At 44.0% G+C, this 142,301-nt stretch overlaps 5 protein-coding genes and 1 long non-coding RNA gene across 9 annotated transcripts; 3 read left to right on the top strand and 3 right to left on the bottom strand.

Annotated features, from left to right (window-relative positions):
- The first annotated feature begins 4,838 nt into the window (after window positions 1-4,838).
- On the top strand, window positions 4,839-14,553 carry LOC127545272 (uncharacterized). The gene is made up of 3 exons (XR_007949621.1): window positions 4,839-4,941; window positions 5,634-7,968; window positions 14,129-14,553. It is a non-coding gene; the product is annotated as an uncharacterized LOC127545272 (long non-coding RNA).
- A 9,808-nt stretch (window positions 14,554-24,361) lies between these two features.
- MISP (mitotic spindle positioning) lies at window positions 24,362-57,576 on the bottom strand. The gene is made up of 15 exons (XM_051972443.1): window positions 57,442-57,576; window positions 31,653-33,524; window positions 31,500-31,601; window positions 31,138-31,188; window positions 31,037-31,087; window positions 30,572-30,985; window positions 30,365-30,466; window positions 30,212-30,313; window positions 29,798-29,899; window positions 29,697-29,747; window positions 29,181-29,282; window positions 28,515-29,130; window positions 27,349-27,479; window positions 27,051-27,089; window positions 24,362-25,287 (listed from the first exon to the last, which is right to left on the bottom strand). The coding sequence occupies exons 2-15, from the start codon at window positions 33,390-33,392 to the stop codon at window positions 25,198-25,200; spliced, it is 3,693 nt and encodes a 1,230-aa protein (XP_051828403.1). The 5' UTR covers window positions 33,393-33,524; window positions 57,442-57,576; the 3' UTR covers window positions 24,362-25,197.
- Window positions 57,577-57,779: 203 nt separating this feature from the next.
- PALM (paralemmin) lies at window positions 57,780-86,046 on the bottom strand. 2 transcript variants are annotated; one of them, XM_051972441.1, is made up of 9 exons: window positions 85,546-86,046; window positions 71,941-71,989; window positions 69,512-69,592; window positions 68,663-68,793; window positions 66,270-66,405; window positions 65,131-65,152; window positions 64,478-64,540; window positions 62,655-62,786; window positions 57,780-61,171 (listed from the first exon to the last, which is right to left on the bottom strand). In XM_051972441.1, exons 1-9 carry the CDS (start codon window positions 85,548-85,550, stop codon window positions 60,642-60,644), a joined length of 1,149 nt encoding a protein of 382 aa, XP_051828401.1. In that variant the 5' UTR covers window positions 85,551-86,046; the 3' UTR covers window positions 57,780-60,641. The 2 variants fall into 2 exon arrangements, with proteins under 2 accessions (XP_051828401.1, XP_051828402.1); XM_051972442.1 differs by lacking the exon at window positions 62,655-62,786 and having other exon boundaries at window positions 85,546-86,043.
- Window positions 86,047-105,765: 19,719 nt separating this feature from the next.
- LOC127543548 (serine protease 57-like) lies at window positions 105,766-110,481 on the top strand. Its single transcript, XM_051969693.1, has 5 exons — window positions 105,766-105,839; window positions 107,957-108,110; window positions 108,577-108,721; window positions 109,481-109,744; window positions 110,115-110,481. The coding sequence occupies exons 1-5, from the start codon at window positions 105,773-105,775 to the stop codon at window positions 110,265-110,267; spliced, it is 783 nt and encodes a 260-aa protein (XP_051825653.1). The 5' UTR covers window positions 105,766-105,772; the 3' UTR covers window positions 110,268-110,481.
- A 972-nt stretch (window positions 110,482-111,453) lies between these two features.
- LOC127545268 (serine protease 57-like) lies at window positions 111,454-117,919 on the top strand. 2 transcript variants are annotated; one of them, XM_051972437.1, is made up of 5 exons: window positions 111,454-111,759; window positions 112,378-112,567; window positions 115,084-115,228; window positions 116,062-116,322; window positions 117,670-117,919. In XM_051972437.1, exons 1-5 carry the CDS (start codon window positions 111,696-111,698, stop codon window positions 117,823-117,825), a joined length of 816 nt encoding a protein of 271 aa, XP_051828397.1. In that variant the 5' UTR covers window positions 111,454-111,695; the 3' UTR covers window positions 117,826-117,919. The 2 variants fall into 2 exon arrangements, with proteins under 2 accessions (XP_051828397.1, XP_051828398.1); XM_051972438.1 differs by having other exon boundaries at window positions 111,457-111,759; window positions 112,404-112,567.
- Window positions 117,920-118,785: 866 nt separating this feature from the next.
- FSTL3 (follistatin like 3) lies at window positions 118,786-135,718 on the bottom strand. Of its 2 annotated transcripts, none has more exons than XM_051972440.1 (5): window positions 135,462-135,718; window positions 132,005-132,190; window positions 120,885-120,919; window positions 120,063-120,290; window positions 118,786-119,867 (listed from the first exon to the last, which is right to left on the bottom strand). In XM_051972440.1, the coding sequence occupies exons 1-5, from the start codon at window positions 135,526-135,528 to the stop codon at window positions 119,766-119,768; spliced, it is 618 nt and encodes a 205-aa protein (XP_051828400.1). In that variant the 5' UTR covers window positions 135,529-135,718; the 3' UTR covers window positions 118,786-119,765. The 2 variants fall into 2 exon arrangements, with proteins under 2 accessions (XP_051828400.1, XP_051828399.1); XM_051972439.1 differs by having other exon boundaries at window positions 120,704-120,919; window positions 135,462-135,716.
- Window positions 135,719-142,301: the final 6,583 nt, after the last annotated feature.

The following is a 142,301-nucleotide window of genomic DNA, read 5'->3' as shown; positions in this document are numbered from 1 at the left end:
TGCCAAGAAAACCCCAAGTGGGGTCAGTACAAGAGATATGACTGAAAAACAACTGAACATCAACCCTGTATCTTGGGGGCAATGACTAAAAAGAGGGCCTCAGAATCAGAAAAATCTGAATTAAAATCTAATGTCTGATAAAGCTAACTGTAAACAAGAACAAATCAATTTACTTTACAGTAGCCTGAGGCAAATCTTTTAAGACTCTAGTTTATAGAGCAGAATCCTGTCTGCTTTGGTAAAGGATGTTTCCTCACATAGGAGTTCCTCATCCTAGTGAAACCACAGATCCCAAAACTAATTCTAATGAGGTAGTATTTTTTTTGTCCATACCTGTCATTTTTTTTGCCTAGGAAACAATCTGACTTAGACCTCATTTTACTTGAACTCTATGCAGTTTTTTGACATTGTTAGTCCTCCCCTCCTACTGAACACATTCTTTCTTTTTTTTTTGCTTGAAAGTATATTTTTTGTTTTAATTTTTTTTTTTAGGTTACACCCATACATTTTTAAATATACACTTTCCTATTGGAAGAGAAAAATCAGAACAAAAAGGAAAAACCATGAGAAAGAAAAAAAAAGGTGAAAATAGTATGTATTGATACATATTCAATCTCCATAGTTCTCTTTCTGGATGCAGATGACATTTTTCCATTCAAAAATTATTTGGATTGCCTTGGATCACTGAATTGCTGAGAAGAACCAACTCCATCATATAATTGATCATTATATAATCTTCTTGTTATTATGTACAATATTTTCCTGGTTCTGCTTGCTTCATTCAGCATCATGTCTATAAATCTTTCCAGGCTTTTCTAAAATCAGTCAGTTCATTTTTTTCTTACAGAACAATAATATTCTTTTAACATCCATATCCCATAATTTATTCAGCCATTCCCTAACTGATGGGCATTCACTCAGTTTCCAGTTTCTTGCCACTACAAAAAGGGCTGCCACAAACATTTTTACACATATAGGTCTTTTTCCTCTTTTATGATCTCTTTGGGATACAGACCCAGTAGAGACACTGCTGAATCAAAGGGTCATGCATTCTTCTCTTAACTTTTCTCTGCACTGCTCTTTCTGCTACCCTCCCACCTCTTTGCTGAAGATGTCTTTGCTCATCTCTTTCCCATCTACAAAACATAGACGTCCCTCATGGCTTCATCTTAGACCTCTTTTTCTCCACTCTATATTCTCTTGGTGATCACATCTATCCCCAGAGTTCATTTATCATCTCTATACAGATAACTTCCAACTCACTAAACTCACTCCTTTGGGTGAATGAGAACTCAGATCCCACAATTGCCTTTTAAATCTCTCCACTTGGATATCCAGTTGATATCAAGTTGGCTACTTAAAATAAGGCTTCTTCCCTAAATCCATTCAAACTTCCTTTTTTTCTGTCAGGGGCATCAGGAATTCTTAACCTGAGGTCTAAGAACTTGCTTTTAAGAATATTCTCATTTCAACTAGGAAAGGCTTGGTTCTTCTCAGTAGTTCAATGATCCAAAGGAATCCCAATAGACTTTGGACAGAAAATGCCATCTGCATCCAGGGAAAGAACTAAGAAAACTGAATGTAAATAAACACATTCTATATTCACTTTTTTTCATTTAAAAAAAAATCTCCACCATGGTTTTTCTCGTTTGCTCTGATTTTTCTCTCTCAACATAATTCATAAAACAATGTGTATTAAAAATAAACTAAAAAAATAAAATAAGAATATTCTCCTTTGATATTCCGTGTTTTTTTTATTTTATGCATTTACAAATATTATTCTGAGGAGGGGGTCCTTAGGTCTTACTGAGACTGCCAAAGTGATGCCCAAAAAAGTAAAGGATCCCAGTTCCAGACACCCAGATTTGCAGCCTTGTAGCCATTCTTGACTCCCCTCCCACACCCTTCCCTATTACTCCTCATTGCCCATAAGCCTCTACATCTTGTTGATTCTCCCTCCACGGCATCACTAACTAACATTCACCACTGTACTAGCCCTGGATACACTGAACCACGGTTGTTATTTGAAGGCTATCAAAATCTGCCCCATTCTAGCTCCCAGGCTTTACTGCCTACTCTTCCCCTTCACCCTCACTCTGTTTCAGCCAAACTAAAATACGAGCTGATCCAGGAATGTGACATTCTGGCTCCTGTTTCCAGGCCTTTGCCCAGACATGATTGGAATGTGCAAATTTCGTCATCTCTGCCCTTAAGATCACTAGTTTCTTTTCAGGCTCAGTTCGAGCCCTGCCTCCTAAATAAAGCCTTCCCTCAGGACGCTGGCTGTTACTGATCTCCTCTATTCAAACCATATTTTATGTGCCTGTGTGCATACACATTCTTTGTAACGTATGTTCCTTTAAGACAGGGGCTGTTCTGTTTGTCTTTCTATCCTCAGCAGCTAGCCGTGGACTTTCATAAAATAGACACTCATTTTTTTCATTTTCAAATATATTTTAGTATTTTTATTTTAATTTATATATAATTTATAATATTAATTATATAACATAATAATTAAACAATAAATTTAATTAATTTTGTTAAATAATTCTTAATTATAGATTAAAAATATTGCATTCACTTTAAAATTTTTGAATTACAAACTTTCTTTCCCTTACCCTCTTCCCCCACCCATTGAAAAGTCAAGCAATATGATATCGAGTCACGTAATACATATTTCCATATTAACTATGTTGCGAAAGGAACATACATGAACATTTTTTAAAATTAATTTTAAAATATGTACAGAATACCTGAAAAGAATTTCATAAACTGATGCAAAGTAAAATATACTGTGTACAAAGTTGTTTTATTTGTTTTGTTGTTGCTGAGATGACTGGGGTTAAGGGAATTGCCCAGGGTCACACAGTTAGGAAATGTTAAGTGAGACTAGATTTGAACTCAGGTCCTCCTGACTTCAGGCTGCTGCTCTATCCACTGCACCACCTAGCTGCACCTTACTGTGTGCAAAGTAACAGCAATAATGTAAGATGATCAGTTGTGAATGACATAAGTATTCTCAGCAGTACAATGATCCAGGACAATACTGAAGGACTTATGATGAAAATTGCTATCTAAACCCAGAAAAAGAACTAATGGTGTCTTTTTTTTATTCCTTTTTTTTATTATAGCTTTTTATTTACAAGATACATACATAGGTAATTTTTCAGCATTGACAATTGCAAAACCTTTTGTTCCACTTTTTCCCTTCCTTCCCCCCATTTCCTTCCCCCCATCCCCTCTCCCCGATGGCAGGTTGACCAATACATGTTAAATATGTTAAAGTATATGTTAAATACAACATAAGTATACATGTCCAAACAGTTATTTTGCTGTACAAAAAGAATCGGACTTTGAAATAGTGTACTATTAGCCTGTGAAGGAAATCAAAAATGCATGTGGACAAAGGTAGAGGGATGGGGAATTCTATGTAATGGTTCATAGTCATCTCCTAGAGTTCTTTCCCTGGGTGTAGCTGGTTCAGTTCATTAACTGTTCTACTGGAACTGATTTGGTTCATCTCATTGTTGAAGATGGCCACGTCCATCAGAATTGATCATCAATTGTTGAAGTCTATAATGATCTCCTGGTTCTGCTCATTTCACTTAGCATCAGTTCATGTAAGTCTCGCCAATCCTCTCTGTATTCATCCTGTTGGTCATTTCTTACCCAAAATAATATTCCATAATATTCATATACCACAATTTTTTCAGCCATTCTCCCACTGATGGGCATCTACTCAGTTTCCAGTTTCTGGCCACTACAAACAGGCCTGCCACAAACATTTTGTCACATACAGGTCCCTTTCCCTTCTTTAGTATCTCTTTGGGGTATAAGCCCAGTAGTAACACTGCTGGAACAAAGGGTGTGCACAGTTTGATAACTTTTTGAGCATAGTTCCAAATTGCTCTCCAGAATGGCTGGATGTATTCACAGTTTCACCAACAATGTATCAGTGTCCCTGTTTTCCCACATCCCCTCCAACATTCCCCATTATCTTTCCCTGTCATTCTAGCCAATCTGACAGGTGTGTAGTGATATCTCAGAGTTGTCTTAATTTGCATTTCTCTGATTAATAATGACTTGGGAGCATTTTTTCATATGGCTAGAAATACTAATGGTGTCTTAATATAGATTGAAGTGAACTTTTTTTTTTAACTCATTTTTCTTGAGGGTTTTTTTTGAGGGGGGATTATGTTTGCTCTGACAACATGACTATTATGAAAATGTTTTGCACGGCTGTACACGTATAATCCATATTAAATTGTTTTCATTCCACATATTGGATTTAAGATATATTTTAACATCTTTAACATATATTGGATTGCCTGCTATCTCAGGGAGGGGTTGGGGGAAGGAGGGGAAAATTTGGAACACAAGGTTTTGCAAGGGTCAATGTTGCCTCAGGGGGAAAAAATAAGAGAGAGAAAACCTTTAGAGTAGTGGTTCTCAAACCTTTGTTCTCAGTATCTTCATGTTGTTTAAAAAAACGATCGGAGATCTGTTCAAAGAGTTTTTGTTCACACGGGTTATATTTATAGCTATTTACTATATTAGAAATAAAAAAATTTGAATTTGTAGACCCTTTGAGAGGGTTTCAGAGACCCCCACAATTCTTTGGACGACACTTTGAGGACCATTGCTTTAGAGTGAGCCCTGGCAAGTTCAGAATAAAGACCTGGTGTTAGTCAGCAGGCACTCAGCCCTCATCTGCCATGCAAAGCATTGTCCACCAGAGGGCCCTTTCGGGTAACTCTTTAATTCTCAGAGCCGGCCGCCTGTCTCCCGTTAGCTCCACCCTTGAAGTGGGTGGAAACACTTGTCTCTGAGGATTTGGTGTGAATTTATTAATCAGATCATGGCTCGCTAGGCGGGCGCCCATGCTCCTGGCTCCTTCCCTTTGTGGCCCCGCTGGCTCACGCATACATATGGAGCGTACAGGTAGGATGGTTGCGAGCGTATGGAGGAAGCAGGCGCGTGGTCAGTATTTAGGAGGCGTCCAAAACAAATCTCTCTGAAACTGGACCGGCCCCGGGATCTTGCGCTGGGGCATTGAGTAAATGACATAAGGGAAGTGCGACTGCCCGAGCACATACTTGGGGTAGGGACAAATCCAGGCCAGAGGTCAGATGACCAGCCACATAACGGGAGCCCCCTCCCTCCCCCTTCGCCTTTTCTGGGTTTTATTGTTTTGTTTTGAGAGGGAGGCTAGCAGCTTGCCATTCCGTTCCATTCCATTGGTTGACGCCAGGAGCAGAGAACAAGGGGGAGCGGGCTGCTGAGGCAAGAAGCCGCCGCTGGCCGCTTGCTGGTGACTGCTACTTCCCCCGCACCCCCGAAGTCCGAACTTTGGGCGAATTGGATCAGATGAGACCGAGTTATCGGGGTGAGACTGGCCAGCGAGCGAGAGCGCCCTGGCTGAAAGCTTCTTGAGGTGGATTGAGTTGGGGGGAGATTTTTTGGGTTTTATCTTTTGGGGTTTTGGGGGGTACCCCCAGCACTCAGCACAATGCCTCGCACAGCTGCTGTTTCAGTCCTTTCAGTCCTGTCTGACTCATGTTGATCCCATTTGGGGTTTTCTTGGCAAAGATACTGGAACGGTTTGTCATTTCCTTCTTCAACTCATTTTACAGATGGGGAAATTGAGGTAAACAGGATGAAGTGACTCGTCCAGCATCATACAACTAATACATCTCTAACGACAAATTTGAACTCAGGAAGATACTTTCTAGACTCTATCCACGTTGCCACCCAACTGTCCAATTGAATTGAATTGAATGAAATCTCAGTAGCTGGTGAGATCAACTGGGAGACAACTATCAACCCCTAGGACTTCCTTCCTATTTCTCCATCATTTGAAGAGCCAATCCTGTGGTTTCCATGCCCTTGGTCTTTCTCAGGACCTGCACATGTGGAAGGGATTCAGGTGGGAGAGGGAAGGGGACGCAAATCAGCAATGTGTCCCAAAAGAGAGAAGTATTTGACAAAGTTCTTGAAATTTTTACTTTAAGATTTCCCATAGAGAACGTTGTACACAGTAACAGCAAGATTCTGTGATGATCAACTGATGGACGTGGCTCTTCTCAGCAATATGGTGATTTAAAAGCCATTTCAATAGTATTGGGGTGGAAAATGTTATCCAATGAGACAACTATGGAGATTGAATGTAGATTGAAGCATAGTATTTTCGCCTTTGTTTCTCATGTTCTCATGTTTATTCCCCTTTTTGGTCTGATTTTTCTTGCACAACATGATTAACATGGAAATGTTTAAAAGGATTGAACATATTAAATTTTAAAAAAAATTAAAGATTATTTAAAGTATGGGAGCAGTGTGTGTGTGTGTGTGTGTGTGTACCACTGAGGGTCCAATCCTCACACCGTATCTAATATCCATTTAGAAGCTTAGCGATCTTTCTTCTAGAAATATGTAAAGGAAAACCGTCTTAATCCTCCTTACTTAAAAGTAAGTGAAAGTATTCTCTAATTATTTCCTGTTGGCTTACTGTGTGATTACAAAAAGCCTTTTAAGGTCTGCTGAGGCTGAACCCAGTGTGCAAACTAAAGTCTCAAACATAAACACTCTCTTGCCTGGATGTAAACAAAATAAGAACTGCTGTGAGCTGCTAGATGTAGCTTACTCTCCCTTCCTTACCTGGTCACCCTGTGGCTGTGAATGCATGCGAGTGTGTTTCTTCTATTTCTATTATGCTTGCTTGAACTTGAGGGAATGAGTAGTGGATAGGAAATGGACCACATTATGACCTTGTGAGCTTCAAAAGTTTGGAAGAGGTAAACAGTATTCTTTACAGTTATTTTTAAAGGAAGTTCTCTTTCTATCTTTTGCTGTCAGACTTTGTTGGTAACATACAGAAATGCCAGTGATTTATGTGGATTTATTTTGTATCCTACAAACAGTACTCTCAGTGAACAAAACTAGAAGCAGTAGTAATCTAGGTTAGGGATTACTACTGCTTCTGGAGAATTCAGCTGAGATCTCAAACTTTAGCTTTGGTAATTAACTGGATAGTGACAAGAGAATGTCTGGCTCAACTTTATTGCTTTTATTAACTTAAGATGAACAGCATATAACTAGCTAGAGTTCTGGTGTTAATAGTTATTTTGCAAATTTCAGCTTTACCCCTAATGTTTACTGATCAGTTTATTTTTTTGCTTTCTATTCTTTGTTCTTTGATGGATAAATCTTTGCCTTCTGTAAAATTCCATCGTGTCCATTCTGCTCATGTAACTAAGACCAATATAAAGTTGCTGAAAATGACTGCTCAGAGTCCACTGTATATCCTTGGTCTGTTCTCTGAGGGTTTAGTAAATCAGATCAGTTTTTTTTTTTTTTAAACGTGATTCTGCCAATCATCCTTATCAATGAATCTTTTGACAACACTAAATAAATGCTGGCTATTATTATAGCCAAGTGGGGAATGAGGGATCCAAAGCCATACTGTTTGTCCAATTTAAAAAAATATATATATTTGAAATTACCACTAACAATAAACCCAATGGTTACAACAACATATAGTCATTTCCATACCCCTAGATCACTGTCAAATTCTGAAACAGAAAGACCTAAGATGCTCATTTTCTGTGAAATTCTGGGGACAAATCACTTGCCAAATCATTCAGTTTCCGCAATTATAAAACAGTAATAATAGCACCACCCCCACAGGCTTGTTGTTAGGATCAAATGAGACAATATTTGTAAAGCACTTAGTACAGTGCCTATTCATAATAGGTGCTAATGCTCATTTTCTTTTTCCCTCCCTTTATACAGAAGGAAATTGAAGCCCAGTGTGGAAAAAAGAAATCACTTAAATTCATATGAATCAGTGGCAGATTTGGGACAACATCCCACAAATGGACCTCTAGCCTAGTTCTTTCTCCATTTCCAAGTTTGCATAAGGGACCAAATTTGAGTTATTTCTGGATTTTGATGGGAAAAGGCCATGTAGTGGTAAGTATATTAGGAAATATTTATAAAGTGCTTACTATGTGCCAGGTACTGTCCTAAGCACTCTATTATTATTATAGTACTCAAATATTATCTCCTTTAAACTTCATAATAATTCTGTGAGGTAGGTATTATTAAATCATTACTTCCATTTTATAACTGAAAAAACTGAGAGAGATTACAGTGACTTGCTTAAGGATCTGATATTTAATTTGGGCTTTTAAAATTTGTTCTTTTTTTAAGCTTTTTATTTGCATGCCTAATTAATTGATTTCCTTTTTCTCTCTTCATATAACTATTTTGAGATGCAAAATTTTCTCAAGAACTGCTTTGGCTGCATCCCATAAATTTTGGTGTGTTGTCTCATTTAGTATGTCATTGTCTTGGATGAAATTCTATGAGTTGTTTGACCCACTCATTCCTTAGAATTAGATTATTTAAATTCAAATGGTTTTTATTCTGTCTTTCCCTGGTCCTTTATTGAATATAATTTTTATTGCATTGTGATCTGAAAAGGAAGCATTTACTATTTCTGCCTTTCTGCATTTGATTGTGAGGTTTTTAATGTCCTAATGTGTGGTCAGTTTTTGTGCAGATGCCATGTACTGCTGAGGAAAAGGTGAATTTCTCTAGAGCTCTCTCATATCTATGTTTTCTAGGTTTCTATTAATCTCCCTAGTTTCTTTCTTGTTTATTTTATGATTAAATTTGTCTAATTCTGAGAGGGGGAGGTTGAGGTGGCTCACTAATCAAGTTTCTGAGCAAATAAGTATTTGAGATCACATTTGAACTCAAGTCTTCTTGTCTCCAAGACTAGCTCTTTGTTTACTGAGCCACCTACGGGCTTCATATTATGAGTTTCTGATCAAAGGAGACCCCCTTCAGGTCCACTTGAAATTGCTAGGGGGCGATTAACAGGGACAATGGGGTAGAAATTTTTACTTCTTTGGGACTTTAAGCAACTATATTTGTATTATTTAAGGTTCAGGTAATAGATAATGAGATTTAAGAATGTTGTCTCTGATTGATTCATTTACATTTTGTAAAGAGTGTGCTCCTTTCAGACTTGGACTAGCCTATTTGATTTGAAAATACCAGACAATTTGGCCAGAGATTTGAAGAGATAGTAGGCTTGCCCTTTGGTTGGGAATAGCTTCAGAGAGAATTTAAAAGCAGTTAACAGAGGTGGTCAACTGGTTATAAAGAAAGATCTCATCTTCAGTAGATTTACAGACATCCTTTGGAGAGTTCAGCAAAATAAGGGAGGAGATTTTTCTCTTTTATAGAATAGTATCTTCCAGTGCTTGAGAAAGAAGGGAAGGGAATTTGGTAAGACAAGGAAAGAAGTTAGAAAGGTTGGGAATGAAAGAGACAGAAAAGTGCTAATGAGGTGAGAAGGTGCTAATGAGGTGGGAAAGTATTAAAGTGGTGAGAAGGAAAGTGATAACTTTAGTAGGTCAATATTCCCCAAAGCAATTTGTCCCTGGAGTTCTTCTCCGGAGCTATTAACAAGAATGACAAAAGACTGAGCTTCTCATTTCCAATAATTATGGAGAGCAGAGGAATTTTGCAATGACTTTCTAAAATTATTCAATATTTATATTTTTGCCAAAGCCAAATAAATGATTGTCACCTTAAAAGTACCATGGGGTAGGTCACAGGCTTTCTGTCAAGAAAACTTGAATTCTAATCCTACCTCTGACATTTATTATCATTGGGACCATGGACAAATAATTTAAGATCTATGGACCTCCATCATTTTATTCACAAATCCAAGAAGGATGTTTGATGTTTCCATCAGAAGACTCCAAGTGTGGAAACTTCCTCCACCCAGAGAAAATTTAAACCTTTCTTAAAGACTTAATTGATACATTCTAGGAAGTTGTCCAAAGGTACATATAGGTTTTATATGATTGTACATGTATAACCTATATCACATTGCTTACTATCTTGGGGAGGGAAGAAAGGAGGAAGAAAAAAATGGAAATCAATATCTTATAAAAGTGAATGTTGAAAATTAATAAATAAATGGTTTATTTATTTAAACCAAAAGTACATATAGGTTGTGACTTGTTACACTAGTTTTAAGCATTTGCTTTTTTTGGTAGAAAAATAAAAAAGAGATGTGGATGAGATACATTACTCTACTTAAATTGCTAGTGCTAAAGAGTCTTTAATAGACTAATGTAAGTTTGAAAATAGATCCCTACAATAAAGGAAAATGATAAATGTTGGAGAGGATATAGGGAAATTGGGACTCTAGTGTACTATTGGTCGAGTTGTAAATGGATCCAATCATTCTGGAGAATGATTTGGAACTATGCCCAAAGGAACTGTGTATACACACCCTTCAGTGAACAAGTTGCGGTATATGAATGTACTGGAATATTGTTGTGCTATAAAAGATGATGAGTAGCTAAATCACTATTGATCAGATAAGTGCAAATTAAGACAGCTCTGAGGTACTATTACACACCTCTCAGATTGACTAAGACGACAGGAAAAGATAATGATAAATGTTGCAGGGAATGTGGGAAAACTGGGACACAAATAAATCATTGGTGGAGTTGTAAACTGATCCAACCCTTCTGGAGAGCGATTTAGAACTTTGCCCAAAGGGCTATCAAACTGCATATCCTTTGATCCTGCAGTGTCTCCACTGGGTCTGTATTCCAAAGAGATCTTTAAAAAGGGAAAAGGACTCACATGTGCAAAAACGTTAGTGGCAGCTCTTTTTGTAGAGGCTAGAAACTGGAAACTGAGTGGATGCCCATCAGTTGGAGAATGGCTGAATGTGGTGTTCTCTTCTTTTATATAATATAAAATGGTTCTCTCTGGGAGCAGGTTTCTTGGGGAGGTTTTCTGGAGGCAGCCTTAGTTTCAGTTAAGAATAATAATCACCCAAATGTAGCCAGGTGTTAAAAGTTTAGATCTTTTATTGCTTCCTCCAAAATAGCCCAGTTAGTTTTTCTTAGAGGGTTATTTTTCTGCTTGGTTCCAAGAGCTCTTGCAGTTGTCCCTTGCCTCTGCTTTCTTCAGCCTCCAGCCAGCACAAAGGTGGAAGATGGAATGAATCTGTCTTGCCTCAGAGAGGGGGCTTCTAGTTCTCAATCTCCCAGAGTGCTCCTTCCGAGTCCGGTCTCCTTGCTTAGGGCTGGGGCTGCTTTCTGGAGAGCCTTTCAGAGCAGCCTTGGTCTCAGTGGGGGAAGTGCAGGAGGCCAGCCACCACGGTGGGATGAATGAATCTGTCTGAGACTCCTAGAGAGGGGTTCATCTGAACTGACTTGACTGGCTCACTGAAGCTCTATTTATGCTCCTTCTCCGAGAATGGGATTGTGGGATCTGAGAGTGGGATTATGGGTTTCCTCCCAGAGTGCTCTCTGGCCCTAAGAGCTTCTTGCTTATATGAGCTCTCTAAAGGTGTGAACACAAGCATTGTTTCTATCAGTTCTATTTAGGACCTTGTTTCAAGTTCTGGCCCATAACATCTCCTCGTAGGATCAGATCAATCATACTGAACCATGCTAAATTAGATAATTATTGTCTCTATCAATTCTAATGACTTAACAGCTTGTAAGGATTCCAACAGCTGAATAAGTTGTGGTATATGAATGCTATGGAATATTATTGTTTTGCAAGAAACGACCAGCAAGATGAATACAGAGAGGCTTGGAGAGACTTACATGAACTGATGCTAAGTGAAGTGAGCAAAACCAGGAGATTATTATACACTTCAACAACAATACTGTATGAAGCTGTAAACTCTTTTCTGATGGATGTGGCTCTTTTCAAAATGATTCGGGTCAATTCCAATAGACTTGTGAGGGAGAGAGCCATCTGCACCTGGAGAGAGGGTTGTGGGTACTGAGTATGGATCCTAGTGTAGTGTTTTCATCTTTTTTGTTGTTTGCTTGATTTTTGTTTTCTTTCTCAATTTTTTTTTTCCTTTTTGATCTGATTTTTCTTGTTCAGCATGATAAGTGTAGAAATATGTATAGAAGAATTGCACGTGTTTAACATATATTGTATTATATATGCCATCTAGGGGAGGGAGTGAGGGAAAGGGAGGAAGAAAAAACTTAGAACACAAGGTTGAATGATGAAAACTATCTTTGCATATATTTTGAAAATAAAAGGATATTATTTTTAAAAAAAGAAAAGAAAAGAAATGATGAGCAGACAGGTTTCAAAAAGACCTGGAAAGACTTGTGTGACCTGATGCAAAGTGAAATAAACAGAACCAAGAAAAAATTGTACAGTATCATCACGTTGTATAATAATTAACTATAAATGACTTAGTCCTTCTCAGCAATGCAATTATCCAAGACAATACCAAAGTACTCATGATGGAAAATGCTATCTACATCCAGATAAGGACATGATGGACTCTGAATACAGAACAAAGGATGCTATGTTCACTTTATTTTTTCATAGATCATTCCTTTTGGTCAATTTCTTTTCTTTCCTTTTCTTTCTTCTTCTTCTTCTTCTTTTTACAATCGACTAATATTGAACTATGTTTTACATGATTGTACATAAATAACCTATATCTTTTTTTTTAAACCCAGATCCAAATCTTTATTTAGCTATTTGACTTTGGGCAAGTCAAAACTGCTCTGCCTTTGATGAACTGTTTTTCTTTCTTTCTTTTTTTTTTTTTAAATAGCTTTTTTATTTACAAGTTATATGCATGGGTAATTTTTCAGCATTGACAATTGCAAAACCTTTTGTTCCAACTTTTCCCCTCTTTCCCCCCATCCCTTCCCCCAGATGGCAAATTGATCAATACATGTTAAATATGTTAAAGTATAAGTTAAATACAATATATGTATATATGTCCATACAGTTATTTTGCTGTATAAAAAGAATTGGACTGTGAAATAGTGTACAATTAGCCTGTGGAGGAAATAAAAAATGCAGACAGACAAAAACAGAGGGACTGGGAATTCTATGTAGTATTTCATACTCATCTCCCAGTGTTCTTTCACTGGATGTAGCTGGTTCATTTCATTACTGATCTATTGGCACTGATTTGGTTCATCTCATTGTTGAAGAGGGCTACATCCATCAGAATTGATCATCATATAGTATTGTTGCTGAAGTATATAATGATCTCCTGGTCCTGCTCATTTCACTCAGCATCAGTTCATGTAAGTCTCTTTCTGAAATCATCCTGCTGGTCATTTCTTACAGAACAATAATATTCATACACCACAATTTATTCAGCCATTCTCCAATTGATGAGCATCCACTCAGTTTCCAGTTTCTGGCCACTACAAAGAGGGTTGCCACAAACATTCTTGCACATACAGGTCCCTTTCCCTTCTTTAGTATCTCTTTGGGATATAAGCCCAGTAGTAACTGCTGGTTCAAAGTGTGTGCACAGTTTAATAACTTTTTGAGCATAGTTCCAAATTGCTCTCCAGATATATAACCTATATCAAATGACTTATCATTATAGAAAGAGGGGAAGAATGGGAGGAAAAGTAGGAGAAAAATTTAGAATTCAAAATATTATAAATTGTCTTTAAGTATAATGAAAAAAAATACTATTAAAAAAAGAAAAGAAAAGAAAAAGAAGTTCCTGGAGAATTTTCCCAGGTCTCTGTGCTATTTAACATTTTAAAAATGTTAAAAGTCAAATGATGAGTCTTTTTTGTTTGTTTGTTTGTTTGTTTTTACAAGGCAATTGGGGTTAAATGGTATCTAAATGGCACACAGCATCCTCACCACAATTCTGGGAGGGAGGTACCATTATGATCTCCATTTTACAGTTGAAGAAACTGAGGTCAGAGATTAAGCGTCAAGCCCAGAGCTTCCTAACTAGTAGCTGAGTTTGGATTTGAATTGAATTCTGCCAAATTCCAGGCCTAGGGCTCTGTCTACCTACCTACTAAGTTGAAGAACAGCTGGAAACTGGAAACCAGGATGGTGAAGAGTCTTGGGATCATACTATGTTGCTATGCTGGATTCCATGTTGACTTTGAATATTGAGTCTTTGTTCCCCTTTGCATCTGTCCTGGGCTGTGGACTGATGATATAATAGCATCCCACAAGAGACTATGCTGGGGAGACAATGAGGCTTTCTATTGTACTGACACCATATGGCCCTTTGAGAAATGGAGCCTCTTTGGTATGTTTCATTCATTCTTTTTCATTTCAGAGTCTCTGAACATGATGGTTTCAAAGGACAAGTGAACAAATCATCCCAATCTGGAAATCAGAATCCAGTCCATATTTACAATTAATGCTACATTGAGCCCAGTGAGCAGTCTTTGTATTGGCAGAAGAACTCATTCAACATCAATCCCAACTTTGGCCGTGAACTTGCCAGGACCAATGGTACACAGTAACGGAACTCATTTTCGAGCTTTATTTTTCTCCCCATACCACCCTCTACTGACTAAGGTAGCATGGTAAGGATTCTCAGAAATACAATGATCCAAGACAATTCCAAAGGACTCATGATGGAAAATGTTATCCAGATAAAGAATTGGAGTGTGTGTGTGGAGTGTGGAGTGTGTATATGTTTGCTCTTTCTATGTCTTTGAAGTAAATATCCTCTTGTAAAAGTTACCCAGTGTTAAATGGTTGAATGGAATGGGGTTGTTAGTCATTAGTCTCTTTAAAATCAGGGGAACATAGTGGAGGCTTGAGCTAATATCAGTAGAGAAAAGACATTCACAAATCCTTCCATGTATTCTGAAGACTGAAGGGAAATATAGTCCTGAGAGAGCTGAACTTTAGTATTCATATTATGTGAGCATCGGTCAGAGACTAGTATTCCTGAGAATGAAAATGGAGAGGGGATGGAAATAACCTGATGAATAACCATAAATTCAAGAGTTTCCAGTTTTTAGAGTTCCTTAAGAATCTGACATTGGCCTTTCAGAGAGAGAGAACTTCTCAATAATGTACAATATCAAAAGGAAGAGAACTGAACCAGAGATGAAAGGTTTAAAAACTATACCAAGAGAAACTATCATATCCTGACCTGGCTAACCCTCCATGACATTTCTGTGAGTTGTTCAGATGGTGCTGGTGTGAGACTGATGTGAACTATTTGTTCAGCAGTCACAATGGTTTGTTGCCTTCAGAGGGGCACCTAAATGTATTTAATGCTCTACCTGAGTGATTCATGCTTATGTATTTGTTCATGGTGTCTCAGGTGGGGTGGGGTTCCTTTGTATATCTTAAACATTTTTTGTGGTGGAGGAAATAAAGGTTATTGCATACTTAGCATTCATATTGTACATTGAGTACCTGGGCAGGGATACAGCCTATTTTTACTTTTGGAGAACCCTAAACCTAAACTATTTTTGTTGTTATTCAGTCATTTTAGTCGCATCTGATTCTTTGCAATCCCAGTTGGGGTTTTCTCAGCAAAGATATTGGATTGTTTGCCATTTTCTTTTCCAGCTCATTTTACCAATGGGAAAACTGAGGCTCACAGGGTGAAATGATTTGCCCAGGGTCACACAACTAAATCTATTTGATTTAAATTTAGAGCTCTTATATACAAAATCCCCTGGCATTCTTATCTACTGCATAACCTAAGTGCTTTAAAATATGAATCATGTCTAAGCTTTATTTTGGAGATAGTCCTGAATTAATTCAGTCAGGGACAATGAACCAAAGAGAAAAACTGACCCCTCTGGGATCAACATCTAGGATTCAATATTTGGGGCCTTGGCCATGGGAGACGTGTGTGCATGCGTGTGTGTGTGTGTGTGTGTGTATGTGTGTATACTACACATTCATATATATATATACAGAGAAATATATGTGTAGATATGTATATACTTATATATGTGTATGCATATAGAGCCATTTATAGGTAGGAATGGGAAGGGAAAGAAGGGAATTGGCATTTATATAGTGCCAACTATGTGCCTGTCATTGTGCCTAAATGGTTTTTAAAAATATTATCTCATTAGATAGGTATAAGGATTGATGGATGGATAGATGGATGAATGGAAGCATAGATAGATATTGAAATAGAGAAATCTAATCTCTCCCTTGAACTCCAGTCCCATATTTTTCCCTGCCTGTTGGACAGCTACACACATATCCCATAAGCATCTCAGACATGTTAAAAATAGAGCTCAATATTCCCCACCCACCCATCCTTCCTCCAAATTTCTTTATTTCTGTTGAGAATACCATCACCTTATTAGGCACTCAATTTATAATTATGGAGTCATCTTTGACTCTTTCATCACTCTCACCCCTCCCCGAATGCAATTACTTTCTAAATCTTATCATTTTTTCCTTCAGAACATCCCTCTGTCTTGACTCTGCTTTTACATGGTCTCTAGACTAACGTAAGTCATCACTACCTCTTATATGGACAATAGCCTTCTAAATGGTCTTTCCATCCCATTCTTCAAATAGCTCCCAAAGGTCTGACCAGAAAAATCTCTAGGGGATTTCTTTTGCTACTAAAATAAAATGCAAAATCCTCAGTCACCGACACTGTACACTCCCATTTCCCTTTCCAGATATTTCATACTACTCTCCTCTTCCTGAATTCTTTATTGCAGTAAACCTGATTTTCGTACATGACATTCTACCTCCATCTCTGAGTCCAGAACAGTACATTCTCCCTTTTGCCTTTGTTCGATAGAATTCCTATTGTTATTGTTTAGACATTTTCATTCATTTGCAACTCTTTGTGACTCCTTTGGGGTTTTCTCAGCAAAGATACTGGAATGGTTTGCCATTTCCTTTTCCACTTTATTTGACAGATGAAACAAACAGGGTTGTGTGACTAGCCCAATGTTACACAGCTAATAATTTTCTCAGGCTGGATTTGAATTCAGATCTCCCACAGCTCTATCCATTAGGTAATTGAGGAAGAGAAAACGTGACGTTATGAATAGGACGCTGGATTTAGGAATAACTGGATTCAAATACGTCTCTGATACTTACTAGTCTTGTGACCTTAAGCAAATCCATTAATAATCTCTCTGTGTTGATGGATGCCCATCAGTTGGAGAATGGCTAGGTAAATTGTGGTATATGAATGTTATGGAATATTATTGTTCTGTAAGAAATGACCAGCAGGATGAATGCAGAGAGGCTTAGAGAGACTTAACATGAACTGATGCTGAGTGAAATGAGCAGAACCAGGAGATCATTATATACCTCAACAACGATACCTCAACCTGTATGAGGATGTATTCTGATGGAAGTGGATTTCTTCGACAAAGAGAAGATCTAACTCAGTTTCAGTTGATCAATGATGGACAGAAGCAGCAACACCCAAAGAAAGCACACTGGGAAATAAATGTAAACTGTTTGCATTTGTGTTTTTCTTCCTGGGTTATTTTTACCTTCTGAATCCAATTCTCCCTGTGCAACAAGAAAATTGTTCGGTTCTGCAAACATATATTGTATCTAGGATATACTGTGACATATTTAACATGTATAGGACTGCTTGCCACCTGGGGGAGGGGATGGAGAGAGGGAGGGGAAAAATCAGAACAGAAGTGAGTGCAAGGGATAATGTTGTAAAAAATCACCCAGGCATGGGTTCTATCAATAAAAAATTATAATAAAAAAAATAATAATCTCTCTGTATTTCAGTTTCCTCATCAATAAAACGAGTGGCCTGAATTCAATGTTGAGAATACCATCACCTTGTTAGGCACCCAATTTATAATTATGGAGTCATCTTTGACTTTTCTAAGTATAATGCCATGAGCTTAAGAGAAATCATCTCCACCAAGAGATGATTCCTGCCTCTGTCCTACCTTCCACCTCTCAATTGTGAGTATTTACTCATGCTTGTATGTAATACATACATGTAATTATATATATTACACATGTAACTATAAAATGTAATTTCAAGAATGCTTGAAATTATTTTATATTGTATATATAATTATATATTATATATATAACTATAAAATATGAGGTAACTTCAAGAATCTTGAAATTATTTTATATTTTATATATGTAACTATATTATATATATGTAATTATATATATTACATATGTAACTATAAAATATCAAGTAATTTCAAGACTGCTTAAAATAATTTATATTATATATGTAACTATTATATACATATATAATGTATATGTAACTATAAAATATCAAGTAATTTCAAGACTGCTTGGAATGGTTTCATAATATATATGTAACTATATATTATACATATATACTTATATATATTACATATATAACTAAAATATCAAGTAATTTCAAGACTGCATGGAATGATTTCATATTATATATGTAACTATATATTATATACATATATAATTATGTATGTTACATATGTAACTATAAAATGCCACGTAATTTCCAACCTGAGTAAATACATATATGAGTAAAGCATGAGTACGTACTTCTACACTGCTCCACTTCTTTGTGCACATGTATTTTATTTACCCAGTAGAGTAGAAACTCCCTGAGGGCAAGCACTGTTTTGTTTTTTCATTTGCGTCCCCAGTGTATGGCAACCTACAGCCTTACACACGAAAGCCATGGAGCACGCTCACTGAACTGAGCGGGGCTGAAGGCACCAGAGACACGACCTCCAGCTGGCACAGCCCTCAGTGGGAGCCCCTGGTCCCCAGCGCCCCGCCCCCGGGGACCCCCATAACTGAACCCACTTTTTTGCCTTCTGTTTCTAAGGAGGGCCGCTCCCATCTTCTCCACCCCGCGGCCGCCCCAGCCTGGAAGGTCTATTTTAGAGCTTATCACATGGGGGCTCCTTGTTTTCTGTCGAAATTCTTTAAATAGCTCTCCGCAAGGCCCTGACTGCCAGGAGAGAGATGAGACTTCGGAGGCATTCGCCAGAGCCAGAAGGAGGCATTTTGCAAGCTGCTTCTGAAGCAGCTCGGATGGTTATAAGGGTTTAATTAATGCCAGCTCTGAGATAGGGCTGCCCGCCCATCTGGGGAGGGGCGCCCACACGCTGCACTAGCATCCCAGCCCCCACCCAGAGACGTTTCTCGGGAGCAGCTTCTGAGATCCATCAGCTGCGGAGGAAGAAGCCATCGCTCAGATGCTCCAGGAAAAGGAATAGTGGACTTGGGGACGGAGAAGTCGGAGGACCTGTATTCAAGTCTCCACACAGACTAGCCGGCTGACTCCCAAGGCAAGGTTCTAGGGTCTTCTGTTCCCTAATCTGTAAACTGGGGAGAATAAACTGAGCCTCAAGCCTCCTTCCCAGGGCTGTGCAGAGTGATCTTTGAGGAACCAAGAATGGAATCTATCCACCAACCAGCAAGCATTTATTAAGCTCCTGCTGTGTGCTAATGCTACATGCAAACACAAAGAATGGAACAGCCCAGAAAGGTTACTGCTAAGTAAGTGGGCACCAGCAGGGAGAGGGCACTCAATAAATATTTAAAGCATTTTATTTCACAAGAATCCTGCGACCTGGGCGTTCAGCAAACTTCTTTGCGCATCAGTAATTAAGTCTAGAAACAAGAGTCAGAAGAGGCTCATAGGAAGACCTGTCTCAAGCAGGAAGGGGTACCAGAGGCCAGCTAGAACAGCTCCCTCATTTTATTAAAGAGGACACTTGGGCCCAATTAGAATCAGAGGATCTAGGTTCAAATTTTAGTTCTGACACTCAATGTTTGAGTGACCTTGAAGTCACTGATTTTGGTTTTCTCATTTGTAAACTAGGAGGATTTGTTTGTTTTTTAAAGAAAAAAAGAAAAAGCTATTATAAAAAATAGCTTTTTATTTTTCTTTTTAAAAATAAAACCTTTTATTTTCAAAACACATTTCCAACATTCACCCTTGTGAAAACCTTGTGTTCCAAATCTTTTTTTCTCCCTCCTGTTCCCCTCCCCTAAAGAACAAGTAATCCAAAATATTTTAAATATTTGCAAATCTTCTATACATATTTCCACATTTATCATGCTGCACAAGAAAAATAAGTTCAAAAAGGAGAAAATGAGAAAGAAAATAAAATGCATAGCTTTTTATTTTTCAAAATACATGCAAAGATAGTTTCCAGCATTCACCCTTGCAAAATCTTGGGTTCCAAATTTTTCTTTCTCTCTCTTCCCCTCCTCCAGACAGCAAGTGATCCAATAGAGGTTAAACGAGTAATTCGTCTAAACATATTTTCACACTTATGCTGTACAAGAAGAAACAGATCAAAAAAGGGAAAAGATGAGAAAGGAAAAAAAAGCAAACAAACAAAAACAAAAAAGGTAAAAATACTGTAATGTGATCCACATTCAGTCTCCATAGTTCTCTCTCTGGATGCAGATGGCTCTCCATCACAAGTCTATTGGAATTGCCTTGAGTCTCCTCATTGTTGAAAAGAGCCAAGCCACCAGAGGGATTTGTAAAGTAGAGGAACTCTGGTGTCGCTGAGACCTGTGTAATCTCAGCTCTGCCTCCCATAGATGGTGGGTCTGTGGGACATCATATCTAGTAGAAAGTAAGTTCCTCGGGAGCAAGAATTGCTCCTCATCTCTTTTTTTGCATCTGGTCTCTTTTAAAGGGGACACTTCATTGTTTGTGCAATTGAATCAAAATGGCCATAGGAGACTGTTCTGGTTTTGGACACTAGCCCTGAGGTCATCAAGGGAAGCAGTCAGTAGTCAAAAGTCAGTTTCAAATTCCATATTATCTGTTGATGATCCCAGAATGATCCCAGCAATAGAACCCCAAATGAAGGTCACTTTAAAAAAAATTAAAAAAAATTTTTTTGGAAGCACAATCAGGGTTGTGACTGCTCGCAGTCACACAGCTAATAAGTATCTGAGACAAAATTTGAACTCAGATTCTCCTGATTTCAGGTTCACTTCATTACCCAGCTGCCCTTACCTGTTAAAGAGTGACTTTGAAAACTAGGTGATGGGCACTTAGCCTCCCTTGATAAAAAATCTTACACAAAGTTCATCTCCTCCAGGGAGCCTTCTGTGACTATTCTCATGGGTCTTTGTAAGGGTTCCTGCAGCTAGACAGAGGAAGGCCTTCCTATGTCTTCTCTTCCCAGGTCCAAGAAGGGGCTTAGGCCCAGAATATCTCTCAGGAATCTATCTCCTTCCTCTTCCCACTCAGCCCCCAACTTGGGACATTTCAGGAATGACTGGCAATCCAAGTATCCATAGCAGACATAACAAAACATCTCCAAAGGAAGGATGAGCATTTTAGTTTAATTTTTTTTTCTTTTAAAAAGGACAGTATTTGGCCTGTAAAAGGAGAGAAGTCTGTAAGGATGAGAGAGACCCCTGTGTGCTCCCCAAGGTAACATTTGTTCTAACCTACATAAATTCTAGGCTCTTACCTTTCCTATCAAGGAGGAATATTAAAATCATGACATGTCAAAGCTGGGAGGACTTTAGAACACCAAATATCAAATCTGGAAAGACCCTTAGGACACAGAATATCAGATCTAGGAAGATCTTAGAACGTAAGATGTCAGAGCTGGGAGGGCCCTAGAACAGAAAATATCAGGGCTGGGAGGGTGGCCCTTAGAACCCAGGAGGTCAGAGCTGGGAGGGCCCTCAGGACACAGGAGGTCAGAGGTGAGAGGGCCCTTAGAAAGCAGAATATTAAAGATGGGAGAATTGGAAAACAACTTAATCGCAGTAAGGGTGTTTCTACCAGGGAGAGATGAGGAGATAATATATTCTAGATGCTGGGAGGGTATGGAGTGATTAGGTGGAAACCTGTATGATGGTACACAGGTACAAGAAGGAATAGGAATAACTGCCATTTTGACTTGAGGAGAGAGTCAATAAAGAAGAATGACATGAAATAAATCAGGAAAGTTGCTTGGTAGTGAGGGGAATCATAAATCTATGACTGGCAGGGACCTCAGAGGCTATCTTTTCTAATCCCTTCATTTTATTAAAAGGTAAACTGAATAGGAAGAAGTCACATTATGGTGAGCTTTAAATGTGAGGCTGAGACAGCTCTATTTTATCAGAAAAGCTGAATGGGGAGACGCCCAAGATTCAGTAGGTTGAATTTGGTGGAGACACAGCTCTTACTCTCTGCCTGTTTTTCTTGGGAGGAGACACAGTTACTAATCATCCCTTGGAGCACTCTGACTGTAACAGACAGGACAGAGGCCAGGCCAGGACACAGACTGTGGAGTTGGGGCCTGGTCCCTTTAGAGTGAGAGAGATCAAAGGCAAGGGACTGGAACAGGGTACAGGCATTGTTCCCAGGGAAAACAGACTGTCATTGTTCAGGATTTTCCAACAGTAGTGGAAATGGGGGCTGCCCCTTTGTCTCTCAGCAGGAAACTGCCTGGACCGGATAGTGGTTGGAGGAGGTCTCTTTCCTGGGCTGAGGAGACGCATGGGGCATGGAAAGAACTTGGAGTCAGAACACTGCAGTTCTTGAACTGCTTCTGCCTCTGATTTCCTGTGTGAGCTTAAATATTTCTGAGCTGTCTCTTCTACTCCCTAGACCTCAGTTTTCCCATCTATAAAATAAAGGAGTTGCATTAGGAGATTTCTAAGATCCTTCTGGCATTCTATGTTCTGTGTCCAGCTCTGACATTGATATGTTCCAATATGTTCCCAGCTCTGACATCCCGGGTTCTAAGGGCCCTCCCATCTCTGACATCCTGGGTTCTAAGGGCCCTCCCATCTCTGACATCCTGGTTCTAAGGGCCCTCCCAGCTCTGACCTCCTGGGTTCTAAGGGCCCTCCCAGCTCTAACATCTTATGTTCTAAAGTCTTCCTAGCTTTGATATTCTGTGTCCTAGATATCCTGTGTTCTAAGGGCCCTCCCAGCCCTGACACCCTGGGTTCTAAGAGCCCCCCTCAGCTCTGATAGTATCTAAGGGTCCCTCCCCAGCTCTAAGAGTATCTAAGAGCTCTCCCAGTTCTAATATTCTGTTGAGCATAAAGTTCAGAAAGTGTGGTCCTAATTGCCCATTTCCCTAATTGGACTCTTGCTGTGCTCAGTTCTGGCCACCACATTTAAGATGGACAATGACTGATACAAAAATGAGCAGTTCAATTCAAGTGATTGGATACCATATGCTGTACAGAAAATTTGGTTGGAATAATTGGGGATGGATGCCTAGAGAAGAGACTTATTGGTACGTGTGAATGGACAGGATAGATATTTTTTAACATCCAAAGGGTTGTCAAGAAAAAGAGAGTTCGGCTGTTTGGTGCCTAAAGAAAAAGCCAGAACTCTGGAGAGAAGAGACAGAGAAGTTTACTTTCTACTTTTTACAGCTGTTCTGAGATGGAGTGAGCTGCAGCAGGGTTCCTTTCATGGGGTGGGGCGGGGGCGGGGGTGGGGTGGGGAGGGGCTCCCCTAGTAAAATTTGGATCATTACTTGTCTTGGACTTTGGAGAGAGGATTCTTTTTTTCTTAGGAAGTTCATTGATTACTTGTTCAATTTCTTTTTCTAAAATGGGACTATTTACGTGATTTATTTCTTCTTCTGTTAATTGAGGCAATTTATATTTTTGTATATATTCATCTGTTTTGGTTAGATTGTCAGATTTGCTGTCATACATTTGGACAAAATAGCTCCTAATTATTGTTTTAATTTCTTTTTCACTGGTGGTAAGTTCACCCTTTTCATTTTTGATGCTAGTATTTTTTTTCTTTCTTTTTTCTAATCAAATTAACCAAAGGTTTATTTATTTTGTTGGGTTTATTTTTTCATAAGGAGAGTATTCCTTTTTCAGAATAGAGTGTGTCAGATGATATCTGAGCACTTTCTGCACTCAAATTCTAGGATTTTATAAGTAACCCCCGGACATAAGTGATTGATCTCGACTCTGCCTCCCTTAAAATTAATTTGCACATGAGTCAAGTCATTAGCCCATGAAGTCACTGGTCCTTTTCAAAAAAAGGGATGAACAATACCCTATCCTATTAGCTCTAAGACACATAAGGTAGCTGAAGCCATGTAAAGTTACACGAAGGCATTGGTAGATGGTATGCAGCTTTTTGGGAGGGCTCTTAGTACATGGAATATCATAGTTAGGAAGAACCTTAGAACATGGCATATTAGAGCTAGAAGGGATTTTAGAACACAGAATGTCAGAACTGAGAGAGCCCCTAGAACGTGGAATGTTAGAATTAGGAGAGGTCTTAAAACATGGAATGGCAGAGTTAATGTCAGGATATAGAAGAACATGGAAAGCCAAAGCCAAGAGGGATCTTGGAAGTAAGTAAGAACAGGGAGGGCTCTTGGAACATGGAATGTCAGAGCTGGGTGGGACCTTAAAACATGGAATTTCAGAGCTAAGATAGCTTTGAAACTATAGTATCTTAGAATATGGAGTTTCAGAACTCAGAGGCCTCTTAGAACATAGAACACTAGAGCCATGAGGGACCTTGGAACATAGAATGTCAGAGGGCTGGGAGGACCCTTGAAACAAAATATGAAAACCTGAAGGGACTTTAGATGTGGAATTTCAGAATTGAGAGGGATTGTATTCAGTACAATTTTTTTTATTTTAATATGAGGAAACCAAAACCAGAGAATGGAAGAGTTTTGCCTAAGATCACATAGCAGTCAGTGTATAGAGCCCAGACTAGAATTCAGTGAAACCAAGGGTTCTAGGAAATCAACAGGATTTTTTCCTCCCACTTAAAAAAAATGAGAAAAAAAAATCAAGTTCAAGGGGAAAAAAATCTATATCTATAAATACACACATATATATCTGTCACTTCTTATTTCAGCACCTGATTTTTAAAAAGTTATATATTTTCTCTAAATATATTATATATATTTCAAATTATAATAACAATTTTAACATTCATTTTTTTGAAAAATGTTTTTATTTTTTTCTTGATTACATACAAAAACAATTTTTAACATTTCTTTTTTATAATTTTTGAGCTCCAGATTCTCTCCTTCCTCTCTCCCCTTCCCCACTCTCTCCTTGAGAAGGCAAACACTTTGATACAGATTATACATATGCAGTTATTTAATAATCATTTTTTAAAATTATGACTTTCAAATTCTCTCTCCGCTTCCTCCTCTCTCCCTTCCATGAGAAGGCAGTCAATTTGATCTAGATTATATATGTACAGTCATGAAAAACAATATTAGCACCTGATTTTAGTTTCTTTGATTATATAAAAACAGTCTCTAAGGAGGAAGATCTTTACTTGCCTTCTCCTTTCTCTATCAGTGACTTGCTGATGAGAGGATCTGGTTTAAGGTTGGGGAAGGATAATCAGGTGGGGAAGAGATGGACCCAAGCTCCCCCCAAGCTCTACACTGGCTGATGCTTGACATGTGTCTAGCCTAAATGGGGGGTTCAGTCTTCATCCTCACTGGCATACATTCCGGCTTCCCAGCGAGCAGCCAAGGCACTTTTACGTCGCGGAACCCTTGTGGCTTTCATAATCTGCAAGAGGGAGGAGGGTAGAATAAAATCAGAGAAAGGGGGAAGTTAACATTTTTGGCTAGAGAGGGAGGGAAGAAGGGGATCCTCAATTTAGTACAGGGTCTGGAACATAGTTGGTACTTTATAAATAATGTAATAATGACCTAGATTCCCACTTCTGTGACTGGATTTCAAGTCAGAAAACCTGAATTCAAATCCTGGTGAACCATTTAATACTTGGTCCATCACTAGATAATTTATTTTTTTCCTCTAAACCTCAGATGACATATCAAATTAAGATGGGGCTGGATGAAGTCATAAGATCAAAGATTTAGAGCTGGATGGGACCTCTGGGGCAAGACAAATCAAACTCCCTCCTTTTACATATGAGGGAAGTGAGGGACAGGAAAGTAAAATGTTGGTCACATAGTTAGGAAATATCTGAGATTAAATCCTGATTCCAGGGTCAAGGCTCTGTATACTATGGCACCACTAGTGGACTCAAGGCAGCAAATGACCTGCCCAGTTCACACAGATAGTGTCTGTAACCGAGATCTCTTGATTCGAAGGCTTGCATTCTTTTTATGAAATCCTACAAACCTCAGCAAACATTTATCAATTTATTAATAGCTTTTTGCCTTTCCAAATGCATGCAAAGATGGTTTTCAACATTTACCCTTGGAAAACCTCATATTCCAAATTTTTTCCCTCTCTTCCCTCTTCCCTCCTCCCCTAGGTTGCAATATATAGCCATCCAATGTAGATTAAATATGTGCAATTCTAAACATATTTCCACATTTATCATGCTATGCAAGAAAAAATGGATTAAAAGGGAAAAGAAAAAATGAGAAAAAGAACAATCAAACAAGAATAACAATAAAAAGTAAAAATACTGTGCTTTGAGCCATATTCAATGGATTCAATGGATGTGGATGGTTCTTTTCATCACAAGTCTATTGGAATTTCAGCAAATATTAGGTACCTGCTGAATGCAAGGACTGCTTTAAGATGTTTCCCTCAGAAACTTTGAATTCAGGCTAGAGGAAAGCTAGAGGCAAAAATATAAAATTCTCCAAAAGTCTTGGAAGGGAATGGGCCCATGTTAGAGACCAAACAGAAGGAACCAAGATTTTTGTATATATCTGTAATCCTGAATTGATTCTTGGATTGTTGCATTCAAAGTGCCTTAAGTAACATAGTCTGAAGTCCCACATATGAAAAAGGACCAAAATTTTGTTGATTATTACAAAGTGAATTCGGAGTTGTAGGAGGAGCCAATGTCCTCCCACATTTAAATGCCAGTGTCCTGATTCCCAGCTCAGGACTATGTATCCTTCATTTGGTCTGTGGCCTGATCTATTCTCACTTGGGGAGGACTGAACCTCTTATTGCCTTCTATAACGTTGATGTAGTAGGAAAAGTACTAGATGTAAACTAGAGAAGATATGAATTGTAATCCTGATTCTAGTACTTCCTAGCTAGGTGACCTTTGCCAGTGACTCTCTCTCTCCATCTCCCTCTTTTTTCTAAAATGGATTTAATAATTTTTAATCCCTTCTAATTCTAAATTCTTTGTTCTAGATTCTTTGTGACTCTGAGACTCTGATAGCTCAGGAAGAGACTGGAGGAATGAAAGGGGCAAAGGCCCATCACTGGAGAAGCTGAACTTAAAGTCAAAGGGAAAGTGACAGCTGAATCTTGTTACTCCATCCCAAGGCAGCATCCTGGTCTCTGTTCCCTTCTCCCATAGCCTAGGTACAGCAGCTAAGGAGAGTGAGACTTACCTGTATGTCCACAGTGTCAGATGTGTCAAGGCCGGCATACTGTAGGGAAGACAAACAAGCTTCAGGCCCAGGTGATGTCCCTCACCTTCCGGGGGGCTCTTGCTTCCCCTTACCCCCCAGAGCCATCTTCATGGCATGGCCAGGTGCCAAGTCAGCAAGAAACTCTAGCTCTAAGCCTTTCCCTCCCAACTCCCTTCCACTCAGACACTGATAATCTGAAATCTTGTGGCCATCCCCTGGAGGCAATTCTGGGCTCCTAGGTAAAGCAGAGAGAAGTCTCTCCTTACTCACAACTTACCCCTACATCCCTTTTCTTCCAGGACTTATCTTGTCCCGGTGACTGCTCTGTCACCTTCCACACCAAGTTTGAGTGGAAGCGGACAGGGGACAAGGTAGGCGATTCCGAGACGGAGTAGCTCCCCGTTACACCTGCAGCAGGGAGGAACTGACATTAGCCAAGATCTCAAAGTACTCTGTAGACAAATTTCTCCCTTTCATCCTATACTTCTCTTGAGTTGATCCGTGGAACAAGACCAAAACAATAACACTACTTTACCTATCTGCAGTATTTTAAGGGTTACAAAACATCTCTTCAACAACCCAGTGATGCAAGTGATGCACTGGACAAGTAAAGAAACTGAGTCCAAGAGAAGAGATTACTGGTTTGTCTAGGGTCACACATTTAGCAAATAGATCTTGAAAGGCAGAGGCAATTTCTTGCCTTTAAGTCTACTCCACAGAAGGAAGGAAGAAGAAGGAAGGGAGGGAGGGAGGAAAGAAGGAAGGAAGGAAAGAAAGAAAGGAAGTAGTATGAGGGAAAAAGGAAGGAAGGAAGGAAGGAAGGAAGGGATGAAGGAAGGGAAGGAAGGAAGGAAGGAAAGGAGAAAGGGATGAAGAAAGGGAAGGAAGGAGGGACAAAAGAAGGGAGGAAGGAAGGAAAGAAGGGAGGGAGAAAAGAAGGAAAGAAGGAAGGAAGGAAAGAAAGAAGGAAAGAAACAAGTGGTTATTAAGCTGAAGGGAAGTCAAAGTAAGATAGGCAACATGGTTCTCTCTCACAGCTTAACAGAAGCCAGGGATGCTTCCTCCTTCCACACACGTTTCCATAGGCTCACACACACACACACATACATACACACACACACACACACACACACACACACACACACAGTCCAGTCATCTCCCTTTCCAAGCCTGAGGATAAGGATGCTACAAGAACAAAGCGGCCTGATTCAGGAAGTTCCATGTTTTTGAAGTTGAGAGGGAACCACAAAAAGTGAGCTGGGAACCCACAGAACTCGGGAAAAGAGAGAATGTGAAGGAAAGAGGACACTGGGGGAAGCCTGAGATGCAGACTGAAAAATTAGGGGGGAAAGGGAGTTCCTGATGGGGAGCAAGGCAGGGAAGAAGGGGAAGGTTTGGGGGATGCTCCCTAAGGCTTTGCTGAGAACAATGCAGGCTCCTCACCTGAAGCCACTGAGGAGTGTCTGGAGTGTGAATCTTCCCATTCAAATGTCTGGTCCAGCTCTGCAGTAGGAGAGAACACTTCTGGGAACAAGGCATTCCGGCGTTCTTCTTCCAGCTCCCTCTCCCGCTGCAGGACATTCTGGATCTCCATCTCCAGCAGGCTAGAGGACTGGGACCTTAGAGGTTTGGCGTGGATGGTCACCTCTTCTTTAACAGGGACTTTGGGCTGCCAGACACGTTCCTGCTTGGGAGCACTCACCTTCTCTGGCCCAGGGGTGAAGGTAAACTTGAGCTTCATTGGTCGTAGATGGAAGTAATCCCGAGACACCACGCCCCGGCTAGCATCCCCTGCAACCCTTTCCTGAGCACCCCATGCCTTTTGAGTGGACTCTTGAGGTGGTGACCTCCATGGCTCCTGCCTTTGAGTGGTGGAGGTTTGTGACTTCCAGGGCTGCTCCCTGACCTGTTCCTCTCTCCAGGTAGAGGTCTGTGACTTCCAGGGCTGCTCCCTGACCTGTTCCTCTCTCCAGGTAGAGGTCTGTGACTTCCAGGGCTGCTCTCTGACCTGTTCCTCTCTCCAGGTAGAGGTCTGTGACTTCCAGGGCTGCTCCCTGACCTGTTCTCTCTCCAGGTAGAGGTCTGTGACTTCCAGGGCTGCTCCCTGACCTGTTCCTCTCTCCAGGTAGAGGTCTGTGACTTCCAGGGCTGCTCCCTGACCTGTTCCTCTCTCCAGGTAGAGGTCTGTGACTTCCAGGGCTGCTCCCTGACCTGTTCCTCACTCTGGGACTGGGACCTTAGAGGTTTGGCGTGGATGGTCACCTCTTCTTTAACAGGGATTTTGGGCTGCCAGACACGTTCCTGCTTGGGAGCACTCACCTTCTCTGGCCCAGGGGTGAAGGTAAACTTGAGCTTCATCGGTCGTAGATGGAAGTAGTCCCGAGGCATCACGCCCTGGCTAGCATCCCCTGCAACCCGTTCCTGAGCACCCCATGCCTTTTGAGTGGACTCTTGAGGTGGTGACCTCCATGGCTCCTGCCTTTGAGTGGTGGAGGTTTGTGACTTCCAGGGCTGCTCCCTGACCTGTTCCTCTCTCCAGGTAGAGGTCTGTGACTTCCAGGGCTGCTCCCTGACCTGTTCTTCTCTCCAGATAGAGGTCTGTGACTTCCAGGGCTGCTCCCTGACCTGTTCCTCTCTCCAGGTAGAGGTCTGTGACTTCCAGGGCTGCTCCCTGACCTGTTCTCTCTCCAGGTAGAGGTCTGTGACTTCCAGGGCTGCTCCCTGACCTGTTCCTCTCTCCAGGTAGAGGTCTGTGACTTCCAGGGCTGCTCCCTGACCTGTTCCTCTCTCCAGGTAGAGGTCTGTGACTTCCAGGGCTGCTCCCTGACCTGTTCCTCACTCTGGGACTGGGACCTTAGAGGTTTGGCGTGGATGGTCACCTCTTCTTTAACAGGGATTTTGGGCTGCCAGACACGTTCCTGCTTGGGAGCACTCACCTTCTCTGGCCCAGGGGTGAAGGTAAACTTGAGCTTCATCGGTCGTAGATGGAAGTAGTCCCGAGGCATCACGCCCTGGCTAGCATCCCCTGCAACCCGTTCCTGAGCACCCCATGCCTTTTGAGTGGACTCTTGAGGTGGTGACCTCCATGGCTCCTGCCTTTGAGTGGTGGAGGTTTGTGACTTCCAGGGCTGCTCCCTGACCTGTTCCTCTCTCCAGGTAGAGGTCTGTGACTTCCAGGGCTGCTCCCTGACCTGTTCTTCTCTCCAGATAGAGGTCTGTGACTTCCAGGGCTGCTCCCTGACCTGTTCCTCTCTCCAGGTAGAGGTCTGTGACTTCCAGGGCTGCTCCCTGACCTGTTCTTCTCTCCAGATAGAGGTCTGTGACTTCCAGGGCTGCTCCCTGACCTGTTCCTCTCTCCAGGTAGAGGTCTGTGACTTCCAGGGCTGCTCCCTGACCTGCTCCTCACTCTGGGTAAGTGAGGTTTGTGACTTCCAGGGCTTCTCTCTGATTTGTTCCTCTCTCCAGGTAGAGGTTTGTGACTGCCAGGGCTGTTCCCTGACCTGTTCCTCTCTCCAGGTAGAGGTCTGTGACTTCCAGGGCTGCTCCCTGACCTGTTCCTCACTCTGGGACTGGGACCTTAGAGGTTTGGCGTGGATGGTCACCTCTTCTTTAACAGGGATTTTGGGCTGCCAGACACGTTCCTGCTTGGGAGCACTCACCTTCTCTGGCCCAGGGGTGAAGGTAAACTTGAGCTTCATCGGTCGTAGATGGAAGTAGTCCCGAGGCATCACGCCCTGGCTAGCATCCCCTGCAACCCGTTCCTGAGCACCCCATGCCTTTTGAGTGGACTCTTGAGGTGGTGACCTCCATGGCTCCTGCCTTTGAGTGGTGGAGGTTTGTGACTTCCAGGGCTGCTCCCTGACCTGTTCCTCTCTCCAGGTAGAGGTCTGTGACTTCCAGGGCTGCTCCCTGACCTGTTCTTCTCTCCAGATAGAGGTCTGTGACTTCCAGGGCTGCTCCCTGACCTGTTCCTCTCTCCAGGTAGAGGTCTGTGACTTCCAGGGCTGCTCCCTGACCTGTTCTCTCTCCAGGTAGAGGTCTGTGACTTCCAGGGCTGCTCCCTGACCTGTTCCTCTCTCCAGGTAGAGGTCTGTGACTTCCAGGGCTGCTCCCTGACCTGTTCCTCACTCTGGGACTGGGACCTTAGAGGTTTGGCGTGGATGGTCACCTCTTCTTTAACAGGGATTTTGGGCTGCCAGACACGTTCCTGCTTGGGAGCACTCACCTTCTCTGGCCAGGGGTGAAGGTAAACTTGAGCTTCATCGGTCGTAGATGGAAGTAGTCCCGAGGCATCACGCCCTGGCTAGCATCCCCTGCAACCCGTTCCTGAGCACCCCATGCCTTTTGAGTGGACTCTTGAGGTGGTGACCTCCATGGCTCCTGCCTTTGAGTGGTGGAGGTTTGTGACTTCCAGGGCTGCTCCCTGACCTGTTCCTCTCTCCAGGTAGAGGTCTGTGACTTCCAGGGCTGCTCCCTGACCTGTTCTTCTCTCCAGGTAGAGGTCTGTGACTTCCAGGGCTGCTCCCTGACCTGTTCTTCTCTCCAGGTAGAGGTCTGTGACTTCCAGGGCTGCTCCCTGACCTGTTCCTCTCTCCAGGTAGAGGTCTGTGACTTCCAGGGCTGCTCCCTGACCTGTTCCTCACTCTGGGTAAGTGAGGTTTGTGACTTCCAGGGCTTCTCTCTGATTTGTTCCTCTCTCCAGGTAGAGGTTTGTGACTGCCAGGGTTGTTCCCTGACCTGTTCCTCTCTCCAGGATACCTTTTGTGAGCAGGGTGGAGGTGTAGTCACACCTTGCTCCCACCTGGAGCTCATGGTAAGGTGCCCAGAACCCACTGAGGGACCTGGTTTGTAAGAAGAGTAAGATGGGAATTCCTTCTTAGTGCTATGTGGATTCAGGTAAGGCTGGTAGGCCTCCAAGGGAATGCGACTAATCTTCTTTCCTTCCAGGTTGGCTTCTGTTGGATGGGTGTCAGAAGTCAGGCTCAGGATGGAATCCGAGCTCTGGACTCTCCTTATCTTGGGGAATTCCGAGTCTCTGGCCAGCTGGTTTGGTGTGGAAGCTCTACTGCCATCACTGATAAGCTCGGAGAGCCCAGCTTGCTGGCGATGGTCTTCCTCACGCTTTGTGTCCAGGGCTATCTCTCTCTGAAGGTATAAGGATGGCAGCCGCCCCTTATCCTTCCCTTTCTTGGCAGTGGGAGTGGACAGCAGAGGCCGGATCGGGATCTCCACTAGTTCGTCCTGGCTGCCCGATTGCTGCAGGCCCCTCTGCTGACGAAGATCGGCCTCCCGCTCCTGAGCCCGTCGGATCTCTCTCTCAATGGGTGTCTCCTTTGGACCCTCATCACAGGGAACCAGTTCTGGCCCCTCCTCAAAGACCAGGGTCAGGGCATCTTCCACAGAGGACACGGATAAGTGGTCTACAGAGATGCTCTGGGAGCCAGGGGTCAAAGCGCGCAGGCCAGACCTGGCTTCCTCAGCATCGTCCCTGATGGAGACAGTATGGCCGTTGGTCAGGCCGGCCCTCCCGGACCCAGAGGAGCTGATGCTTTGGCCAACATCAGCCTGGATGACTGCAGGCTGCCCGGTCCTTCCCCTCGGCTTCTGCGCTGGCCAGGAGCTCGCGGTCAGCTTCTCCAAATTCATGAACTGCTGCCGGGCAGCCAGGAAGTTAATCTGGTCGGTGTCGATGACACTGTCTGAGTCAGAGACTGAAGTAGAGGACGGGCCCTGGCCGGGATGGAGCCCGTCCAGCTCCTCTTGGGAGCTCCAGCGAGTGGCCACCGTTGTGCTCCTCTTCACCACCTGGCCCCGGATGACCGCCTCTCGCTCCCGCTCAAAGTCCTTCATCTCCTTTGGAAAGGCGTTTTCCCCAGAACCCAGGAGGTACAGCTGCCGTTCCTCCTCCTCTTCCTCTTGAGAGTACAACCTGCCGGGCTGCCGCTCCCCTGGCCAAGCTCGGAGGCTGTAGGTAGGACCCACCTTTACCACCTCTGTTTGGGTCTTTCGCTCCCAGGAAGGAGTGTGTCGCTCGGCGCTATAGTTATCAGTCACGACATGTTGTGTCTTCTTGACCATGTGGGACGTGGGGACAATTTCCTGAGTGACAGTCACCACCCTCAGGGCCGAGGTCTCCTCTGGGTCAAACTGGAAGCTTTGGCCACGAGAATCCATTCCACGCCTGTCCTCGTCCCAGCTCGGGGACATTGGCTCCACTTTAACAACATCAAAGGTGTAATGGCTTTCCAGGTCAGTTGGCAGGTCACTGACCCTGGATGAGTGGGGAATGTTGAAGATGGGGTACCTGGTCACTCGGTCCATCTCGTTAGGAGCTTCTGGGGCTGCTGACTCCTCCCAACCCCCCCGGCCTTTTTCAAGGCTGGCGTCTTCTCTGAGTTCTGGAGCAGGCCCTGGAGTCTCTTCGTCAAGAAGGAATGGACAGCTCTGAGCTCTCTGTGAGAGAAAATATTTGTAGGAATATGACATATGGGGTCACTTATGCTTTTTAAAAACACCCACCTCATTCACAGAACCACAAAATGCCAGAATTACAAGGCACTTGAGAACATGGATGAGCTTGTGTTTTATACTAGACTTAAAAATATCTTAGGACCTAACAGTGGTCCTCAAACTACGGCTGCGGGCCAGATGCTTATCCCCCTCACCCAGGGCTATGAAGTTTCTTTATTTAAAGGCCCACAAAACAAAATTTTTGTTTTTACTATAGTCTGGCCCTCCAACAGTCTGAGGGACAGTGAACTGGCCCCTATTTAAAAAAGTTTGAGGACCCCTGAACTAGAATGTCAGAGCTGGAAGGGTTCTTAGAACCCAGGAGGTCAGAGCTGGGAGGGCCCTTAGAACATAAAGTGCAGAGCAGGAGGGCCTTTAGATCCAAATACTGTCATTTGATCTCAGTGCCAAGGTGGAAAGGTCATATCTATGTTTCCCCATCAGGATTCCTCGCTGTTCATCTCCCCATTCTCACTCTAACCAGGTTCACTCATTATTTATACTACTTCAGTATGTTCTTTGGAACTCCTGCTCATAAGCATCTCTCCATCTTCAGACTTTTCATCCTTCTCTCCTTGCATTTCATTCACACTTTCTCAGTTATATCCTGACAATGACACATCCCGATGGTCTGGCAGCTCTCCCCAATAGTGGCTGCATCTGTGCTTGCCCCAGAGCACCAGAGGGATGGCACTAGGCGTACCTTTGACCCTGCTGCTTCCAAACCATTCTCCACCATCGCTGTTTTAGATCCATTCCATTGTTTTCAAACCTCCTCATTCATTTTTACTGGCCTCCAGAACTAGCAGTTGCCCTTTTTTCTCCAGACAACAAACATCTGCCTCTGTCTAGCTTAGAATGCCTTTCACAATCTGAGCAGGATCTACCTTTTCAGGTTTATCTCTCACATGATCCCTTACTTTTAGGGAGATGTCAGTCAAGTCACATCAACAAGCATTTATTAAGCACCTACTATGTGCCAGGCCCACTGATAAGTACTTCAGATTTAAAAAAAAGGCAAAACATCTGGGGGAAGGGGTGGAGGGAGGGAGGGGAAAAATCGGAACAGAAGTGTACAAGGGATAATGCTGTAAAAAATTATCCTGGCATGGGTTCTGTCAATAAAAAGTTATTTAAAAAAATAAATAATTTTTTAAAAAAGGTAAAAGATAGTTCTTGCTCTTAAGTTTGTTATGCTTCACTTTGCTCCTTGGCCATTATTCTTTCTTTCTTTCTTTTTTTAATAGCTTTTTTTCACATGCAAACACATGCAAAAATACTTTTCAACATTTACCTTTGCAAAACCCTGTATTCCAAATTTTTCTCCAGTCTCCTTCCCTCCCCTAGATAGCAAACAATCCAATATAGGTTAAACATATGCAATCCTTCTCAACATTTCCATATTCATCATGCTACCATCTTGCACAAGAAAAATCAGATCAAAAGGGAAAAAAAATACAAGAAGGGAAAAAAAATACAAGAAAGAAAAAAAAAAAAAAAAAAGCAAACACCACCAAAGGTGAAAATATTATGCTTTGATCACATTCAGTCCCTGCATTCTCTGTGAATGCAGGTGGCTCTCTCCATCCCAAGTTTCACAATTGCCTTGAATCACCTCTTTGTTGAAAAGAGCCAAGTCTATCACAGCTGATCATCACATAATCTTGTACAATGTTCTCTTGGTTCTACTCACTTCATTCAGTATCAGTAAGTCTCTCCAGGCTTTTCTGAAATCAGCCTGATCATCATTTCTTATAGAACAATAACATTCCATTCCATTTATATACCATGACTAATTCAGCCATTCCCCAAATAATGGGCATCCATTCAATTTCTAGTTCCTGGCCATCACAAAAAGGGCTGCTGCAAATAATTTTGCTTATGTGGGTCCTTTTTGATAATCTCTTTGGTATAGAGACTCAATAGAGACACTGCTAGAGCAAAGGGTATGCACAGTTTTATAGCCATATGAGCATAGTTCCAAATTGCTCTCCAGAATGGTTGGATCAGTTCACAATTCCACCAACAATGTATTAGTGTCCTAGATTTCCCACATCCCCTCCAACATTTATCATTATCTTTTCCTGTCATCTTAACCAATCTGAGAGGTGTGAAGTGGTATCTCAGCACTGTCTTAATTTGTATTTCCCTAATCAATAGTAATTTACAGTATTTTTTATATGACTAGAAATGGCTTTAATTTGAAATTAATTGAAATTAATTTGAAATAAATTGAAATTAATCTGAAAATTTTCTGTTTATATGCTTTGACCATTTATCACTTGAAGAATGCCTGGACATATTTCTACTAACTATCTTGCCAATGATCTCCTCTTTGCTCCCAGTTTTCCAGTTATGGAGTCATGTTTAAATGAGATTGTGTCAATGCATTTCTCACTCACCATCCCCATAAATTTCCATAACAAAAAAACTCTTCCAGAGTTGTTCCGGAGCCCCAATCAGAATTCCCTGAGGGCATGCAATTCCATCCCTTTAATACTTGCATCTCTAATACTTAGCACAAAGCACTTAGTAATAATACTTTTTCTTTCATTTATTCAAACTCTTCTTCAATAGTTCTAAAGTTCATCCAATTGTTGTTCATTATATCTTACATTCCCTCTTCCATCTTTCTCCTCCATGCTTTTTCTCAGGTGTCCCCCCATAACTACAATCCTTTCCCTCCTTACCTCCACCTCATAGAATCCCTCACTCCCTACAAAGTTTAACCAGAATCCCTTCCTACAAAAAGTCTAGTTGGAGCCCTCATAGCTAATGTCCTCAGTCTCTGTCTCACATATGACTTTGCATCCGTTTTATTTATGTGTAGCTATGTTCATCTTGTTTTCCCCCAATATAACAAGAGGATGAGGATGGTTTGGGTTTTGCATTTGTATATCCAGTGACCAGCACAGTGCCAGGTGCACATTAATAAATGCTTGTTGATGAAGGAATGAACCTCTGTAACTGGGTAGCAGGATCTCTTCTAGTTCATTCTTCCAACATTTCCAATGAGTCCAACATCTAGCTCATGATGGCAGACCCCATCCCAAGACACCTTTCCCAAAGGATTTCAATATCCGTATTGTTGATCCCTCTGATCCTTCCACTTCTCAATTACTCTTTTGGACTCTGGTGACTTCCTTTCTCCACCCCCACTTCCTGCCACAACCATAGCTTAGAAACCCACAATTCAGTTTCTCTACTCATACTTTATAGCTGATGGAGAAAATAGAAAATCACATTGATCTTATTTATTCCAGATTCATTACTGGGCCCTGATTCGCTTCTACATTTATTACCTTCTTATCTCATTGCAAGGCAACAACAGCAACCATAACAAAAATAATAATAATAATATTAACAGTATTTCTGTAGCACTTGGAAGTTTGAAAGCACTTTATCAACATTATCTCATTTAATCTTTACAACAAGCCTGAGAGATAAATGGTATTAGTATTTTACAAAAGCAGAAACTAAGGCTGAGAAACCTAAATTAACTAATCGATTTGCTTAGAGTTACCCAGCTAGTAAATGTCTGAGGTAGGATTTGAATTTATATTTTCCTGAATCCAAGTCAAGTTGGATTTCACTACGTTAACAGCTGTCTCAACAAGCTTTTATCAATCAAGAAATGATTGTTTCTCTCATGTTAATAACCAATTATTAGTTGAGAATTTTTCCCTTTTTTATTCCTCATTCAGAAATCAGCCCTTAATAACTTATTTAGCCAGCATCTGAAGAAGAGGTTTGATGATGAGATTGGATTTAACATTCATCTTAATCTTGGGGAAGTGCAATAAAAAGAATTCAAAGTAAATTTTGGCCACTTGTGTTCTATGATTCAGGCAAGCTTGGCTGGGAGAACCCTTGTGTAGATTGCCCTAGATTGTCTAGATTGGGGGTAGGCTGGGAGTAAGACTGACATAAAATAAGATTTCCCAACCCCTTATTAGAATAGATCCATCTCTCATGATAATATTCATTCTCTCATGAATTAATAGTCACCCATCAGGAACTCCCACTCTTCCAAGAGCATAGGTAATGAGAAGCTTTCATTATTCATCTTTGATTTACAAGGGAAGGTAAAATGGCCATCCTTTTATTATTTGCTAGCTATAATTAACAAAATGATTTGTTTGTCCAGAAGTTATATCTCTTGAACTTTTTAGACATCACAAATTAAGCAATAAATAGACATTTCTCAAGCTCTTAGAATGTGTCAGGCACTGTGTTAAATGCTGGGGATACAAAAAGAAGCAAAAGACAATCCCTCAAGGAATTTATAATCTAATAAAGGAGACAACATGTAAATAAATATATACAAAGCAAACCTATATCTGGAATAAATAGGAAATAACACAAGATAAATAGGAAAGAATTAAGAGGGATTCCTGTAGAAAGTAAGATTTTGCCTGGGACTTCATGAAGGTCAAGAACCAAGAGTGAAGGCAGGAGAGCATTGGGCATGGAGGACAGCAGAGAGAATTGTCTAGAGCTGAGAAATGAAGTACCTTGTTCATGAACAACCAGGAAAGTAGTGTAACTGGATGTCCAGGGGAGTAAGGTATAAGACTAGAAAGGCAGGAAGGGGCTGGGTTGTAAAGGGCTTTGAATGACAAATAGATCATTTTATATTTGTTCTTGAAGGTAATTAGGAAGCCAGTGGAGTTTACTGAATAGAATGATGATATGATCAAACCTATACTTTAGAAAAATCATTTTTTAGTAGGGAAGCAACAAATTGGGAAAACATTTTTACATCCAAAGGTTCTGATAAAGGCCTCATTTCTAAAATATATAGAGAATTGACTCAAACTTATAAGCATTCAAACCATTCTCCAACTGATAAGTGATTCAAGCTTATGAAGGCAGTTTTCAGATGAAAAAATTGAAACTGTTTCTAGTCATATGAAAAGGTGATCCAAAAATCATTGTTGATTAGAGAAATGCAAATTAGACAACTCTGAGACAGCACTACACACCTTTTAGATCGGCTAAGATGACAGGAAAAGATAATGATAAATGTTGGTGGAACTGTGAAGGGATCCTACCATTCTAGAAAGCAATTTGGAACTATGCCCAAAGGGTTATCAAACTGCACATACCCTTTGATCCAGCAATGTCACTACTGAGCTTATATCCCAAAGAGATCATAAAGAAGGGAAAGGGACCCACATGTGCAAAAATGTTTGTGGCAGCCCTCTCTGTAGTGGCAACAAACTGGAAACCAAGTGGCTGCCCATCAGTTGGAGAATGGCTGAAAAAGTTATGGTACATGAATGTTATGGAATATTATTGTTCTGTAAGAAATTACCAGCAGGATGATTTCAGAGAGACCTGGAGAGACTTGAACTGATGCTGAGGGAAGTGAGCAGGACCAGGACATCATTATACACAACAACAAGAAGACCATACGAGGATCAATTCTGAAGGACTTGGCTTTCTTCAACAATGAGATGATTCACACTAATCCCAACGATCTTGTGATGAAGAGAATTGTAGGAACTGAGTGTGATTCACAACATAGCATTTTTACTGTTTTTATTGTTGTTTGCTTACATTTTATTTTGTTTTGCTTTTTTAAAAAAAACCTGGTTTGATTGGATTTTTCTTGTGCAGCACGATAATTTCATAAATATGTGTGCATATATTGGATTAAACATGTATTTCTACCATGTTTAACATATATTTGACTACTTGGCATCTAGAGGAAGGCGTGGGGGAAGGGGAAACACACAAGGTTTTGCAATGTTGAAGAATTGTCCTCATGTATGTTTTGAAAATTAAACGCTTTAATAAAAAAAAAAAAAAGAAAAATCACTTTAGTGACTGATGGACGATAGATTCGAATGGGGAGAGTGCCTGGCAGGTAGGACTCTCCCCTCATCTCCAGGCTCTTATAATAATTCAGGAGTGAAGTGATGAGGGTCTATATTAGAGGGCTGGTAGTGTTTGAGGGGAGAAGGGAACATATTGAAAAGATGCTACACAGTTTTAAAAGACATGCTGGAGAAAGCCATCTGCACCTAGAAAGGGAACTATGGAGACTGAATGTGAATCAAAACATAGTATTTTTACCTTTTTTTTTTTTTTTTGGTTGTTGTTTGTTTGCTTTTTTTTTTCCTCTTGTGTTTTTTCCCCCCTCTTGATCTGATTTTTCTTGCACAGCATGACAAATATGGAAATATTTAGAATTTCACATGTTTAAGTTATATCAGAATGCTTCCTGTCTAGGGGAAGGGGGAAGAAGAAAAATTTGGAACACAAGGTTTTGCAAAGGTGAATGTTGAAAACTATCTTCGCATGCATTTGGAAAATAAAAGGCTATTTTTAAAAACAGAAAGAGAGAAAGATGCCGCAAAGGTAAAATTAACAGGTCTTGTTAACAGCTTGAATATGGGGAGGTGAGAGATAGTGAGGAGTCCAGAATGACTCATACATTGTGAGTCTGTGGGACTGGGAAGATGGTTTTGTCCTCTATAGTAATATGGATGATAGGAAGGAGGTTGGAGTGGGGAGGGCTTAGAGAAAAAAATGATGAGTTCAGTTTTGAACCTATTAAGTTTGAAATGTCTCCTGGACATCCAGTTCCAGATGTCGGAAAGGCAGCTGGGGTTTTGAGATTGGAGATCAACAAAAAGTGGGACTGGAAAGGTAGATTTAAGCATCACCAGCACAAAGAAGATAATTAAATCCATGGGAGCTATGAGATCATCAAGTAAAGCAGTGTAGAGAAAGGAAAGGAAAGTTTAGGACAGATCCCAGAGGGATACCTCTATTTAAAGGATATGATCTGGAGGAGGATCCAGTAAAAGACACTGAGAAGGAACAGTTGGAGAGGTAGGAGGAGAACCAGGAGAGAGGGGTATCCTGAAAACCTAGAGAGAAGAGAACATTAAGGAAGAGAGAGTGCTCCAAAGTGGCAAAAGTTGCAGAAAGGTAGAGAAGAATGAGGATTGAGAAAAGGCCATTGGATTTGGCAACTAAGAGATCATCAGTAACTTTGGAAAGCAGTTTCAGTGATGATGAGTCAGAAACAAGACTGTAAGGGGATAAGAAGCAAGTGAGAGAAGGGAACATGGAGACTCCTGTTGTAGAGACCTTTTTAAAAAAAAAAAATAACAATAGCTTTTTATTTTTCAAAATACATGCAAAGACAGTTTTCAAATATCCACTCTTGCAAAACTTCATATTCCAAATTTTTCTCCCTCCCTCCCCACTTCTCCCCTAGACAGCAAGTAATCTAACATAAGTTAAACATGCAATTCTTCTAAACATATTTGCACTTTATCATGCTGCACAAGAAAAAGCAGATCAAAAAGGGGAAAAATGAGAAAAAAAAAAGCGAGCAAACAACAAAAAGAGTGAAAATATTTTGTTGTGATCCACATTCAGTCCCCAGTCCTCCCTCCAGATACAGATGGCTCTTTCCATCCCAAATCCATTGGATTTGTCCTTAAATCACCTCATTGTGGAAAAGAGATAAGTTCATCAGAGATGATCATCCATAATCTTGTTGCTGCCATGTACCATGTTCTCTTGGTTCTGTTCACTTCACTTAGCATCAGCTCATACAAGGTTCTCCAGACCTTTCTGAAATATTGAGGTCTTTTCAAGGAATTTAGTCATAAAAGGTAGAAGAGACATATAGGACGATAGTTAGCAGGGATGGAAGAGAGAGTGATCCAAAGTGGCAAAGGCTGCAGAGAGGTAGAGGAGAATGAGGATTGAGAAAAGGCCATTGGATTTGACAACTAAGAGATCATCAGTAACTTTGGAAAGCAGTTTCAGTGATGATGAGGTCAGAAACAAGATTGTAAGGGGATAAGAAGCAAGTGAGAGGAGGGAACATGGAGACTCCTGTTATAGAGACCTTTTAAAAAAAATAATAACAATAGCTTTTTATTTTTCAAAATACATGGATATATTTTTTTTAATTTTAGTCATTTCAGTCATGTCCAATTCTATTTGGGATGTTCTTGGCAAAGATGTTGGAGCGGTTTGCTACTTCCTTCCCAAGTTCATTTTACAGATGAGGAAACTGAGGCAGATGGGGTTAAATGATTTGTCCAGGGTCACCCAGCTAATAAGTATCTAAGGCCAGTTTTGAACTCCGGTCTGCTCAACACCAGGACCAGCACTGTAGGTTCTATGGTGCCCAGGTGGTACTATGGTGGCACAATGGAGAATGAGCTACTAGTTGGGGAGAGATTAAAATTTTGTTAAAGAGTAGGAATGACAGAAGGGGCCATGTCTGTTGGAGAAAAGGGCATGGATTGTAATCACTTGAAAAAGTAGAAGGGTTAGCCATGGTAAGTAGTAAGGCCATTTTATCATGAGAGAAAGAGAGAATAGAAGAAAGTTTGAGGAGATGAGAAAGAGGAGAGAAGAAGAAATTCAGGATAAATAGTCTCAAATTCATTTCAGAGATACGAGGCAGGTTTCTCAGCTGAGAGTCAGAGTCATGGGATGTTTGAGGAGGGATGAAAAGGTCTAGAAGAGCCACTGCTGTGGAGAGTGGGAAAGTAACTTGATAGGGGAGGTAGAGCAGAATTGTCCAACAGTGGTGAGAACCCAGTTGAGGTTATGAACCCAATCAGAACAGTTGTGGGATTATCACTATTTTTATTTAGCACTACATGCATAAAGGTGACATGGGAGTGATCGAAGGCTGAGCATTGGCAAGGCATAATAGGTGTATGATAAGAGGGCTAGGGATTCAAGAGAGAATAACCGCAGAGTTGAATTGGTGCACCAAGGGGTCAAGATGGAAGGAGAGGAGAAAGTCCAGTGCAGAGGAGACAACTTGGAAGAGAATTGAAGGGTCAAGGGATTGGAGCAGATGAAGAGGAGAGTTTTGTAAGAGAAGGCAAAAGGAGAGGTGAGAAGCCAATAGATTGTTATTGGATAGGGGGATTTCAGAATTCTTCAACATGAAGTAATACATTTGTGAATGAGAGCAAGATCAAGGCTATGATCATCTATGTGTCATACACAGAGTCAGAGGAATAGGTCATGGAAAGAAAGTAGAGAAAGCAACTGAGTGCTTAGGGAATTTGAGGAAGAATCAATATGCATTTAGAAGTCCTTTACTATGAAGGTGGGCAGTTAGATGATGCTGGGTCTAGAATCAGGAAGACCTCAGTTCAAATCCAGTCTCAGACAATTATTAGCTGTGTGACCCTGGGCAAATCACTTAACCCTGTTTGCCTCAGTTCCCTAATCTGTAAAATGAACTAGATAAGGAAATGGCAAATCACTGCAGTACTTTTGCAAAGAAAACTCCAAATAGGGTCACAAAGAGTCAGATGCAACAGGAAGTGATTAAACAACAATGTTCCAAAGATACCCATGTCTCCCCAGGCTATAAGTTCCAGATATCCCTGGTATTCTTTTTGTGTCTAAATTCCTTGAAAAGGTTGTCTATACTAGCTCCTTTACTCTCACTCTCTTAATTCTATAAAATCTGGTTTCTGAATTCATCATTTGACTGGTCTCTTTAAGGTTATTAATGATTAATTATTATAATAATTAGTTTTTAATTATTAATTGCCAAATCCAATGGCCTTTTCTCAATCCTCAGTCTTTTTGATTTCTATATAGTCTTAGATACTGTCAATCATCGTTTTTAGTTTCATGTTTTCTTCTCTCTGTATTTTCATATTCCTGCTCTCTCTTGGTTCTCTCCCTACCTCTCTGCCTGCTTCTTCTCACTCTTTCATGCTCCATCTTCATCCAGATTATGCCCATTAACTGTGGCTACTCCACAAGACTCTATCTTGCACCCTCTTCTCATTTCCCTTTATCACTGTTTTGCTTGGTGATCTTATAGATTCAATTATCTTCTCTATGTGGATGATTCTCAGATCTATTTAACCAGATCTAAGCTCTCCTCTTGGGACAGCTAGATAGCACAGTGGAGTCAGGAAGACCTAGTTCAGATGCAACCTCAGACACTTACTAGCTTTGTGACTATGGGTACTTTCTGTCTCGGTTTCCTCAACTGTAAAATAAAAATAATAATAGCATCTATTTACCAGAGTTGTTGTGTATTTGTGAAGTAATATTTTTTATTATAATAGCTCTTTATTTTTTCAAAAAGATATATATATATGATTTAACATATATTTTTAATATGCTTAACATATATTGGATTATTTGCCACCTAAAGGAGGGGGTAAATGGAATGGGTGGGGGGGGGGAATTTGGAACACAAGGTTTTGCAAGAGTCAATGTTGAAAAATTATCCATGCATATGTTTTTAAAATAAAAAGCTTTAATAAAAAAAAAATAGAAAAGCATTGTACTAGTTACTCTAGGGATGTAAAAGTAAAAGAGGTCATTTCAGGATCATTGAAAGGCAATAAGAATGTTTGCCTCATAAAGAAGAAAGAGATGGTTGTTTTCAAGTAAGTGTTAAAGAGCTATCATGTGCATGCAGAACTATGCTTATTTTTCTTAGCCCCTGAGAGCATAACTAGGACCAACAGTAAATATCTGTAGAGACATTAGCTCTGATAAAAACCAGTAGAGATGTTAAGAGTTAAATGTTAGAGCAATATTAAGGAAGAACTCCTTAACAGTTACAGTTTTCCAAATATAAAATGTGTTGTCAGGTCACAGAATCATAGATAAAAGTTTTATATCCACTAGCCCTGAAGTCAGGAGGACCTGAGTTCAAATCTGGCCTCAGACACTTAATTTCCTTGCTGTGTGACCCTGGGCAAGTCACTTAACCCCAATTGCCTCAGCAAAAAAAAAGTCAGAACTTTGTCAAATCTATAAGAATATGAGTCATTCCCCAAGTGGTAAATAATCAATAGATATGAACAGGTAGTTTTGCAATGAAGAAATCAAAACAATTTATAATCATATGAAAAAATGATCAATAGATCAGAGAAATACAATTTCATCCAAGGCCATTTCCAGTCGTCCTGATCTATATCTGGACCCAAAAGGCTCTGGAGAGGAAAGTAAGGAGGTGACCTTCACAGCCTCCCTCACTTAAATCCAATTTACTTGCATGTCAGGGCATCACCTCTCTGATATCATGAACAACAAAGGACAAAAAACAACTATTTGCCAGGTACTGGTATTTCATCTGATCTTCAGAACACACAAGCAGATAGGTGCTATTATCCCCACTTACAGAGGAGAAAATTGAGGCAGATGGAACTTAAGACTTGCCCAGAATCACACAGCTTCCTGACTTCAGGTTCCAAATTATTTTAAGAAGTCATCTGGACTTATATGAACTGATGCTGAGTGAAATGAGCAGAACCAGCAGATCATTATATACGTCAACAATAATACTATATGCTGATCAATTCTGATGGACGTGGCCCTCTTCAGCAATGAGATGAACCAAATCAGTTCCAATAGAGCAGTAATGAACTGAATGAACCAGCTACGCCCAGGGAAAGAACTCTGGGAGATGACTATGAACCACTACATAGAATTCCCAATCTCTCTATTTTTGTCCGCCTGCATTTTTGATTTCCTTCACAGGTTAATTGTACACTATTTCAGATTCTTTTTTTTTTTTTTTTTTTTTCACTATTTCAGATTCTGATTCTTTTTGTACAGCAAAATAACTGTATGGACATGTATACATATATTGCATTTAACTTATACTTTAACATATTTAACATGTATTGGTCATCCTGCCATCTGGGGGAGTGGGGAGGGGGAAGAAGGGGAAAAATTGGAACAAAAGGTTTGGCAATTGTCAATGCTGAAAAATTACCCATGCATATAACTTGTAAATAAAAAGCTATTAAAAAAAAAAAAGAGGTCATCTGTGCACATATTTAATCTATATCAGATTGCTTGTGTCTTGGAGAGGAGGGAAGGGAGAAAAATTTGTAACACAAAGTCTTACAAAAATGAATGTTGAAAACTATTCTTTACATGCATTTGGGAAAATAAAATACTATTGGGGGTCAGGGGGAGAAGGATTTGCAGAAGATGAGATGGAATGAGATCACTTATGCATTTTGAGGAGTTTGCCTTGGCCATCTTAACAAGAGAGTTGGAGTTAAAGGATATGATGGGAGGAAGATACTTGAGTCTTGCAAGTTGGAAAAAGGGGGAGAAAAAGGGAGCTCTCAGCAAATGCCCTCCGTGAAATAGGAGACAAGGATTTCATCTGAAAAGGAAGGAAGGCGACTGCGCTGGGAGGTTTGAGAAGGTCTGAGAAAGATTCTGTGTCTAGTGAGTGGGATCGTGAATCTATTAGGGAGTTATAAAAAGATATCCTTGTTGTGGTGAAGGCCCCATTGAAAGAAACTGAAGATTAATAAGAGTAAATGGTTTCTTCCGGCCTTAAGTCTATGACTCTCAAACAAATCTCACTTCTGAGCTTGAGGTCCACTGTTCCAAATCCTTGAGAGTCATTTCCACTTGAATGGAGACTAGGTACCTCTAAATCAATACATCTAGAATGGAACTCATTATCTCTTCCCCTAAATCCCTTCTGAATTGGTTCTTTCTGAGTGTGGTATTCCGTCAACCTTCCATATAAGTATAACCGTGGGGTTTAACTTTGAATTTTTTCTCTCTCCTTCACCTTTCACACTTACTCTCATCCACCTCAGTAGGGAGCTCCCCAAGGCTGGGGGCTCTCTTTTACCATTCTGTGTATCTTCAGGGCTTTGCACAGTATATGGTAGATGGCAGAAGCTTAATACATGTTTATTCATTCAGTTATTTATTTGTTTGTTTATTCATTCATTTATTTATTTGTAAGAAATTTGGGGTTAAGTGACTTGCCTAGGGTTACACAGCTAACACATATCAAATATCTGAGCCCAGGCTCGAATTAAAGTCCTCCTCATCTCATGGCTGGTGCTCTATTTACTGCACCATCTACCTGTCCCTTAGTAAATATTTATTGACTGAATGACTGACAGTGACCAAGTCTCATTGACTCCATCCCTATAATATAACTTGCACCTGTCCTCCCCTTTCTATTGGCACCATAACCATTCTAGTTGAGGCCCTTTGGACTAACTATTACAATCATTTTCTAACAGGTGTGTCCCTCACTCCAATTCACCTTTTATAATGTTGTCATTATCTTTCTTTCTTTCTTTTTTTTTGCTGAGGCAATTAGGGTTAAGTGATTTGCCCAGGGTTACACAGCCGGGAAGTGTTAAGTGTCTGAGGTCAGATTTGAACTCAGGTGCTCCTGACTTCAGGGCTGGTGCTCTATCCACTGTGCCAACTGCCTGCCCCACTATCTTTCTTTATACATACATTAATTAGTCTCTCACCATCACTCCTCTGCTCAGAAATCTTCAGTGGTTCCCTATTGTACAATTTAAGCAGGGATAAGACATTACTAAGGGGACTCCTAAACAGAGGTTCAGAACGACAGTTTTTACTGGGGGGCCTCCTTGAGAATCATAAGACTCTTTAGTGGCAAGCAACCGCTGCTTCTGTCTCTTCCCTTAGATATATCCCCCTCCCTGCACCACCATGTTCACATTGGATATCCACATTACCATACTGTTGAGCCAGGGTACTATTGGATACTTCCTAGGGACTTCAGAGTTAGATAACATAATCACAGGACCTCAAGGGCTTAGTTGAGTCCATCTTCCTCATTTTTTTTTTTTTTTTTGCATTCTAAATTTTTTCTAGTGTAAAAATCGAGGCAAAATATTAATAGATTTGAGATATAAACTCACAACAATAGTGTTCTTTCTACATCACTAAAAAGATATCTCATATTTGAAAGCATGGAAGCATCTTTCCCCGCCTTGGACTAATGAGAAATATTTTGGCCATTGATGAGTTTCAACTTTAAATCTCTGTTTTTCAATCCATATAAATCACAGAAATTCACACATAGCTTACAACCTGAAACAGTGTAGTAGAATTCTATTGTCCACTATAGTTGGGGGAAATGACAAGATTTTTTGGAAGTTATGGAATTTTTATGTTAACAGGAACCTAAGTGTAGAAGTTTGATTTAATTTTAATCAAATAAACCTTCCTCATTTTTAATAAATGAAAGATCACAAGAGGTTCCAGGGAAGTTAAATGAGTTACCCAGAAAGACAGTAAGAAGCAGAAATGAGATTTCAAACCAGGTCCTCTGAATTCCAAGATTATTGTCCCATAATGCTTTTCCATTAGGCAGGGGCAATCAGACAAGTGCCCAGATAGGGAAGTAACTAAGAATGCAGACATTCTTCATATCCAAAAAAGGATGTGATGAGGTTAAAATACCAGCTGGCATTTACATAAATGCAAAGCATTTCACATGTGACCAAAGCCAAGGTTGGTCTCTTGGATGGCCATCACTGATCTCTCTTCCTCTTCTTCCTCCTTCAAGAGGCTCTGTCCTTGCTGGTGTCCTTCACTGCCCCTGTTTCTATCCTTTGGTGGCTCCTACTAGGTCTTAAACCTTCCCTAATCAGAGGTAAAATATATCTAATGCCTTAAGAATCACTGGTTTGTCTGAATGTTGATGAAAACAACAACCACAATCATTGTAGACAACAACAAAATCTCCTTAAATCCCCAAATTACAGAAGCAAGTTGAGAAAGGTTCAAAGAATTTATGAGAGCCGGGACTAGAATGCAGGTCTCTTGATTTCCAATTCCATTCCTTTTTACCTTGAATGATGGGGCCTTGGGCTAGGAGTATAACATGGAGGAATATAGCTCATGCACTTGGATGACTCTTACCTTGCCTTGACCCTCTTGGGGACATTCTGAGTATGGGAGTGGGTATAATGTTAAAGCCCTACTTTATTTACATACCCATCTGCTACTCCCTCTTCCCCTGCCCCATCCCTCCCAACCCTAGTTTTGTCCAAAACCTAATTATAACACTCCAACTAGATTTTTTTTCTCCAAGTTCTGCACTACTGCTCTCTATACCTATCAAGGATGAAAATGAGCCAAAAAAAGGATACCAGAGGAAAGCTGTTTTCCCCTTCCTCTCTTCTCTCTCCTTCCCCATTTTCCAGATGGAGACAGAAGTCTTGAGCAGGAAGGCAGAGATAAGAATGACTAAAACTAACATCTGTACAGTTATTTGAGTTTTTAAAGTGATTTTTAAGTCTCCTCCCTTTCTCATTCCTTCCCTCCCTCCTTGTATCCGTCTGTCTGTCTGACTCATTCAATCATCACAATTATCTTGGGAGAGAGGGAAGAGGGAACAAGAATTGAAGAGGTGGAATTGGGAAAAGAAATCCTTCTCTGGGTCTCAGTTTACCTCCCAAAGATGAGTGAGCACGGTTGGAAGTCTCTGGTGCCCCAACCCAACTGTCCCTGTCCTCCTATTTTGTCCATCCTCCCAGGAAGGAGCAGGCAGCTTTAGGAAGATGGAAAAACAGATTGACATTGGGAAACTGATTGGTTTAAGAACATGCGATGAGTTGGGCAAAGCTAGAATAGAATCTAGGTCTTTTGATTCCTTTGCTCAACTCACTACATGATCTTAGACAAATCAGTCTCCAGTGTGACTCTGTTTTTCTATCTGACAAATGGAGCCAGTGTCAGAACTCAGTTTCTTTCATTTCCAGCTTACCCAACGCCACATTGATTTCTTTTTTTCAAACCAAGAATAAGACTTGATATTTGTTCCTATTCAAGTCCATTGTACTAGATTTGGCCCATCATCCTAAGTTGTTGAAATTTTTTTTTAGATTCTAAGTCTTCCAATTGTATTAGCCATTCCTTTGATCTCTGCAAATTTGATGCCATCTATACCTGGATATAATCAATTGACAAAAAATGTTGACTAATACATAGCTAGAGACATTCCACTAGAAACATCCTGTGAGGTTCATACTGACCCATTAATAATTTGGGCCAATCAGTGCCACAGTTCTGAATCCATCAAACCATCACCTAGTCGATTTCTAGTCCACATCTTTCCACTTTTACAAGGTTATCACGAGTTTGTCAAATGCCTCAATTAGGTCTACTACATTTTCCTTATCTACCAAAGTAGTAATCAGATTAGAATTATTATTTCCAAATGAGATATCTCTAAAGCACAAGTTTTATTTATTATGTTATATGAGTGTCTGATCATCTCCAACTCCTCATGATTCCATTGGGATTTTCTTGGCAAAGAGTAGAGGGGTTTACCATTTCCTTTTTCAGCTCATTTCACTGATGAGGAAACTAAGGTAGAGTGAAGTGACTTGCCAGGGTCACACAGCAATTAAGTGCCTTAGGACAAATTTGAATTTAGAAAACTGTCTTCCTGACTCCAGATCCAGTGTTCTATGAACTGCTGTTCTATGAACACTTAGCTGCCATTTGCTTACTATGACTTCTTAATGAACCCATAAAAGGTCCTGGTGATTGCCATTAAAAAACAAAAACCAAAAAAAAACCTTTTTCAAATCCCATCATAGGTTTTGGCTCTGAGGAAGCTCTTCTAAAACCTCATGCCGCTTCCCATCAGCCAGGGTCAAGTTTCACAGTGAAAGCCCCTACAGAGAGGGTGCAGTGGAGCAGACAGAGTCCAAGGGGTGAGTAATAAGAGAAAAAAAAACTTTCTGGAAGAATCACCTCATGAATCAGGCTATTAAAACGACAGAATTCCTGAGACTGAGAGAGAATAGTGATGGTGGGGAAACACTGAATGAATGCAGGGCCCATATGCCGGGTACTGTGCTAAGCACTCTATGAATCTTATCTCATTCCATGTTCACAACAAGCCTGGGAGATGCTATCATGATCCCCATTTTGCATCAGGAAACTGGGGGAAAAGTCTAAGTGACTTAGCTGTGATCTCACAGTTAGGAATGAGTATTTGGGAAAGGTCTTCCTTATTCCAGGCTCACTGTGCCCCGCCCCCGCATTACCTATGGTCTCATTCATCCCCTAAAATATCTTGTATTAATTTAATATATATGTGCGATGTATGTGTTAATATGTGTTATGTATGTTATATATAACATATGTATGTCATGTATGTGTTATATAGTACATATTATACTGGATAGAAAGACAGACAGATAGATAGATATGCACACTGTGTTGTCTCCCTCCATTAGGCTGTAAGTTCTTTGAAGGCAGGGACCATTGTACCTCTGACACTTTAGCTCAATGAGGGACACACAGCCACTTAATAAATGCTTGTTGATTGATAGTTTGATGGACAAATATCTGATCTTCAAGGAGGGGGAGCCCACCTCTCAAGGCAAGTCATTCCCCTATGGAAGGACCTAACTTAGAGAATTAAGTCAGAGCTCAGTGGCCCCAAATACTCACTGAAACTGGGCCTGGTAAGTATTTATGGCCCGAGGGCCATATTTCCAATTCCTTATCTCTCCCTTGAAACTGGCCACCATCCAGGAAGCGCCAAAGGTCTTCTGGGAAGCCAGAGCAGGATGCCCACAAATGCCACCGCCCAGGGAAACTTCCCATGGCCATGCCCCCTCCCTCCATCCCCAAGCCAGGACCTTGGAACTAGAGAGCACATGCCAGAGATCCGCCCAGAGGCTTGTCTTGCCACCTCAGTGACCTTGGATCTCTGATTGGGCCCATCAGAATTCATCCTCTCCTGTTTTTCGGGTCCGGGATCTCCTGTCTTTCACTTTAAGTTTCACCTCTTCCAGGAAGCCCTAGATTGAGAGCTAGAAGGAACCTTGGAGGAAGGTTTATCAAGGAACAGAATGAAGCCCAGGGAAGCTAATTTACTTGTCCAGGATTGCACAGCTAGTCAATGACAGAGCCGGGATTTGAACCAAGCTCATCTGATTTTCAAATCTGGTGGTGGGCCTGAGTTCAAATCTGATCTCAGACACGCATAGGCTGTGTGACCCTGGACAAGTCACTTAACTCTGATTGGCTACCACGCCCTCCCCCCAAAGCTGACACTCTTTCCTCACTGAGTAGCTTCCTTCTCCCCAAAGGATACTTGTACTTCCCTCTACTGGCTCCTACTGACCTGTCTTTGAAAAAACAGTGAACAAGAAAGTGCTTCCTTTAAAAAAAAAAAAAAAAAAAAAAGAATTAGAAGGGGGCAGCTAGGTGGCTCAGTGCCCCAGGCCTGAAGTCAGGAGGACCTGAGTACAAATCTGCTCTCAGACACTTAACTCTTCCTAGCTGTGGGACCCTGGGAAAGTCACTTAATCCCAAGTGCCTCAGCCAAAAAAAGAAAAAAAAGGGAATTAAAACATTGTGGGGAGAGGGGACAGAGAAAAGGGGAAAAAATGGATTTGAAATCAGAGATTCTAGGATCTAACTCCCTAGTATTATCTTAGACAAGTCTCTCAATCTCAATGTGTCTCAGCTCTCTCCTCTCCAAAATGAGGGGATTGTATGTCCACTCTTTGCTTGGGAGATGTTTTTTTGAGAGGCAATCAGGTTAAGTGACCTGACTAGGGTCACCCAGCTGGTACGTGTTTGAGGCTGGATTTAAAGGCAGGTTTTCCTAACTCTAAGGGCTGGTGTGCTACTCACTGTGCAACCTAGCTGCCTCTATGTTCTCTCTTTAAAAAAAAATAAAAAAAATAAAAATAAATAAAAAAAAACTTTTAAAAAACTAGTAAGCATTTGATTTCCCCCAAACGGGGCAGGGGGGAGGGGGGGGAAAGAAAAAAGAAAACTTTTAAAATAAAAGGATTCTATAGATTATACTTCTTTTTAGCTCCAAAATCTTTAATGCCACATTAACTCCTAACTTCAGTCCCAAACCCAAATCACAGTCTTTAGCCCTGACCCTAATTGTGCCTTAAACTCCAAGCCCTTAAGAATCTGTCTCTCTTTCTCTCTTTCTCTGTCTGTCTCTCCCTCCCTCTCTATTTCTCTCTTTCTCTGTCTCTCTCTCCTTCTCTTTGTCTCTGTGTGTGTGTCTCTCTCTCTCTCTCTCCTTCTCCTTCTCCCTCTCCCTCCCCCGTCTCTCTCCTCTCCCCCTTTCCCTTTTCTATTCCCTCTCTCTCCTCTCCTCCTCTCCATCTCCCCTTCCCCTCTCTCTCTCCTCTCCCCCTTTACCCCTTCCCCTTCCTCTCCCTCTCTGTCTCTCTCTGTCTCCCTCTCTGTCTCTCTCTGTCTCTCTCTGTCTCTCTCTCTCTCTCTCTCCCCCTTTCCTCACCCCCCCCCAAGACTTTAGAAAGCTCTCTGTGGCCTTTGCCCTTTGATAAAGCCTCCGGCAAGTTGGCAACCCCAACCTGGTTTCTCAAGGACAAGGCCCCACATTTAAGGAGGCTTCATTCCAGCCACCAGAGGCTGCTGCTCCACCGGCTCACTTACCTGGCCCAAACTCCAGGGCCCACCCTGTCTAGCCCTGTCTCACCCCCCCAAGTCCAAGCAGGGATCTTACTTATAGATCTATACGTTTACAAACAAAGTCTGAAGGCAGGAGAGCCACGGAGGGGATGCTGGGGATGAGAACGGATTTAGAAGCAGCTGGGCCATGCTGATAAGCTCCTCCCCAGAAGACAAGGAAGAATTCCAAGAATCCCTTGCCCCAACTGGCCCCCCAGTGAAAGGGAAGTCTCAGTTTCTTCATCTTTAAATGGGAAAATCCTAGTCTCAGATCCCTTTCGGCACTGACACCGTGTTCTTTATTCTAAGGTCTTTTAGTTTAAAGTTCAACATTTTTAGATTTTTTTAAAACTCTGACAGTCTGTGTTATTTGTTCTAGGGTCCTTTCCAGTTCAATCAACATTATTTTTTTTTTGTGTTCTGACATTTCATATTCTATATCCTGAGATACAGTCTGTAGCTAGGTTCTAAGTTTCCTCCCAGCTCTGACATTCACTGTTCTAAGCACTGATATTTTATGTTCTAAATATCCCTTCCAGCCTAGACCCTCAGTATCCCATGGAGACCTCCTGGGTAACCCTCTGTATCTAAATGAGGTTTTCCTCTGGAACCCACCCCCTAAACAGGCATCCAGGGTCTCCCGAAGGCCACCAGGGAGGAGAACCCTGTTTCCTGAAACAGCCTGATTCACTTTGAGATATTTCTCCTTACTGGGAAGTTTCTGGCCTTAGGGCTGAGAAAACTCCATAAAATCCAGAACAGCTACCCGCCCCAGGCCTTGGAGGAGGAGATGTCATCTTTCTGGCCCTTCTTGCTCAAAGGAACCTTCACTTTGGGGAAAAGGGGAAGGAGGGAAGATCAAAGAGAGGTAAATCTTGCCCCGAGCCACACAAATATTCAGTTAGAACAGTGTGGTACAGTGGATAGAGCTCTGGATTTGGAATTGTCTGACCTTAGTTACAGTCCCAAATTTGCTACTTAACTACCTCTGTGGACAAAGCCCTGCCTCGAAGAGACTTAATTTCTTCACCTGGAAAATTAAAAGGCTTGCACTAAACAATCCCTCACGTCCTTTCCAGCTTGAAATCTATGATTTTATGAGTCATAAAAATGACTCCCACTTAGATGCACAAGGACAATCACATCCAACTCCTATTTCCCGGGTGCTCCATCTCCCGGTACAATCTCCTGCTCAGACATAGCGTCACGCCGGTGAGCTCTCCAAACACACCCTCCCTATACAAACTCACCCATTTACACTCGGGAACATCTGCTCAAACTTAAACACAAACAGCTCTACGGATCCCTGAACAGAATCAGGGAATCGGGACTGGAAAGGACATTTAGCGATCGGAAACCCCAACCTCGGCAGGTACACAGAGATGCGAATCCAGTCTCTGGCAGAAACGCACAAAGATAATTGTCCATGTACTGCTCCCCACAGAAGGACAATTATACACGCTCACCCTCAGAAACAATCACGGAGACCTCGTCCCACCCCCTCCAAGGGTCCCCTCCTCCCCTTCGGAACCTTACTCACCGACTCTGAGCCGGGTCCCGCTGGTCCCCAGACCCAACTGGCTGGATCTCCCTGGCCAGAAAGGACCAAACTGACCGCTCCCAGCCCAGCCCGGCCCCGTCTCCCTCCCCCGGCCCCGCCCCAGCTGCTCAGGTTGCCAGGGAGGGGAGCAGGTGTGGCCTGGGAGCCCGGCTCCCCTGTTCCCCTTCCCCGCCCCCCTCAGGGGCTCCTGAAACAAAGTCCAGGTCCCACTGAACAGGAGGGGCCAGAAAGACGATATCTCCCCCTCCTACACTTCAGGTGGGCAGAACTCAAGGGCTGGGGCGGGCACAATGCCCAATGCCAAGGCTTCCCAGTGGCTGGGGCCCGGCGGGGTCAGCCTTGGCCCTGCAGGCCTCCAGACTTGAAGAACAGGGTTCATTCATAACCTGTCCGGGACTGAATAGGACTTAGAAATTGCTGGATCATAGATTCTGAGCTGGAAAGAACGTTCGAAATCAGGTAGTCCAAGGTCCTGGTTGTATAAATGAGGAAGTAGCAGTCCTAGGAGAAGGCGCCCTGATCTGAACACTCAAAAATCCTGGATTCAGGAGGACCCTCAATAATGGATCCAACCTGAATTCCTGGGCCAGAATTCCCTCTCAGGCCCTGACTTGCAGCCTGTGCTTGAAGACCTTTAGTGATGGGGAACTCACCACCAGCTTACTCCACTCTTGGACAGCTCTGTCTTAACAGAGAGTCTGCACTTACTTCTCCCACCCATTGCTTCTGATTTTGTCCGCTGAGGCCAGACAGAACAAGTCTGACCCCGTCCCCACAAGGGTTTCCTTCCAGGCAGAGCCCCTCTGCCCATCCAGGGGACCTGCCTCCCCCTCTCTGGGCCTGATTCCCTCCTTTCCAATTCCAAGCTACCTTCCCGCTAACCCTGTCTGGGATGTTCACCTGGAGGCCCGGCTCTCTGTCCTGGACTAGCGGAGAAAAAGCCTGCAGAGGACAGGGGCCCTGGCTGTTAATGGCTTAGGAGGCTCCTGGAAGCCCACCAGGGGAGCGAGAAAGAGGAGGGGACCAGGGGCTGTGATCTACTGGGGGCTTGGCCCTCCCCCTCAGGCCAGGATCCTTCTGAATGCTTCTCCTCTCCAGCCTGAGCTGCCCCACCTATAAAATGAGGAAGCTGGATTTGAGAAGGCACTGATGGTCCTCCCAGCCCTGAGACTCTGTATTCTAAGGGCCCTCCCAGCTCTGACCTCCTGGGTTCTAAGGGCCCTCCCAGCTCTGACCTCCTGGGTTCTAAGGGCCCTCCCAGCTGACCTGCCTTCCAGAAACCAAACAGGCTAAACATGGGTCTGGCTGCTTTCACTTTCCATAGTTCTTTGACATCCAATGTAATGTTCATAACCTCCCTGCCCAAGAGACAGGGATTATATAATTATTCTTGTTTTATAAAGGAGGTCCAGGAGAGGAGGGACTACCATTACTCAGCGAGTCATCAGCGGGCAGGGCTGCCCATTTCTGCAGCCGTGGTCCGGGCGCGGGGATGGCAGGGCAGCAGCAGAAGGGACCCTGATTTTGTCCATGGTGGGGGGTGGGTGCAGGGGGATGGGAAGATGGGGACAGTGGGGCTCCTACCTGGATCTTGGTCGTGGTGCAGAGCACCTGCCAGGGGCGGGGATAGCTCAACATTGAGGGGAAACGGCTTGGGCTGGGTCTAGATCAGGCCGGGGCCAGAGAGCACAGGGGCCCAGAGCGCAGTCTGGAGAAAGGGGACAAAGAAGAATCCAGGGTTTGTTTCCCACCCCTTCTCATTGTCTTTCACAGTATCCCCATGAGGGAAGAAGGGAATAAAACTAAAAAGTTTATCCCCCTTTTGCACTCTCCATGAGCAACCATCCCTAACCTTCTTCCCCATTCTAGTTCTTCATATTTAAATGTTTCCTTTGGTATCCCGATTTGGGGGAAGGTACAATTTCCCCTCATTTTACAGATAAAGGAAACATAAGTGTTAAGATCATTCTGTAAATTATAATAAAAAGGTGACATCATCATCATAGCTAACATTTACCTAGCCAGCTACTTCCATTGTGCTAACCACTTCACAATTGTCTCATTGATCCCAACACTGGGGGCTCTTTTTTTCCCCGTGAGGCAATTGGGGTCAAGTGACTTGCCCAGGAAGTGTTAAAGCAGTTGGGGCTGGATTTGAACTCAAATCCTCCTGACTTCAGGGCTGGTGCTCTATCCACTGCACCAACTAGCACCATCTTCAATCATAGGAAACTGTGGCTCCTTGATCCTTACCCCACACATGGTACCCCAATGATTCAGGATTGAAGGAATGGCCCATCTGAGGAGACCCAGAAAAAAGGGGCCAGTGCAAAGAGATGCTTGACTCCCCAAGCAAGGAATTACTCCTAGGGCAACTTGTCCAGCCCTTCTGCAAAGAGAACTGCATCTCCCCTCTCTGGGCCTGATTTCCCATCTAAAGAACCAGGGGGCTGCACTAGTTGACCTCCAAACTCCAAGCCTATGACCAAAGCTTTGATGCTCAAGCTCTGTACAATTTGCTCTCACCCCGAGCCCATGCCTTTAGCTTTGCCCCCAGTTCCATTTGGACAAGTCTAATCAAGACCCTCCTCCTTCTCTCCTGTCATGGCCAGAACAGCTTCCCTAAAAGCCTCTGGTTAGAAGGATCCTTAGACCCCTTTTCTCCCAGGTGTCCTCCACTAGTTGGGACTCGGCCAGCTTTTTTCCATATAACTCCACCGGCCTCTTTTCCCTACAAAACAGGAACTGAGTTGTTCCTCTTCCCATAGCAACCAGGTGAGGGTATATCGTGGGCAGGAAAGCTGCAAAGAAGGAACTGGGAAAGGATGAAGATCCCATATGGAACCCAGACAGGACCCCTGGATGGGCCCAGGACCACGTCCTCCATCCGGAATCTCCAGATCATATCGAGGACCAACCGAGGAAAGTTAAAGAAATCAAGGAAGACGCTTATCATGTTCCCCCCAACCGCCAATGCTACCAGATCTCGGGCAAGGCTTTGCCTTGAGCAGGGGAGAAGGGAAGTTGGAATTCATGGCTCAGGGTCAGACTCACCTGTCTTGGAGGGGGGTCTTCCCACTCTGGGCATAAGCTGGAGTCGTTCTAAGCACTCCACACCTGTGCCCAGCTCCCACCTGGAAACAGGAGTCCCCAAAGGGGTCTGGCCCAAGCCTCCCTTTGGGATCCTGGAGGAAGTGGGGCATAAAAAGCCACACGGATCCTACGTCAGCAGCTCTAACCATCAGCCACCTCTTTTTACGACTTAATCACCAGGGCTCCCTATGGACACACCCACCAGCCGGGGCCCAGGTATGAGGTGCCTGAGGGGCCACCTCCTTCAGGAAGATCTTCCAGATTTTAACCCTCCCCAAGAAAGAGATCCGGGAAGCTGGTAGGGGCAGGCTGTTCACACTGTTTATTTGCATCTCCAAAGGGGGAAGGGAGGAGAGAGAAGAAGAAAAGATTGATTTTGGGGAGTACTTTTGTCATTACAAACAGTGAATGGAACTCGTGAGGGCCTTTTCACTGAAAGAGGGTAGATTTAAGGAAGGACACTTATGGGAGGCACAAAGGGCAGAATTTTGGGGCAGACCTTGGGGAGGGGCACAACTGGCTGGAATGAGAGAATAAGCAAGGAAGGGAGGCGCGAGGGTGCCCACACCTTCCCTCCCTGCTCTGGTCTCCGGGCCATGATGGGGGAGCAGAAAGGCATTGGGGGTGCTGTACCCCTCCCATACCAGGGACCTGCCTGGCCATGCTGGCCCCCAGGGGCCGGGCCACTCAATGGCACTGAGCCGGGGGTGGGAAGGTCAAAGCCAACATAGATCGGGGTACAGGTGTGTGTGCACACGAACATGTACGTGTATACATTTCAATGTGTGTGAAGAGGGCACCCAAACTCATTACCACAGACAACTTTGGGTTCGAGATGGCTCTAAGCATTTAGGGGTGGGGGGCAAGTATTTCTAGCACATATCCAGAATTGGGGAAGGGGGGAAAACAGTGGCAGCAGTGAGGAAAATACCAGAACAAAATACACTTCCTCTGAAGAGGAAGGGGCTCCACGTGCCATCGAGGTGTTCTGCAGGGGACCTTGTCCCAACTGCACCTGGCTCACCCTAATCTGGTCCCAAGAAGGGGCTAGCGTTTGAGGACAGGCTGGGTCCAAGCTGAAAAACTGCCACACAAATATCCCGGGTACATACATAATTTCATATTTAATATTTGAGGGAAAAATATCACTAGTATTGAAATCCTTATGTTACCCTATTCATACCACATGGGACACCGTTCAGGACTGCCAAACCCGGCGTGGTGAAGGGAGATCTCCGACCCATCCAGCAACAACCCTATCCAAGAAGGCGGCGAGACTTCATCTCGGTGGACTCGTGCTGGCTCCCGGTGACCACCATTTTATTGACTTCCCTTTCTAAGCACTTTCACACTTCCTAGAATACAATTTTCCTGGGCACCGAGGTCTAACCTGTAGCTTTTAGAATTCACAAAACTGGGGACTACTGGACCAGGGGGTCATGGGCGTGGAAGGGGTGCTCCTCCTGGTAGCGGTAGCTCGGGCAACAGCAGGGATGGGGAGGGAGGCTTTGTCCCCATGCTCCGTGGCCCACTGGAGAAATGAGCTGAGGCCGGCCAGGACTGGCCCTCAGGGGCTGCTGGGCCAGGCTGCTCCAGAGGGGGGCTTACTGAGAGCCTCTGGGCCTGGCCCCGGGGCCCTCCGAATAAGGGCCCAGCTCCAGGACTTCAGTCTGTTAGACGGCTCTGGGCCAAGGGCGAGGGGACATGCTTGTGTTCCCTAGCAAACCCAAGCTGGCCGGCAGAGCAGATATTAGATGGCGCAGGAGGGAAACGGGGCAGTCTCTGGCAAGTTCCAAATCAAGTCCCCTCCTACCCCGGGCCTGGCTCAGCCAAAGAGAGAAGCACCAGATGGAGAGGGCCCAGGGGGTCAAGGGGCGGAGGGGGATGGTCAGCTGGGGAGAAGCATGCTAGGGCACCCACATCCACGAGAGCCTCTAGTGAGGAAGTCACCCAAACCTTGGGCGCCAAGGGCCACCGAGGCGCTCTGCAGGGGGCCTCCCGTCCCAACTGCACCTGGCTCACCCTAATCTGGTCCCAAGGCGGGGCTTGAGGACAGGCTGGGGCCAAGCTGATCACCTCAGCAGCCCGGCCCCGGAAGGCCTGGGCCTTGTCCCCTGCGGGGAGGGACTCCCACCGGAGCTCGCCAGCGGGCTCTACAGCCGGCCTCTGTACCTGAAGAGGGCCCGAGTTCAGAGTCCAACAATGTCCCTACATTCTAGAGCAAAAGTTTACCACACACAATTCAAGACAGTAAAAGCTCTGGGAGTCTCTCCACCAAGGCCGAGGAAAGGGGGACCAGTTTTCGCTGAACACACCTAAGGAAGAACCCTTCCCCATCACTCCCAGCCCGCAGCTTCCGGCAGTCTCGGCTCTGGTTCCCCCTGCCTTCCTCAGCCGGTTCCAGGTTCACAAGTTCTGTTTCCCCCCCACTGAGCAGGACCAAGTAACACAGGAGCGCCAGGGGACGCTGGGAGGAGCCCCAGTTCCGATCCATTCGGAGCCGCAGAGCCAGGAGGGACAGCCTCTCAGGTCCAGCTCCTCCGGCCTCCATCCCTCCCGGGCCCTCCCCTGCGCGGGACAGGGCGGAGACCCCACCCGGAGCTGGAAGGCCGCCCCCCCAGGGCCTCACTCTCCACTAACCGAGGCCGCGGGAGGCCCCGTGCTCAAAGTCCCACAGATGCAGTAGCAGGGCCGGGCCGGAGCCCGCACCCGCCGCCGGAGGGCAGCATCGGGACAGAAAAGGAGGCGCCCCGAGGCCTTCCGCGCGCCCCCGGGCGGAAGGCGGGCCCAGGGGCGACCCTTGCAAACCGCACAGCCACGTCCTTGTTAAGGAAGGGGGAGGGAACTGCAGCGAGGGGCCCGTGTCTGTGTGAGAGAGATCGCTGCGCGTCTGCGGGATCCAGTCCTGGGTCCCCGCGCACGATGTTCCTGGGGCGGCCGAAGGGGGCGCCAGAGCGCTCGGGCATCGGGTCGGGGTCGGTGTGTGCAGGGGGCCGGGACGCGGAGGCTGCTGCAGGGAGACGTCCGTGTCAGTGGGGCTGTGAGTGAGTGTGAGGGCGCTGGCGTCCGGGGGGAGGGAGAGCGCTGGGCCTTGGCAGTTTGGCCAGCAGGGTACGGCACAGAGTGGCTCGAAGGCGGCGTCGGGGCCGGGGGCCGGGGCCTCACATCACAGAACAACACCGACAGCGCTGCTTCTTCATATCCAGGTCTTTGTCCGCGCTGGCCGTGACGTCGACTGGCTGGCTCTGCAGGCCGGGCTTCTCCCCAGCCTGGTTCTCCTCCTTGGTGTCCGGGGCGGGGGCGGCGGGGGCCGAGGGCTCCTGGGCGCTGCCGTTGGGCGGGGCCGGGTCCTCGATCACCACCAGCTCGGCCTTAATGGTATCCTGCAAGCCCAGCACTTTCTTGGTCTCCGCCTCGTCTTCCACGTTCTGGTAGCCCATGAAGATCATGGTGACCGGCTGCTCCTGGCTGGCCTCGGTGCCCGCAGCCTCGCCGGGCTGCGCTTGCACGCCCGTGATCTCCCGCCGGGGCGTGGGCTTGGCTGCCTCGGGGGTCCCGCGGGCTTCGGGGGCTGCCGTCACCGTCACCTCGCTCAGCGTCACCTCGTCCGCTTTGTGGATCAGCTCGTCCACCTCCGAGGAGCTCAGCTGGTGGACACCATTCTCCGTGGCGCCGTCCACTGCGTGAACAACTGCAGGAAGCAAGGAGGGGAGAGAGAGAGAGAGGATTGAGAGGAGTGACCGGGGACAGAGGGCTAAGCACGGCGCAGCCGGGCTGGACCCGGGAATTCTCAGTCTGCCCTACGGGAACAAGGAGAGAGATCAGAGGTTCATTAAGCCTGCGTCTGGGGGGGGGGGGGGGGGGAACTGTGTCTCCCTCTCTTAACGGCACCATTAGAGCCACTTTGTGGAGGTCAACAGCTTTGCCCTTGGAGCCCAGAGAATTAATTTTCTCCCTCCAATGGTTAAGTAGCAAGTTCAAGAGGCTTGAATATGGACCTGGAAGAACGATTCTCTTCTGCAGTAATCGTGATGACCAGGGAACGAAGAGGATCCTGAAGGCTTTGACTAAATACCTTGGAGACACAATCCCAATCTGGTAATTTTGCTCTTCCCTGCTTTAGGCAGGCCATCCCTGCTCCACACCCCAAGTTTCCACAACTGCAAAATGACAGAGGGTCCTGGCAGCTTCTAACATCGTCTCCCCTTAGTTCCCAAATAAGGTCTCCAAAGCTCAGTGGCTTGGAAGCCAAGGATCTTTTTTTTAGAATTCTGAACTCAGAAATTAAAATCACTTCCATTTTTACCTCAACTTTCTAGCCCCCTTAGAGCTAAACAAAATTTTCTAAAGATTGGTAGTAGCTTGGAAGCTAAAGATCTTTTTTTGAGAACTCTGAAGTCAGAATTTCCATTTTCACAATTTTCTAGCCCCCTTAGTTCTGAACAAAATTCTCCAAAGCTCAGTGGCTTGGAAGCTAAGGCTCTTTTTTTGAGAATTCTGAACTCGGAAATTAAAATCACTTCCATTTTCACCACAACCTTCTACTCATGGTCCAGGAGGCGGGATAAAAGACCTGCTTTCTACAGAGGGCAGGTGACCTCCCCAAAGTCACATAGCCAGTGTAGCAGGGCAGCCGGGGTTGGAACAGCAGCCTCCCTGGCACCTGGCCCGGCTCAGAGACGGGGAGTGTTGAATTCCTGCAGCATCAGCAGCCTGGGAGCGAGGTCCTGATGGGGCCCCCAGCCTGTGCCTCCTCTGAAGAGAACCAAGCCAGGGAGAGGGCCGGCTGCTGCTCCGACCGCTGGGTGGCGCCCCTGCCCCACCCAATGTGGGCAGCGAGCTGGCACGGGACCAGGGTGAGGTCAGGGCACCAGGAGGAGAAGGCACACTCAGGCTGCCATGGAGATGGATCACCTTTCTGTCACTAAGCAACCTGGGTCCAGTTTGGCTGGCTCTGAATCCCCCAGGAATAGTGTCCAGGTTATTGGGGGGGGAGGGAGATTCCCCCAAAATAGAAGAATGGACTCAGTGTTCCAAGGGGCCTTGTGGCTCCGAGATTCTCAAGGGGCGCCGGTGCCCTTGGGCTGCAGAGACTTCGCCCCCGGGCTGCGCAGACTTCAAGCAGGATCCCTCGCGCCTGGAGCCCATGCCAGGCGGCCAGGCTGGCGTCCTACCTTTCATTTCGTCCTCATACACCTTCACCCCCTGCAGAAAGGGCTCCTGCGGGGGCAGGGTGGTGCTGGACAGAACCTTGGTTTCTCCAGTCACCCTATCCTTCTCCACGGTTATCTCCACAGAGTACATGGCTGAGACACAAAGGGGGACAGGAGTTACCACACGAGCATCCCAGGCCCCAGCCCCGACCTCGGGCCAAGCAGGAGCGAGCAGAGGAGCGAGGCGGGTGGGCGAGCGGGAGGGCAGTGAGCAGAACGGCCAAGCAGAGGCGGCAGTGGGACGCCATCCAAGGAGCATCGCGAGCCACAGCCCCAGGCTTCAGGGCCCCGCTCCCCGGGAGCGTCTCGGGCAAAGCCCTCCCCTCTGAGTCTCCGTGTCCCCCAAAAAGGCGTTGGAAGTTCCACTTGCTGCCCCTTCTTCGAGCTGCAGACGGGATTTGGAGTCCAAAGTCCTAACAGTCCGACTAGTATAACCGTGGGTCATTTCCCCTTACTGAACCCCCGTTTTTCCATCTGCAAAATAAGGGGGGGGGGTTGCCCTAGAAGTTCTTTAGATTCCATTTCACCTTTAAATACTAAGTCTCTACGTCACATGTGAGGGAGGGTGGGACAGTAGATACCTCAGGTAGGGCTGGGTCCCTGGCGGGCTTTGATTCCTGCTTCTCCTTCTGCCCTCTGGGCCAAACAGAACCATTTCAATCCCTTTTCCACATGATGGTCCTTCATGGATAACTAGCATCTCTGTCATTACCCGTCCCTTGTCTTTTCTGCAGACTAATGATCCCCAAAGTTTTCTCTCCCCACTCATCGTTCAGATCTCCCTTTTCTGTTTAAAGATGTCCTTCCTAACACATCAATCAACCAACATTCATTAGGCCTCACTGTGTACCAGGCACAAGAAGTAAAAGGCCATCTCTGCTCAGAAAGAGCTTACAATCTAGTGAGAATAGAGTCTTAGCGCTTAACCCAGTGCTTGTGGTTATGAGTAGGGAAGCGGAGAACCGGGCTGTCCCCGCCGTGTTCTGGCCCTCTTGGGCTGCACAGCGCTGCTCACTGGAACCCCCAGAATTCTGTCAATTACTCTGTCTAGCCATATTCCTGCCAATCATTTAGGCAGTTACTTAAAAAAAGCACGCTGTGGTAATGGGACAAATGTCTGCCGGCACCCCACACCCGGGGCCTTCAGCATCCCCTCTGCTGAAGGGTGAGCGGTCCCCTGCGATCAGGCCGCACGAGGTTGGGCGAGTGTCCAAGGCTGGGAGAGTGAGTGGCTGGTCCAAAAAGCCGGAGGCATTTGGGACTCGGAAGCAGCGAGGCAGAGGTGGGTTAGGGCTACCATGCGAGGGAGCCCCCTCCTCCAAGAAGGGGAGGGTGGCGTTGGAGGGGCAGCCAAAGCAGAGGGGCCAGCCCGTGAAGGTGGCGGTGGACAGAGTGTCCCATGTGCAGAGACCCGGGCCCTGGGAAGGCCTCAGGCTGGACATTCTGTCCCGGCAGCACGGCCCGAGCAGTATCCCCCGAGAACTCTGGACCAGGCTTTCAGGGCAAACCCTTCCTGCCCAGTCCCCATTTCCAGCCTGGACCCGGGCTAGGCCCCCCAGTCAACTCCTCACAGCCCCCAGTAGTCACCAACTCCATTTCCTCTAAGGCTCCTTAACCTGAAGCCCAGATGATCCATTATCTATAAAGCGGCTGAACATCATGAACAATCAATGGCAGAGAGACAGGAAGGAGGGTCCCGAGGGCAGGGACCTTCCCAGACATCAGGGCTGGCCCAGAGCCTTCCTGGGGAGAGGGAGTACAAAAGGGAGACATTCACCACCCACCTGCCTTCATCATCTCGGTGCCTTCTACCACCTTCATGGGGCTGCTGGTGATGATTTTCTTTTCTGCTCAGGAAGAAGCAGAAGCAGCGGTCAAAGGGTGAGAAGCAGAACCAGCCATCCCCCAAACACACTTCCCAGAGGAAAAGCCCCAGGCCAAGTAGAAGCTGTGACCGGACACTAGGAACTTTCTCAGAAGCAATGCTCTGTGAGGGTTAGCGCTGGGAGAGGCCACAGGAATGACTGAATCCGACACTCTCAGTTTTCAGATGGGGCCCAGAGAAGGGGAGCCATTTCCCCAAATTCAGACAGAAGCCAGCCTCGGATCAAGTCTTCGCCCCCCACCCCAGGCTGGCTCTTTTAGGGAGAAAAGCAACAGGGTGGGGAGACTCAAGAGGGAAGCTCTCCCTTTCCTTCCCTGGGTCTTTATTTCCCAAAATAAAACAAAGGCGTTAAGGAAGATCTCTGAGCATCCTTTTAGCTTTAACCATTTGCTCTTCTGAGCTTCTCCAGGGAAACCAAGCTAGATGCCTCCAGTGGTTTTCCTGCATCTCTGACTCTGGCCACCAGAGGGCAATACTATCACCCCCTCTGCTCCCTTGCACCTGAACCCTCTCAATGTAACCCTCCCCATCCCAGGGACCCCAAAGACTTACCTCTGGGGGAGGCCACGGGGGTCTGCAGGTAAAGACAGGAGAAAGGTCAGCCTGAGTTCCCAGGACGTGGTTCCCTACTCCCACAGACCCAACCCGGAGCGGGCTGGTCTCCCTCACTCCCCAGAGCCCCTCGCCTCCAGCTGCCCAGGCCCCCCAGGAAAAGCAGAAAATGGGAGGGAGCCAGTTAGTGGCTTTCTAATGTGAACATTTACCTCTCAAGAACCGGCAAATGCTACAAATTAGGTTTCTGTTTATTGTTTTATTGATTGTCAAAGCTTAAGAAAGTCATGAAGAAAATATTGAAAATGCAGACTAAGTGTGAAAGGGCATCCTCTGGATGGTGTTTTTCCTCTTGAAGAACTGGCTGTTAAATCTTTCAAGTACACACTTGAAGGCGGGGAGGAGCTATTCAACACAATTTAGGAGAAATCCTCGTCCCTGTATCTTTAAGAAGGGGCTGAACTAGATCATCTTTTTTTTTTGACTTTAGTATTTTTTTCTTATTTAAAAAACAATAAGAAAAATAGAAAAGGAATACAAAATAAAATAAAACAGAACAGAACACTGATTCAAAACATATAAATTAGTTTAAGAAAGTGTATATATATGAAAATTATTAGAAGAAATTTTGTCCATCTTTTCTTTACTTTCTTGTAAATTTGAACTAGGGAATCTCCAAAGCAGCATGTTTTAGATCCCGCTGGATCAGGCAGAGGGCCCATGAAAAGTGGGAGTAATCGGGGAGGGCTGGCTCCTGGGGACAGAAGCACAAGGCAGGAGATGGAAGGGAAGGAGAGGGTTCAGGAGACTCTGGCTCTGGCTCTGGGAAGGCCAGATGTGTCCTGGCCTGGGTAACAGGGCCAATGGAGCCATCTTAGGGAGGAAACTGCCTGGGATGGACAGCATCCGGCAGCTATTAGGAGGGAGAAGGAAAGGGACATTGGGATGGAAAAAAAGCCTTCAGCAGGGATGCTAAAGCTTGGTCCTGTTCACTCCTTCCAGGAAGACATTGACACTCCCCTCCTCTTCACCCCCTCTGATCTTCTGAAAACTTCAAGATTCCCCCCGTGGAACAGGGCTCCCCTGAGGCAGCAGTGTCTCTAACACACCTAGAGTCAACCTTGTTCCTGGGACCTCACCTTCTGGGAATTAAGAATCTTCTCTTCCTTCCTCTCCTCCTTCACAGGACTTGGGGCTGGGGCAGAGACCACCACGTTCTCCTTGGTAACTGGGGCAGAGTCCCCTGTCTCCAGGATCTCAAGCTCAGTCTCCAACCTAGGGGAAGACAGAACCCTTGCTGAGCCTCAGGTTATTAGGGATGACAGATGGATAAATCCCAAGACTGAAAATTCAGAAGTCTTAGCCACTGATCCTCCCGGTACCTTTGGGCAAATCCCTTCCTTTCAAAGCCTCAGTCTCCCCATCTGTAAAATGGTTGATGACCTCTAAAGACTCACTCTAGTTCTGATAATGTATGAGTAATAGCTCATTAGCAAAATCCGGGATAATTGCCTTTTACTTAATTTGGGAAGATGCTTATAGATCATCCAGTCACTTGACAGATAGGGAGATTAAGTCACAGATAGGAAATGGTATTTCCCCTAAGCCCACACAGCAGGAATCTGGATGATAACCTAGTTTAATCTGAATTTCTTTCCAGATAAGAACAGCTTAGGATGTGGGAAGGGGTTAGAGGAAGGAGGGAGGACCTGGGGCAGGCCCACAGAAAGCAGAGATAAGCCCTCCAAGTGACAGGGACACTCACTTCCCAAGCACAATAAATCTCTGGAAAGAATAACTTACAGGATCCAGGTTTCCCCAGAGTCCAAAACCCCTCCCTTTCCCCACCCCCCAGGCCAAACACAGCTGGCTTGGGTGGGGTAGTGAGCCCCAGGGGTGTGGCTTCCTCCTGGGCTGAGCCGGGGGTCACTCAGCCAGGGCCTCCCCAGGTGACCACACCCTTCCCACCCACCCAGAACTGTAGGATGGATCCCAAAGCAAATTAGCTGTCACAGTGCTAGGCAATCCCGGACCCAGAAGATACTCCCCCTTAGGGCAGGGCTATTATTATTATAATTATAAGACATAAAAATGGACCAAAAACTTGGGTGAAGGGATCTGGGCTTATGGGGATATCTAGGAGTCTCCTCTTTGTTATCCCTATTTAGAGGCACAGGGAACCCCCAATCCTCCCTTCTATTGGGAGCCAATAAAGGAAGAAAGATGGGGACATAACGAACTTACTCTGTGCCAGGCACTGTGCTAAGTGCTTCACAAATAGCTCATTAGAAAGTGCTGTCTCATAAATGTGGGAAAAATATGTTTAGAAGAATTGCACATTTTGTGTTACGTACTTTCTAGGGAAAGACAGTGGGGGGTGGGGGGATCTGGAACTCAAACTTATTCTTCAAAATAAATTCTGCAAGAGTGCAAGTTGAAAATTATCTTTGCGTGTATTTTGAAAAAGAAAAAACTATTATTACAGAAAAAAAATTATCTTTGCATGTATTTTTTTTTTGCTAAGGTGATTGAAAAATAAAAACTGTTACAGAAAAAACTACCTTTGCACATATTTTGAAAAATAAAAAGCTATTATTTCAGAAAAGAGAAAATTATCTTTGCATGTACTTTTTTTCCCCTTTTTTTCCCCCTGAGGTGATTGGGATTAAGTGACTTGCTCAGGGTCACACAGCCAGGAAGTGTTAAGTATCTTTAGTCACATTTGAGTCCAGGTCCTCCTGACTTCAGGGCTGCTGCTCTGCCCACTGTGCCACCTGGCTGCCTCACTTTGCATATATTTTGAAAAATAAAAAGCTATTATTATGGGGGTGGGGGGTGAGGGTGCTGTCCCTGTAAAAAGTTAGCATCTCCAAATCTCCTATGGGGAGGCTGGCTTCAAGACTGGGTGGTCCTGACTCACTCTGCTTCTTCCCTCCTCCAGGACTCAGTTTTCCTCTTCTGCAAAATGAGGGGCTTGGACAGAAGAGTTTCTCAGCTGGGATTTGGGGAGGGGAGGGGAGACAACCATGGGAGCCGTCTCCTCCCTTCCCAGCAGGAACGAGGCCCCAGCCCGGATGTCCCCCTGGCTGGACGGAGGCTTTGTCTTAGCCCAGACTCAAAGAGCCTCTCTCTGCTCCCCTCCCCCTTCCTAGGCTTCTGGCTCCAGGATCTGGCTTCCCTGGAAGGGAGGGTGAGTGAACCTGCCCGCTCAGGAACCAGGGGCTCCCCTGGGACTGCATTCCCAGCACCTCTCAATCTGATGGATGCCCCCCTCCCCATCAGCCCCGGCAGACAAGGCAAAGTTAGGTCCCCACTCCAACCAGGCACTTCTCAAAGGCAAGAGCCAAATTACGGCTCATTTATTTTACATATTTATATATATGTGTCTATGTATCTCCTCCTTTAGGTACAAACTCCCAGCAGTCATTTCTAGTGCCTTTCACAGCACCTGGTACACAGCAGGTACTTAATAAATGCTTGCGCCCAGACCAGGCCCCCCACACTACCCAGCAAGCCCAGACTGCTTCCCCACCTCAGGATGGAGTCCTCCAGCTGTTTGACCTTCTCGGCGTCATCTTGCATTTGCTTCTTCATCACCTCATCCTCCTGGGAGTCGGTGGGGGGGGCCCCCTCCAGCAGCCATCGCTCTCGAAGGGCCTTGGACTGTGGAGACACATCAGGGTGGGTGGGGGTCTCTCCCACCGCCAAACCCGGGCTTGAACACTGAGCAGCTCACAGGGTCCCCAGGAGAGGGAAGGAGTCTGCGACTTCTGCCTCCTCCCTATCGCTGCAAGAGGGCACCTTCTCTGCAATTTATAGGAGCCCAGAGAGGTTACTCCAGTACCCAGTATGTGCCAAAGGTGGGAAACAGAACCTAGCATTTACAGGGGGAAAGCAGCTTAAAAAGTGTGGCTCGCAACACAATATTTTCGCGTTTTTGTTGTTGTTGGCTTGCATTTCGTTTTCTCATTTTTCTTTCCTTTTGATTCTTTTTCTTGTGCAGCATGTTATTTGTGAGAATATGTATGGAAGAACTGCACTTGTTTAACACATATTGGATTATCTGAAGTGGAGGGAGGGAGAGAGGGAGGAAAAAAAATCCAATGGAACACAAGGTTTTGCAAGGTGGAATGTGAAAAACTGTCTGCGTGTGTTTTGAAAATAAAAAGCTTTAAAAAAAAAAAATCTAGTCCGACTTCCTCATTTTACAAATGAGAAAACTGAGGTAGAGAGAGGTTCAGTGATCCAAGAGCACACAGGCGGAACATGACAGAATTGTGGCTTCGCTTACTTAGTTTCCCAGAGACCAACTAATAAAGGAAACTGCTGTCCTTCTGGAGCCTAACTAAAGGAAAACTACTGGTCACCAGAGGGCAGATACCTTGAGATGCTGCAGTTGCCGCCGGTCATCTTCCAATTGCCGCCGTTTATTCTCAATTTCAGTTTGTCTCTTTCTCTTCTCCTAAGGAACAGACGTGAAGGGAGAGTCAGTGACAAAAAAGGGATTCCAACACACCTATTTTCTCTTTTTTCTTTCCTTCTTTTCTTCCTCCCTCCCTTCCTTTCTCCCTTCCTTCCTTCCTTCCTTCCTTCTTTCCTTCCTTCCTTCCTTCCTTCCTTCCTTCCTTCTTTCTTTTTCCCTGAAGCAGTTAGGGTTAAGTGACTTGTGCAGGGTCACACAGCTAGGAAGTATTAAATGCCTGAGACCCAGATTTGAACTCAGGTCCACCTGACTTCAGGGATGGGGCTCTGTCCGCTGCGCCCACACTTACTTTCTGGCAGAGCTTGGATCTCATATGTCTCACTTAGGGGCATCCAGCACTGACTCTGGACTAGGAAAATAGCTAACAGAGCTGGGTTGCAATGCCACCAATCACCGGCAGGTGTCATCACCTACCAAGGGATCTTGAACCTGACCCTTCTAAACTTCAGATTGAATCACATCCATTTGTGCAAGTTTCACTCAGCCTCTCAGAGCCAACAAATCCTTAGAGACCATCTATTTCAACTCTTTTTTTTTTTTCATTTAAATTTTAAATTTAATTTTTACTTGCAAAAGGAAATCTATTTTTTCTCCTTCTCACTCCTACTCCCATTGAAAAGAAAAAAAGAAAAAACTGAAATTCTCATTACAAATCTGCACAGTCAAACACAACAAATTCCTACTTTGGCAGTATCTAAAAAATGTCCCAGCTTGTGACCATCTCTCTGTAAGGAAGAGGGTGGTGTGCAATCTCCCCCTGCCAAGGTGAGCAGGGAGCAAAGCTAAGGCTGCCCCTCCCTCTGGCCTCCTAAGTCATAGGACAGTAGCTTGTCACTGTCACATGGCCTGCTTGAAAATGGACGGAGAAGTCCCTCCCTGTGACTCGCTTTAAAATCAGAGATTTATCACTGGATTCAGAGCTGATATCACCTAGTACAACCTCATCATTTCAACACAGGATCAAAGTAAGAGATCAGATGATTTATTGAAGGTCACACAGCTGCGAAGTAGCCCAGCCATGATGCAAAGCCAGGTGCCCCAACTCTAAATCCAATGATTTTGCATCATACAATTGTTCAAGTTAGGGATGACAACTATTGCCCCGCTATTGAAAGGGCTTTTTTTTTTTTTTAAACCCAACCCAATGATTTCATTCATACAGGAAATTTCCAAGGGAAGGAGCAATGTCGTTAAATACATGAGAACTGTCAGGAGCCCTGAGGTAGAGACCGGCCTATGGTCAGACAGTCTGTATATGTTACAGACAGGTCCGGCATCTTGCTGCCATCAGAATTAAATGGGGTCGTGGATGGGAACGTTTTCTCACATTCAAAAAAGTATTTAAGTGCAATGACCATTATAATTATAATTATTATTTATTTTTATTATTAGAAATTTAATAGTAATTATTATAATTCTATCTATAATGAACATATAAATTATAATTAACTTAATGTAGGTTCTAATACCAAATACTGAATGATCTTTATCATTGCTACACATAAGTTCTCCATGGATACATCACTGTTGTGTAGAGGTGACTCTGGGTTGCTGAAGTCTCTGCCAATGGAGCCGGAACTCTGGCAGGTTGTCCTAGGCTGGAAAGGCTTTGATGATAGGTCCAGTAACAACAGATGACACAATGAGAAGAATCAGCTTAGAAGTTAAATGTGGAGAGAAACTCTCAACCAGTCCTGGGGGCTGACCTTAGGGATAGTCAGCATTTCAGAGGAAATTAAAGCTATATTTATATTATATTATAGACGGCTATATTCTAGCTTTATATATTACAAAGGGATCCTAAATGTTGAGTTGGAAGGAACCTCATAGGCCATTAAGTCAAAACCTATTCTATAAATGAGAAAACTGAAGAGGGAGGTCAAAGAGTTACTGGCTCTTCTCAATAATGCAGTGATTCAAGACAATTCCAATAGACTTGGAACCAAAAATGCCATCCACATGCACAGAGAGAGCTATGGAGACTGAATGTGGATGGAAGCATAGTATTTTGTTGCTCGATTTTTCCTTTTCATAGTTTTCCCCCTTTTGATCTGATCTTGTACAAAATAACAAATCTGGAAATGTGTTTAAAAGGAACACATACATTGAACCTTTATCAAATTGTTTGCTGATTTGAGGAGGGGGAGGTAAGGGAAGGAGGGAGGGAGAAAAACTTGGAGCACAAAGTCTTATAAAAATAAATGCAAGATGATTTTTTCCTGTTTCACACAGTGAGACATGATACCCCCATCTACACCCCCCACCCCCAGCTTAATCCAACTTCACTAAAACTCCCATAGGACTAGGAGGAATGTCAGGGTACTCACCGCAATGGCCTGAAGCCTTTCCTGTTGGAAGGTGGTCTCTACAGAGACTCTGTTTTAAAAAAATAAAAAAATAGCATGAAATCATAGGCTTGAAGATGTGACTATGGCCCTTTCCCAAAGAGCTGGCTCCCTCAAGGCAAAGTTTTTCTCTCCTCCCTATAAACTAGGATATCCCTTCATTCAGGCCACTTCCAATGATGAAGAGAGCCATCTGCATCCAGACAGAGGACTGTGGGAACTGAGTGTGGACCACAACACAGCATTTTCGCTCTTTTTGTTGTATGCTTGCATTTTATTTTTTTCCCTTTTGATTTCATTCTTTCTTGTGCAGCAAGATAACTGTATAAATATGTATGCATATGTTGGATTCAACATATGTTTTTACCGTGTTTAAAATATATTGGGTTACTTGCTATCTAGGGGAGGGGTAGAGGACAGGGAGGGGGAGGGGGGAGGAATTGAACCACAAGGTTTTGCAAGAGTTAATGTTGAAAAATTATCCATGCATGTTTTGAAAATAAAAAGCTTCAATTAAAAAAAAACTTTAAAAAAAATTAGAGTATTCTTATTATCTGACAAAAGACCAAGATATTCACCGGGCTTCCCAAGATGACCTAACCTCTCTACTGCTCCCCCTCTCATCAAAAGCTACCTCCTCCTAGCTGTCCTCCAGAAAGCTTTCCCAGATTGCTTAGGCAGGAATTTCCCATCTTTACCTCCTCTCCACCCCCCTCTCTTTCCTCTTGCCCCTAGCACAGGAGGATGGAGATGATTCTCCATCATCTATTAAGCCAAGTTTAACATAAGGGAGGATACCTCCATTTCCTGTAATAAAATATAACCAAGTCACCCTTGCTGCAACATTCCAGTCTGCAAAGTGCTTTGAGATCCTGGGACATAAATCCCCCAAAAGCCCAGAACTGCTTAGAACAGCAACACACCCAGGAGCAGACTTTCTGATGAGCAAGGGAAATGCTGAGTGCTAGGGATGGGAAATTCTGGTTAGGAGCCAGGGACCCTAATCCTGCCCCTGTTGTGTCTAGTCCCCATCTGTCCTGGGCAGACACACCATCCTAGGCCCGGCTCAGCACAGAGGGCAGGACTACTCCATCACTCGATACCCTCCCGTTCCCCACCCCCATCCCATAGCAAAATGATCGCCACCATTTCCTGCCTCTCTCTGCCCCCGGTGCCCTTGGAGCTGAAATTACAGCCGGGTCTGAGGTTATCAATTGCTTCTCTTCCAAGGAAGAGATTTGTCCCTCCATCCTGGACTCAGGTATGGGAAAAAGCGAACAGTTCTTTGGTTAGAACAGGAGAACTCTAGATTCAGGTTGATATAATTTTTTTTTAAACACTGTATTTAGGGTCAGAGGGCATAGGGCTAAAACCTGGGTGTCAGAAGATTTCAGTTTCACAGGAGCATTTATTTAAAATTGGAAGTCTTCAGGTGTTATCGAACTCAACCTCCTCAATTTACAATCTCTAACTTTGCTCCAATTATGATGGGATATGATGATCTTGGACAAGTCTCTTCTCTGTGGATCTGTTTTCCCAGACTGTAAAATGAGTTGTTTGGCCCCAATGCCCTGGATTCTGTGATCTGCCCTTCTTTCGGCTCCAGTGGGGCCCCTAACTCTGGCTGGAAGCCTAAAGGTCTGAGTTTTCCCATTGCTGCACTGCTTTCCAGTTGGCAAAGGACAGTCCCTTCAAACAATCAATCCCATGGGGTAAGGAAAATCACAAGGATTATCATTCCCATTTGACAGGTGAGGAAACAGACTCAGAAAGACCTTAAAAACCAAATAATGAAACCGCTCATTTTTAAAGACTGGAAAACAAAGGGGAAAAAGTTGCCCAAAGTCAACCATCAAATTAGAAGCAAGGACAGAAATGATGAGGTTAGATGATATCCTGAGCTCCCTTCCACCTCTAAATCTGTGGTCCCCAAATCCTATGAACCCCAGATCTCCTAATGATGCTCATCCATCAGAAATCTTATAAACTATTCTTTTCTCATCTCTTAACATTGATGGCTCTCAATTCCCAAGTAAAAATTCCTATTCAAACATCAGAAACCAGCCCTGTTTGAACTAAGTGAATATAGCCATATGCCCCCAATAAGGCCGAGAGACGTTAGAAACTGACGGTTGGCTGGCCCCGTCCAAGCATCTTCAAGAATCTCTGCTCATCCCATGAAAAGGAAAACAGAGCCAGCAGCTGAAATCCTGAAGTAGGGATGAGCTTGAATATCCTTGAATGCCTACCTGTGAGAAAAAGCCCTCAGGAAGTGAGGGGAAAGGGTCCAACAGTCAAGGAAAAAGGGAGTAGTATTTATATAGCTATCTATTACGGGCCAGACACTCATTATCTTACAAATATTATTTCATTTGATCCTCCCCTCCTGGAAAGGTTATTTCCATTTCATAGCTGAGAAAACTGAGAGTGACAGAGTTAAAATTTCTTATAAGTGTCTGAGGCTGGATTTGAACTAAGGTCCTCCTGACTCCAAGCTCAGTACTTTATCCACCATCTCATGTAGCTGCTTCAATAGTCAGACCCTAAAACTCATTATCAAGGACTCAGTGACTCAGTGGTACCCTCCAATTAGGAGCCCCATGTCAAACTTCCTTCAGCTAACTCTGGGACACAGACCTGTCAGTGAGAGCCATTCACCGAGTCACCAGAAAGCTCTATAGCCCACCACACCTGAGCAAGACTTCCTCACACCCCTCCCCGAGCTTCAGTCACCGAGACTCTGAATTTGGGATCCAGGAGGTCAGTCTTGATTCTTCCCCTTCTTTCATGTTTGACCATGGATGAGCCAATTCCCTTTCTGGACTTAGTTTCCCAGGTATAAAAATTAAGAGTAGACCAGATACCTAAAGCCTCTAAATTACATGTTCTAAAGGCCCTCTCAGCTCTGACATCCTGTGTTTTAAGGGCCCTCCCAGCCCTGACACTGGGTTCTAAGGGCCTAACCAGTTCTAATATCCTGTTTTAAGGGACTTCTTAGCTTTGACATCCTGAGTTTTAAGGGCCCTCCCAGCCCTGACACTCTGGGTTCTAAAGGGCTTCCTTTACCTTTGACATCCTGTGTTTTAAGGGCCCTCCCAGCTCTGACACCCCGGGTTCTAAGGGCCCTCCCAGCTCTGACACCCTGGGTTCTAAGGGCCCTCCCAGCCTTGCATTCTTGATTCTAAGCAATCCCTGCCCAGCTTGAATATCCTTGAGCTGCAGCAATTACCCACCTGTGAGAAAAAGCCCCAAAGAAGTGAGGGGAAAGGGTCTAACAGTAAGAAAAAAGGAGTAGTATTTATATAGCCAACTATTACTGGCCAGACACTGCGCTGATCACTTTATAAAAATATTATAAGCTCCCTGCCCAGCTGGCCTGTGTTATTTGGTCCCCGGTCAGAGTCTGGGAGTGTAGGTGATAATCCCGGGGAGGATGCTGTGGAAGGCCAGAGCTGTCCTGATTGGAGCAGTCTCTGTCTCAGTAGGGTGGCTCGCCCCAGACTTCCAAGTAGCCCCTCCTTCGGAGGGATGAGCTGTTCCTCCCTAGCCGCTCAGTGATGGTCAAGTAGAAGAGAAAGGCAGGAGCAGGGAGAAGCTGGGAAAACCTGAGGGCTGAGCTCTGAAGGAAGGAAGGCCTTCAGAGCAGGTGGGGCCCGGGCAGGGCCCCAGCGTCTGGCCCCCAACTTCAGAGCTGGCCAAGCCTCCAAAGTCCAGGCCCCGGCTCCGGAGTCAGCCAGGCAAAGAGAGTCCATCCTGATTAGGTCAGCTCCCAAAAGTCCAACCCCCAACCTCGGAGCCTGCCAGGCCCCCCCAGCTCTCCACCCTGCCCATCCCCAGGGAAGCTGCTGATCAGTGATTTATCCGGGGGCCCCCTCGGGGAGGCGGGTGCCCTGGCAACACCACCATTGCCATGACAACGGCGCTTACCCAGGCGCGGGGGAGAGGGAGCAGCCCACGGAGAAGGTGGGGGATGGGCCTCAGGACCCGCCCCACAGCTGCTCCCCCAGCTTCCCCCAGCCCCGCCCAGGTCCCACCCTCCCCAGCAAAGAGAAAGCCAAGGAGGTGAAGAAGTAGATCTTCTCCCAGCAGTCCACACCCCCGACTCAGGCCAGCCCAGAAGCTCTGTGGCCGGTCTTGGCTCAAAGGCTGGTGAACTTGGGTGTACACGGAGTCTCAGTTTCTTTAAAGCTCGCTTTTCTCCAATAAATCTCCCCAGAGCTCAGCAGGAGAGGGGTCCCAAGGGGCCCTGAGCTGCTCCCCATGGTCCTGTCCAGAGGCCTGAAAAATAATTATGGAAGGAAGGAAGGAAGGGCTCCATCCCATCCCACCAACTGGAGATCCAGCTTAATCTTTAGGGAAGGGAACTTCCTCATCAGTAAAGGAGGAGCTGGGAGTGAATTACCTCTAAGGACACAGTCAGGACCTTGGCCATTTCTGTTATCCAACCACATTAGATTGGGTGCGCTTTTATCTTTTCTTTATGTCCCCTGCCCTGAACACATAGTAGGTGATAAGGAAAGCTCGGTTGACTTTGAAAGTCCCTTCTTCAGGTTCTTAAATCTCTCTGATCCTATTATTTTTATCCAAAGTCCCTTCTTCAGGACCTTAAATCTCTCTGATCCTATTATTTTTACCCGAAGTCCTTGGAATGGAGGGAGGGCCAGAGCCGATTCCAAATTGACCACACCCCAGAAGGGTTGTGTAATTTGTCCAAATTGCTAAACTGGGTGGGTGGGGACTGGAAGGGGCTATTCTGGCTTGCAGACCAGATTAAGCTAGGATGTAGTCTGGCTCAGACCAGTCAGGCCCAGAAGGCTGCCCTGCCTTGAGCCAGCCCCCCATTCAGGGAGGCTGACCCCGCTGAGGGGGAGAAGGACGTCTGGACACCAGGAAGAATCTGGACACATTCCTCTGTTAATTATTGAGAGGAAACAGCTGCTTCAACCTGGGACAGACCTGACTGAGGAGGCCGCTGCAGGGGGTGGGGAAACGGCTGCCACCGGGGAGGTCTCCCCTTGGCTGAGGAGCCCAAACTCTAATCCGAGGGGTGACATCTGCTGATTAATTCTCCTCTCTAACAGAGACACCCGGGAGCCCAAAGTCCTGCGTGGACATTTATCCCGTTTCCACTGTTCCACAGAACAAGGAGGATTTTCCCTTTTTGATACCCGATTCCAAGGGCTGGGAACGAAGTTGCTTTGGAAGGCCTGGGACCCCACATGTAGGTGACGGGACCTTGGGGAGCCCTCAAACCAGAGAGCCTCAGCCCACATTCTGGATTGCTTTAAATATTTGGCTATTGTAAATCCATTTTACAACTTAATACAATTGCATTACAATTTTACTATGTTTCTTTTGTAATCTTATGTACTTTTATGGATTCTGAGAAATCCATAGGCTTTACCAGAATGACTGTTAAATGTTCAGTGTCCGGATTAAGACAAAAGGGACTAACCACTGCCTAATGTCTAAGTGGCAGGGCCTGAAGGGGATGTTCTTGATTTGGGACTGAGGTGGGCTGGGGTATCCATTTCTTTGATTCTCCACTAATTTATCAGGCTCCTCATTTTGGCCAGACCCAAGATCTGGACTGAGGTCCATTCTTGCCCTTAGCCAGGAACTCTGGATAAATTCTAGAAGACTTTCTGGAGGAAGTGAGCCTTGAGGAAATGTTTTTTGGCCCAGAAAAGGTTTGCACTAGTTTCTCAACAGTGAAAGCAGAATAATCTCTACCCGTCTTCATCCCTCCAAACCTCCCTTGCCCAAAGCCTATAATTGGATAATTGTTGTTCTGTCCTTTTCCTGACTCTGCTCTTTGGAGTTTTCTTGACAAAGATACTGGAGTGGTTTGCCATTTCCTTCTCTAGTTCACTTTAGAGATGGGGAAACTGAGGCAAACAGGGGCACACAGCTAGTGAGCGTCTGAGGCCACATTTGAACTCGGGACCATGAGGATTTTTCCTAAATCCCCCTCAGCGCTCGATGCACTGTGGCCCCAACTGGATCATCACAGACCCAGAGGGGAAAGGCCCTGCCAAGTGCTTAGTACAAAGAAAGAACTCTCACTTCTGAAGTCAGAGGATCCGAGTTCAGATTCTACCTATGATCCTCACTGACTATTAACTTGTCTAAATAATTTAGCCTGTGTGGATCTCAGTTTCCTCATATGTAAATGAGTTGAACTCAATGGACTGAGGTTCCTTCTACCTCTAGGTTTTAGAACCTCAGTCAATAAACATTTATTAAGTCCCTACTGTATACTAGGCACAATACTAAACTTTCTTTTTTTTACAAAGCAATTGGAGTTAAGTGACTTGCCCAGTGTTACACAGCTAGTGTTTGAGGCTGGATTTGAACTCAGATCTCCATGACTCCAGAGCCAGTGCCATCTAGCTATCCCAACATGCTCTTTTCTCGCGTGCCTTTCTCTTTCTCCATAGCCCATGATCTGAGGATACAGGAATTACCTAATAATTCCTCAGTCTTTTTCCTCCAAAATTTTCAAGTTTCCCAGTTACCTCGGGAGGCCGATTTAAACTCCACTGCCTGCTATTCGAGGTGTTCTACAACTAGCCATTAGCTGGGATACTATTAGAATTCTGTGCCTCTGTTTCCTTATCTGTAGCACTTTTGCCCGGGGGGTCAAATACATTAGCACTTACTACTTTCCTGGACCTCAGTTTCTTCATCTGTAAAATAAGTCAGTTGGTGGACTATTTGACTTGGTTCTAGACCCCAAAGCGACAATATGTATACTTTGCAAGTATTTTGAAATACTTTGTAAACCCCAAAGCACGGTATTGATTAGCACCCTATATTTATTCCCATGGGCAGTTAGGGGCGACTATAGTACATAGAGCACAGGGGATGAAGTCAGAAGTCTCATCTTCCAGAGTTCAAATTAAACCTTAGATACACACTAGTCATGTTACCTTGGTCAAGTCACTTAACCTTGATTGCCTCAGTTTCCTCAACTGTAAAATGAGATGGCAAAGTAAATGGCAAACAGCTCCAGTGTATTTACAAGAAAACCCCAAATGGTGTCATGCAAAGTCTGACAAGACTAATAATTTATTTCCAGCTTTATCTCATTTTTCTCCACTATTCTTTTTTATTAGGCAAAACAGGAGGATCCTCTCAATCCCCACCAGCCTGCTGCTTTTATTCAAACTCTTTTCTGTATTTGAAATGCCTTCTTTCCTCCCAGGGGAAAGGTGGTCCCATTACTTGGCCTTTAAAATCAGAGCTAATGTCATCTCCCATCAGGAAGCCTTCCATGATTGCTTCTTGAATAATTTTCCCCTAGGGCTTCCCATTGCATTTTGAACTTTGGCAATGTATTTATTATAGAACACATATCATAATTATCTGTGTCGTCTTATCTCTCTACTAGTCTTGTGATAAGCAGACTGTTAGAAAGTCTTCAGGAATCTTAATGCTGAATAAACTACAGAAAATCACAGAAAATTAATGCGGGAGGTAGTCAGAGCAATTCAGTATAACTTTGGATAGCAGAGTATGAGGTCTAGAGCAGAAAGGAGCCTCGGGTCACCTTGTCTCATTTCACAGTTCTGAAAGGCAAGTGCTAATATTATCCCCATTTTACAGATGAGGAAACTTGAGGCCAATTTTGCTCCGAGTCCCAAGTGTTTGAGGCTGGATTTAAACTCAGATCCTTCTACTAACTCTGTCCTGCCCATGATGCTGCCCCTAAGGGTCCAGTAAGCTCCTTGGAGACAAGAACAGTTTTACTTTTGGCTGGCACACAGTCGGTGCTTGTTTGGCTTTGCATGCCCAGGGTCTGGCAGATGCTTAAGGAGCAGAAGATATCTCCTGTAGGACAGGGGACCACAGGATTATCTCCTCTATGGCCCCTTCTTTGTCCTCAACAGCCACCATTCCAGCTCAGGACATCACGGCTGGCCTCTTGCACTGACCTCTGGAGCCTTTCCCCTGTGCACTCCCCTAATCAATGCTCCCAAAGCACAGCTCTCACTGTCACCCCTTGACCAAAAAGATCTGTAGCTCTCTACTCCTTCTAAGAGGCACTGCAAGCTCCCCTGTCTGGAGTTCAAAGCCCACTCTGTCCTGTTCCAGCTGACCCTTCCAGACTGTTACACATTAACCCGCCTTCACCAGACTGGCCTTTTTGCTATTTCTGTACGAGAGGGAGGGCTCCGGCTCTAGTCTCCCTGTCAGAGCTGTTCCCCAGGCTTGGAACACACTCTCTCCTCACGTAGGATTCTTAGAGCTTTCTTCAAAACTTGGTTCAAACATCTCACCTGCGGGGCGCCTGGCCCCCAGAGACCCCCCGGGTGCTGGAACTTTTTCCATGCCTTGTGCTTTTATTTCCTATAGTTTAGGCTTTAGTTATATAGGCACATTCCCTCTCCAATATAGCACCTAAATTAATTAGCAAAGGTTGATCATTTAAAGAGTAACCTAACCTGGACTGACTAGATCAGTCTCCCTGCCAGGAAGTCACCAGCTCCTTTCTGGTCCGCGTGCCTCCCTGCCAGTGGTGGGAGACTGAAGTTACAATCTTCCCCCAGTGTTGTATCTATTCAATAAATACCGATAAAGTATCTACTATTGATACTATAATCCAAATTATAGTGGATAGAGTGCCAGGGCTGGAGGCACAAGACTATTTCAAATCTAGCCTCACATTGACTAGCGATGTGATGCAGAGCAAGTCATCTCACCCTGCTTGCCTCAGTTTCCCTCTGTAAAATGAACTGAAGAAGAAAATGGCAAACTAGTCCAATATCTTTGCCAAGAAAATCCCAAATGGGGCCATGAAGAGTCAGACACAATTTAAAAAAAAAAAACCTAACACTAATGGTATACTCCAAATGGACAGCCAGATGGTATAATAGTTAAAAGTATTGAGCTTAAATTGAGTTTTGATGTTAGTGAGTGAGCCTGGGCAAATCACTTAACAGCTCTCAGTCTCAGTTTCCTCAACTGTGAAATGGATGAAATAACAGCACCTTCTTCCCCAGGGTAGTTGTGAGGGAAAAGGGAGATAATGTATAAAAAGTGCTCTGCAAACCTATTTAAATGCTATCATCATTGTGTATACAAAGACAAAAATGAAAAAAATGGCAGGCCTTCAAAGAGCTTCCTAGAGTTCAGAGGTCATCTTGGGGTTGGTTGGACAGATAGATGATTTCTAGGGTCTCTGGTTTTCATTTGCCAGTAGAGATAAGACAAGAGAGATATCTCTTTAATATATAACATTCCAAGATAACTGTGTGAAGAAACTCTTCCCGATTTCAAATTGAAATCTTGTCCCCTAGTAAGTTCTCTCTACATTATTCCAAGTGCTTGTGAAAAAAGTCTCACACACATACACAAGTACACAAACATTCACACATTTCAAATGGCAATATTATTCCTCTTTTACTTCAGGTAGGGGAAGATAGCCAATGACACTTACCCGCCCAAATCTTCTCCTCTCACTTTACCAAAGAGTAATTAAGCACTAATAGACAGTGTGACAGAAGCTGAGGATACAAAGACAAGAATGAAATCCTACTAACCCTCAAGGTGCTTACATATTATTTGGACAATGCAGGGTCACACATGAGTAAACATGAATACATAGAAAAAAATGAATTCACAGCAGTGGAGTGTAGAGCAGAGTAGGAAAGACGTCTTGTTGGAGGTGGAAGAAGTTGTGCCTTAAAGGGAGAAAGGGATCCCAAGAGGCCAAGCAAGTGAGCAAGCATTTATTGAGGGCCTCTCATGCACCGAATTGAGCTAAATACTGATACAAAGATAGGCAAAAATGGACTGGAATTGAGAGAAAGAGCATTCCACACATGACGAAGGACAGGAACAAACTATACCTAAAGACTAAACATTCATGTTTTATAAGTGAAAAAAAAAAGGAGACTCTAAATGTTCAAGATTACAAAGCAAGTCAGATTTTAAAGGCCAAATTTCCTGATTCTCAATCCAAAAAGCATCATCTGGTGTGGTCCCTCTCTCCCTTCCCTCCCCCAGTCCTGATTTAACTTGTATCTACATGTCTATGACTATCTCTGCCTTTAGAATATAAGCCCCTTAAGGGCAGAAACTTTCACTTTCATTTCTGCAAATCTAGTGCCTAACTGATCGGCAAACAGCAAGTACCCAATAATTGCTTTCTGATTGATATATCAAGTATCCAATGATAACATAGCTAATTTTTATAGAGAGCTTTAGGAATAAAGGGATAGGGACTGGCTGTGGGATTTCATTAGCACAGGGAATTCCCAGAAGAGGAAACTATCTCTACCAATATTGGGTTAGCACTTTGTAGAGAGCAATCTAGTACAACAAGGGGTTCTGTGCCTCACCCACAGAAGCAGTCAGGATGTAGCAGAGGCAGTACTTGATTAATCTGCTTTTTGGCCAGTTCCATTCCACCCTGCCACACTGGCTTTCACATTCATATATTTATGAATATATTTTCACATACTTCACATTTTACTGTAAAGTTTACAAAATGCTTTCCATAGGATTATGAATATTATTAATAGTGAATAATTCCCCCAATAATAATAATTATCTACATAGATGCCTTCTGTTTGGGTTCTAGAAATCCCACCATCCCCATCTTTTCCATGGACATGGACCATGCTCGGAGATGTGCTTTAACGAATGAATGAATGAATGAAAAACTCCAGCCCATTTCTCCAGCTGATCCCATTTCTGTGCTTTTATCTCCTATAAAAGACACCCAATATTCCTCCCAGCGCTGCTGATTCAAATCTCTAAAACGATCTTTCCAGACCCAGTTCAAATGTCAAGAAGCCTTCCAGAATGGCTACCCCCATGTTACCAGCTAGGAGTGATCCCTCCTTCCAAAAATGGTCTAATCATTTCTGAATGGTGAATCCCCTATGTACAAGAATTAGGTTTTAATAGATTTTTGCTGATCCCTCCCTTCTCCAAGTCCATTCTTTACCCAATACCAAAATTCTCTTCTCCTAAAGCACCCTTTGAGGGCTCCCTAGTGCAAAGGACACAATCCAAACTGCTTAATGAGCAGTAAATGCCCTTGAAACTCTCACTCCATCTACCTGTTTTGTTTTCTTTTAAATATTGCTCTTATTCACATGCTCAGTTTTGGCCAAGCCGGATTCCTCCCGGATTCCATTCCACCTTCCTGTCTGTTCAGAGATCAGCCCCTTGCTTGGAATATCCTCCCTCTCCCTTTTCACCTGTTGAAATCTTTCTCTTCCTCCAATGTCCAGTTCAGATACCACCTGCTACCTCCTCCTAGAAGCTTTCCGATACCACCTGCCCTTCATCTGAAAGCATTACCCCGCTTTTCAAATGTCCCTGGAGTTCTCCGAGTCTCTTTTGTCCTTAATACAAGTTAACTTGTGTGTATTTGGAATCCCCCTTATTAGATGGTAAGTTCCCAGAGGACAGGGTGGGGGCCGAATCTGTGTCTCATCAGCTGGCATGGAAATGGAGACACTTAGTAAATACAGAATATAATTAAACTGGCCTTCCGGCAAGAGTTCAGCACTGGGACTAGGCTACGATGGGGGGCTCTATACCAAATTCTCCTTAGGTCATGGCTCAGCCACACATTGGAACCTCTGGCTGACTTTTGAGGCAAGTGCTGAGGTAAACAAGGGAGGAAAAGATGAAGCTGGGTTGGGCTGCTCTCTCCCTCCAGGGCCCCGAGGCTCAGGGCTGGGTTCCCTCTGGGATAGGGCTTTGTCTGCTAGTCAGGAGTTTCTAAAGCAAAAGGGGCCAAGTTTCAGGCCCAGCCAAGGGTGGGGCCTCCTCAGTCATGGGGTGAGAGGACTAGAGAAGGTTCCTAGAATCACCATCTGAGACCGGAAAGGAACTCGAGAGCTCTTGCAGTTCATTTAACAGAGAGGGAAACTGAGGCCCTGATCGGAAAAGGATCACACGGAAATTCAGGGACAGGGCAGGCAGAGTCCCCATATCTGGACTCCCCAGTTACAGCATCACTCCGAGATTTGGGTTTGCTAGGATGGGACAATGGTTTAGCAGGCGATCCCAAAGCACCTTTCTAAAAACCTGGGATCTACCGCCAGCGACCCAGTGGCTTTAGAGAGGGCTGGGACAAGCTTAACAGCAAGCCTGCTAAAGGGGCTCAGTCACCCCCAAACTGGAAAATGCCGGCCTGTTGTTCCCAAGTAGAAATACTAGTCAAAGGAGAGGAGGAAAGAGATCGGAGCCATTGTGGGGGAAAAACTAGTGCCTCTCTTGACTCAGTTTCCTTGTCTGCAAAATGTGGGAGTTATACTAACTAACCTGGGTCCCTTCAAACTGTAAGCCTCGAGCCAAAGCTCAGACTTTTCCCCATGTCCCACTCCCGCCCCCCTTCCTTTTGACAGGACCCGCCATCCTCTCCCCTTCCCCCCCACTGGGTGTGTGTGTACGTGTGCTGTATGGACATAGTTACATTCAGGCTGTTTTAGGGTGGGGGAGAAGGGCCACGTTTTTGCTCAGCGCACAGTAGGCACTCGCTCTTGCTGACTGACAGAACGGGGTAGGGGGAGAGTGGGAAGGGATTAGCCCACTGGCGCTGTGGGGAAGCACGAGGGCGGGAGCTGGCCCATAGTTCTATTAGCAGCGGTGAGGAGGTGGCCATCACGATATGAAGAATGAGAAAGAAGTTGTCCGTGAATTAACAAGCATTTACTCCCGAGAGAAATCGGGCTGGGGGAGGGGTCGGGGAAGGCTGCCAGGAAGGGAAGGGGGCGATGGGGTGAGCCTGGGGCACTTTGGGGAGACAGGAAAGGGGGACTTTGTCAGAGCTTTCAGGGAGGGAGCTGCTGAAGACTCCAGGGAGGATGGAGAGTAAGAGCAGGACTTAAAGGGGAAGGGTGAGGATGGGGATGGAGAGAGGATGAGAATGGGGGTGAGGGGACACGAGGAAATCTTGGCTTGAAAGACCCAAGACTGCCGAAGTTGCGAGCCTCCCTTCCCCAAGAGTCAGAAGGGCCCTGCCCATCCTCTCTGCCTCTCGGAGCACCTGTGCCTGGCGGGGGATCAGCCACAGGCCCTGCCCTTGAGTATTCGGGAGGATGTGGCCCACAGCAGACTAGCTCCCTACATCCCTTTCCCCACCTTGAGGGAGCATCTTCCCGAGCACAGGAACAGGAGGCCAGGCCCCCCACCACCTGCGGGAAGCCTCCGTCCAAGCTCTCGGAGCCCCTCATTTCGCGCCCCCCCCCCGGGGTGCAGTGGGGGCAACCGACAAGGGGTGGGGCTAGCCACTGACAGCCTCAGCCCCAAGAAGCAGACACAGGTTATTATATCAGGCCCTTTAACCACAGGGAGACGGGGGGAGAGAGTGGGGGGCGCGCGGAGCCTCAGACTCCAGGTCCCAGCCTTCAGTCTGCAGACGGACCCCTGGCTGCTGGACCCTCCGCCCCAAGCGCCCGGTCTCCTTGTTCCAGACCTTTAGCTACCGGATGCTCGGGCACTCTCCCCCCACCGCCCCGAACACCGCAGCCCTAAGCCATCCCAGGCCCCAGACCCCCACAGCCAAATCCTCCAGCCTAGAGACCTCCAGATCCCCAGCGCCCCCAGACCCCGGCTACTCACTCCATGGCTCCCGCAGTCCGGGCGTCTGAAGCTGGCAAGAGGAGGAGGAGGAGAAGGAGGAGGAGGAGGAGGAGGGGGAGGAGGCGGCGACGGCCAGGGAGGGGTTGGGGGAGGGTGGGGCGAGGGGGGAGCAGCCTCGGGGGCTGAGGGCTGGGCCCCCGCGGCGGGGGCGGCGGCCGGGCCCAGGTGCAGAGCGGCGGGGAGGAGCCAGGTCCCCGATCCCCGGCGCCCGAGATGCCCCCGCGCCCGCTGCGCCCTCACTCCCCGCCGGCTAGCGCAGGGGCGCGGGGCTGGTCCGGGCTGCGGGGCGCGGGGGCGGGGGCAGGCGGAGGCTCCGAGGCATCGCAGCCCGGCGAGGAGGGGAGGGAGGGGAGGAGAAGGAGCGGTGTTATTGTCCGGGGCGGGCGGAGGCACGGAACGAGGGAGCTAGCGAGCGCGCGCGGGGGAGGGCTGAGCTGCGGTGGGCTGGGCTGGGCTCGGGCTGGGGCTGGGGCTGGGCCGGGGCCCGGGAGCGGTGCGACGCCGCCTCCTGCCGGCCCCTGGCCGCCACTGCAGCCTGCCCCCTCCCCATCCCAGCCCCTGCTCTTCCAGGCGCTCCCCCCGCTCCACCGCGTGGAAAGTCTTTCCTCCGTGCAAATATCCCTTTGTGCCGGGTCTTTGTGGGAGCGAGCCTGGGGACGTGCTCGTCTCTCCTGGGCAGGAGTTTACACAGAGGGAAACTGAGGCTCAAAATGGCAACGGGGCAAAGGGGAGCGGGAAATTCTAAAATCCCTGAAACTCCGCTCTCCGAGGTCCGAGCGGGATCCCGCCCGCGCTCTCCTTCTGTCCCCCGGCACCGACTCAGTTTCTTCAGCTGTACTGGGGGAGGTCGCCGGCCGACGTGGGAATGTGTTGCAAAGGTTTTGTTTTTCTTGTTCCCTGCATGGGCGGAGTGGCAAAGCAGGCTCAGGTGGGGATTAGAAAAGAAAAGAGGGTAACTGAGGCAGTTTTTTTTAATGAAGAGAAAAGGCCAGAAAACCGCGTATTTAGAAATATTAACTCATTTGGTTCTGGAACAATCCTGGGCGCTCCCATTGGCTTCCCTATTTTAAAGATAAGAAGAAGAGGCAGAGGTTAAATGACTTGCCCAGATAGTGAGTATCTGAGGCAGATACTAAGTATCTGAGGTCGCTTTTGGACTCAAGTTTTCCCGTCTCTAGGTCTGCCTAGACTGAGGTTTCTGCCCTTTTATTTGGGGTTTGTGATCGGAATAAAAAGCAAGAATAATTTTTAAATTAACTAAAATAAAAGGAGGTGGCGGGTCTTGAAGGTACTTCCATTAGCCATCTCTTTGAGAGGCCCTTTTCTCTCTGACATTGCCACCGTTCAGGTTCAGATCACTGTGACTCGCACTATTACACCAGGCTGCTAGCTGGTTTCTCTGCACTCCAGTCCCCATTCACTTAGTCACCAATTAGATCTTCCCAGACCACAGATCTGACCACCTCGCCAACTCCACTGGCTCCCCATCCCCTCCAGGATCAAATATCCTTTCTTATTTTGGAGAGTATTTGATTTTTTTTTTAATTTATATCTAAAAACAATTTTTAAAAATTCATTTTTAAATAAAATTTTCTCCCTGGGTCTTTCTACTCCTTAAGATATTAAGCAATTTGATATAGGTTTTATATGTGCCATCATGTAAAACATTTCCATATTAGTCATGATGTAAAAGAAGAAACAGTTTGCAAAAAAAAAAAAAAAAAAAGTTACAGCTTGCAAAAGGAAAAAAAAAAACCATGAACAAAAATAAAGAAAGTGAAAATAGTATGCTTCGATCTGCATTCAGTCACCATAGTTCTTTCTCTGGCGGTGGATAGCATTTTTCATCATGAGTGCTTTGGAATTGTTTTAGATCCTTGTATTGCTGAGGAAAGAACTAAGTTGATCATAGTTGATCATCTCACAATGTTGCTGTTGCTATGTACAATATTCTCCGGGTTCATCTCACTTCACTTTGCATCAGTTCATAGAAGTCTCTTCAGGTTTTTCTGAAATCTGCCTTCTTGTCATTTCTATAGACTAGTATATCTTAATTATATTAAGACAATAGTATTCCATTACATTCATAAATCACAACCTGTTCAGTCATTCCCCAATTGATGGACATCCTCTCAATTTCTGATTCTTTACCATAAAGAGGTGCTACAAGTATTTTTATATAGAAAGGTCCTTTTCCCTTTTTAAAAAATCTCTTTGAAATAGACTTATCCCTGTGCAACAAGAGAACTGTTCGGTTCTGCACACATATACTGTATCTAGGATATACTGTAACCTATTTAACATGTATAAGACTGCTTGCCATCTGGGGGAGGGAGTGGAGGGAGGAAGGGGAAAAATCGGAATAGAAGAGAGTGCAAGGGATAATGTTGTAAAAATTACCTTGGCATGGGTTCTGGTAATAAAAAGTTATTTTTTAAAAAAAGAAAAGAAAAAAAGAAATAGACTTATTTGTGATAATACTAGATCAAAGGATATTCAAAATTTGATAGCCCTTTGGGCAAAGTTCCAAATTGCTTTCCAGAATGGTAGAATCAGTTCATAATTTCACCAACAATGCATTAGTGGGTCCTAATTTTCCAACATAAGATCAAATATTTCCCAACCCATTGCTGGAATTCTCTCATTTTTGCCTCAGCTTTCCTAGCTTCCTTTCCATCCCAGCTATAATCTCATCTCCTGAAGAAGCTTTCCTCAGCCCCCTTTGATGCCAGTACCCTCCCTCTATTGATTGTCTCCAACTTATCCTTTACGTCTATCTTGTTTGCTAATAGATGGCTATTTCTGTTCCCAAAAGACTCTGAACTATTTGAAATCAAAGTCTGTTTTTTGCCCTTGTTTGCAATCCCATGCTAGCATACAGTGGGCTCTTAATAAATGCTTGTTAATTAACAATTCTTTTTTGTTTTATTTTTATTTTTGTTTTGCTTTTTATTTTCAAAACATATACATGGATAATTTTTCAACATTGACCCTTGCAAAACTTTGTGTTCCAAATTTTCTTCTCCCCTAGATGGCAGGTAATCCAATATATGTTAAACATGTTAAAATACATGTTAAATCCAATATATGTATACATATTTATACAATTATCTTGCTGCACAAGTAAAATCAGATCCAAAAAGGGAAGAAAAATGAGAAAGAAAACAAAATGCAAGTAAACAACAACAAAAAGAGTGAAAATGCTATGTTGTGAACCACACAGTTTCCACAGTCTCTCTCTGGGTATAGATGGCTCTCTTCATCACAAGATCATTGGAACTGGCCTCAATCATCTTATTGTTGGAAAGAGTCACATCCACCAGAATTTATCATAATATAATTTTGTTGTCATGTATAATTTTGATCAACAATTCTAAATCTACCTCCCCAGCCAACCTATTCCATTCTTGGATAGCTCTGACTGGTATAAGTTATAAGCCAGACATAATAGGCCTTTCTGAAAGTCATTTCTATAGAATAGTATTATATTAATTATATGAAGACCATAGGATTCCATGACATTCATAAATCATAACCTGGTCAGTCATTTCCCAATTAATGGACATCCTCTGAATTTCTGATTCTTTATCATCACAAAAAGAGGTGTTACAAGTATTTATATATACATAGATCCCCCACCTCACTTCTTCACTGCTACCCCACCCTCCATTGCTATTTGCCCTGACTCCTAGTAACCCTTCTCTGTAACAGTCCTAATACTTGGAGGCTGCTATCATGCCCCACCTAACTTCTAAGACTTAGAGAGAGAAAAAGAATAGTGTAATAAGGCTAATAATTATAATAATACTAGTAATTAATAAGCTAGACATGACTTGGGGCTAGGATTATTCATCAAAAGGTCACTGTCTTTCAGGGACTGAGGGATGACAAATCCTGTTTTTAAACATACAGAACTCAAGTATTTTAGAGAACTCAATCACACATTGTCCTGGAATCAGACCATTATCACAGATGAAAATGTTGCCCATGATTGCCTAAATATAGCGTTGATTCATGAGGACAAAAACAAAATATTTCTTAGATATCACCGTACCATATACATTATCATCTCCAAAATGTATTGTTCAATCATTTCATTCCTATTAGAATCTTCATGACCCCATTTGGGATTTTCTTAGCAGAGATTGTAGAATGATTTGCCATTTTCTTCTCCAGTTCATTTTACATATGAGGAAATTGAGGTAAACAGAGAAGTAATGTACCCAGGGTCACACAGCTAGTAAATATCTGAGGCTGGATTTGAACTCAGGTCTACCTGATAACAAGATCCAGCGAATGAAAAGCTTCACAATGTAGAGACCAAGAAGAGGTTTGCAGAATCCTGTGGAAGTAGGCTGGGATTTGAGAAAGCTACTTCATTAGAGCCTACAACGAAAGAATTTATATCCTGATTCTTTTAATCAACTACAAAAAAGCAGTTCATTTAGTGGATTAGGGCACTAATTATGATTATTAGCTATTAAATATGGATATTAGAATTAATTTAAATCATGTGGAATTAATATGACTATATTAATAGAATTAATATCAGATATAAAATGATAATAGCAGGATCACAATTTATCTCAAGTCCATTTCTATCAAAAGCAGTCGTTCCACAAACATTTATTAAGCACATACTGTAGGATAAGCAGTAGGTGATGAAACTGATGGAGTGCTGGATCTGGAGTCAAGAAGGCTCCTTTGGAATGACAGGTCTGGTTCCTCTACTCATTACAAAACAATTTACAGACATTATCTCATTTGCACTTCATAATAACCTTATGAGGTAGCTATTACGGATGTAATAATTCTCATCTTACAGACAATGAAACAGACTCGAAAGTTTAAAGGATTTGCTTGAGCTTATGATGCTAATAATTAACTTTCATAAAGCACTTTTACTTCAAGGTCAAGAAAGCACTTTCTACATATGTTCTCATTTGATGCTCACAGAAATCCTGAGAGATAAGTGCCATCATTAATTCCATTTTACAGATGAGAAAACTGAGACAGGTAGAGGAGAAGTGCTGCTCCCAAATCACACAGCCAATAATATCAGAATACATGTGAACTCAGTCTTCATGCCTCCAGGGCTGGCATATTATCCATTGCATCACCTAGTTGCTATCATGAAATGAACTGATTGATTCCAATAGACTTGGAATGGAAAATGCCATCCCCATTCAGAGAGAGAACTATGGAGACTGAATATGGACCAAAGCATAGGATTTTCACTTTTGGGGGGTTTTTTGGTCTGTTTATTTTTTCTTGTATTTTTTTCCCCTTTTGGGATGGTTTTTCTTGTACAATGTGACAAATATGGAAATATGTTTAAAAGAATTGCACATATTTAACTCATATCAGATTTCTTGCTGTCTTGGGGAAGGAGAGAAAAAATTTTGGGGAGGCTAGATGGCCCAGTAGATAGAGCCCCAGCCCTGAAGTCATGAAGACCTGAGTTCAAATCTGCCCTCAAACACTTAATACTTCCTAGCTATGTGGGTCAAGTCACTTAACCCCAATTGCCTCAGCCAAAAAAAAAAAAAAAAGAATACAAAGTCTTACAAAAATGAATATTGAAAACTCTCTTTACATGTAATTGAAAAAATAAAATACTGTTGAGAAAAAACAATCAACAAAGAAATTGTTTGAATCCGTTGATCACTAAAGTCAATTTATAACCTATAATTCCAATTAATGAACTACAAGGTCTCTTAAAACTCTAAATTTATACTAAAACCATCTGGTATTGGCTAAGAAATAGACTAAGAAATTGGCTAAGAAATAGACTAGTTGATCAATGGAATAGGTTAGGTTCAAAGGACAAAACAGCCAATAACTTTAATAATATAGTGTTTGATAACAAAGACACCAGTTTCTGGGATAAGAATGCACTATTTGACAAAAATTGCTGGGAAAATTGGAAATCAGTATGGCAGAAACTAGGCATTGACCCACACTTAACACCGTACACCAAGATAAGGTCAAAATGGGTTCATGACCTAGGCATAAAGAATGAGATGATAAATAAATTGGAAGAGCATAGGATAGTTTACCTCGCAGACCTGTGGAAGAGGAAGGAATTTATGACCAAAGAAGAACTAGAGATCACTATTGACCACAACAAAGAAAATTTTGATTATATCAAATTGAAAAGTTTTTGTACAAACAAAACAAATGCAGACAAGATTAGAAGGGAAACAATAAACTGGGAAAACATTTTTACAATCAAAGGTTCTGATAAAGGCCTCATTTCCAAAATATAGAGAGAACTGACTCTAATCTATAAGAAATCAAACCATTCTCCAATTGATAAATGGTCAAAGGATATGAACAGACAATTCTCAGACGAAGAAATTGAAATTATTTATAGACATATGAAAATATGCTCCAAATCATTATTAATCAGAGAAATGCAAATTAAGACAACTCTGAGATACCACTACACACCTGTCAGATTGGCTAGAATGACAGGGAAAGATAATGGGGAATGTTGGAGGGGATGTGGGAAAACAGGGACACTGATACATTGTTGGTGGAATTGTGAACACATCCAGCCATTCTGGAGAGCAATTTGGAACTATGCTCAAAAAGTTATCAAACTGTGCATACCCTTTGATCCACCAGTGCTACTACTGGGCTTATACCCCAAAGAGATACTAAAGAAGGGAAAGGGACCTGTATGTGCCAAAATGTTGGTAGCAGCCCTGTTTGTAGTGGCTAGAAGCTGGAAAATGAATGGATGTCCATCAATTGGAGAATGGTTGAGTAAATTGTGGTATATGAGCGTTATGGAATATTATTGTTCTGTAAGGAATGACCAGCAGGATGAATACAGAGAGGACTGGCGAGACTTACATGAACTGATGCTGAGTGAAATGAGCAGAACCAGGAGATCATTATATACCTCAACAACGATACTGTTTGAGGATGTATTCTGATGGAAGTGGATCTCTTCGATAAAGAGAGCCTTAATTGATCAAAGATGGACAGAAGCAGCTACACCCAGAAAAAGAACACTGGGAAATGAATATAAACTGCTTGCATTTTTGTTTTTCTTCCCAGGTTATTTATACCTTCTGAATTCAATTCTCCCTGTGCAACAAGAAAACTGTTCGGTTCTGCACCCATATATTGTATCCAGGATATAGTGTAACCTATTCAACATGTAAAGGACTGCTTGCCATCTGGGGGAAGGAGTGGAGGGAGGGAGGGGAAAAATCGGAACAGAAGTGAATGCAAGGGATAATGCTGTAAAAAATTACCCTGGCATGCGTTCTATCAATAAAAAGTTATTAAAAATTAATTAATTAATTAATTAGATTTTTAAAAAACAACTCTAAATTTATGATCTTGTGAGATTCTATGTAGTCTGGCCATTATGTCTATGTCTATGTAGTCATGGCCATGGTTGTGATTATGCAGACTAAGATTGAATTGGGAATTTTAAGTGATTTATGACACTGCTGACACATACTGAGTTTGTAGTTTATTTAAAATCCACTGGCCTTTTTCAAATTAAATTTAATTCAATAATAATATATTAAGTATCTTCTATGTGAAGAACATCTTTCTTATTGGAGATGATATAAAAATTTTGATAAGATTGTTATCCCTAACATTCTTAAAAATCTAATGATTATGAAAGGAATTGGAAAAGTATTGGAAAGAATTGTATGAATCATAGAGTAAAGTGAATAGAACCAAGAGAATAATTTATACAATGATAACTTGTTGTTGTTTTTTTTCCCACTGAGGCGATTGGGGTTCAGTGACCTGCCCAGGATCACATAGCTAGGAAGTGTTAAGTGTCTGAGGGCAAATTTGAACTCAGGTCCTCCTGATTTCAGGGTTGGTGCTTGATCCACTAAGCCACCTAGATGTCCCAAGACAAACAACTTTAAAACATTTAGGAACTCTGATTAATGTAATGACAAATCACTATTCCAGAGAAATAAAAACACGCACATGTGCATATATATTTTGAAAAATGTGTAGGAAATATATAATATCTATCTACATATATATGTGTATGTGTGTATAGTTTGGTTGTTTTCAGTTATGTCCAAGTCTATATGATCCCATTTACATTTCTTGGCAAAGGTACTAGAGTAATTTGCTATTTCCTTCTCATTTTACAAATGAAGAAACTGAGGCAAACAGTAAAGTGACATATTCAAGATCACACAGCTAGTAATCATCCAAGGCTGAATTTGAACTCAGATTTTCCTGACTCTAGGCCCCATTCTCTAGCCACTGAACCTTTAGTCTGTAGGTAAGCACATTTAAAACAATTAAAAAATAACAAATTCATTTTAAAAGTGAGGGAGTCTTCTCAGAAGAAGGAATAATGGAATGCTGGAATATGAAGAATTCAGCTAGCTAAGACACAGTATGAAAATTCTCCCAGATGCTTCATTGTGGAATGGAGGTGACCTTGAGTTCTTGGAGGCCATGCTAACAGAGAATCAATTCTGGCAAGGTCTGTCTTTCTGGAAAGGAGCCTGTCCAGCAACAGGCAGCTTGCTAAACAACAAGCTAGCCAAGAGGAGAGAATCTAGCAGTAGGCTGGAAATCTGATGGTGAGCATAGAGACTTGTGAAATGAGAATAAACACAAAGTGGTCCCTAGTCTTGTGAAGGCCCATATACAATGATGGGGATCGAGGATGCTGAGGATCACATGGTTATTAGACCACCTATAAACGTTCACTAACTAGTAGGTGATGCAGCTGGTAGAGAAACAGACCTAGAATCAGGAGAACCTGTGTTCAAATTCAGCATCAGACATTCACACTAGCTGTGTATCTTTAGCAAATAACTTCTGTTTGTCTCTTTTTTCCAGTGGATAATTCTTTTTTTTTTTTTTTTTTAATTTAACACTTTTTATTTTCTTTCTCTCTCTCTTTCCCTCTCTCTCTCTTTCTTTCTCTCTCTCTCCCTCTCTCCCTCTCTCCCTCTCTCTCTCTCTCTCTCTCTCTTCTCTCTCTCTCTCTCTTCTCTCTCTCTCTCTCTCTCTCTCTCTCTCTCTCTCTTTTTTTTTGCTGAGACAATTGGGGTTAAGTGACTTGCCCAGGGTCACACAGCTAGGAAGTGTTAAGTGTCTGAGGTCAGATTTATACTCAGATCCTCCTGACTTCAGGGCTGGGGCTCTATCCACTGCGCCACCTAGCTGTCCTCTGCTTTTTATTTTCAAAACATATGCATAGACAACTTTTCAACATTAACCCTTGCAAAACCTTGCGTTACATCAATTGGAAAATTCATAGTAAGTATAAATGCTTCCTCTCTGCTTCCTTCTTCACCCCTTTCCACTCAATGAGTAGGAGATGGTAGAAAGGGAAAATAATTTTTATTCTATTAATGAAGAAACACTTTTAAGGGGAGGGGGGAACATTACTGGAATGTCATGTTCATGTTCATTATAATTATTAGTTTTGCTTAATTGGCTTTACTTTGTTGCAAGAGAGCTCTCAATGGAACAGGGTAATCTGGAAATGTTTATAATGTAAAAAAAAGTCAATTAAAATTATAAACTTTTGAAAAATAAATCACTCAATCAACACATACTTTAATACTCTGTAACTATTTCAAAGATGGGCATTTTTGCAGAATGGACAGAAGATATTGTTCAGGAATAAGAAATGAGAGGCAAAAAGCTTGTAGAAACTTCCTGCCTGTGTATTATAAATCTTTCTCTATGGATACGTAGTTCCTCAAAGCTGGAGAATAGAAAAGTTTCATTTTTATTTTTGTATCCCCAGTCAGTGCCTGGCAGGTACTGAAGAAATAAATGCTTGTTGGTTGATTTGGTCCAAGAAGAGAGTCAAAAGCACTAAATGTGACAAGCACTAAATAACATAACAGCAAAAAAATGAAACCGATTATATTTTAACAGGAAACAGCTATGGCGTCATCATTTCCGAATTGGCTCTTTGTGGGCAAGTAATTCCACTGGCTTTTTTAACATTAAGAATAAAATCAATAATAAATTAAACTAAAGAAAAAAAAAAGGGAAACTATGGTGAGACAAGTCTGCTTTGACTTTTTTATTATATTTGTATTTTTTAAATCTTTTGTTCTTTTTGCTCCTTAGTTTTAATATTGCTTAAATTGGGGAGAAACTAGGTGACCCGGTGCACAGAATACTGGACCAGGACAGTAAGACTCATTTTCCAGGGTTCAAATCTAGCATCAGGTACTGTCTACTTATGTAGACAAGTCACTTAACCCTATTTTCTCAGTTGCCTCATCTATAGGGTTGGAGAAGGAATAACAAACCATTCCAATATCTCTCCCATGAAAACCCCAGAATGGAACTGGGGGGGGGAGGGAACCAGCAAAAATTGTAAAGGATGTATGGAACCATAGGGAAAAACCTTCTTTCAGTTTCTCTAGCCTCTGGATGTATTAAGAAATAAATATTTCTCTTGTCTCAAAATCCTTTCCAGACTTAGAAAGGTGGATAAGGTCAAGAACAAAAGTCCTTTCTTAAGGAAAGTGAATTAAGGGTGGAAACCTAATTTAAGACAAAAGTATTCTTGTCTAGTCTTGATTATCAGCTTCCCATCCCTGAAGCAATAGGCTGTGAGCAACTCAGGGGAAGTGCCCTCTTTTCAGTTTGAAGGGATATGCTAACTTTCTTTCATTCCAATAGGATTATGATATTGATCATAGGGAGGAGCCCCTTTTTATCTTTGAGGGGAGGGGTCAAAGAAAGAATGGAGTTGTTCTAGTTCCAGATGAAATGACATTATTATTTACTATTCTCGGAATGTTCACGTGCTTGTCTGACTATATGACCCCATTTGGGGTTTTCTTGGCTGGAGTACTGGAGTGGTTTGCCATTTCCTTTTCTCATTTTTATAGATGAGACAACTGAGAAAATAGGATTAAGTGATTTGTCAGGGTGACATAGCTACAGTGTCTGGATTGAATTCAGGAAGATGAATCTCCCTGACTCCAGGTCCACCTAACTTCCCAAATTTAAAAACAAAGGAGCCAAAAGGAGAACAAAAGATAAAAAAATAAAGTATCTGAAGCTGCATCTGAATTCAAGAAGATGAGTCTTTCTGATTCCAGGTCTAAAGCTCTATCCACTATGCCATCTGCTCTAATATTAACACAATTTTTATATATATATATATATATATATATATATATATATATATATATATATATAGTGAACATGAGTAATTTGGAAATGTTTTGCATGATTACACATATATAACCTACATAAAATTGCTTACTGTCTTAGGAAGGAGAGAGGGAAAACATTTTTCTTAATATCTTACAAAAAAAATGTTAAAAAATCTTTATGTAATTAGGGGAAAAAATATATATTATTTAAAAAATATTGTGACTTCTTCTAGCTTCCTAGGGAGCAGCTAAGGGACACAGAGCATTGGGCCTAGAATCAGGAAGACCTGAATTCAAATCTCACCTCCACACTTAGTAACAGGGTGAATCATTTCACCCTGTTTTCTCATCTGTCAAATAGGGATAATAATAGCACCGATTTCCCAGGTTGTTTTGAAGATCAAAGGAGATAATGTTTATAAAGATCCACCAGCACTAATAGGAGCTTAAGAAGTGCTTGTCCTCTTCCTTTCCTCTTCCTCTCCAAATTCAAGATACCTGGAAATGCTATCAACCAGCATTTATGAAGCAAGCACCTACTATGCGTCAGTGCTAAGCATAAGGCTTACCAAAGAAGTAAAAACAGTCCCTCCCTCCAGGAGCTCAAAAATTAATGGGGAAGACAATGAAAATGAATGTTACCATACAGGGTCTTTGAGGAAGAAAGATATCTGCAGTGGATATATGCCAGTTTTAACATTTCTCTCTTAAAACTAAAAATATTTGGGGCTAGCTGGTGTAGTGGATAGAGCACTAACCCTGAAGTCAGGAGGACCTGAGTTCAAATCTGGTGTCAGACACTTAACACTTCCTGCTGTGTGATCTTGGGCAAGTCACTTAACCCCAATTGGCTCAGAGGAGGAAAAACATCTAAAAATATTTGCATTGAAAAGAATATTAGATAACACTGGGAAACGAATGTGAACTATTTGCATTTTTGATTTTCTTCCCGAGTTATTCTTACCTTCTGAATCCAATTCTCCCTGTGCAACAGGAGAACTGTTCGGTTCTGCAAATATGTATTATATCTAGGATATACTGCAACATATTTAACATATATAGGACTGCTTGCCATCTTGGGGGGGGGGAGTGGAGGGAGGGAAGGGAAAAAACGAAACATAAGCGAGTGCAAGGGATAATGTTGTAAAAAATTACCCTGGCATGGATTCTGTCAATACAAAGTTATTATTAAATAAAATTAAATTAAAATTTAAAATAAATAAATAAAAGAATATTAGATGGATAAAAGTTGTTTCTGACAGAGTTGTGCTTAAAAACACAGAGTCTTTTTAGACTCTGATTTGTTAGAGAGTCTGGTGTTAGAGAGTCTGGTGATTTGAAAAGCTGATTTGTATAGGAATTATGGGAACACGTGCATGATCTTTATACACGATGGGAAGGAAGATCCTGATGGCTTTTAATCTGGGACACAGAGGAAGCAGCTATATTGAAGGGATCACAGGTCCATCCATGGATTTAGTAACTTCACCTTGAGTTGCTGTGCCCCAGCTTATATTGGGGCAACTGATTTTCTTTAATTCAAGAATACAACTTTAAGTGGAAATCTATTTAATTTCACTTCATCGATTTATAGATAGAGTTTTGTATCCAGGGCAGTCATCACTCACTCAGTCAACAAACATTCATTAAGCACCTACTAAGTGCCAATGATCATGCTCCATGTTAGGATTACAAAAAAAAAAAAAAAAAAAGGAGTGTGGGGGGCGGGAATCACGGCCTATAAATTCCTGATGTCCTTCCCTTTCCTCCTACTTCTTTAACATCTGGCTATTGGGAATGGGAAGAAAGTGGATGGGGAGGGGGGAGAGAATCTAGGGAATTTAGACTTCATGTCTAATGATTTCATGGTTTAGAGAACTCCCTGCATGGAATTGTTCTCCACTGACGCAGATCAACAATTCTACTGTAATTCAGAATCTTATTAAGTTGCCTTGGAGATTAAAAAACGGATCACACAGCTAAGATGTTTCAGAAGCAGGGCATGAATCCAGGTATTTTGGTCAAAATCAGCCCTGTATACATCATTTAAAAAAACGGGAGGTGGGAGTAATATTCTCCACAGTCCTTCACCTTCAACTTCCCAACAACCTGGGCACTCTATCCCAGGAGTTCGAGGAGCGGGAGGATGGGAGAAGGAGACCACAGGAAGAACCTATCAGATAGGAAATGCCTGGGGCCTCTTTCCTGATGTCACCAATGTGTTTCCTTGTTCCCTTTCCCTCTTTCATTCTCAGTTTTCCCATCCAAAAAATGAAGAGAACCTTCCACGATTATTATGGGGATTCACATAATGAATCAATAGCAGAGCTTAAGCCGGTGTCTCTTTCCCTTAGTTTCTCTCATCTATGATGTAAGCACAATGATCTGTGGGTTGTATCCCCTGAGAACAGGGTCTGAGGGATACTTTGTAGCAGAGGAAGTCCACTAGAACAATTCTCTAATCTATAAAATTTTAATAAAAGTATTTAATAGCAAGTTATTAATGCCCAATTATTGCTAGTAATTTAATGGGTAACAATAGATGCTGGTCATTATTGGTCCATTGTTGGTCCAGTTGTGAGATGATCTAACCATTCTGGAGAGCAATCATAGCCAAAGGGCTATAAAACTGCACACCCTTTGATCCAGCAGTGTTTCTACTGTGTCTGTATCCCAAAGAGACAATAAAAGAGGGAAAAGGACCCACACGAGCAAAATATACGTAGCAGTTCTTTTTTGTGGTGGTGAGGAGCTGGAAAATGAGTGGATGCCCTTCAGTTGGGGAATGGCTGAATAAATTATGGGTATATGAATGTAATAGAATACTATTATTACATAAGGAAGGATCAGCAGGATGATTTCAGAAAAACCTGGAAAGACTTACATGAATTGATGCTGAAGTGAGCAGAACCAGGGGAACGCTGTACACAGTAACAGCAAGATTATGTGATGATTGATTATGATAGACTTAATTTTTCTCAGCAATACAATGATCCAAGACAATTCCGATAGACTCGTGATGGAAAATGCCGTCTGCATCTGGAGAAAGAACTGTGGAGATTGAATGTGGATCAAAGCATACTATTTTAACTTTTGTTGTTTTTTTCTTTTTTATAGTTTTCCCCCTTTGTTTTGATTTTTCTTTCACAACATGACTAATATGGAAATATGTTTTAGTAACTGCACATATAAAATCGATATCAGATTGCTTGCCATCTTGGGGAGGGGAGCGGTGAGGGAGGGAGAGGGAAAAATTTGAAACTCAAAATCTTGCAAAAATGCATATTGAAAATTATCTTTACATGTAATTGAGAAAAAAGTAAAAAACTATTAAGAAAAAAATTGTTGTTTAGTTGTGTCTCACTTCATAATCCCACTTGGGGTATTCTTTGTAGATATTGGAGCACCGTTTCTTTCTCAATTTACAGATGAGAAAACTGAAGCAACAGCGTAAAGTGACTTGCACAGGATCACACAACTAGTCAGTGTCTAAGGTTACATTTGAGCTCATGTCTTCTTGATTCCATGTCTAGCATTCTATCCACTGTACCACCTAACTACCCACCAAAATTACTTTGTATTTATTTACTTGGCTACGTCAAAGGTGTCAATCAGCAAAAATTCGAAGTGAATATTTGACCCTTGGGGATCTGTTTCTATTTCAGGGGGTCTCTCAGTTGTTTTCCCCACCCCCACCCCAAGGGAAGTTTTTTGAGGACAGCAACTGATCTCTCTTTTGTCTTTTTATCTCTAGTACTCGGTACTGTACTCAGGATATTAGCAGGTGTTTAATCAATGCTTATTAAATGGAGAAGAACCTTAGACATAGATCAGCTAGTGAAGGCTCATTTTACAAAGCAGGAAACTGAGGAAGGCCAGGTGACTCAAGTAGAAAATAGCCCAGATAGAATTTGAACCCAGATCTTCAGGCTTCAAAATCTATTATCCTGTCTATTGAGTTATTCTGAACCCTAGTTCAAGTCTTTCTTTCTTTTTTTTAACAAAATTTATTTTATTTTATAATAACTTTATATTGACAGAATCCATGCCAGAGTAATTTTTTTTTACAATATTATCCCTTGGGATGCGGGAAAACGGGGACACTGATGCATTGTTGGTGGAGTTGTGAACGAATCCAGCCATTCTGGAGAGCAATCTGGAATTATGCCCCAAAAGTTATCAAACTGTGCATACCCTTTGATCCAGCAGTGTTTCTACTGGGCTTATACCCCAAAGAGATACTAAAGGGAAAGGGACCTGTATGTGCCAAAATGTTTGTAGCAGCCCTGTTTGTAGTGGCTAGAAACTGGAAATTGAATGAACGCCCATCAATTGGAGAATGGCTGGGTAAATTGTGGTATATGAATGTTATGAAATATTATTGCTCTGTAAGGAATGACCAGCAGGATTAATACAGAGAGGCTTGGAGAGACCTACATGGACTGATGCTAAGTGAGATGAGCAGAACCAGGAGATCATTATACACTTCGACAACGATATTGTATGAGGATGTATTCTGATGGAAGTGGATTTCTATGACAAAGAGACCTAACAGAGTTTCAATGGATAAATGATGGACAGAAACAGCTACACCCAAAGAAGGAACACTGGGAAACGAATGTGAACTATATGCATTTTTGATTTTCTTCCTGAGTTATTTTTACCTTCTGAACCCTGTGCAGCGGGAGAACTGTTCGGTTCTGCAAATATGTATTGTATCTAGGATATACTGCAACATATTTAACATATATAGGACTGCTTGCCATCTTGGGGGGGGGAGTGGAGGGAGGGAGGGGAAAAAACGAAACATAAGCGAGTGCAAGGGATAATGTTGTAAAAAAATTATCCTGACATGGATTCTGTCAATACAAATTTATTATTAAATAAAATAAAATTTAAAATTAAAAAAAAAAAACAATATTATCCCTTGCACTCGCTTCTGTTCTGATTTTTCCCCTCCCTCCCTCCACTCCCTCCCCTAGATGGCAAGCAGTCCTATATATGTTAGATATGTTGCAGTATATGTTCAAGTCTTTCTTGCCCTTCACCACTTCCTCCCTCAGGGAAAGGTGAAACTTTAAATATTTCACAGACTTTAAAGAACCATAGAAACGTGTGCCTTGTCTGTTATTATTTTGACAAAAATCCCAGGTGGGGTTAGCTTTAAAAAACATAGAAATGTGTGCCTTGTCTGTTGTTATTATTTTGACAAAAATTCCAGCTGGGACTAGTCTCCTCTTCCAACTCCAGATCTTTCCTTTGTCTTCTTCCATCTTTCAAGTTCCTGCCCAAGTCTTAACCTCCTGGAAGTCTTTCCTGACTGCCCCAGTCTCCAGGGAGCTCTCCCTCCTCCAGACTCCAAATAGCCTTAACCATCTGTCTTCCTCTGAAAACAGGAAGGAGGCTTGTTTCTTCCTCTGTCTCCCCTACAATGTAAGGGGGTGGGTGATAGACTGCCTTCTTTGGGGTAGAATTATTGTTTCCAAAAGCACCCTTAACCTCAAAGCATCAGAACTGGAGGAAAGTTTAGAAATTAGAGAATTTAGCTACATTTCCACCATGCCGAGCCTTTTCACAAATGGGGAAATTGAGGAACAGAGAGGTGAAAGGATGAACATAGGAACACGTCTAGAGCTATTCCAATGACCAGCTAGCCCACTCTTCTCATATTATGGGAGGAAACTTCCCAATATGACCTAGCAAGTCAGTGGCAGCTGGAGACTAACCTAGAATTCTGAATTCTCTGCCTTGGGCTCTGAATGGAGATCCTGGAGAGTGAGTTTTGACATGGATCAACTCCATCTCTCACTTTTGTCCTACGCTTAATGAGGCTAGAATGATTTCTAGGAATATCCTATCTAGGGAAAGTATGATACCATAGTGCATAGAGTCAGGAAACCTCTTCTTGATTCTTCAAATCTAGTTTAACTACCTATATGTCCCTGGGAAAGTAATTTCATCCTGATTGCCTCAGTTTCTCCATCAGTAAAATGAGCTGGAGAAAGAAATGGCAAACCACTCCACTAGCTTTTCCAGGAAAACCTCAAATGGTGAAACAGAATCAGATGTGATTGAAAAATGATTGAAATTTGAACTCAGATCATCCGACTCCCAAACCAGCCTTCTTTCTAAAGTGTTAAACTGAAGTGGAGGGCTAGAGATGGGAAAGACCTGCCCCAAATGTCTTCAAAGTCTCAGAAATACCATTTTTCTTCTTCAGTTCTCTAATCTTAAAACTATTCCTCCTGGGATCTCTTGAGAAGGAAGAAAAGATTTGAAGTTCTTTGAAGGAGGAAGAGGAGGAGAATAGGGACAAGTGAGAGGGATTAATGTCACTTTCATTTCCAAACTCATTATTCTATCACTGAATGCTGATTTTTTTTTTGTCTTTCAATATATGATCCAATGATATCTACAATTTCTTTCCTCTCTCCATCTATATTTCTGTCATCCCTGAATCCCTGATCTCAAGATCTCTTAAGTAGGATTTCCCCAGAATTGAAGTCTACGATCCATTAACAATAAATAAGTGATGGTTCTACGTTTCCTTGAAGTTCACAGAGCACTTTATACATCTCATCTCCTTTAAGCCTCACACCCTTATGGGATAAGCATTATAGCTATTATTTTCTCCATTTAGCAAATGAAGAAACAATCTTAGAAAAAAGCCCAGAGCTGAACAAGTTAGTGTCAGAGGTAGAATTTGAATCCAGAGCTTCGCAATTCTAAGCCCAGCATTCCATCCACCATGCTGCAGGCTCAGTTGGGTAAGCCCCTTGCTTCTATGATCCATAACAGTCCATCTAGCTCCAAATCCTGAGATTCCACACTTTCCCCATTCCCCCTAACGACAGAACAGCCAGCTGCTTCCTCTAACGAACCAGTTCAGGAAATCCTAGAGGCCTCCTGAAGGGGAAGGGAAGGAGGGGGATTACACAAATCAGCTTCTTAGAAACTTTTTAGACCAGCTGAAGCCTGCCCTCTCTTCTTTCTACCCTTTACCCTTTTTGAAAAAAAAAAAAAACAACCATCTCATCTAGCCTAAAGCTTCTTAAACTGTGGTTTGTGATCCCATTCAGGGTCACATATCTGAATGTAAGAGTTGTAAAATTAGGATTAATTATCAATGTTAAATTTATATACCTATTTTATATACCTATGATCAGGGTCATATAAAATTTTCTTGCACAAAAAGGGATCACAATTGAAAAAAAAAACTATATAGTTAGGTGTAGATGAAAAAACGGAGGACCAGAAACAGTAATCAATTTGTTCATGATACAGATGACCAGAAACAGACCAGGGCAAATCTGGGACTAGAATTTAGGTCTCCTGACTCCTAGATCAGAGAGTTCTATCGTGCTTTGGCCAGACCAAGCTTGTGAAAGGCACTGAATGCCAGAATGAAGTCTATTTTATCATAAGGATGTTGGGAGGAAGCAGGGACTATATACTTGTTTCCCAAGGATTTCCATCCTTAGGACTTGGATTTGAGGCAATCTTCACCCCCCTACCCCAAAATTCCCTTCTCTCCTACCTGAAAATACCCTGCCTGAAAGCCACCGGTTGGTACAACAGTTGGAAATGCTGGTTCCCAAAAGCAAGAACCATAGATGAAGAGGACCTAGAGGAGAGCCCAACCCCCTCATTTTAAAGATGGAAAACCTGGGACCCAGAAAAAGGACCCTATCATAGGATTGTTGTTTTTTTTTTTTAATTGAAGTTTTTTTATTTTCAAAACATATGCAAGGATAATTTTTCAACATTAATCCTTGCAACTACCATAGGATTTTTGTTGGTCAGTCATGTCAACCAACCAGCCAACCAATCAAGATTTGCCCAAGATGACACAATTAGCAAGTTTCTAAGACTAGATTTGAATTCAGGTGACTTCAGACCAATGCGGTCATCAATGAGCTACCTACCTGCCTCAATATGCTTACTTTAGGCTACATAGATATTAAGTGGGAAAAATGGAATACAAACTCAGGTCCTGTGACAGAGTTTAAGAATATTTTCATTAAAATGTCATTTTCTATCTTGGTGTTGCAAGCACTGAGCATAGGGTCTTAGTGAAGAGCAATATTTTGTCAGCTTCTAGGGGAATTTTACAGAGGGGGAACTGATGACCAAAGGAGTTTGGGGTTTGGTCTCAGGCACTAGGTTAATTTCCTGGCACTGAAGCTCTAGGTCATTTTCTGGAGTTCTGGACCCCAGGCACTAAGGGATGTTCTAAAGAACTTCAGGCACTTGGGCTCATCATGGAGTGCTTGGGATACACTGGTGGATAGGTTCCCAAGTGGCTCTGATGCCGAGTTGGATTATGGGGCAGAAGAGTCCTGGGGAACTTTGGGCACTGAAGCATGTCCTGGGGGTTGGGGAGGGGCATTAGTATAGATGGATCCCAGAGGACTATAAGCATTCATTGAGATATAGCAATATTGAACTTAACCTTAGGGACCTAGATTCTAACTGGCACAAGTTATGGATGTTCCCAGAACAGAGGTGGATACTGGGGAGGGTCTGGGGGGGGGGGGAGGATTCTGGAAACTGGGGCAGACTCCGGAGCATAGGGTAGGTTCTGGGATGTTCCGAGAACTGGGATGTGCCAAGGTACTTTGGGGAACAGGGAGATGTTTCCAAAAGATCATTAGGAGTAATTTGAGCAGTAGGAAGCACCCAGAAAATTGGATATTTTAGTGGGTCTCACAGAACACTGAGGCCGGAGCTGGGGATAGATTTGAGAGTGCTTAGATCTTTGAATTAAGTCTCAAAAGAACCCTGAGAAGCAAGTTCTGAGGGGCTCTGGATGCTGAGACCCCCTTTGGCAGCCTCTGGGGGCCGTTGGGAGATGATGACATAACCCATATTTCACAAGCCAAACCAGAAAGGGAAGAAATGGAGAAGAGAGATCAGGAAAGTGTCCAGGCCAGATGGATGGCATGGACAGACTCTTTCCCCCTCCCCCCAATAACTGTCCCCCAACCCCTGCTTCCTGTCCCTATACACTACTTAACTGGAGTCATCCCCAGTCCAAGGCATCCACAAGGATCCTGGGAAGCAGAATGAGGGCCCCTGGGATCTCCATGCTCCTGTCTTGGGTAGCAACCCTGGGCCAGCTGACCTCCTCAGGTAACGGACTTCTCCCAAACACCTCATCCCCTATCCTAAGGGGACACTCTCCTCAGCTATAGGGGCCTACTAGAGGAGATGAGCAGCCTTTTTCTCTCGGGGCCTCAGTTTCTCATCTGGCGAGGGAGAGAGGCTCAACTATCAGGCTTATCAAATATGGGGGGAAAGGGGAAAGAAGAGTTCCTTCTGACTTACAGCAATTCTATGAGCAACATCCGCCTTCTTACTGCCTTTTTCACAGCCTTTTCCTGGCTCTCTCTCCCTCCCCCTCAAATTATCTCCCTCCCCATCTCCAAATAAGCACAAGTTTTTTCCACCCAGGGTCCTTCCCCAGCCCCTGGTCTCTTGCTTTGCATATCACCCAAGGAATGACTAGTTTTTGGAGTGAAAAGAGAAAGTTCCTGAGGGAGGATTAGTTCATTCCCCAGAGCTTAAGCCTTTTAGAGCTTGGGGGTAGAGAGTGTTTATAGCAGACAAGCCATCCCCACTGGCTCTTAGAGACCACTCCTAGGGCTCACACACCCTTCCAGCCAACCCCAAACACCAGCTTCCTCCCAGGATCTCGTCTCCTGGTCTTTGGGAATAAAGTACCTCTGTCCTAGTCTCTATTCTAGTCCAGACATTTTCACTGGCTCTCTCTCACGCCAGCCCTCCATCTCTGCCTTCTGGCCTCCTTGGCTTCCTTGTCCCATTTTCTATACAAAACTTTCTCAAGTCCCACTAAGTACTGGGGCCTTCCTCCCGGTGATTCTCTCCAATTTATCCTATATTTATTTACATTATTTATAGTGGCTAAGTCATCTCAGTCCTGTCCCACTCTTCCTGACCTGACCCCATTTGGCAAAAATAACAGAGCCGTTTGCCATTCCTTCTCCAGCTCTTTTTACAGATGAAGAAACTGAGTTAAGCAAGATTAAGTGACTTGCTCAGGGTCACACAGCTAGGATTATATTTGAACTCAGAACTTCCTGACCCTAGGCTGGGCACTCTATCCATTTACTTGCCCTTTTGTTTGAGAACAGCTACTGTCTCCTTCATTAGACTATGAGTTTCTTGGGGGAAGAGCCCGGCTTTTTCCTTTTTCTGTATTTCTATTGCTTAGCCTGGCATAGTGCCTGACACATAGTAGGTGCTTACAAAAAAAAATGGCTTATTGGCCGACTGTCCCTGTCTCTAGCCACCTTCCCTTCTGTCTCTGTTTCAGTCCCTGTCTCTGTGTAATTTATTCATCTCTTATTTCTGTTTCATGCTTGCTTCCCTCCGGATTTATTCTAGGTTATTAAGATCCCCTCCCTAAAATTCATCATCTATCTATGGCAACTACATGAATGCATGGGTGTGTGTGTGTGTGTGTGTGTGTGTGTGTGTGTGTGTTGCAAAAGGGATAAGAGAAGGGTAATTGTAACAGCAAATAAAATACATTGTAATTCTACAAATGTTTACTGAGTGCCTACTATGCACCAGGCTCTATGCTAAGTGCTAGAGATGCTTAGATAAAGTTCAAACAATCCCTGCCCTCCAGGAGCCCAGTTTGGGCAGGGAAGGAAGCAATGTGTACACAGATAAATATCTAAAGAGCGAATACAAACTAGTTTATGGGGTCAGTGACTGTTCTAGGGCCTCCCCTGCCAAGGAAAAGGGGACAGTATCCTGTGTGAGAGCAAAAGAAGCACAGGTAAATAGGGAGACCGCCAGAGCAGAGATACAACATGGAATATAGGAAGGGGAAATTATGTGGGATCAATCGAGAAGGAAGGATGGGAATCATATCGTCAAGAGTCAGACTGTCAATGTCTGGAATGAGTTTGTCTTTGTCTTAGAAGCAATAGGGAGCCATTGATATTTCTTGAGAGAGTGTTTCTGTCACTATTTCCATCCCTGTCCCATGTCTAAGACAGTCAGTGGATCTTGATTTGAGGATTTTGGATAAGATGACAAAGACTAGATTTCTCTGGAGCTTCCTTACCAGTACTAGAGATCCACCTACTGTGGAACCCCTGACCGGGGCCATGACTCCACTCAGGAGTGACTGACCCAGGAATGAAAGCACCTTCTGGAGGCAGCATATCCCTCATATGGGACTCAATGAAGAAGCTCTGTCTTGTCTCTGTCTCCAGGGGCCCACAAAGGCCGAATTGTGGGAGGGCAAGAAGCAAAACCCCACTCCTACCCATTTATGGTCTCCATCCAGTACCACGGTGAGCACCTCTGCGGGGGGTCCCTGATCCGGCCCCAGTGGGTGCTCACAGCTGCCCACTGTGAGGTCTCCAAGTGAGTCCAGCCCTGGGACCCCGACTCTGTACTCTGCCCAAAGGCCCAGCTTCAAGGGCTCCCCCATCCACATCAGAACCCCCCTGTAACCACGTGACAGTGCACCCTAGTTTGAGACTGAGTTCTGGCCCGATAGCTTTGTTTCATGACCTTAAGCAAGTCCTTGGACCTCAATTTCCCTTTCTGTCATGGAGAAGGGGAAAGGAAATGCAGGGTGGAAAGGGACCCTGGCGAGGACCCAGGAGACCAAGGTCCTTTTGCTTCAGACCGTGTTAGTGGGGAGATGCCTCGTCTTGAGTGGTCACAGTTTTCCCGAGTGCTGACTGGTAGTCCTATTGGGGTGTGCAGCCGGAGAGGTCCCATGGTGGGGGTAAAATACTGAGCCCAGTGGAGAGGGAATAAAGGCTGGCATCCCTCCCTCATCCCCGGCCAGCTCACAGCTCTCCTTTCCTCCCTGGGGCTGCAGGGAGCCCACTGCCTTCCAGATAGTCCTGGGTGTCCACTCCCTGATTACTCCAGAGTCAACCCAGCAGGTATTTGGGATCCTTCGGGCAGTCCCTTACCCACTCTTCAATTCCCCGGCTGACCTCAACGACATACAGCTGCTCAAGGTGAGCCCTGGAAACCCAGAGCTACCGGCTCTCTGCAGGGAAGGAGGCGGGGAGGGATGGACCCCACTCCCAGGTCTTTGGGGAAGGGCAGAGTGTGGGGGCCCCGGAACTTCACAACAGGCTCTGAGTCTCTCCCTCTCTTTGTTTTGGGGTCTTCCCATCTCTCTCTCTTTCTTTCTCTGTCTCTTTCTGTCTCTCTCTTCTCTCTGTCTCTCTGTCTCTTTCTCTGTCTCTCTGTTTCTCTCTCTGTCTCTCTCTGTGTGTGTCTCTCCATCTCTCCATCTCTCTCTGTCTCTGTCTCTCTCTCCATCTCTCTCTCTCTGTGTCTCTCCGTCTCTCTCTTTCTCTGTGTCTCTCTCCATCTCTCTGTCTCTCTCTCTCTCTGTGTCTCTCTGTCTCTCTGTTTCTCTATGTATCTCTCTGTCTCTGTCTCTCTCTCTCTCTGTCTCTGTCTCTGTGTGTGTATGTCTCTCCGTCTGTCTCTCTCTTTCTCTGTATCTCTCTCCATCTCTCTGTCTCTCTCTCTCTGTGTCTCTCCGTCTCTCTGTCTCTCTGTTTCTGTTTCTCTGTGTGTCTCTCTGTCTCTGTCTCTCTCCCCCTGCCCCCATGACCACCCTCATCTCTAACTTTGCTCCTGTTTCTCTCTCTCCAATGCCGACCCTGTCTCAAACCCGGTCTCCGTCCCTCTCCCTGCGTCTCTCTTCCTCTCCATCCCTGCTCCTGGTCCCCAATCTTAACCCCCCCCCCCGTCCCCTGCAGCTCAATGGCAGCGCTTTGCTGACCGCCTCGGTGAAGACGGCGCGCCTTCCCGGGTGGAACACCTTAGTCCTCCCGGGCACTCGGTGCTGGATCTGCGGCTGGGGAGATATCCCCGGCCAGGAGGACCCCCCCACCGTCCTCATGGAGGCGCCGGTAGTGGTCACGGCCCGGCAGGCCTGCAACAGCTCCTGGAGGGGGAGCATCAACCAGGACATGGTCTGCACCTCGGGCGCTGAGAAGGGCCGGCTCCAGGGCTTCTGCGGGGTGAGCCAGACAGCTACGGTCCAGCCCAGTTCTGCCCTTTGACTCATCACCGAATAAACTGGGCGAGCTCTGTCCTTTGTCTGGGTCCCAGCTTGACAGGTTCTCCCTGTTCTGGTCTGTGTGTGCATGTGCATTTCTCTCTGTCCTGGTCTCCGCTTCTCAGCAGTCAGCTGTTAGTACTTATCCCTACAAGATCTCCGGGGGACTCCCGGGCGGGTCTGGGGAAGGGGCAGGCCTGGGGAAGGGGCAGGCCCGGGGATGGGACAGGCCCCTTAGGCCTCCATCTGTGTCCTTATCTCTGTCTCTCTCCTGTAGCCTCTCAACATTTATCTCATCTCCTACCCTGACACTGTTCCCTCTGGCTTGGCAGGGGGACTCTGGGGGACCGCTCGTCTGCCACGGGAAGCTTCTAGGCGTCGTGTCCTTCTCATCCAGAACCTGTGGGGATCCCCGCTACCCTGATGTCTACACCCGCGTCTCCACCTTCATGGCCTGGATCCATGATGTGCTGCAGCATTATTGACCTTACTGGCAGCGCGCAACACTCACAAAGGCAGGACTTCGGGGCCCCCAGTGTCTACTCGGTCCAGCCTCTTCCCCCTGCAATCTCACATGGGGAAAACCCAGTCCAAGACAGAGGAAGGGATCTTCCACTGGACCGGTGGTGGGGTCTCAACTGGGCTTTCCTGGTTTAGAAGAGGAATTGAATTTTGAATAAAAACTCTTTCTCAATCTCATCCTTCTTCCTCCAATCAATACAACTCCACATGGTGACAGGACACCCTAGCTTTGTGCAAATCTGAGGAGAAAACCTAGTCCAAGAGAGAGGTAGTGATCTTCCACTGAGCTGGACTATGGTGGGGTTTTGGCTGGGCTTTCCTAGTTTAGAAGAAATTTCAATTTTGAATAAAAACTCTTTCTAAATCTAGCTCTCTACATGATGATGGGATACTCTACCCAAGCTTGAGGAGAAATATAGTCCAAAAAAATCAAATAAATAAGCAATCTAACACAGAGAGAGGGACAGAGACGGGATATTAAGTGAGTTTATGACAAAGCTGAGCTTGAAAAACAGATCAATGGATGCTTCATTCATGACCCCACAGACCTAATCCCAACCTTAGGCAGGGAGACCAAGCCATGATTTTTCTATCCATTTCACAGATGAAGAAACTGAGGACTTTTAGTGCATTAGTAGTAAAACTATACCTAGAAAACAGATTTTGTGATGCTCCATTTGTGACACAATATTTTCAAATGTGCTCCTCATTTCTCTGGCAACTAAGGCTTTCCACCTGTAGTAGATAACACTTCCTCCTCTTCTGCTACTCGACTTTGGGACATAACTCAAGGAACTTTCCTAGGGACCACTTGGGAGGAGAGAATATCTAATGTCTAAAAGGTGCTTTGAAACCCTAAAGGGGTGGAAGATTGTGCTTGGGACCCCTTGCGGTCTACAGCACATGGATATTACAGCTCATTCTGGTTTCCAGATAGGCTCCACCAGGCCCCTGAGCCCTGATGGTCATTTGGAACCAAGGGTCCTCCATTGGATCCTGAATCTCTCAGGGGCTAGCTCTCCTCTCTAAGACTTCCCCTCCTCCACTAGAATTCTTAAATAGACAGACCACTCACAATCCCAAGACTTCCTGTGAAATTCTGGAATTCTAGAATGTTAGCATCTGAAGGGACCTTAGAGCTCAGCTGATCCGCTGCCCCCCACCCCCTTTTATCGATGGAGAAACCAAGAAACAGAGTCGGGAAGAGGCTTTCCCCTGGGTCACACAGCCAGCTAGGTTTCTTCAAAGGGCAGGAGAGACTGGCTGGGGTGGGGCACCTTAACCACAGGGTTAGGCCCTCCTCTCCTTCCTGAACCCTGTTCCCTTGCCCCTTCTTCCCCCAAGCCAGTGGGAGGCCCAGAGCTGCAGGTGGCAAGTCTTGCGGAGGGAAGATGGGGCCAGGCTGGAGCTCAAGACTGCTGGCACTAAGTCTGCTGTTTCCTATAGACCCCTTAGGTGAGCTCCCAGGATGTGGGGAACCCTGGACCCTCCACCTAATCTTCCCTTCACCTCCTATCTTTCCCCCTCTGGCTCCCTTTCCTTCATTCCTCCTTCCCCCTCTCCATGGTTCTAATCATCTCTGGCTTGCTCTCACTCCTGATCCTGACTCTATTCCTGCTTCTTCCCCATCCTCAGCTCCTTCCCTTGTAACCATCTCTCTCATCCCTGAATCTGACAGCATCTTTTCTTGCACCCAGCTCCTTCACTCTCCCTGACCTCAACCTCCAACCTCCTCCCTCTCCCTTCCTCTTCTCTGTCTCTGTCTCTTTCTCTCTCTCTCTCCTCCCTTCTCTCTCTCTCTCTCTCTCTCTCTCTCTCTCTCTCTCTCTCTCTCTCTCTCTCTCTCTCATTCTTTCTTCTTTCTCTGTCTTTGTCTCTCACTTTTCCTCTCTGTATCATTCCCAGTCACCCATGATCTGTTCTCTCTGATACCTTCTACCCACCTGCTGTCTCCTCCTTCCCCTAAGACTGGGAAGCAAGAATCCTGGCTTCTCCTTTCACCTCTTCCTCTGCCTTCCCTGGTGCTTTACAGAGACCTGATTCTCGGCGTTCCCCTGTCCTGGTCCCTGACAGGTATCCTTACCTTCCTCCTCGGCCAGGGGCTCCCCAGCTGTAAGGGAAGTCGCATTATTGGGGGCCGGGAGGTCAAGCCACACTCCAGGCCTTACATGGCTTCCTTGCGCTTAAAGGGTGAACATCACTGTGGAGGAGTGCTCTTCATGGCCCAGTGGGTGTTGACAGCGGCCCACTGCCTCTTCAACAGGTGAGAGACCCTTTCACTTCAGCCTTCAGGCTCCCACACTGGAAGGGACCCAGTTATCTCCTCAGGGCTTTTACCCTTCAGCCCTTTTTAATCTTTCTTAAAATAAAAGCCCCCGGATCTTGAGTATGTTCTGCTTTCTGCAGTTCAGAAACCTGCTGCAACTATCTTTTAGAGTCATAGATTATCTATCAGAGCTAAAAGGCAAATAGAGTTAAAGCCTCATTTACAGATAGAAAAATCAATTCCCAGAGAGGGAAAGAAATTTGCCCAAAGCTACCCAATGAAATTAGTGGCCATTCAGGACAAGTTTAGAATATAAAACTCAAAAGTACAGGAAAAGGTTATCTGGATTTCTTCTTAGACACCTTCTCATGAAATAGTAATAATAACTAGTATTTATATAGCATTTCCAAGTACATTTTACATACATTATCTCATTCTGAGTCCAACGATGGCACTTCTGCATCCATTGATGTAAATATTAGCACTATTTTGGAGATGAAGAAACAAAAACTCAGATTTGGCCAGAATCACACAGTTAGCCAGTCCTTTGTTTTAAGCAGGTCAAAGGGAAAGAGGACACTTTCACATAAAGAAGCTTTTTCCCTCATCCTGCTATTTACTAGCTTTAATGACCATATGACCTGATGTGACTTAAATTAAGTTTTTTCTAAGTCAGTTTCTGTACATGTGAAACAGATATTAACTTTCTCATTCCTTACATGGAAAAGATAGAACAAATATAATATTTAGAGTTTAGAAATACCATGCAGTTTATCAAGCCTGCCTCTCTTATTTGACAGATGAGGAAACAGAGGTTCAAATAGCCCCTGTATCCACCCTCCTCAAATTCCTTGACCTCTTCCCAGATTGCTGCAAGAGTAGGACTTAGCAGCCATTGGAAATTTAAGAGACAAGGATCAACCCTATTCTTAGGGTCACAGAATCATAGATTTAGAAACCACAGAAATGACCTATTCCAAACGACCCATTTTACAAATGAGGAAATTGAGGTCCAGTGAGGTCTTATGAAATTGGAACCCATATTTTCTTGGGTTTCAAATACAAGGCTCCTTTCGTTGTGTCACACTTGGATTGTGACAACAGACGTTGCTGGAGGGAAAGAAATTGGAGGCAAATTCCAGCTCTAGAGCCTAGAACCTCCCAAAGTAGACTTTCAAAATGTGGAATTGAGTGTCAGACTTAGAACCAGAAAGTCCTGCATTGAAGTTCCAGCTCTTGAGACTTACCAGCTATGTGACCTGGGGGAAATCATTTTTCACTTCCACAGACTCAATTTCATCATTTGTTAAAAACAAAACAAAACAAAACAATATGGGGCTAATAATAGGTTGTAAAGCTCCTTGAGATCAGGGTTTGGATATTTATTTTTATTTTGGTTTTTTTTTTTTACTTGTTTGTGTTTCTTTACATTCCCAGAGCTTAGTAAAATGCCTGGTACGTAGTAGAATAGTAGCAAACAATAGGTGTTCAATAAATTCTTGTTGACTGACAGACTAATACCTATAGAATTTAATTCCCACTTTTGTTGTGAAACTCAAGTGAGACAAGGCCTATATTGCAAACCTAAAAGTTCTAAGCAAACGTCAGTTATTTTTGGCGGGTATAATGACAATGCATATAGCATAGCCTTATCTTTTACCCTTAGATAGTTTTATATCAGTCTAGAAAAGGAATTTTCAACCATTTTGTGACCTAGTTTCCTTTCACAGTTTAGTGAAGCCATAGAAGTTCCCCTTTTTAGAAAAATGTTTTTAAATGTGTGAAATTAAACACAGATTACGTTGTTTAGTGGTTTTTCAGCACTGTCCTGACTCTTCATGACCCCTTTGGGTTTTTTTTTGGCAGAGATAATGGAGTGGTTTGCCATTTACTTCTCCAGCTCATTTTATAGATGAGGAAATCCAGACACACATGTTAAGTAACTTGTACAGGGTCACATAGCTAATAAGTGTCTGAGGCTGGATTTGAATTCTGGTCTTCCTGACTCCAGGTCTGTCACTGTACATACTATGGCTCCACCTAGCTGCCTACAGAGGATTATGAAGGAGAACATTTTTATTGAAATAGTTTTAAAAGTTTTAATAACTTTTTTTTTTAAGTTCACGTCCCTAAATTAAGAACTCCATGTTCCAGATGTCCTCAAAGTCCACCATCTGAAATCCAGGAAAGAACCTTGGAAACATGAAACCCTAACTCAAGCGTTTACTAGCTATGTGACCCTAAGCAAAGCATTTCATTTGTTGAGCTTCAGTTTCCTCATTTGGAAAATAGAGATATTTCTACTTGCACTCCTTCCCTCCCTCCTTCCTTCCCTCCCTCCCTCCCTCCCTAGGGCTTTGTAGAAAAGAGAAAATAAACTGGGATTCTGAGTTAGGCCCCAAATACCCAGACTGGCTCCCCCCCGAGGGCCTCTAGGCCCCTCCACATTGCGTCCCCCAATGGCCTTCCATGAGGGGAGCAGATGGGAAAGTCATCTCTCTTTCCCAACACAGAGACAGAAGCCTTGTTCAGGTAGTGCTGGGAGCCCACTCCCCCAGCACCCCTGAGCCCACTCAACAGGTGTTCGACATCAAGAGATATATTCTGCACCCGGACTATAACCCACTGTCCCATCAGAATGACATCTGCCTGCTGAAGGTAAGCTAACACGGGGTGGGGGGATGATCCCTCTGCCCCTCTCCCTTCTTCCCGATGTCCAGAATTATTGTCAGGGCTAGGTGACAATAGCCTGTGCTAGGGTCAGAACACTGAGTCTGAACTGGAGAGTCATCAGTGATTATGGAGTGCCATTCCCTTTGGTTTGAAGGAACTTTTCAGGGTCACAAACAAGTGGCAATGGGAACAGGTATTATTATCCCAGAGGATGGTAGGCAGGGTAAGGGGCTTCAAAAATGGACACTTCACGGCACAGGGAAAGATTTGTAGAAAAGCAGCTTATTATAAGTGGAAGAATAATGAGATCGGAGTAAAGGGAGACCTGGATTTAATTCTTGCTTCTAACCCCTCCCCTAGGACCCTGGCAGTAAAATCAGTTAAATTAATTTTTCAAATCCTCAGTTTTCCCAGCACTGCAATAGTCTCATAGATGTAGATACTGTTTCCACACTTCTCATAACACATCCACACCTGCCTAAGCATCCTGTGCAATCTCCTGTGTGCCCTCCCAAAAGTTCACTACAAGGGGTCTGTCCGTGGTGCTGAGGGCCTGCCTTAAATCAAATCATGATAATAATACTCTGGCTTAGTGGCTCAAGTGAAAGAATATCTTAATTTAAGATCTTTTCAAAAATTACAATCCTGTATATGTACTAGTCATTATTGCAACAGGAGGCATTTCAACAAGAATTCAGGAGACCTTTCCTGTTGGTGAATGAGGGGCAGGCGCTCTGTGAGGAGATTTGGGGGGACGATTGTATGACACGAGCCGCGGCCAGCTTCCTAAGCGGCAGCCACCTGTCTCTGCTCACCAGCTAAGCCGCAAGGCTGTTCTCAGCTCCTCGGTGGGACTGCTGAAGCTGCCCAGGGCGGGTGTCGACCCCAAGCAGGGCACAAAGTGCCTGGTGTCCGGCTGGGGCTCTCTGTCTGATTTTGGGGACCCCCCTCCGGGTCTGATGGAGGCAGACGTGAGTGTGCTGGGTCGGGAGACCTGTAACAGCTCCTGGAAAGGCCAAGTGAGCAGCACGATGCTTTGTGCCAACAGCGGGAACTGGAAACGCAATGGCTTCTGCACGGTGAGTGACTCAACGTGTCCCCAAAGGTCACTGGGTCCCCTAGAACAGAAGGCCTGACCCAGGAAGTCTTTGCCCTACAGGATCAGACACCTAGAGTGTGAAGGAATCTCCAAGATCAACTAGCTCAACCTTCTCATTTTTATACAGGAGAAAACAGAGACTCAGAAACTAAGGTGACTTACCCACACAGCTAGCATCCTAGCTAAGATTTGGACCTACTGGGCACTCACCTTTTTTTCTTTTATTTTTTGTGATAATAGAGATTAAGTGACTTGGCCAGAGTCACACAACTATTACATAGCAAATGTCTGAAATCAAGTCCTCTGTCTCCAGGGCCAGCCCTTTCTCCACTGTGCCTGATAGGTACTCATCTTGAGAGGCTTCCCACTTCCTAGGACCTTTCCACTCCCCCACTGGTCATTTCCACATTTCTCTTCTTCCTCTTATTCCCTTAAGAAGGAAGCTGGCCTCTGAAGTTGACCAACCTTGGTCCTAATATGGACAAAACAGAAAGAAAAGGAAAAGGGTGGAAGAGGCAGAAACAGAAGAGATAGAGGGTGGGACCCCAAAACAGGAGAACTTGGGCCTAGCTTGGTTGACCCTTATTTTCCTTCATTGTAAAATGAAGCCTTTGGACTTGATGGAAATGGTCTTTTTAGTGCACTGATCTGGTGAAATCTGTGGCTTTCTCTCAGAATAATGATTTATTTAAAAAAAAATTCTAGGGGTAGCTAAGTGGTGCATTAGATAGAGCACAAGTCCTGAAGTCAGGAGGACCTGAGTTCAAATCTGGTCTCAGATATTCACTTTCTGGCTGTGTGACCCTAGGCAAGTCACTTACCCCAATTGCCTCAGGGGGGAAAATCCTATTTGAAGGAAATGCCCAATTTTACTTAGAAGTTAGTGAAAATAATCTTTTTTCTATCCAGGTTCACAAATCCCCTTGAAATTTATCCACAGATCCTGGGATTGAAACACCTGGACTAGATCCTTGGACCCCAAGTTAAGAATCCCTAAACTAGATTATCTCTAAGATTGTTCCCAGTTCCTCCTCTATGATTTTGTGAGGGGAGATATTATTATTATCAGGGCAATTAAGGGCCATGGGACATTAGAGCTGGAAGGGGTCTTAGAGATTATTGAATTCAATCTACTCATTTTACTAAGGAGGAAACTGACCCCCAAAGAGAGGGAAGGACTTTAATAAAGGACAGAACTAAAACTAGCACTCAGTGGATTTCCAGGCCAGGGTCAGGCCAGGTGGGAACTTATCCAGAGTAGTGACAGGTGCCAAGGTGGGACCCCCAGGATCAGCACACTAACCCGCAGGAACCTTTTCCCTGCCAGGCCGACTCAGGAGGGCCCCTGATCTGTGGAAAACATGCCCAGGGGATTGTCTCCTTCTCCGGCACCTGGTGTGGAGACCCCAAGACCCCAGATGTCTACACACTTGTCTCTGCCTACATCCCCTGGATCCAGGATGTGATCCATAAATCCAAATAACCCACTGTTACCCCTTTAACTCCTCCCCATCCTAGCCTCGGATATACTTCCTGACCTGAAGCAAACAAGATACTAAAGATGTGTGTATCAATTATGACAATTGTATGCAGATTATATGCAGGGCACTCTCTCCCTACCAAGGAGATTATGCATAGATTTTCCCAAATCTTAGCTCCTTCGGAGAATACCCAGAGCTGCTGTGGTCCAGGTCCTTCCTTCCCCCAATCCCAACCAAAACCTGTTTGGCTTTGACAACTGGAAACCCCTGGAGTGTAGGGATAGCAGTAGTGGCAGCTACACCTTCCCAGCTTCAGCTCCCAAGCATCTGTCCTCCTTTTTTCTTCTCTCTCCCTACTTGTTTCTCTTCCACCTTCTGCTTTCTCCATCCTCCCAATTCTTCTCTTCTTCCTTCTTCTCCTTCTTTTCTTCCTCTTTCTTCTTCCTTTCTCTTTTTTCTCTCTTCTATTTTTTCTCATCTCTTTCTCTCCTTTCTCACCTCTTTTTTCTCTCGTTTCTTCTCTTTCATCTTCTCTCTCTCCTCTCTTCACTCTCTTTCTCTCATTCATTCCTTTCTTATTTTTCTCTCTTAACATCTTTCCTTCTTCTCAATCTCCATCTCCTGTCCTGTTTCTCAGCCTCATCCATCCTATTCCCATTTCTCCATATTCCCCAGACTGCCACCAGGTGGCAGCACTCAGCTAAATTATCCCACTTCAGAATCTGAGTCCTTGTTATTGTCCCCTTGCCCAGACCCTCCTCCAGGATCCTGGCCCAGAAATGGGCAGGATCCCACACTGGAACACCTGTTAACCCCATCATTTTCCACATGGGAAACCTGAACCCAAGGACTTGGCCAAGAAGATACTGTCAGTCAGACCCAATGGAAGTCCAGAACCCAGCTTCTTAACCCCCAGCCCAGGGTTCATCCAGTCTCCACACTCAGAATGAAAACAAGAGAACTTCATTTATACAGATTTTTTACTTTCCAAAGAAAATCACCAACATTCCCATCATCCTTAGGGAGGGGTGGGAGTGGGGGAGTGCTCTTGTCCCCATTTGAAAGAGGGAGAAACTGAGGACCAGGGAAGGGAAGGGATTAATCTAAAACTACACAGTTAACTTTGAGGACCCTGAGCACCCTCCCTCCCCCAAGAAAGGAGAAAGGAGAACAGATAATTGGCACTTGGGTGGGTAAAGGGAATTATACTCTACTAAATCTCCCCTCCAATAAAGGGGCCTTTCTAGAGACAGTCTGACTTTGTGGGAAGAATTTGGTTTGGGAACTTTGAGTCTTCAAAACAGAATGGGGCCAAGATTGAAGCTGGAGGTCCCTCCCCGAAGAGAAGTCATGGAAGATTAGAACAAGAAGGACACTATATTGAACCTGGCTTCCCCTACCCCCAGCTCCATCCCGCATCTCTCTTTTATCCCAAGTTGAGATCATCATCATTACACATTGGAGGTAGGAGTCCCCAGGTCACTAAAGCTCAAAAGGGGGTAGACCTCTGGTCCTGGAGGAAGGGGAGAGGGAGAATATGGATTCCATCCCCCCTCAGAGTCCTTAGGGCCCAGAATTGCATCAGTAGGGTCATTTAACAGGAGAGATTGTGAAACCCCAACTGGGAGATCTGTCTGTGTCCCTCTCTGCCTGGCTCCCTCGATGGCCCCACGGAATGTTGAAACATAAGCCCCGCCCCTTCCCCTCAGCCAGCGCCCCCCCTCACCCCACCCCCCTCCCTGAGCTTAGCTGGCCTGCTTTGGGACCCTCCAAGGCATTTGCCATTTCCATCCCCCTCCCACCACCACTAGCGGCTCCTGGCAGCTCCGGTCAGGCTGTAAAAATCCTCCCAATTTCTCCCCTCCTCAACAAGGGTCTCTGGGAGTTGTCTAGAAGAGAGAACACAGCTGGAGTCTGGGGGGCCATAAATATGCCTCCCTCTTCATAATAAATAGGGTTTCTTGGCTCCGGGCAGGACCTGCGGCGGCGTCTCACACGGAGTTATCTTCCACCTCCTCCAAAAGCCCAGCAAACGTGGTGCTGACTGCAAGGAGACACAGGAGGGAGGGAGCCTCAGAGACTTGGCCAGTCGCAGGGTCTCCCCATAAAGCTGAGGACTCCCCAGGGCATAGGGCTGTGTGTCCCCGCTAGGGCTGAATCTCCCCTTCAAACCGCGTGGGTTAATGCCCCTGTTAGGACCGTGGCTCCCTGATTCCGACCCCCTGCCTCCCAGACCTACCTGTACAACTCCCAGAGTGCCGCACGCCGATGGATCTGCCCAAGAAGCAGGTTGCCTGACGAAGATGGCAGGAAGACGCATAAGTGACGTTGTTGTTCCCACAGAGCTGCTGGTTGGGGCTCGAGGGAACTGGGCAGGGGGCAGAGCGGCAGATGACACAGTGGGCACTGCCGGTTTGGTCCACCACACACGTATGAGTCCCTGGACACACGACGAGGGAGCAGCTCTCTGAGGGGGAAGCAGGAGTCCGAGGAATTGGGTTAGTGAAGGGGATGAGAGCTAAATAAGGGGGGGGGGGGCAATGAGGTGATGGACTAAGTACGGGGGGCGGGAGATCCGGGATAGAGTGATAAGTGAGGGGATTGGGAGGTCAATGAGGGAGTGGGATTCAGTAAAGCCTACGGCAGACATAATAGCTAGGATTTATCATTTAGACCGAAGTGATGTGATTTGCCCTGGGACACACAGCTAGTAAGGATCTGAGGTAGAATCTGAACTCTAGTTTTCCTAACTCCAGATCCGGGGCTTTATCCACCACGTTGCCTTAATGACGGGGGAGGGGGTTGCTGAGAGGAATGGAGCTTTCTGGAAATGGAATAAGGTGTGAGATGTGGGGGGTCGGTGAAGAGGCTGGCTCTCACTTTTGCAATGACCCTGGTACATGACGCCCAGGTCTGGGTGCCCCTGGCACTTGATTGTCCGCAGCTCACACTCATCCCTGTAGGTGACCCCATCCGAGCCGCAGACTTGCAAGTGCTTAGAAAGTCCCGAGCAGTCCGGGGCACAGGCGCAGTGGGGTCGGCCTTTGTGCATCTTACACACCTTGCCTGGACCACAGTCCACTCCATCACAGGTCTCTGGGGACAGAGGGAGACAGAATGAGCTTGGCAGAGACCATATCTTAGAGATGACCTCTCCTAGAGAAACAAACTGGAAAACAAAAAACGTTCACATCCTGCCTAAAACAAATTACAGATGCTGCAAATATTCTTAAACCACAGTTTGTACCTGAAGTTTTGTTGATTTTGGGAGCGTCTTCTCTATAATAACTAACTCTTAGTTGCCTAGAGCCCTGATTGGGACAGCTTTCTAAACACTTTCCCACACAATCTCTCCAATCTCCAACCCTGCAAAAATTTTAGCTAATCTAGAAACAGATACTTTTATAAAAAGAGATACAATAAACAGTGTATCCAATGGCTAATGATAAGTGATTTTTTCAAAGATGGATCTCCCCCCAAAAAATTCCCTCTTCTCAAAATGAAAGAATATTAAAAGCTGACATTTCTGTGGTGCTTTGAGATGTGCAAAACCATTTATATATATTTATCTGCTATTTTTCCTGAGAGGTAGGTACTAAAAGTGTAATCACAATTATACTGATAAGGGAACTAAAGCTTGAGAGGTTAAGGAATTTTCCAGGAAGGCTAATAAATAGATGGGGCAGTTAGGTGGCAGAATAGAGTGCCAGGTCAGGAGTCAGGAAGATCTGAGTTCAAATGTGCCCTTAGACATTTACTAGTAGTGTGACCCTAGTTAAGTCACTTAATCCTGTTTGTCTCAATTTTCTCATCTGTAAAATAAGCTGGAGAAAGAAATGGGAAACCATTTTAGTGTCTCTGTCAAGAAAACACCAACTAGGATCTTGTAGGTTTGGACATGACTGAAATGATTGAATAGGAAGAAGCATTGGAGGTGGGTATTGAAATCCAGGTCTCATGATCCAAGGTTCATTTCTACAGGGCTTGTCTCAGTAGGTAAGCACTAAGTATTTATTTTCCTAAGTGCTAGGAATATAAAGACAAAAACAGTGTCTATGTTGAAGGCGCTTATATTCTTTCACTATATATGCATATATATGTATGCACATACATCCATGTGTGTATGTTTCTTTTTTAATTTTTCCAAATACATGCAAAGATAGTTTTCAACATTCACTTTTGCAAAACCTGTGTTCCAAGCAAGCAATCCAATATATTATTGAATTATTAAATATTTCCCAATTGCTTGTAGAAACATTCTTTAACATTCAGAAGACAAGCAATTTGAAAGCAATCATATATGTGAAGTCATGCAAAACATTTCCATATTAGCCACATTAGGCGCTTACATTCAAAGTAATTCGAGAGACAATTTGCAAATCGGTAGGTGTAAGATATGTAGAATAGGTAGAAAGTATCATTAAGGGGGGAGGAGGCTAAAATATGAAAGATGGGGAAGGTGAGATTTTAGCTCTGTCTTGAAGGAAGCAAGGGAAGGAAGCAGATTGAAATGAGGGGACAGAGCATTGCAAGCGTGAAAGATATAAAAGGCTCAGTCTGAGGAATTGCAAGTAAGCTAATGTACATGGATCATAGAGCATGTTGGGGACTGTCACTAGAAAGATAGGAAGGAACCAGATTATGCTGAACTTGAAATGCCAGATCCTGGAGGTAATAGGGAGCCATGAAAACTCATAGGGGAGATGAGGCTGACATCAGCAGACCTAGACATTGGCATCTGAGTTGGTGGACAGATTGGATGGAGGACAGAGTTGAGGCAGGAAGACCAGTTAGAAGGCTATCATAAAAGTTCTGGAGAAGAAGAAGATCTGAATTGGGGTTGTGGCTATGAGAGAAAAGCTAGGTAGTGCAAGAGATAGAGCCCTAAGTCTGAAGTCAGAAATACCTGAGTTCAAATCCAGCCTCAGACACTTACTGTCTGATCCTGAGCAAGTTATTTCAACAGACTTATCTCAATTTCCTTATCTACAAAAAACAGGGATAGTAATACACCTACCTCACAGTGTTGTGAGGATCAAATGAATAATGAGTGTGAAGGGTTTGATACATAACAAAAGTTATAATTAGGAATTATTCCCAGAGATCTATAAAATTGTGCAAACCCTTTGAATCCAGCCATTGCCATTGCTAGGTCTGTATCCGAAAAGAGATTTTTAAAAAGAGTGTGGGGGAACGATATAGTTATATATAAGGATAAAACTATAGCAGCTCTTTTTGTGGTGGCAAAGAACTGGAAATCATGGGAATGTCTATCAATTGAGAAATGGCTAAACAAACTGTGGTATATGATAATGGAGTATTTTTGTGCTATAAGAAATGACAAGTAGAGTGATTTCAGGAAAAAACCTGGAAAGATTTACATAAAATGAAGTAAAGTGAAATGAACAGAACCAGGAGAACATTGTACGTAGTAACAGCATACTTTAAGATGAAGAATTGCGAATGATTTAGCCATTCTCAGCAATACAATGATGTAAGATAATTCCAAAGGACTGTTGAAGAAGCATGCTATGTGCTTCCAGAGAAAGAACTGATATTATCTGAAAACAGACTGAAGCATGCTATTTTTTTTTTTTTACTTTCTTTTTGTTGTTTAAGTCCTTTAAAAAAATCTATTTATTAAAGTAAAACACCCATTTTTCTTAGTGCTTCAAAATGTGGGGGAAAAAGACATAGGAAAGCCAGTACACAACTGATTTCCATACTCAAGATTATCAGTGCAAAACAATGATCTCTCCAAAAAAGATAGTTTGAAGTTAGCATGGCTTTATTAGGACAAACTAATTTTTAAATAGTCCAAATCTACTTTACATAATTAAATTTCTGTTTATTTTCCTAAAATGATTGAATTTTAGAATGTTTAATCTTTCAATAATTTATCTTCTGATGTTTGTAATAGCTAATTATCATTACCGGAATGTTTTGAAGAAATCTCGATATGGAATTACAGGAACTGCAAACTTTTCTAATTCAAAAAACAGTGTAGTAACTGACTTAGAATAACTTTAAATTCACTTCCTTGACCATTTAAATTGCTACCATCTTGAATGTTAATAAATAAAGTGGAGATAGAGGAAAGGAATTATAAAGGGAAAGTACAATTCTTTATTTTCTTTACTACAAAGATATGTGTGTGTGTGTGAAGAGAGACATACAGAGAGAGAGAGAGAGAGAGAGAGAGAAAAGAAGAAGAAGAAGAAGAAGAAGAAGAAGAAGAAGAAGAAGAAGAAGAAGAAGAAGAAGAAGAGACGAGAGGAGAGAGAGAGAGAGGAGAGAGAGAAGAAGAGAAGAAGAAGAAGAAGAAGAAGAAGAAGAAGAAGAAGAAGAAGAAGAAGAAGAAGAAGAAGAGAGGAGAGGAGAGAGAGAGAGAGAGAGAGAGAGAACACACACAGAGAGAGAGAGAGAGAGAGAGAGAGAGACCCAGTGTTTAATAGCTTATTTTGTACCATGTCTGGAGAAAGTTATTTTTTTACTATGCAACTTATTTCTTTATATTTGTCTGTCTATCTAGAATTTAACTTTCTTCAGATAAGAGATTTTAACTATTAAATGGTTCAACTAAATAATAATAGAATTATACATTATGCTTCAGACTGCCTGGAATAGTTTAGTTTTGTTTTTTTTTTCCCAAAAAAAAATATTTGCAGCCCTTTATAAAACAAAACAAAACAAAAAAACCCAGCAAAATTTTGCGTTGCCAAATATGTCTGAAAACTCCCTAGAAAACTGCAGAGGCTTAAAAGCACATTACCTAGACACATTCATGCTCAGATACATCCAGAACTGATCAGGTCTATAGATAAAAGAGTAAACCAGCAAAAACAAAGAGCACATTTGTAAAACAAAAACAAAAACAAAAAGCTGGCAGTCTTAGGAATGGAACATTTGACCTCTGTACAAAATGATTGTGCTGTTACTGATTGAATAACTCTTCCTACATAGTGCCCTTTCATTATAAACTAAGCCACTCCCATCCTCAAGATTCTTGTGCCCTTTTCTGTTCTCCTTATACTGTCAGTCATTTATGAGCAGGGCCTGCTCTGCTATCCTGGAAAACTTGTGCAGAAATTTAGCAAACATGTTAAATACTTAGAAGTATTTCATAAAAATCTGTTTTTCCAAATAACATACAAATAAGTACCAGACCTTAAATAGAAACACTTCCCAATATAAACACTGTATATAGCATACTACTTATATTCCTTCTTTATAGAGAAAGCAGTCCCTAAGAAGTTTTGGTCAGAATAATTCAGTTTCAGATTTTCAGTTTAGTACTTATTAATAACAAAGATCATTAGCACAGGAGAACAGCTGTGTTTAAGGTGAAGTGTGTAAGTTCCTACTTGGTACAGAAACTTGGCAGAAAATATAGAATTTAGGAAAAATTGTGAAGAACTTCCATGAAGAAATAAATTATACTTCACAGGTTCATTGTTACCAGTGAATTAGCAGTCTGGCTTTACCCTAGTCATGAGTTTCAAAAGATATTCCTTTTTATATAAAATAAACAAATGTATATATAAATGTAATATAAAATATATATAAAAATACATAAATTCCCAAATTATGTGTAATATTTTTAAGGTCCAAGCAATAGGAGCTCTGAAGCAGGAAATGCTGAGCAAAACAATATGAAGCAAACCAACCCCAAGTGCATATGTCAGCCACATACCATGACTGTTCATTCCCCTGGTATTTGGATTTACCTCACTGTGAATAACTCCAACATTCATTTTTGCTCTCAAAACGGGATCCAAGAAGGAGAAGAAGACAGCGAGTGGCATCCGCCATTCCGGACCCGCCAGAGCACTACAGCCCTGGCCTTTCGCCAGTAGGCTCTAAGTCTTCTTGTACAAAATGAATAATATGGAAATATTCTGCATGATTGCACATGTATAACATATCAAGTTGCTGACTGTCTCAGGGAGAAGAGGGAAGAAGCGAGGGATAGAATTTGAAACTCAAAACTTAAAAAAAAATCTAAATTTAAAAAATTGTTTTAACATGTAATTGGAGGAAAATAAAATATTCTTTTTAAAATTAAATATATTATTAAGGTAGAAGACAAAATTTAGCAATGGTTTCAATATATTGAGTAAGAATGAGGAATTATGGATGACAACAAAGTTATAAGTCTGGGTGACTGGGAGGATGGAGATGCTTTAATAATAATAAAGACATTTGGAAGGGCAGGAAGATGAATGTGTCAAATTAAGGTACAAGTTAAGTTGTACCTAGGATATATGGGCTTGGAGTTAGGAAATCCACACTTTTTAAGTTCAAATCCAGGGGACTCTGCTAGTCAAGTCACTTAACTCAGATTGCCTCAGTTTCCTCATTTGTAAAATAAACTAGAAGAAAAAAAAAAAAAAGCAAACTATTCCAGTATGTTTGCTAAGAAAACCCTAAATAAGGTCATGAAGAGTCGGACAGGACTGATACATCTGTTTCAAGACGTCACAGAAATAGTTGCTTATGTGTGACTAGCTCAGAAGAGAGCTTGTATATACACATCTGGCAACCATCTTCTTAGAAGTGATTATTAAACCTAGGGGAACTGATGAAATCATGAAGTGAGACATTATAGGTTAAAAAGAAAAAATGCTAGGGCAGAGCCTTGAAGGATCCCCAAATTTAATGGGAATGATCTGGAGGAAAGTCTAGTCAAGGAGACTCAAGAGTGACCAAACAGACAGTTGGAGGGCACAGAGTAATAAATTGTTGAGAGGGAAGGAGAGGGTGATAGATTCTATCAAACCCTGCAGAGATGTCAAGAAGGATGATGATTAAGAAAAGGTCATTTGACTTGGCAATCAAGAGATCATTGGTAATTCTGGAGAGGGCAATTTCAGCTGAATGGTCTAGTGGGAAGCCAACTTTCTGAAGGTTTAAGAATGGAGTGAGAATGAGTGTAGAAAGCTCTCTTAAAGAATTTAGCCACGAAGGACAGAAGGGATTTGGGACAATTTAGGACAATAGGAATCAAACAAGTATTTTTTAAGGGTCATGGAGACTTGGGCATGTTTATAAGAAGTAGGAGATAAGAAAAGACTAAAGATGACATTGGGGCAATTTCTTGGAAATGGGAGAAGATCAAGGGATCCTTATAGAGAAGTTGGTCTTGGCAAGGAGAAGGGTCACCCTTTGATCCAAGACTGTAATGATGGAGGAGAGAATGGAGGAAGATGTTTGAATGATGTGAGATGAAGAACCAAGACAAAGAGCAAAGAGCCCTCCCCAGTTGGTATCAATTATTTTGGGGTTGGAATATGAGGTGAGGTACTCAGGAGAGAGGGTGGGTAAAGAAGGTGCCATAGGAAACTTGAGGAAAGACAATAGAGGATGTAGTAGTACTTGTTGTTCTGTCCTGTCTGACTCTCGTAACCCTATTTATGTCACAAAAGATGTCAGCAAAAAATGTTCCTTTTTATATAAAATAAATAAATGTATATATAAATGTAAAGAAACCCTATTTAGGGTTTTCTTGGCAAAGATACTGGAATGGTTTGCCATTTTTTTTCTTCCAGCTCATTTTACAGATGAAGAAACTAAGGCAATCAGAGTTAAGTGACTTGCTCAAAGTCACACAGCTAATAAGGATCAATTAGAAATCAAATGTTTGCTTTTCTGTAGGGGAAGGATTGGCTGAGATTGGATAACATAAATTTATAATTGACCAACTCCATTGGAAGGAATGTATATTCCTTAAGGACAGGTTCAGTCTCACTTTTGTTTTTGAATCTAAGTACCTGGCAAATGGTAGATGCTTGACTTTGATTGACTGATTGGTTACCTGTCATTTTCTAATAGATGGTCAGTGTGTTACAATGCACCCGAATGGTACAGGGACAGAGAAAGGAAGCTCTGGGTTCAAACCCACCTTCGGATACTTACTAGCTGTATGACCCTGGGCAGGTCACCTATCTCTGATTGCCTCAGTTTCCTCATCTAATAAAATAGAGATAATAATAGCACTCACCTCAAACAGTTGTTATGAAGAACAAATGAAATTATATTTATAAGGTACTTAGCATAGTGCCCAGGCACATAGTAGGTGCTTAATAAATATTAAATCCCAGGGGGCAGCTAGATGGCACAATAGATAGAGCACTAGCCCTGGAGTCAGGAAGACCTGTGTTTGAATTCGACTTCAGACACTTAATATTTCCTACTTGTGTGACCCTGAGCTTTAACCCCTTAATCCCAATTGCCTTGCCAAAAATAAATACATAAATAAATAAAACCACCAGAAATATTAACATTCTTCCCTAATGGAGGATGAGTAGCATAGATCATCCACTCCCAAAGTATTAATTAATGAGGAGGTGGTAGAAAAGTAGATGTCTACTAACATTAGTGAATCAAGAGCATGGGATAATTTTTAATTTAGGGTCAGCATCCTGTAATGAATAAAAGGGCTAATCTCACAAGTCAGAATAGCAAAAAGGATTCAGGTCTGGCTTTTGGCTTATACACTCATGCTGTGTGACCCTGGCAAGACAATTGCCTCTCTGAGTCATCTGTCAAAGGCAACACCAGAATCCAGGCCTTCCTGACTCCCAACATTAGCCCCTTATCTCCTAACTCCATGTTCCATAGCTTTGAATTATCTCAGTCAGCTAACAATCCTGGAAGCTCTCTGTCTAGAAATCCCTGAGCAGCGGTAGTGAAAAGGAGTTTTCTCATAAGGGAGCTCCCTATACTAGTAAAATACCAAACTGGACTAAAGAGTTTTAAAGCCTTTTAAAATAATAATATTATTATTAATATAATAATAATAATAGTTCTTATGTCTAAGCATTTATATGATGCTTCAAGGTTTTCAGCGTCCTTTGTAATAATCTAAGAGATGTAGATATTATTATTTGATTTTTGCAAATGGAGAAACCGAGGCAGGTAGCAGTTAAATGACTTGTCCAAAGTAACACATCTATGAAGTATCTCAGGCTGGATTTGAATTCAGTTTTATCTGTGCCACTAGCTTCCTCTGAGAAATTCAAAGGTGAGGCATTTGGAGGTAGGAGGTAAAAAGGCCAGCTTTGGGAATCATGAAGTCCTGGGTTGAAGTCCTGTCTTCACAGCATTGAAATATGTTTAGAAGAATTACATATGATTTTATCTGTATCTTGGGGAGCGGGGTGGAGGGAAGAGAGGGAGAAAAATTTGGAAAATGAGGTTTTTGCAAAGGTGAAGGTTGAAAACTATCTTTGCATGTATTTGGAAAAACAAAATACTATTAAAATTTTTTTTAAAAACACATGATTGTATAACTGTGGACAAATCACTTAACCTCCCTTAAACTAGCAATTCTCTGAAACTATGAACTACAGATGAATTTATGTTCATCTGTCAACAAGTGGATATCAGTGGACAGAATCCAGATAGATAGAGTTTCTACACTGGAAATGTCTCCTGACTTATGAAATTATATAGGTCTGGACTTAAAAACAAAAGGGTGGAGACGATTCCCCCCCCCCTTTGTTTGTACCCCCAGCTCATGGCATAGGGCCCAACAACATGTTGTTGTTCAATGGTGTCTGGCTCTTCATGATCCCATTTGAAGTTTTCTTAGCAAAGAGACTGGAGTGTTTTGCCATTTCCTTCTCTAGCTCATTTTTCAGATGAAGAAACTGAGGCAACCAGAATTAACTGATTTGTCCAGAGTCACACAATTAGTAAGTGTCTCAGGATAAATTTCTTAGTCTTCCTTCCAGGTCCCACCTTGCATCTATCTATTCACCTACATGTCGACACATAGTAGGTGCTTAAGTGTTTATTGAGTAACAGTCCATATCAGGTAGTATCAGTCAAATAGGCAGTCAGCAGGCTATATATGGAGAGAACCAGATTAAAATATAATTGGAAAATATTTAACAAAAACAAACAAATGAAAATAAAGCAGAGATAATATTATTATGTACCCGCAGAGATCTTTATGTACTTTAGTGTCTTGTCTCTCTTAGAGGTTGACACCTCTGGTCTACATAATAGAGAAGGTCGATATTCCCAAACCTTAAATACTGGGAAACAATTCTTGATAATAATGTAGCAAAACAACAAATAAATTCCCCACCAAAAAACAAAACAAAAAACCAAACCTTCTAAGTAATCAAAAAATAATTCTGGGGCAGATTGTTTTGTTTTGTTTTGTTTTGTTTTGCTCCGAGCACTGGATTATGCAGTTCTGTGGTTAAAGGAGGGGGTAGTGGGGATGAGGGGTCAGCCTCTGACTAGGGACGGAATGTTTCTCTGTTCCAGTTTCACTGGACTGAATGGAGGCTGACCCTTGATTCTGGCCCCGAAAGCCTGGCAGACTGATAACTGAGTCAGACAGGAGAGGGCCAGTGCCCTTCTTTTTTATTTTGATTACCCTGACTGCTTGCCCATTTCTGAGATGTGAAAAATCTCCAAAAGTTAATGAAAAAATAAAATTAAAAAATAATTTTAAAAAAGAAAGGAAGGAATGAAGGAGGGAAGGAACGAAGGAATGAAGGAAGAGAGAGAGAGAGAGAGAGAAAGAGAGAGAGAGAGAAAGAAAGAAAGAAAGAAATAAAAAAGGAAGGAAGGAAGGAAGGAAGAAAGGAAGAAAGAAAGAAAGGAAGGAAGGAAGAAGGAAGGAAGAAAAGACAGGAAGAAGGAAAGAAGGGAAAGTGGAAGGAAAGAAAGTGGAAGGAAGGAAGGTGGAAGGAAAGAAGGTGGAAGGAAGGCAGAAAAAGGAAGGAAGGAAGGAAGAAGGAAGGAAGGAAGGAAGGAAGGAAGAAAGAAAGAAAGAAAGAAAGAAAGAAAGAAAGAAAGAAAAAGAAAGAAAGAAGAAAGAAAGAAAGAAAAAGAAAGGAGGGAGGGAAGGGAGGGAAGGAGGGAGGAAGGAAAGAAGGAAGGAAAAGAAAGGAGGAGAGGAGGAAAGAGAAAAAAAGAAAGCAAAAAAAAAAGAAAGAAGAGATCCCCATGGCCCTAAGTTTCTAGTCCCTAGAACTAAGGATGGTGCATACTGAAATTCAATTTGTTTTAATTCAATCTGTATTAAGTACCTATTAGGTACAAGAATTGGGAGGGAGGAAGGAAGGTTGAACTCAATAATTATCTCAGCCCGTTGTTAGCACTATTTTCCATATGGGGAAACAGGTCACCCACTATTAAGCACATGTTGGAGCTGAGACCAACCCCCGATCTCCTGGCTCCCCTTTGGGGGCTCTTGCCATGGGACATTATCCCAGACAGTCTGGCTTAGTAGGCAGAGGGCTGGCATCAGAGCTAGCAGAAACGGATTGAAACAGTGGAACTGCTACTTGAACAAATCCACGTTTACTTTTCTGAGTTCTTTGAACCTGTAGAATGAAGGGATTAGACCAGATAGCCTCGGCGCTAAATCTATGACCCATGAGCCTTTATTTTAGAGAAGGGAAATTAGGGGCCTTGCAGGACTCAAACTCAGGCCTCTGGCCTCCCCCCCAGGGTCCCTTCCCTTGCACTGCCTGGTATTTTCCACCAGGGCTTAGGGACTTCATTGGCGTCTCTCTCCCCCCTTTCTGGGCTCCCTAAGCGTTCCTGAGGCTGGCTGGGAGGAGGGGCCTCGGGTCCCGCATGTGGGTTGCACCTGGCCACCAGCTCCCACACATCTGGCAGAGGCTGGCCACACACAGCTGGAGCCTCTCCCAGTCTCGATTTGGACTGGAGAAAAGAGAGCAACAAGAGGCAGAGTCCCCGCCCACAGCCCCCTCCCTGCCCCACCTCCATCCTCAGCCCCAGAGGACCCTGCATGGAAGGATCCATCTTCAAACCTCCAGCTGGAGACTGGCCCTGCCTTATCCAAAAGCCACCTGCGTTCTCCCCCTTCCCCTTTCCTCCGCTCCCGCCTCTATCCCCATTCCCACCCCCAGATAGGAAGTGAGCAGGAACAGAAAAAGGAGGGAGGGAGGGAAGAGCGGGGGCCCAGAGAGGGAGAGTGCTTTCCCAGAGACCACCCAGCCAGGCAGAGCTGGGATTAATCACCATCCCCAACCACTGAGCCTCGGCGGCTGCCACTTCCAACATCTGGGAGGCGAGATCCCGCCCCCTCCCCCCTGCCTCCCCTGGGGGCAGGGGGACAAGCATCACACATCTGGGCAGTGGCAGACTGGATGCCCCATCCCCCTCTCTGGAGAGGGGGCCCGGAAATCCTACCTTTGCAGGGGTGACAGGTCACCAGGCCCAGGAAGCCCAGCAGGCTGATCTTGTTGCCTTGGTGTGTGTAATTGGACCAGGCGGTATCGACATTGCCAGCAGAGCAGCACTCCTCCCAGCTCACACCTGCCCTCAGGATCAGGCTGCACTGAGCCTCCCGGCCCTGGCGCAGCCAGCAGATGCCACCTGGAGCCAGGGAGATACAGAAGCACAGGACTTAGAAGTCTCACCTTGTCCAGTCTCTAATACAGACAGAGAGATGACAGATAGATAGATAGATAGATAGATAGATAGATAGATGGATAGATGGATAGATGGATAGATGGATAATGGATATTTGGACAGGTAGACAGATAGACCAAAAAGATAAATGATGGATGTATGGATGGATGGATGGGTAGACAGATGATAGATGATGAATGGATGGATGGATGGATAGATAGATAAACAAAGAGACAGACAGAGAGATGGATAATGGATGTTTGGATGGGTAGACAGTTATACAGACAGAAACAAATAGATGACGGATGGAAAGATAGATAATGGATATTTTGATGAGTAGACAGATATACAGACAGACCAATAGATAGATGATGAATGGACAGACAGACAGATAGAGAAATGGATAATGGATGGATGAATGGGTAGACAGATAGACTGATAAATGATGGATGGATACACAGACAGACAGACAGATAGATTGATTGATTGATAGAGAAGAGTTAGGGAAAGAACTTGGCAGTAGAAGGATGGCAGAGCAGAGATTTGAACTGTGGACTTCTGGCTCCAAATTCAGCACTTGGGCATCAGAACCCAGCCGAGCCAGGATTTTGGCATCAACCGGAGTCTTTGAAAAGGAAGGACAATTAGTCACCAGCTCCATTATCAGTTAGTCAATTAATATTCATTAAGCACCTACTATGTGTCAGGCATTATACTTAGTGCTGGGGATTCAAAAAAGTGGAGCCAGGGTTAGGGGATCATGAAGTCAAGTCACTTAACCACCCCATTGTTTAAAACCAAAAAAGGGCCAAATTCAGGCCCTGTTCCCAAGGAGCTCACAATCTGAGGGAAGAGTGTGCTCTGAGTATGCCCCAAATCACTTCCTTTGGGCCTTTTTTTCCTGAAGATCTCAAGATACCTTCCCTCCCTAAGCCCTCATTTTGGGCAGGGAGAAGATGGAGCAGTCACTTCTTCCTCTGGACCAGAGGGATAAATCTTTTGCTTCACGTCCCAAGGACTCAGAAATCATTGGATCACTCCTGAATTGGGAGGAATCTGCCTGAGCCTGGAGCCAGGTCTAAGACCTTGAATGGGAAGAGGACTTTTATCTTAGCATAAGAATAGGGGGTTGAAGGGAGGGAAGGAGGAGGGGCAGGGAAAGGGAATCTGAGGGCCACAACTTGGAGCCAGGACAGGGACCTTGGGGTCTGAGGGATAGAAGGCATCCCCAGCTCAAGATCCCAGCTCCTCACCCAGTCTCTGATCCTGCCCCCCCCTCCTCCCCAGTCTTAGTCACCCAAGCCTTCCGGGAACATTCCCCTAGCATGAGCTCACCAGTCTCCCCAGTACAGTCACCACACTGGGAGCCCTGGAGGGGGGGTAGGCTTTCAGTCACTGGGGGATAGGGTGCGGGTAGGGGTGGGAAAGATGGTTCTTGGCTGAAGACTCCAGCAAAACACACCCCACCCATCCCACTATCCAGCCTGGGAATAAGCAGCTCACTCCTGGTCTTTGGGGGTACCTGAAGTGTCCCTTATAATCCTGAGGAAAGAATAGGGAGTCGGGAAGATCCCGGCTGGGACTCCAGAGACTTGTGTCTCAGTCCTTCTTCTTCCTAGAGTTACTATGTTACCATAAGCGAGTCTCAGTTTGCTTATCTATCTGTTAGGAGGGAGTGGGGGGATGGATACATGCCACCCCCTGGAGGAGCCTTCATCACCCATCCTGGTCATGGCAAATTCAAGGCAACGAGGTCCTTGTTTTTCTGGGATTTGCACAGGGGCAGGTGGGACAGAGCCTGAGTTATATTCAGAGGCAGAACAGGACCCGAAGTTCAGTCCCTGAAGATAGGGCTGGGAAGCTAGACTGCTTCCAGCTGAGAAAAGGGACAGCGAAAAAGAGATATCAGAGAATGAGGGGTTGAGTTGATTAAGGAAGCTAAAGGGATGGAGGTGGCACTAAAAGGATTATAGAACTGGGCCTTCCAGGCTCAAATTATCCTGATTTGGGGTGCCCCAACTTTCCAAATGCTCCAAGGTTTAGTTATCTGGCAAGAAATTTGCCAAGCTCTTGGTCTCTCCCTTTCTTCCATCCCTAGCTACCATATTCTACACAACTGCCTCCTTTCTGGGCTTCTACAAGGAGTCAGACCAGTCCTTATTAGTCCTGAGGGAGAAGCCCTGGAGTCCCACAAAGGTAGGCAGGCAGTCAGGCTGGGCTGCCCGAGCGGCTCACCTCCCAGCCATCCAAGATAGATCTGCCTCAGATACAGACACATGCTCCCCCTCACCCCCCAATCTGGGAATGATCTCTGGGGTTAGACGAGACGGTTTGGAAGCCCCTGGCAAGGGAGGTAGGGAGTAGGGGTCCTAGGTCGGAATGGGGATAGGAATCCATTAGGAGTCTGGGTGTGAGGGTATCAAGGATCTGAGGAGTTGGGGATTTAGAGTTTGGGGATCAAGGATTAGAGTGTTGGGATCTCTAAGGATGATGAGATGACGAGATCAGAAATCCGGCTATGAGGGGCACAGGTATTGGGGACTCAAGATTTGAAAATTCTTGAGACTAGGCTGTCAGACTCTGGGGGCCAGGGCATTAAATTACAGTTAGGTGTTTAGTTTGGGGGGGAATATGATGATCAAAAACCTGGATTCAAGGGGGTTTGGGAATCTACAGTGTTGGGAAATTAAGGTTCTGCATCAAAGGCTCAGGGTTTAGGGGTTTAGAGACTAAGGGGCTGAGGACTCAAGAAATCTAATAGCCTGAAATTCAGGTGTCCAGAAACCAGATGATGGAATGGTTTTGGGTTCAGGTCCAACTGAGTCAAAGAACTGGCAAGGCTAGGATATTAGGGGTTCTAGGGTCAAGATGTTAGGGTTCCAAGACCCGAAAGTACTGGACATCCCATGCTGCTAAGAGCTCCGTTATTGAGGGACTGAGGATTAAGGGGATGGAATTATCAGAATCTGGGCAAAGGGGACCAAGAGTTCAGGGTCCCAGAGTACTGGGAGTGTGGGTCTAGAAAGTCAGAAACCAGAGATTTGGGAACGTGGAGGCCAAGGAATTAAGGGGTTCAAGGGCTCTGGTATCCAGACACTCAGGGGATGGCCACAGAGACCGGAATGGTATGCTTATGGTCCTGGAGAGACCAAGGGCCAAGGGGGTTACAGGGCAGGGTCTGAGAGGGTGAGAGGGAAGGGCAGGGGCCACCTGGGATACGGGGGAGGTCACTTACCCTGGCCAGATTCGGCTTTGGCTGTCGGCCAGGAGAGCACCCCCAGAAGCAGGAACCACAACGGCATGGCTGAAGGCGTGGGGGAGACCGCGGGACCCTGAGAGCCAGGGAAGCAGGTGGAGGGCAGGGTGGCACCCGCAGGTGGCGGGGCCTGCTGGGGGGCTAAGGGCTCAGCTGCCTCCCCAGGACCGAGGAGCTGAATTAAAGCCCCAGTTTCAGCCTCTCTCTCTATATAAAGACTTTTCCCTCTTGCTCAGTGGAGGAGCAAGGAGTGGGCGGGGCCTGAGCCTGGGCCAGGGGGAGGGTGAGTATGTGTGAGAGAGAGATTGGAACTGTGTGTGTGTGAGGATGTTCTGGGATGGGTTTGTGAGGCTGTGTGTGTGTGTGTGTGTGTGTGTGTGTGTGTGCAAAAGTGTGACTGTGTGCAAAAGTGTGACTGTGAGAATCTATATATGTGCAGAAGTGACTGTGAGAGACTAGATATGTGTAAAAGTGACTGTGAGACTGTGTGCAAGAGTGTGACTGTGTGAGAGACTCGTGTGTGCAAGAGTGTGAGTTGTAAGTGTGTGTGCAAAAGTGTGAGAGACTGTGTGCAAGAGTGTGTGTGTGTGAAAGTGTGACTGTGTGTGCAAAAGTGTGACGGAAAGACTATGTATGTGTAAAAGTGTGACTGTGAGAGTCTGTATATGTGCAAAAGTGACTGAGAGACCATGTATGTGTAAAAGTGACTGTGAGACTGTGTGCAAGAGTGACTATGTGAGAGACTCGTGTGTGTGCAAGAGTGTGAGTTGTAAGTGTATGTGCAAAAGTGTGACTGTGAGAGACTGTGTGTGCAAGAGAGTGTGTGTGCAAAAGTGTGACTGTGAGAGACTGTGTGTGCAAGAGAGTGTGTGTGCAAAAGTGTGACTGTGAGCATGTGTCAGAGGGAGCACGGAGATTTAACTATGCATGAGTGTGTTCTTCTAGGCAGCTGTGAGATTGTGCTTGTGTGTGCGCTCTTAAGGGTGTCATTGTGTGTGTGTTATTATGCATGAATGAGAGTGGGGGAATGTCAGCGTGTAACTGTGCACAAGGATGCTCTGGGATGGGTCTGTGAGGGGTGTGTGTGAGAGAGAAAACTGAACATTTCCACAAGAGCCCGATCCATCTCGTCTGCCCGTACCCCTCTGATCCTGCTCCACTCTCTCTCTCCATCACTCTGCTGTCACACGTATTGCCCTGACACCTCAAGTTTCCCAACAGGCCGCGCATGTGTGTAAGGCTGTAACTGTGCACACGTGTGTCGTGTGTGTGATCATGGGTGAGGACCTGAGTTGGTATGAGCCAGGGGGAGGGTTTGCTCATGGTGCTGGATAGACCAAGAATCAAGGGGGTTACAGGGCAGGGTCTGGGACGGGGAGAGAGAAGGGCATTGGCCACCTGGGATATGGGGGGTAAAGAGTTAGATATCTACGAGATAATTTGAGGAAGGAGAAAACTCCAACAATGGGGAGGGGGAAGTGTTGGAGAAGACCTAGAAAGGCTTCCTGTAGGAGGTGGTACCTGAGCTGATCCTGGAATGAAAATAGATTCCATGAAACTGAGATGACAAGAGAGGACATTCCAGACTTGAGAAAACAGCCCAGGCAAAGTCCCAGAGGAAGGAGGGAGCACTGGTCGTGGGATGTCTGTGATTTTTTCTGTGATTACTTGGTGTATTGTGTGGGTACTTTCGAGGGTGTCTGGGTCTAACTGTGACTTCTTGAGGGTCTCCCAGCCCCATCCAGACCCCATTGCCTCATCCCAGTGGATGGAGGAAGAGGAGAGAATAGTGGAGATGAGGTTTGTGCCCCTGTCTTCTTCTGGCCCTTATTGCCTAGTTCCTCTGGGTCTCCAGCCTGAGCAAGGCAGTTTTATTCTGTCCCCCACATAATGTGCTCTCCTCCTGTCCTGGGCAGAATATAGTCCACCAGCCGCTGTCCTTGGAAGGAGGGATGGAGAGGGAGGGACCTGGGCCGGGGCAGGGGCTGGGACTGGAGCAAAGCCCAGAGTGGGCCTGGCGAGACACACCCCTGTCTGAGCCTGCCGGGGAGGGGCCTGTGGGCCTGGAGCTGTTTGGAAACTTGAGATTGTTGAGTCAATATGTGTGACCCAGTGCGGAGACAACAGGGACACAGACTGAAAAGAGAGAAACAGAGAGAGACAGAGACACACCTGAAAGAACAGAGACAGAAGGACTGGAAATATGAAGGAGAGACAGACAGAGGGAGAGAAGGAGAGACAGACAGACACAGATACATATATATAGAGAAAAGTACAGAGACCTGAAACACAGAAAGAGGGAGAGACAGAGATAGAGACAGAGACAGACACACCTGAAAAAGCAGAGACAGAAGGATTGGAAATACGAAGGAGAGAGACAGAAACAGACAGAGAAATAGACAGAGATAGAGAGAGACAGAAATAGAGACACAAAGAGAGGGAGAGACAGAGAGAGAAAGGGAGAGAACAGAGAGAGACAGAGACACACCTGAAAGAGCAGAGATAGAAGGATTGGAAATACGAAGGGGAGAAAGAGAGAGAAAGAGATGGAGACACAGAGAAATAAAGAGGGAGAGAGGGAGGGAGAGACAGACACAGAGATAGAGAGAGGCAGAGTGACAGAGAGAGAGAGAGAAAGAGAGAGAGAGAGCTGAAAGAACAGAGACCGAAGGATTGGAAATATGAATGAGAGAAGAGACAGAGACAGAGAGATAAAGAGGGAGAGAGGGAGGAAGAGACAGAGACAGAGAGAGAGACAAAGACAGAGAGAGAGAGAGAGAGAGAGAGAGAGAGAGAGAGGACTGAAAGAGCAGACAGAAAGATTGGAAATACGAAGGAGAGAAAGAAAGACAGAGAGACAAAGAGGGAGAGAGGAGGGAGAGACAGAGACAGAACGACAAATAGGGAGAGAGGAGGAGAGAGAGACAGAGACAGCGAGACAGAGACACAAACACATAGAGAAAGAGATAGAGGTAGACAGAAACAGAATGGATAGAGAACAGAGGAAGACACAGAAAAGAGGCGGGAAAGAAGCACACAAGAGATGAAAGCCAGATACATAGAGGAAAACAGATATGGAAGAGAAAGATAGAGAGAGATAGGAGACACAGACCAGAGGTAGAAACCTGGGGGAAACAAAAGTCTCAAAGAAGAGACAGAGGAGGGAGAGAGAGGATGAAGAGAGACCCAGAGAGAAAGACAGACTGACTTTCTCCGAGTCTCAATTTCCCTTTCTTAAAACCAGATGGCTGGACTCCATATTCTCCAGCTCTGATCGTCTTGGACTTTGAGACTTTATTTATGTAGAAGAGAAACAGTTTTTCCCTGTCATGGCCTAGATAGGGAGAGAGAGAGATTCTCTCATTTGTGGGCCAGCTCCCATCCCCCGTCACTATCTTGCTCCCATCTGGACTGCCTGGCCTTTCTCGGGGCTGGAGCCGTGCCTTGGACCGAGGTCACTGAGCTGGCGCCGTAGTCTGGACCAGGGCAGAGACCTTGGTTCTTGCATCTCACTCCCTCCTGCCCCAGCCCTGCCTCCAGACTTGATCTGGGGGAATAGGGGTGGGGAGAGACAGAACCTACTTGTTGGCCCTTTTCTACTGAGGCGGGAACAGAAAGGGTTTGAGTCCTAATGAAGACTGTCAGGAGAAGTAGTCTGGGGTGGGGGGCTCAGCCATAAAGTTATCCTGAGCTTTTCTGATACTTGGGCCTTATCCCTGGATAACTAAGCTTGAGCCTTAGATACTAAGTCTGAGCATTTGTCACTGAGACGGAAGTCCAGCACTGGGCTTAAGCCCCCTGACTCAATCTAAGGCCCTGATCCTAGGTGTGAACCCTGGGCACTGGGCCTAAGCCCCCTGACTCAATCTAAGACCCTGATCCTAGGTGTGAACCCTGGGCACTGGGCCTAAGCCCCCTGACTCAATCTGAGGCCCTGTGATCCTAGTTGTGAACCCTGGGCACTGGGCCTAAGCCCCCTGACTCAATGTAAGACCCTGATCCTAGGTGTGAACCCTGGGCACTGGGCCTAAGCCCCCTGACTCAATCTGAGGCCCTGTGATCCTAGTTGTGAACCCTGGGCACTGGGCCTAAGCCCCCTGACTCAATGTAAGACCCTGATCCTAGGTGTGAACCCTGGGCACTGGGCCTAAGCCCCCTGACTCAGTCTTGAATCCCTGATCCTAGGCTTGAACTCTGGCCAGTGAGCTGAGCACTAGACCTTAGTCCCTGAATCTGAGACTGAATCTTAGATATTGGACCAGAGCCCTTGACACAGGGCTGACTGGCTAACTAGTCCTGGGAAAGGAGATATTTCCTTTTCCCTTGATCTCTTTCTCCCATCTGGGGTGCCTGTGAATGAATGTTCCAGTAGAAAAGCACGAGCCAGAGCAGTGGGGAGAAAAGACCTAGGTCTCAATGACCTTCTTTTCTCATTAGAATGGGAAGGAGACTGGTTGTCCCTTCCCTTTATCTTTGAGGAGAGAAGATGATCCCCATCTTCCATTATCTGGGAAATGCAAAAGAACAGCTTAGCCCCAGCAGCCCCTTTCCTGTCAACAAAGAGTTTCTAGGAGGCAAGAACTTCCAATTATTTTAAGTTTTTTTTCCTCTGATGGGGAAATTGAAGACATTGACTAAATAAATGATACTAAGAGCTCTCAATTATTTTAAGTTTACACTTTCCTTTCAAAACCCCTGATAGCCACAAAGGATAGGTTCTTAGTATCATGGGATTTACAGCTAGAAGGGACCTCAGAGGACCCCCAAATCTTCTTTTTGCAAGTGAGAAAACTGAGATCCCAAAACAGTACAGTGATTTTGTCCAAGTAGGTCTAACCAACCCCATTAAACAGATGTGGAAACTGAGGACAGGTAAAGACGTTATACTGATTCAGGGGGCAGAGCCAGGATTAGAATCCAAGTTTCTTGGGCAGGTTGGTAGTGCAGTGGGTAGAGCACTGGCTCTGGAGTCAAGAGAATCTGAGTTCAAATGTGGCCTTAGACACTAGATCCTGGGCAAGCCATTTAACCCTAATTACCTTTAAAAAAGAAAAAAAAGAATTCAAGTTTCTTGTCACGAGACCCTACGGATCTCTAAGGGGAGAGGGGGCTGTGTAGTCTCATGTCAAAATATGGTGCCCCTTCCTTCAGGGGTTCCTCGAGAAGCTATCCAGGTTCAGGCGCTGAGGCTACATTGGCTCTGGAACCAAGAGGACCCAGGGTCAAATCTCATCTCATATTATTTGGGCGACTCACTTAAGCACTCAATTTCTTCATTTGTAATTTGGGGATTTGGGTTAGATCATCTTGGCAGCCTCTTCCAGCTTTCAGCCTATAAACCTACAAGTTCCTTATTTTCTCTGGGCAGACCTTCTACAAAACGAATACATCATCTCTCAAGTTCTGTTATTGTTCAATTGTATCTGATTCTTCAGGACCCATTTCCTGGAGTTTTTCATGGTTTTCTTGGCTGAGTTACTGGGGTGGCTTGTCATTTCATTTTCCAAATCATTTTACAGATGAGGAAACCGAGGCAGATAGGGTGAAATGACTTGCCCAGGATCATCTAACATATGTGTTTGAGGTCTAATTTGAACAGGTGCTCTGCCCTTTGTCAGATCTCTATGAAAATGAAGGATTTACAAGACACTTTCCATCCAACTACAAACCCCTCCAAATAACCCGGAAGGAGGAACTTCAAGAAATAGACTTGTCCCCTAGACACTTAGGGCTCATTGTGATGATAGAATATACAAAATCCCATTTTTAAAGCCTTTTAAACTTATAAAGTCACAACAAAAGGATGGTGGACAAGGTGACCTCTGATGCCCTAAAGATACTAGACCGCCAGGCCTTTTATCCCCTTCTCTCAGGACCCTCAAAGGCAAAATTCCTTTAAATATTTCAAGGACAGGAAGTGAGTCTGTCTCAGAGTTATCTTCCTCAGAGGGAAACATTCAGAATCAGCGGGAACTCCCTTTATTCCTGTCCTCCCTTCTAGCCTTCAAGGCCATGTGGACATGTCCGGAGGGAGGCAGACAGAGCTTTCCTTGGTAGGTCTGACATAAACAAACTTATCTGGGCTCTGTTCACTGCTCTTCGCCCCTGGAAACCATCCAAGAGTGAAAAGAGCCTGGGGTAGAATGATAGGGGCTTGTAACTTGGCCATAGTAACTACTGATGGAAAAACATCAAGGAGCCCCCTATGGCTGCCTTGTAGTACCTGGAGGTCGAGGGATTCAGCAGGAGGGGACCAGTGAGGTCACTTAGTCCTACCCTCTCATGTCATAGATGCTCCTTTAAAGGACCTGGGAAAGTGCCTCAGTCAAGCTCACACAGGTGATCAGTGACCAAGGTTGCATTTAGACCTAGGACTTCAGATTCCAAATACAATGATTATTTTTTTCTTTTAAAGTTTGAGGTAAGGGAAAATTTCTCAACAAGTAGGGCTGCCCTGTAATGGCATGAGCTGCCCCAGGAACAAGCTTCCCAGTACTGAGATGCTCTTCTACCAGCAAGGGCTGTAGTGGGGTATCTTGTGTGGGCAAGGAGGTTCGATCTACAAACATGAATCAACTCCAGTGTTCTAGACTCCACAATTGGCCAAAGTCAGGTAGAAAGTGAACTAAGAGATCCAAGCAGGTTTCCCAACTCATTGGGCTCTATTCATTGACTTTCTGGCTTCTCCTGGAGCTTCCTTATCTAAGAATCCCAGATGTCCCTGCTTTCTTTTCTCTCTTTCTCCTTTCAGTCTTTCACTCACCTCAAACAGGCAAGGTGAACAAATCAGTAACACCCAGGTCTAGATTTAAAAAATAA

The sequence above is a fragment of the Antechinus flavipes genome, chromosome 1 (genome assembly GCF_016432865.1).
Source record: "Antechinus flavipes isolate AdamAnt ecotype Samford, QLD, Australia chromosome 1, AdamAnt_v2, whole genome shotgun sequence".
Lineage (NCBI taxonomy): Eukaryota > Metazoa > Chordata > Mammalia > Dasyuromorphia > Dasyuridae > Antechinus > Antechinus flavipes.
This window is presented reverse-complemented; position numbering and strand designations above follow the sequence as displayed.

Bases quoted from the DNA above. Each gene is read 5' to 3' on its own strand.
- LOC127543548 (XM_051969693.1), top strand. From the start codon at position 105,773: ATGAGGGCCCCTGGGATCTCCATGCTCCTGTCTTGGGTAGCAACCCTG. The intron at 108,722-109,480 runs GTGAGCCCTGGA...CGTCCCCTGCAG, and splicing joins ACGACATACAGCTGCTCAAG to CTCAATGGCAGCGCTTTGCT. The intron at 109,745-110,114 runs GTGAGCCAGACA...CTGGCTTGGCAG, and splicing joins GGCTCCAGGGCTTCTGCGGG to GGGGACTCTGGGGGACCGCT.
- MISP (XM_051972443.1), bottom strand. From the start codon at position 33,392: ATGGACCGAGTGACCAGGTACCCCATCTTCAACATTCCCCACTCATCC. The intron at 31,602-31,652 runs GTCAGGGAGCAG...AGAGAAGAACAG, and splicing joins CTACCTGGAGAGAGGAACAG to GTCAGGGAGCAGCCCTGGAA. The intron at 30,314-30,364 runs GTCAGGGAGCAG...AGAGAGGAACAG, and splicing joins CTATCTGGAGAGAAGAACAG to GTCAGGGAGCAGCCCTGGAA.
- FSTL3 (XM_051972439.1), bottom strand. From the start codon at position 135,528: ATGCCGTTGTGGTTCCTGCTTCTGGGGGTGCTCTCCTGGCCGACAGCC. The intron at 120,291-120,703 runs GTGAGAGCCAGC...CTTCCCCCTCAG, and splicing joins GTACCAGGGTCATTGCAAAA to AGAGCTGCTCCCTCGTCGTG. The intron at 119,868-120,062 runs GTAGGTCTGGGA...GTCTCCTTGCAG, and splicing joins GCACTCTGGGAGTTGTACAG to TCAGCACCACGTTTGCTGGG.
- LOC127545268 (XM_051972437.1), top strand. From the start codon at position 111,696: ATGGGGCCAGGCTGGAGCTCAAGACTGCTGGCACTAAGTCTGCTGTTT. The intron at 112,568-115,083 runs GTGAGAGACCCT...TTCCCAACACAG, and splicing joins GCCCACTGCCTCTTCAACAG to AGACAGAAGCCTTGTTCAGG. The intron at 116,323-117,669 runs GTGAGTGACTCA...TTTCCCTGCCAG, and splicing joins AACGCAATGGCTTCTGCACG to GCCGACTCAGGAGGGCCCCT.
- PALM (XM_051972441.1), bottom strand. The intron at 66,406-68,662 runs GTGGGGAAGCAG...GTCTTCCCCTAG, and splicing joins CTGGAGGACTCCATCCTGAG to GTTGGAGACTGAGCTTGAGA. The intron at 61,172-62,654 runs GTAGGACGCCAG...TGCTTCCTGCAG, and splicing joins GTATGAGGACGAAATGAAAG to TTGTTCACGCAGTGGACGGC.